Below are 121,896 nucleotides of genomic sequence, written 5' to 3'. Positions count from 1 at the left end.
AAGGCAAAATAGGTTGCCAATGGCAAGCACACCAAATTTCCAGTTTATCTCATAAAGTGTATTTTTAATGCGCTTATATTTACTTTAGGGCTATTTGAGTTCTTGTCATGTTTTGTGGAGGAGTGGAGGGTGACAGAGTTTGGGGAACAAGGATGAGAAGATTCTGTTTTTCTTTAGTTGTCACAGCTAGAATTTATTCATAAGCTGCAAGGACTGAAATCTTACAGAAAAAGCCCTCGTGTCAAAAAGGAGAAAATATCTTTTCTTTGGTTTCTTTTCTGCAGTGTTCCATTCCAGCACTTGGCAGACCAGATGTAAAACACTGCTTTTGGGGATGCTTCTTACAATACCAGATTTGGGGACATCAGAGTCAGCTTAGTCCCATCACTTATGACATGCTGAAGCTGTGGGAACTGTTGGGTCCATTTACCAGATCCAGGCTGGATCATCCTCTCATTAGAAAGCTTTTTAAAGAATTAAAATTCTTGAAGCATCCTTTCATGTTTAAGGCTGTATATGATTGCAGGAGTTCACTCTTGCATGCTTTAAGCATTTGTGCAATGCTTCCTTAAACCTGTATGAACTATATCTGGCAACAATGTCTGCATTTTTCCTCCCCGTAAGAAGGTGTATTGAGGCTGCTGGGGTTAATACAGGGGAGAAGCTGAGTGTGCAGCAGCAAATGCAGCATGGCTCACTGACCTGAAACGCTGTGCTGGCCAAGGAACAAAAGCCTGACTCTGGTCTCCTTTCTTTTGCCTGCCCTAAAACAGCTATGCGAAGTCACATCACTGAGCAGCAAAATGAAGCAAAAAGATGCCACCACCACCTCCCTCCCCAAAGCCTCTGTATTTAAAGAAAATAAACTCAAAGGTGCTGGATGGGCATATGTAATTGAGGATTCAGACACATTCTTAGTACTGCAACCTCCTCTACTCCCAGTGCATGCTAAGCAAGTAGGTGATTCTGAATGCAGGAAACTTTTTTCCTTCGAAATGAAAACACTTTAAGATACCTACAACATATTTGATGTTACAGTTGTATTACTGAGAAGTGAGGGATTTAAAAAATAAGTATAAAAGCACAGTTCTTATAAGGAATAGATATGAATGAAGCCTTCTAAACACCTTAGGGTGTGGAAATACTCAGCAGTCTTTACTTTTTTTTTATGCTTTACTTTTCAACCTGTCTTTCAGCTTTTCATGTCTATGCATGTCATTCTTGTATCCCTAACATGTTCCAGGGTCTTTAGGAAGTCTGCAGCAAAAGAGTTTTGGTGGTTTTTTGGGTTTTTTTTTCCTTCAGTGAACAGTTAAATCCAATCAGTGGGTATTGCTGTCTTAATTATGGAAAAGTCAATACACTTCTACAGCTTTGGGTAGCGTGACAGTCACAACACAAGCACCAGACCTGGGTTATAAAATGACTTAGGCATATGTGTAACTTCGTGATAAAAGGGTCATCGTAAAGTGACTATCCCATAATCCCTGAGGAAAGTGGAAGGCAAATGAGGCTGTGTGTAAAAACCTATATAAGTACTAGATAGCTTTTTTCCTTTCCTCAGTTCCAAGAGGCTTGCATAGCATTCTTATTCTCCAGTTATTTGTAAATATGTTTCCCATACCTCATTATTAACAGAATCAGCTAGTTAACCAAAAGCTGCTGCTGAGGCAAAAACTTGGAACTCAAAATGTGGTATATGGAGGAAGCAGTAGAATAATATGCTTTTGGGGGATGAAAAGGGCTTCAGCACGTTCTTTGACTAGCTCTGAAAAAAACAGCAGGATGAGATGTGGTTTCATTGTGCTATGGGAGGTAGGTGAAAAAAATAAAAAAGCAATAATACATGGCTGCATCCTGGATTGTATCAGGAGCATCAGGAAGTTGGATTTCAGATTGATGACTGTCCTGCAGCACTCAGAGCACACACAGTGGCAGGTGTGGATGGAGGAGTGCTGGGCTGAGCTCAGACAATGCAAATACTCCAGCACCAACTGGCGTAATCAGTGAAGCCAACCCACCTTGTTTGGCACGCTGGCATACCTGTGCCACAGCATCAGTGCAAGAGCAAACAAAGGCACGCAGGGTTAGACTCGGCAAACCCAGCCCAAATCACAATGTGAAACATACTGCAGGCAACAGTTGCGTGTGAGGTAGGCTTACTCGTCATGAAACTTCATGTGAAATAATAATATGAAGTGTCAGAACAATTGTAGCAACCGAGCCAGTCTACAGAACCTAGGAATTTTAGATCAACATTTTAGCCGTTGCTAACTTGAAAATGTGGCACATGAATCTACCGTTTTCAGTTGGACCGAAACTTTACATAAGATATCTACAAGTTGCTGCCACTTACACTTTACCTAAGATATCTACAAGTTATTCCACTTATCAGTGGAAATGTGGTCAGGCAAAGAAAGAGAATGAGTCGCCCATTAATTAAATGTGTAGTGCAAATATTTCATGCACATAAATGCTATGTGCAAAGTGGAGGCAAATTGGGCAAAAGCTGCAGCGTGTATCAGCTGCTACTAAAGATGATGCACCCTCGGGTTATAAAATTGCATGTTAAGGGTAGATGTTCACAAGCTCCTCAGGCACAATAAGTAACTTGAAAGAGAAAAGGGTAACTGTGCTGTAAAGGATGCATGCTCCAAGCACAGTGTTTACAAGCCAGTAGCACAAAGAAACCGATTTTTTGAAAATCTTTTAGCTCTAAAGAGTAAACCTTTATAGCAGTGCAAGGGAGTCATGCCCACAAATCTCATTATTCTGAAAGCTGCTTAGAAACTTCAGCCCTTAGAGTCAATATACCACAATGCATTCAGAAGTACAATTTCAAAGAGTTACAAATGCTCCTAACAATCAGCCAATTTATTAAAAAAAAAAAAAAGGGAAGAAGAAAAATCAAGATTTAAAAGAATTTACAAGGAAATATTATGGAGGGGTTGTTATATGTTAAGAAGGAGGTAATTGAAAGGGATTGAGAGGAGTAGAGTAGGAATTGGATGTGGTTAAGGCATTTGCAAGATTAGTTAAAGAAAAGCCTGGTAAAACTGGAAGTAAGAAGCCAAATCCTGGGACAAATGAACATATTTTCTTTGATGTATTTGGAGCTGCATGATTTATACATACTCATCATCTAGCCTGTGGACCTTAAGAATGATTGGTTAAAAGTGGTGATGAAAGCTTATTAAAATACTATCCAGAAAAGCAGTATACAGTATTTGATGCACAAAAGGTACTTGTATTTTCAGAGATTAAATACTGAGTCATTGGTACTGAACAGCTGCAGGTATTTCAGCATCAGGGGTCTTAGAGAATTAAGCAACTTAACAGTAATAAAGCTGTGAATTGTCACAGAAGTCATTACTGCTTTAGATATGGATTTTGAATTTGAATTTTCAAATATGTTCTCAAAAAAGCAAGATGATATGAATGTTAAAATGGGAGTAGGTAAGGGATGTTTGAGGTGATGAGTAAAGCTCTGGCATGCAAATGATACAGATTCTAATTAGTGCAGATACATCTTTTGAAATTCCTGAGGAGTTTTTGTATCTATTGAAACATATTGAGACTCCTGAATAAGTTGTGTGCGTGTGCTTGAGGTCTCAACTTTGTCCAGGATTAAGAGACTGCAAATACACGCACTATGCTTTAGGTGCTCTAACAGCCTGGAGGCACTTAGTGTACACAGGACAAGGATACGCAATAGATAGTGTACTAAGCAAAAAGACAACAGAGAAAGATAAAGAAAGAGCTGAACCAGGTCAGCATGACAGTACACAAACTTTGTACTCCTTGCCAAGCCTGCAGAGCTCCTAGGATCTTTTTGCGTTTTGCATACTGAGATTTAGAAACCAGAAGGCAGGAGAATCTCTCTCTTGATGTTAAGCAGAACGATTCCTAAGATGGCCCCTATTTAATTTTTCTAGCTTCAGAGAGCCAGTGCCATGATGAGAGCGCTGTCAGCATTCAGGAACAATAGATGAGCACTGAGAGTTTCATGCTCTTAAAAATAAACACTGTCAGCAAGATGCATAAAGTAATGTATTGAATTTGAAATACAACATCACAGGAGAATGAAGAAAACCAGATGCATCTGCTAAGGATTTCTGGATAGATCAACTTACATAATGATGTTCTTTAACTATGCAACTTTATTTTAGAAGTTGGACAGGACAGTGGTAAGAAAGCACTATCTTTTTTTACTTTGATTCAAAGCTCATCAGGATGCTCATTCCCAGAACACCTGAGCTTATACTTGGTGGAAAGTTGTGTGTGTTCAGACAAACTATGTGAACATTTTTCAGCTTGATTTCTGCTACTTCTTTAGAGCTCAGGTGTTGGAACACTTAATACAAGGACTGTTGTAATGAAGGCATGTGTTGTTGTGCAGAGCTGAGGAACCTCAAAGTCATAAGCTTAGGCAGGGTTACAGGTATTTGTTAAGGACTTTAACCATCAGAAGCTCTTGAACCATGACAGCCATTTGCTGAATGATTCTGCTTATTGTTTGCTTTTTATACCAGGTCACAGGTTTCATCAGCAACAGACTGGTATTACCCTGAAGTGCTGGAGGCTTGTTTGATCACTCTGAGAAGCTTCTCCTACACCTGCAAGTAGCAGGGAGAAGGCTGCAACACCAGAAGCTTTAAAATGGTCTAGCTTTTTCTTAGTCTATGTAGTGAGTGTAGATGCTGATGCTGTTGCTGGCCCTTTCCATGCACCATGGTGCAGCGTGAAACACTTGTCTTCCTAATGACGGTTATTGTGGATAATTGAATTGATTAATTTAACTCTACCCAGATAACTGACCAGGAAACTGGAAATCCTGGTATTAGGAGCATGATGAGAATTTATAATGTATAAAACAATATTTCTTTTTCTTGTTTGTTTTTGGTTTTGAGAGAGCAAAAAGAATGACAGACTAACAAGAGGGCAATAGAAAGAAAGGAAGAATTAGGAGAAACTTTGAATGATCAGAGAGGATCATTCATCTTATCAGATGAAGCAACTTCTAGCATTCAAGGCATACAATGAACTGTTTTAATTTTTCAACAACAGTGCAGGTTGTGCAGGCACTCATAAAAACTTAAAAGCTCTTTTTAAGATAATTGCATGTGTTTTCCATGTATTACATGCTCTTACTCTTTCAGACAGTGCAAGTTATTTCTCCCTCTTGCCTAAGTTAATAGTGCATCTTTGTCTCCAAAGCAATAACTACCAGTTTAATTAACTTTTTTGTTATAAGAAATTTTATACAAGGTGTTATAAGGAAAATTATGCCTTACAGAATCTAAAATCCATAATCTTGAATGTAGGGAATTCTTAAATTAACATGACTGATACACTTCTTAATAATAATGTTGTGTTTTTCTGTTGATACAGGGCAGTAACACTCCAAATTCAGAGCCTGTATAATCCACACAAATAGCCCACCTTTTTCTCTCCTCTCTTTCTTTTTCTCTCTCTTTCATCAAGATGCTCCCACAAAGATTATAGGTAACTGCAACAACTGTAACTTTTGCTCAGCTACTTGAAACTGATGAGTTTGAGAGGCTGATCATAAAAAGAGGTGGTGAAAATTTAGTAGCCTAGTCAGCATTGAACATGATGGGAAATGGCAAGATTAGAGATCACTTTGGTATGTTCATCTTGCTACCACCACCAAACCACAGTTTGCACAGTGTTTGAGTGATGAAGCCTAAGAAGGGGTAAGATCTCTAAAGCAATAGGACAAATATGACATAATCTCTCAGTAATGGTACTCGGCCCTGCATCATTATGATTATTTTGCTATTTTACTTAATGCATAGCATCAGGAAGCCCATCACTGTTAAAAACACTTGTATAAATCTACTTCATCCTTCAGTTCAGAATTGAGCTTCATGACCAAAATTTAGGCAGAGCCTACCTGCCACATATGCTTATAGGACTCTCAGATACAGCCAAAAATGTAGGCCACAACAAAAAGTGAGAGTTCCTCTCCTATGGTGAAGCCCACTATAGTGGTAGGGGACCTTGGTGGAATAGCAATGTGAGTTGTGAGGGCTTACACTAACTTAGAATGTTTTTAGTATCACATCACCAGCCTGTGTGCATTTTTCACCTGTCAAAACATTATTTTTTTACCTATCTGTGAGTTCATCCTAAGACATTAAGTGCAAGACGGTGGGATTTGTCACTTTCACAGCATTGGCTATGGAATCCAATACACCTATATGTACTTCTTCTGCAGGTGGACTCATCCTACACCTATATGTACTTTTCTGCAGGTGGACTCATCCTGCATCTCATAAAATCTGCTTTTCTTCTTCTGATATGAGCAAAACCATAAGATGACTTCTCAAACACAGATGTGAAACATGTTAATGCAGGTATCAGCTGCACATTTGAAGGACAGGTAAATCTCAACACAGGCAAAATTCATGATTGATACTGATTTGACTATTTCTCAAGTGATGTTAAAAAAAAAAGAAGTCTTTCAATATGGATTTTTTTTTTTTAGTGTGTTGGTAGTGAGCATTTATGAATAGCATTTCCTGCTTTAGTAATCAACTCGCATAAGAAAGAAACAAGTATGTGAAAAATCTGCATCTTATTTACATTTGTAATATTACATAATTCTGAAGGTATTAGTAGAAGCATTTAAATGAAGGTTTTGACAACAGTGCTGTATGAAATGCAGGGAAAATCCTTTTGGTGTTTAACTAAAGGAGATTGTAAGGATATAATTTGAAAAGTGGAGGGCGGAGTTAAAAAACACACCTCACCCACTGCAAAAATGTCTAGGCTGTTCTTGGCCTGTGTTTTGAAGTGCATATTAATAGATCTCCAATAACAGGTATTTCTGGTTCTGCAAGTAGTAAGTTGTCTTATCATCTAGTACTTTACCATCAGGTATAAGAAAAAATCAATTGGCTTTTTGCATACTAGATGATTACATATTTATAGAGCATTAATTTCAAAAGTCACGATACTTTGCCCTCAAGATACAAATATGGTACTGTTCAAGACACTCAGCACTTTGCATAATTGCATATAAATTTAGCATTGCTAATTAATGCTCTATTTTTAGTACTGTGATTCTGTGCTTCACTATTGTGATACACAGAAGATGGATGCAGCGTATCCTTAGTTCAGTAAGTACAGGTTATTTTTTAGTGGTCACCAATTGCATATCTGCTGCTCCACAGTGCTAGTTGAATCTTGGCTTAACTATCACCTGGAGATGCTGAGTGTCTTTGCAAATTGTTTATGTAATTCCAGTAATGACTGTGGCAGACTGTAGACTGCAGCCTAAAGTGGACAAATACAATTTAGTTCCTTAACTTTTTCTGATCTCCAATAGGCTTTTAGATGGAATTCTTATTTTATTTTACAGATCTTCTGTATTTTCTGATCTTACTTTGATCAAACACTTTGTATTCACATTTGGCTTAGAAAAAGAAAAAATATGTAATTCTTTTGAACAGCATCATCATACTTAGAGCTGAGAAAGCTGGTAAATTTTATCCTAAACACAATCGTGGGTGAAATCTTGGCTCTGTTTAAATCTGTGGCAACATTCCAGTAATTTCAAGTGAAGGTATTCACCTCTACTACATACTTTACATCCTAAGGGCTCTGTAAATTGTTGCATAAACATTATGTAGTTAGACGATGAAACAAACCACTCCCATTTACCTTTAGAAAAGGGAAATTCCTCACCTAAGGTAAAAAAATCTTTGCTGCCAGGTTTCTGAGGGAGAAGCTGACAGAGGTAATCTAGCAGTGATGGAATATTCTGGGATTAATTAGATGTGGCCTAGATACATGCCAGAGAGTATCAGAGCTGACCTAAATGTTTTGAGGAACAGTGCCTCTATCTGCTGCTTTCTGCTAATCAGCCCTGACACCAAAGACTTAGAAGGGCAATTTTGGAAAGACTGTTCGGATATAAACCTGAAAGCAAGGCAAATTATTACATTAATTTTCATTTATATTGTAACCTGCTTATTTAAATCTAAAATGTTTTGAAGACATGTTTGCTTCCTGTATCTTGTAGGTTAGTAAGAAGTCAACCAGGTTTTTCAGGCAGTTAGGCAGAGTCTACAAAAGTTTGGCTGTGAATTCCCATGCTTTACCAAATTGTGGTTCTCTCTCACTTCCACCATCTCCAGGAGAGTAGAGCTCCATCACGTGTAATGGTTACTTGGAAGACAAACACCATCACTCAAAATGTCCCCCCTTCCTTCTTCTCCCCCCCCACTTTATATACTGAACATGATATCATATGGTATGGAATATCCCTTTGGTCAGTTTGGGTCACTTGTCCTGAGTGTGTCTCCTTCCAATTTCCCATACACCCCAGTCTCCTCACCAGTGTGGCAGTACGTGGTTCTGTGTAAGTATTGCTCAGCAATAAAAAAAGTCTCTATATTACCAACCCTGTGTTCAGCACAATTCCAAAACACAGTCCCATACCAGCCACTGCAAAGAAAATTAACTCTACCCCAGCCAAAACCAGCACAGCATTATACATTAGAAAAAGGAAGTTGAATGGCAGTGAGCTGAGAGATCTGGAAACCTGCAAAGATTTGAAGATGGATGAGATTCTGCCATTGTCACTCTTACTTGTCACAGACGACTAAAAAGCAGTGGAGTTCAGCTTGCCAAGATGATGACTTTATTACAGTCCTTCACCTTTATTTCAAAGTCTTCTTGACAGGTCTAATAATTTTTTCCCTTAAGTTGCTTAGATTTGAGGGTTTTGGGGGGTTGTTTTTTGGGGGGGGAGGGGGCTGGTTTTTTTTAGCTTTTGGTTGGTTGGTTGGTTTAGCTTTCAGTTTTGGCAAAAAATGGAAAACATAATAAAAAAATAAAAGAAATATCTATATTGATACCTGAGCTAAAACTGTACAAGTTGGAAATCATTTAGTTCATATCAAGTAGGGATATCTGTGTGTAACTTTGGACCTGAGAAAAGTGAGAAGCTTCCACAAAATGATGCATCTATGTGGTGTACTAAAGCCCTTATGAAATCTTTTTTATTATGATTGCATTTAATAGAAAACTTGAATGTGTGCAGTGTTATGATACAACAGCTGCTATTGCCTGCAATTCCCAGAAAACATGCATTTTATAATAGAATCATTTAATTGAATTACTAATCAATACAACTTTGTGTCAGACACTACATAATAGAAATAATCTCTCCAAATGGCAGCTCACTAAGAAAAGAGGCTGCACAACATCGTGGTGTTTGTTTCCAGCCACCAATAACATCAAACTCACAGCTTATGAAATCTGCAAAGAATTAAGAAAGCTCAGAGCTGCCTAACAGTTCTTTTATGATTTATTGCTACTAAGACTCTTAACTCCCAGTTATCAGTTTGTGATACATACCACAAACTTTATATGACTAGTGGCAGTAGTCTTGCTGTCATTCTCTGTTGCAGACACCATTCCCATTCCCCAAGCATCTAGGGACCCCAGTTTGAAAATCTGAGTGCAGCAGATTTCTGTGATGCTATTCAGTTTCTATTATTTCAATGCTATTTTATAAATCTATTTACTGGACCATTTTTCCCAATAATTATTAATTGACCTTTTCTGTACTAATGAGGCAGGCCAAACTTTCTGAAACGGTATTTTACTCACCCTGTGATTAAGCTAAGGACCAAAAAAACTCTGCAGTTTTAGCATCTATTAACCGTTGTACATCCACACCTACACTTATTTGTTACATTGTATAACAAATTTTGACTACTTTTTTAAATTTGTCTATGAAACTTCATAGGTCTTCTTCTTGTGCAGATTTGACATGTTGGCTTTATTTAACTCATCTAGTGCTTTACAAATGTTTTTTATCTTCAGTAGTAAGGTTTTGTTTCATTTTGAACAACATAGCAGAATATATACTGAAGAAAAATCTGTTAAATGTATTGAAGATTTGTTGCTGATAAATGATACTGAATTGATAATACCCAAGTTGACAGTTATTTGCTAAACTGTCAACAGTTCATCACTAAATAGCAAAATTCCAAAAAAATAAGAAAATCTAATTAATTTCCAGTTGTAAATTTTTTCATTTTTCCCCTCAAAGGTACTGCGGATCTTGTTCAGACTGATAATTTCACCAAACTAACTCCACTTATTTACTATATTTGAAAAGTCTATTAGAAAAGTACATCAGCATCTGAAATGTGGGTGTTTACACTGTTCATTTTTTCAGCATAACAGAAATTGCAGCAACCTATTTCAATTTTCTCTGCCCTAGATTCAGGAAATGATGCAAGTTAATTTCTGTTTGAAGTGCTCAGAAATGTGGTGCCTTGGAAAGGGAAATTTTCTGGACCTGAGATATATTACTACTCACACTTACGTCTGGCTCAAAATACAGGTGAGCGTTTATTTGAAAAGTAATTTAAATACATATTTTATTTTTTAAATGGCATAACTGTGCTTAGAATCATTCCAATTCTTTTCAAACTTAAATGAAACACCCACATAACTATCCCATCCACTATTTTAATGAGATCTAAATCTGTCAAGGATTGTCAACACTCATCTGAGTATGGATATTTTGAGGACTTGTAAGTGCAAAAGAAGTTAAATTTCTTTAGACAAAAGCAGTATTAACAATACAACGTAGTTCAAAAACATTGATTGGTACTCATTAACAGAAAGGGCAGCTGGAATAAAAAGTATTCTTACATTCCAGTCTTCAGAACATTGGTAGCATACAGATCTGTACAAAATAATGAGCTTGCTTACTGTTGCTGTGTGGGAAAAGAGAAGAAGAGCTAGAGGTGATACTGTAGGAGAAAAACAGACTAAGTAGGCATGACAGGAGTATGGGGGCTAAATGTAATGACAGGAACTTCATAACATGTTCTTCATAAAAGTGACAGGAAAAGCAAAGGAGGCTAACAGCACTCTGCCAGAAGCATCCATTCAAATCCTGAAATACTGAAGAAGAAATTTTTTGTAGGATATGCATGGCTAAACCTCTATCTTAAAAAAAGAAGGATAGTTGAGAATTACAGGAAAAATGGTACTGAGGACTGGAAATCATGAACACTAAACAATGAAGATTAAGCACATCCTAGTCTAAGTTGCAAAAACGTGTATTAGATACTACTGAGAGGCACTTACTTGAATTAAAGTACTTTAAAACAATCTTAGAAATTAGGAAGAATTTAAAATGCTGTACTTCAGTTCCTTTTTATCAACTCTGAGGTTAAATATACACACATTGTAAATATTTAGGGCATAGATTTATCTTCATCGTAACGTATGCCAAACTCTGCCCTTCTGGATTATTCTAAGCAGCGACCACCTCATTAATCTAGAATCTTACTGCAAACCCCTCAATGCTGCGAATGGTGTCAGAAGGGAGTATAAGCCTGTTTAATTAAGGTAGATCTGGCAAGGCTTCTCCAGCCACACACTGAGTGTGCAATCCCTTAGATGCAAACTAGGGAAGGTATGTCTTGGATTCCACATGGACATCCCAAGACTTCAGTATGCAGCACTAATAGATCTGCTGTAGGGGTAATACACTACACAGGTTTTCCATATGTGTCAATGGCCAGCTCACCCTAGGTCCAAAGTAGCAATATGGAAAACAGCATAAGCTTTGTTCATAGATGGCTATCTACATGCAAATGATCTTAAAAGTGAAGAAAGTGAAGCCGGGGAGGTTGGAAAGGATGGGAAAAGGAATTACATGGAGCTGAAAGGTTTCACTAGAGCAGAGGTGTTGCTTGTGTTGAGAGTATTCAGTTTAGGAAAGCAAGTTACTGTCTGCCAGCTGGCATTTTCCAATGCTTTCTTTAATCAAAGCATGACCAAGTTTGCTGTTATATGAAGGCTAGAGTATATCACGTAGTGAAATACTGCACTAAATAAAGTGTCGGTAGTTATATCTGGAAACATCTAAGGAAAGTGAAATTTCTTGAAGTCTACAATCCATTTGTCATGGTTTAACCCCAGCTGTCAACTAAGCACCACATCACCTCTCACTCACTCAATCCCAGCAGGATGGGAGAAAGAACTGGAAGGGTGAAAGTGAGAAAACCTTTGGGTCAAGATAAAGACAGTTAAATAAGTAAAGTCATGCACACAAGCAAAGCAAAGCAACATTTACCTCTTCCCTTGGGCAGGCAGGTGTTCAGCCATCCCCAGAAGAAAAGGGCTCCATCACGTGTAACAGTGACTTGGAAAGACAAATATCATCACTCCAAATATCCCCTCTTCCTCCTTCTTCCCCCAGCTTCATATGCTGAGCATGACACCATATGGTATGGAATATCCCTTTGGTCAGTTGGGATCAGCTGTCCCAACTGTGCCCCCTACCAGCTCCTTGTGCACATACAGACTGCTTGCTTATGGGGTGGGGTGAGGAGCGGCAGAGGCCTTGACTCTGAAAGCACAGCTCAGGAACAACCAAAACATCCCGGTGTTATCAACATTGTTTCCAGCACAAATCCAAAATGTATCCCCATACAGCTACTATGAAGATAAACTCTATCCTAGCCCAAACCAGTACTCCAACGCTAATTTCAAACCTGTTTACTTGGGAAAAAACCCACTTGTGTTTTGTGCTCACCGCACTGAGCAGAAAGAAAAGGTGGTCTCTGACTTGTAGATTTTACAAAGGCCACCTATGTTTTGACAGAAAAATCTCCCTCAGATGAGTAAAATGGGGGGGTTATGTACAGTCAAGCCTTTACAGCAGCTTGTTGTGTTATGAACTTTGTAATACATTACTTTCATCTTGATAGGTACAAAAGTCTATAGGAATTTCCTTTCAGACATTGTGTTGAAGCAGTTTGTTTTATTGCGGCCAAATATTCAGGACAAGAGTTAAGAGGCACATCCAAATCCAGACACTTCTCCCATAGGAGCAACTGCATGAGATTTTGACATTTGTTAGTGACCCTGCTCCAGACACCATCCCCCAAATCCCCAGCAATAAGGCAACTGCATGGCTTAGGGGATTGGTAATCGGATACCTCACCTCCAGGTCTCTGGTTCAAGAGCAGCAAGACTTTGTAATGACTTATATGCCATTGGATATTTATTTGGAGGCATAGCTGGAGAAGTGAACATACGATTTCTGTGCAACAAGCAGTAGATGTCCACATATAAACACAAACATTATGACAGTTGCCAGTATATTTGAAACATTTGAATGACTGAATATCAGTCTAAAAGAGGTTGATTAACTCCCTAATAATAGTCAGAATTGTGTCTTGTTTTAGTGCTGCCTGGATAGTACAAGTGTCATGATTTTTATATATATATATATATATATTTATATATATACTCATATTTTGTAACTGAGAGAGGCAAAAATTTGTGCTTAACTCTCTCTCTTTTCCCCTCCAGGCCATAAAAGACTTTGAAAACTGGTTTTGAATGTTACTGCAGGCAATTCAAAGCCAACTTTAATTTGCATTTTCTGTCTTAGTGGTAGAAATTCAACAAGAGTGAAAATATGTTCTGCAGATCTTCTTAGGCACTTTACTACACAGGAGAAACTGTAAGCTCAGAATTTGAAACTTCAGCATATCCTTAATGAGGATACGACTGAAATAAAACTACTTCCAAGGTCAGTATTAATTTAATACTTCTGGAGTCAGACTGCCTGGCCAGTACATGAGCAGGTGGTTCTCCCTGTTGTGAAGGCACCAGGGCAGGCAGGTGTAATAGTCAAGCAAAAACATGATGCCATCTCCAGTCTCCTGTCATTGGCGATTCTGGAAGAGAGAGGGGCTGGCTGGCATGAACACCCTCTCCATTGCCCCGTACTGCCTCCCAGTGGTCTTCAGCTTCTTCTCTTTCAGGGTAAAATGTGGAGTTTTTAAAATGCTGTGTACAGAAGCCACTGTCCTTAGACAACTAATGGGGGAATACACTGACAGCAAGACTTTGGGTATCTAAAACAAAAACAACAAAACTCTTGGTCATCTTCTAGTGTGCAGCTCTCTGTGATAATGATGGATATGTGGTTTGCCTGTGGGTTTCAACAGAACATACACCTTCATATAAAAAACCCCTCAAACCCAGTTTTGGCAGGCAGCCTTACAAATGTGAGTTTTCATCGTATCAACTTGGCATGCAGAGAGCTCTGTCCCTGTCACTCTCAGCTCTGAGAAGCAGCAGCAGTGGTATCACATCCCATGGCTGTAGCGAGTTTTACCGTACCCTCCATGCAGTGCTAAGTGTAACTTCTTTTTTTGTTTTACTCTTCTTGAATGTGCTGAGAGCAACAGCACAGGAGACTAAAAAGGGATCCCAAACATGGAGAATGAAACAACATGAGGAAAGAGCACCGTTTGCTGCCATAAGGTCTCCAGAAAGGAATGAAACAAGAGATGGGGAAAACACTTTTATACTTCTTTGACAGCCTACAGAGCTCCACAGTTTAAAGCCCCAGCTTGCCTTTTCCTTCCGGGGTCAGGAAGCCAAGGGATCTGTTCAGAGTTGGGGACCTCAACTCATGTCTTTCCCGGTAAAAAACCCCAATCCCTCCCAGCCCTGTGCAGATGCTGTTACCTACCTGAAAACAGCCACCTAAACCTTTGTATTGGGATGTTTGTCTAATTACTGCAACTGCAAACAGGGAGGGGGTTTGAGGAAAACAGTTCTGAGGACCTGTGAAAGTCACAAGGCTGTGCAAACACCTGTAAGGATTAGGGCTGTTACCCATGCCTTAAACATCGCATTTGTCTATGTCTCATACCTTGATCTTACAGAATGGGGGAGGAAAAAAAAGCACACAGTGCTATAGCACAAGTTATACGAATAAACAAAGACTTCCGTGTTTAGGTGTGTCCAGCTACAAAGGTCACTTAGGTGTGGGGATTTTTTTTTCTCCAAAGTGATCCTGTTCAGGGTGTAATATCCTGTTTCATTTCTATACTCCTTATCATTGAAAGTTAATATTCAGAATCCTTGGATCCGATATCCTTCCAGTGCGTGCAAGAATTAGAACTAAAAATCATCAAAGCAAGCGGATAATACTGAATACACAGAAAAGGCAAAAGTATTAAATTGTATTATTCTTGCATCACTCTGCTTTGTGCAGAGCTTACATTATCATGTTTGTGTGTGTGCATGCACGTGTCAGATTTCTCCAAAGGAGGAAATAGGATGCCTAACTTTTAGTGCAGAAAATTAGTAACAAAACACACACAAGCTATGGGGCTGATAGCATCTCTGTAATCTTGTATTTAATCTGCTATCCGCAAGAAAAATCTGTTGCCTTTCTAGTGCTACTCTGCCCAGGCTGCACGCAATTAATGGGCCTGTGTTACCGTACGCCTATGACAACCCTTCAAGTTAAGCGTTTGCACCTTAATTTTTAATAATCGGTGCCCGAGCAGCGCTGCCCACCCAGCTGGGAAAGCCCAAGCCCCGCTCCAGCTCTCCCACTCCTCCCCCGTGCCGGTGGGGTGCAGCCGCGGTGCGGACGGCAGCAGGTGCGCGGGAGCGCACTCCCGGCGGGGCAGCCGGGGCGGGGGCAGGAGCGAGCGGCGGCCCGGGGCGAGGCGCCCCCGCCCCGGTGCGGGGCGGCCACGTGGAACCGCGGCTGCCGCGGCGGCCACTTCCTGCTCCGCATCACCCCAGCCGCTGCGCCCGGCGGGGAGGCAGGCGCGCAGCCCGCAGCGGGGAGCCTGCCGGGGCGGAGCGGGGGAGGGAGGAAAAAAAAAGGGAGAAACAGAAAAAAAAAAGAAAAAAAGAAAGTTTGTACGTGCGGCGGCGGGAGGACAGCCTCCGCAGGCGGGCGGCTGCCGGAGAGCAGCGGCGGCCGGGGGAGGCGGGGGAGCGGCGGCGGGGCCGTGCCGCGCCGCGGGGGGCGGAAGGCGGCCGGTGTGCGGGGCCGGGCGCTGCGTGCGCGGCGGCGGGAGGCAGAGGGCGGGCGAGAGGATGCGGCTGAAGCTGGGCTTCCTGCTGCGCGCCGTGCTGCTGGCGGGCAGCTTCTTGGGGCTGCTGCTGCTCTGGTCCTCGCTGTCGCCCCGCGCCGAGGAGCCGGATCTCCCGGGACGGACGCGGGTGAGTGCGCGGCCGCGCCGGGGCAGGCGCGACGGAGCGGGTGGCGGGGACCCCGCCCGGGCTGTGACCGGCGGCGGCTGCGGGCGGGCGGGGGGCGGCTGCCCGGGCTGCGGCCTGCGGAGCCTTGCAGGCCTGAGAGGGGAGCGCGAAGCGGCGGGGCCGGCCTCATCCGGCCCCCGGAGCCCGGGCGGCGCCGCGCCGTGGAGCTGCCCGCGGCGCGGATCGGGGAAGCCGTGTTCCGGGCGACCCCGGCGGCCCAGCCCGGGCGATGTCCGATCCCCGGTGTCCGATCCGCGGAGCCCCACCCGGCGCGGGGCCGCCACTGCCCCCCGCCCACCTGGTGCCCGCCGCCGGCGCGGTGTTGCGGGCAGCGTCCCGCCGGGGCCCTTCCCTCACTCCCCGGGACTTCCCCGCCGGCGGTGCCTTGGGCACCCGAAACCTGTGGGTTCGTCTCCCCTTTGGGGCTTTTCCATCCCTAAATACCTGCGCCGATGTCCGCTGCGTGTAAGTGTCCTGCAAAGGTCTCCCTAGAGGTTCAACAAAGGGTGCAGGTGTTCCCTCGCCAACTCACCTAGCCGCCGCGGATCGGCTTCCTGGCGCTTTACTAACCAAACGGCAGGCTTTGCCAAGGAGAAGCAGCAGATCAGGTGATTTTAAAACAGCGCACGTAAAGCCAAAAGGCTTTATCCAGCTGGCGGTGCCGATCTTCCAACCCGAAATGGTGAGGTGTTAGGTGGGCAGTGCATCCAGAAAAGCTTCAGGATGTCAGAAGAAATCTGCAGAGCAAGTCTTGCCGTGGCCTTGTATTAGTCAGGTGAGAATAATCTGACCCTTTGACACCAGGGTCTCAGAAGAAGTCAAAGTGCTTCTTCCGTTTTCACCAGATGTTTTAGAGCTCAGGAATGTAACTGGACTTAAGGAGATCTGCTTGAAGTAAGATTAGCCAAGATTAAAATAATCTTGGAAAAGTCATAAAATTTTCCAGTGATTATCTTAAAAAGGGATCTTTTAAGATGGGTTTGCTAATGATCTTGGCCCTCTCTAGTGTGCTGCTTTCAATAATTGTGGAAGGCAAGTGAACTGACAGAACTCTTGCTTTCAAAAACTGGAAATGACTTCAAACTCCTTCAGCAAATGTTCTGTCTTCTGAAGCTGTTACAGTTTGCTGTATCTTGGCAGTTACTGCTGAGGTAATAGGCCACAGTGGTTCTTTTGGAGATAAGCAGTTTACTAAATGGTGAAGTTTCTGTAATCTGGTCTTCTAAACACAACATGAGCTTTTCTGTGTGCAGAAAAATCTTCAGGAATTTATTTGCATACCTCCCAAGAAAATGTCAGGGAGAAGACATTTTGCATCAAAAGCAGTCAAGTTACTTTTCATGCTCAGGAAAGGCCTGTAAACGGACCTGCAAAGTGACAATCTGGGGGAAAAAAGTAGTTGTGATTGCATTGCTGTGTAGGGCAGTGACCATCTTCAGATGCTTATTCTGGGGTGCCAACTGAAGTATTGTTGCCCTATAGTGCATATGCTTCATCAGCTTACTCAGGTGCTGTAATGAATCATGCTGTCCTTTCTTATGAGCCTAAATGCTTTTACTTGGAGACTTTTGGGCTGAACCCTTGTTATCTACTTCCATTCCCATGTGAGGTCTAATTCAGAAATCTTTTCTGTCTGGTATGTATGCCAGTAAAGGGATTGGAAGAGTTTTTACGGTCCAGCCCCTGATAAAGCAGCATTCTGTCTTGATTACCCTCTCTTGACTGGAGGAGGAAATATCCATGACAGCCGTCTCAGGAAATAATTCAGTCTTTGTTGAGAACAAATATAATCATATTGAGTAAACACTGACGATGATGAAATCTAAACAGAATATGTGGTTCATTAGCTAGATCAGCTATTTACTTGCTGTTGTGATATATATGAGAGTGGGTAACACATGCTGCTTCATCATTTTCTGGGAAACAGTATCGTTATTACTAAATTTGTGTTTTGGTTTGGAGTGCCTTCCACCTCAGAAGCTGCTCAGGTAAGGAATAGTAATTAAGCAGTAATGACTGCATTCCCTGCTAGCAGTGCTTCACAGCATATTTCTGGGGAGCTGTCAGAGCCCAATATGACCAGAGATTAGGACTTGCATGCCCTGCACTATGCTAGGAGAGGCAGAGCTGATCCCAAGAGGTGGGCTAGTATCTTGTGGTGTGCTCCCTGCAACACCTGGAAACAGACTGTGCGTTGGTACAGCTTCAGGATGTAGGAAGTAGGAGTTTAATCTTAACTGTTTCTTTAAAATGTAGTGCTGTGCATGTTGTTCAGTTATATAATTGTGTGTGTTTGCTCTGTTGTTAGTTGCCCGAAAGTTTGTTAAGCCAAAGATGACAGATTAATTCTTCTTCCTGTACAACACCCTCCTCCCTTTGCTTGTGTTGAAAGCTCTAGCTAACAAGTATAAAATTCCTCCTCAGACAGTGCCAGTTTAAAATAGAATTTAGCTTTTTTTAGCTAACCTCAGCAGTATCCTTTCCCTCTCTGCACTGTAACACTTGTCACTTTTTAATAACATCGAAACATTAAAGATCAAAAGATCTGCCGTGTTATTCTTTTTTAGTTGTAACCTTGAATCTTTCCCTGCTTACAGCAGCAGACAATAGGTAATATTGAAGACCTTGTAGTGTTATGACTATGTACCTTTAAAAAATTATTCCTTCAAATACTGTTATGGTTTTTTTTACTGATAAAAGATTTCAGAGATCTTTTGGAGAATTAAAAAGATTAATGTACAGAGAGTTTTCAAAATAAAAATGAAAGTGGAGAAGCGGCTGTTTAGGAAGGAAATAAGAGAACAAAGAAGTAATAACAGTAATACAGACAGTTGGAGATAAGACCTTTCTTTCTCATGGAAGATTCCCACAGATGCTATTCATTGAAAGCATATATAGAAGTTGGGAGGACAGAAGTCTTCTCCAGGTAACCCGACTGTGGAACTTTCTCCAAGAATCCATTTGAGAAAAAAGTGCTGTGGGATTTGGAGGGAGAGGTAAAGTATTTATTTGCATTATCAGAAATATCCAAAGACAATAAAATCACTCTTATCTATACGAGCTTTCACTTTTCCATCTAAACCAAATAGAAACAATGAAAATATATTAACGTCTGTCCTCAGAGTCTTTAAATCAACATCAGCTTTTTTGTAAGTAAGGTTGCCTGCTATATGATAGTAAGGACTGCAAAGTTACTCAATATTTAGGCAAGGACTCTATTGTTTATGGCTGTGATAAAAGATTAGGTAGAATCATTGATTTAATTAGCATTTTGTGGTGTCTCTTGGATGTCTTCTGATACCTGCTCTTCTGGTCAAGGGGTCACAGTTTTGGAGGCAGCAGGAAGTGACTGAGAGTCATAGATTCAGCGAATATGCTGAGTTGGAAGGGACCCATCAGGATTGTGAAGTCCAGCTCCTGGCCCTGCACCATGAGCCAATCACACCTTTGAGGCCGTTCATCCGAAGACGACTGCTGTAGGGATCCCAGCTATAGTACTTGTTGGTCTCCAGCAAGGTGTGTCACTAATGATCAGCCTCAGAGGCGCAGCCTTAAAAGCTGGTGTTGTCAAGTAGTAGGTAGTACAGCAGGCAGAACCATAGGACCAAAACAGTAAAGAAAGATTCATTACCGAAAAATTGAAAGCATATTTGGAGTAAATGTACTATAAGTCAACTTTAACTCTCTGAATCTGACCAAATACAAATTACTCTATTCATTTGTCCATATGAAGGACATAGTAAGGAAGAGTGTCCAGTGTGTTCCTGTGCTCTGGAAGGGGATTAGTAAGGTAGTAAAAGATTTGCTGGAAGTATGTGGCTGACCTTGCACAAGTCAGAAATGTGGTGGTGAGATTGATAAACCCACAAAATAAATTCCATGTTCTGTCCTGTTCATGTCTACAATGAGGAGAACTTCCTGAAAATTTGTCATGGGCTGCTTGGCCTCATATCTGGGAACATGATGCTTCAGATTTGAAGCATTACAGTATTTTCAGTATTTGCCATAGCCACTGCACCTGAGCCACTGATGGGCTTCTTGTATATTGAAGGTATTTAATTTTTTGTGTCTGTAAGCAGCATGTTTTTAATGGGCTTTTGTTCCCATCATATTTGTTTGTCAACAGTTCTCAAACCTTCTGTACTGTGTTCCCAGGGCTTTTTTTGAGTGGCTTAAAAGGTTGGACAACTGTCTCCTTCCTCCTACCACCCCCTGACAGCATGCATATCTCCTATACTAGACATGCTTTCAGTGCTCTATAACTTAATAGGAGCTTTCGAGGTCAGTTTCCCACCCTTAGACATTTATACTCTCATCTGCTGGCCAGGACAGTTAGCTGTTAGCTGTCCTTGCTGCCAGATGTCACAGCAGCCATGCCAGAGTGAGGGATGAGTGGTTGCCCTTGGAGCAGGAGAGGAGGCTTTGCTGAGTGCCCTACTGCAGGTGGCGATTCTAGCACGTCCTTCTGGTTCAGGAAACCAGATGATGGGCTTGCAGCTGGGGCTATGGGCCTTCACTGACTGCCAAGTTTAAACATTATAATTCCCACATGGACAATAGAAGGTGGAGAATTTATGATGTGGAGGCAGAAGCATTAGAAAAAAAAAGAGAAAAAAGCTGAATGGACATTTTTGAGCTTTCTGGTGACACCTCTTCTGTCCCACTTTAAGAACTGCTAATATCCTGTATAGCTTGGCTGGACTGTCACTGAGATCTTAATGACAAGTTGCAGACTGAACTTGAAGTGTTATTGTGGTTTAAATTAGATTCTTTGTGGTGTATATCCCAGAGGAAATTCTTCACTTTCCCTTCAGGAATAATGGCAAGTGTGTTTAGAAGAGAAACTGAGACACAGGAATTTGAAGTTGATACAATTACTGGTGGAAAGGCAGGAGTCAAAATAGCATGGTAAATCTGATGTGACAGGGAGAGTGGTGTTCAGTAGTGAAGGTATTTAAGTTGTCTGAACTTGCTAAAAACATGGTGGTACACGGGTGATTAAATAACAAAATAATCTCTCTCCAATTGCTTTGTATCTATATGTTGGTCACTTTTTGAATTGTTTGCCTTTCCATAATTGCATGAGACCTAACACAAAGGGCACTGCATCGGTTCTGCTGCTCTGGTATTATCTGGAAGCTCAACACCATCATTCATCACCTGGGTATGAAAAGCTCCATACAGGTGCAGGGCTAGATGTAGCCACGCTGCCTTCTTGAATCAAAGCTATAATAAGTCACTACTTGTCATAGAACATTCAGCAGAAATTAACACCTTGGCAAATTTTTTGTACTCAACAAGTTCTGTTTGAAATCTGTGCACAGTGAGCTAGTGAGCTTGCTGTAGCCAAACTACTGCCATTGTGGAAAGTAAGCATCACTTATTAGAGTAATCTTCAGTGTTGCTAGCAACAGTAATAGGCAAAATGTTTTGAGATATTAAATGCTAATTTTTTTAATGTGTACTTTCATCTAAATTGGCTTGGAAAAAACCTGTAAAAATCTATCACCCTTGGGAGAGTGTAAAAACCCCATTCCCTATCATATTAAAAGGGAAATAATTTGACAAATGCTTCGAGTTATGTTGCAGAATCAATGACCACAAAGCAAATAATGTGAAGAAATGGAAAAAAAGAGAACCTCCATAATACCTACAATTTATGTATACATATATAGATTGCATTGAAAGTTTCTTGAACTCTCTTGTCATTAAGATCACTTGTATTAAGTTAGGTAAAGAACTCATTATTATCTCAAGTTTATTCGTTATGTAAATGTCTACTCCTCTAAAAAGAGCAGGTTTGCACTATTTTTTTATGAATGTGACAAGATTCCTTTTGTCCTGTTTTTTGCCCCAAGTGTTACCATTTGTGAGTAATGTAAAACAACTGAACAGATGAAAAATCAAAGATCTTAAGCTAGATCTGGCATTTGCTTTTCAGGAATCCCACTGCAGAAGAAGAGGGACCTGGAGTATCCAGGGAACCTTTGTCAGGATCCTTAGCCTAGGATGAAAGGTGACGCTGCACACTTAGGTAACATAATGTAACAAAACCCAGTAATTGGGTCTGTTTTGGGAATCATACAGGCAAAACTATTCATCTGTTGCAGTATCTAATGAAGAAAACATTAGTAAGACCACAGAAATTGGAATTAATGCCATGGACTGGGTAGGCTGTAATTTGTTTTTGGAGGGAAAAAAACCAAAACAAAACATAAGTGGTAATTTGTGCTGCTTAGTGGCCAAATGGTGGGGTATTAAAAATAGCATGTAATAAATTCCTCTTTAAAATCAAACTCTAGGAAATAATTAACTCTCAGTTTTAAATGTGGTGAAATAAGATATGGGTAGCTAAACTGAAGTAGTAGGAATTCTGGTGCTAGTAAATTTAGTCATTGGAAAAGACTCAGTGGGTCATCAGGACGACAGCCTTGAGAGAAAGACATATCCAGAAGTAGATATGTGGATTTTTTGCTACATGGCCAAGCAGCATTCACCTTCCCTAACCCAAGCTCAGCAGAGTCAAAATTGCTTGTATTAAGCTGACTTTCTCTAATGAAAAATGACAGCGTCTTTGTCCTATTTTTGTCAGATATTAAATCAGCATTACGGGAGACTGCCAAGTGGAAATAGGGCAGGCTAAGCTGTTACATTAATAGGTTTGACTTCTACCTTAGGGGGGGGGGGGGGGGGGGAGTGGGATGCTTTTTGCAGTAACTAGGCCGTATAATCTGAGAGAAGGACTCCAAGTCTGGTAACAGTTATATTTAATTACTAGATTTCCTCCTTAAGTATGGAAAACAAATGTCTACTGCAGATTAGTGTAAAAATAGCAACGTAGAATCACAGAGTATTCTGAGCTGGAAGGGACCCAGAAGGATCATCAAAGTCCAGCTCCTGACCCTGCACAGGAGAGGCCCAAAAGTCACATCATGTGCCTGAGAGCATTGTCCAAATGCTTGAACCCTATCAGGCTTGGTGCTGTGACCACTTCCCTGGGGAGCCTGTTTCAGTGTCCAGCCACCCTCTGGGTGAAGAACCTTATTCTAATATCCAACCTAAACCTCCCCTGACACAACTTCAGGCCATTCCCTTGGGTTCTGTCACTGGTCACCACAGAGAAGAGATCAGTGTCTGCCCCTCCTCTTCCCCTCACGAGGAAGTTTCATACTGTGATGAGGTCTCCCCTCAGTCTCCTCTTCTCCAGGCTGAACAGACCAAGTGACCTCAGCTGCTCCTCATATGGCTTTCCCTCAAGGCCCTTCACCATCTTTGTTACCCTCCTTTGGACACTCTCTAATAGCTGAATATCTTTCTTATATTGCAGTACCCAAAACAATATTCAAGGTGAGGCTGCACCAGTGCAGAGCAGAGCGGAACAATCCCCTCCCTCGACCGGCTGTTGATGCTTTGCCTCATGTACCCCCGGAGACAGTGTTAATAAATATGCAGCTGCAGTTCAAGCTGCAGATTGAGCTCTGTGTGGCAGGTGCCCCAGGCAAGAGGCCATGAACTGAACTGCAGACCCTTTGCATAGCAAAGGGCATGGGGAGACTCGGAGGCACAAGCACAGAAGACAGCAGCCCAGACTTTCCCAAGTTTAGACTCTGAGGGTATAAAAGCCCAGAGTTTCCTTTGTTCAGGGTTCCTCCCTCGGAGGCATCCAAGTTGAGCTGTTATTTTATTATTTACTTATTGCACCAAGATTAAACTATTTGAAGGATCCAAATGTCTGAAAGTGTTGTGGGAAACCTAGGACTGAGCCAGTAAGGAAACCTGGTCTGAATGCGTGAGTGTGGGGTGTGCAGGGCGTCAAGCGCGGCACCTGCCAACTCACTGGAGCTGCCCACTGCAAAGGGGCCGCAGTCTGCAGGTAGCACGGGTGTGACTGCCAGAGTGTCTACTGGGTGGTTGGACAGGGAAATTTTCTTACCAACGGTTGATCCTCCTGGCTGCCAGGGCACTGCTGATTCATATTCAACTTGCCGTCGACCAGGACCCCCAGATCCCTTTCCATGGCACTGCCTTCCAACATCTCATACCCCAGTCTGTACGTACATCCGAGGTTGCCCCATCCCAGGTGCAGAATCCAGCACTTTCCCTTATTGAACTTCATATGGTTGGTGATTGCCCAGCCCTCTAATTTGTCGAGGTCTCTCTGCAGGGCCTCTCTGCCTTCAAGGGAGTCAACAGCGCCTCCCAATTTTGTATCATCTGCAAACTTACTTAGTATCCCTTCCAGTCCTGCATCCAAGTCATTTAGGAAGATGTTGAAGAGCACAGGGCCCAAGATGGAACCTGGTGGAACCCCACTAGTGACAGATCACCAGTCTGATGTCACCCCATTCACTATTACCCTCTGTGCTTGACTCATGAGCCAATTGCTCACCCGCCACATCATGTGTTTATCCAGCTGTGTGCTGGACATTTTGTCCAGAAGGATCCTGTGAGAAACAGCACTGATAACTTTACCAAAATCCTGAAAGATTACACTGACTGACTTCCCTTGATCAATTCCTTGGGTTACCTTATCATAAAAGGAAATCAAATTTGACAAGCTGGATTTTGCCCTCACGAACCTGTGCTGACTGTAACTAATGACTGCGTTGTCTTTTAGATGTTTTTCAACACCTCCAAGAATAATCTTCTTCATAACTTGACCAGGCACTGAAGTGAGACTGACAGGCTTGTAGTTTCCAGGGTCATCCTTCTTGCCCTTCTGAAAATTGGAACAATATTAGCCAGCTTCCAGTCAACTGGGACCTCTCCAGCTTTCCAAGACCTTTCAAAATCACCAAGAGAGGCCTTGTGATGACCTTAGCCAGCCCTTAGTCCATCATCAGTGTTGAAGACAGTGGCAAAGAAAGCATTAAACATCTCTGCCTAGTCAAGATCCCTGTTTCTGAGGTAACCATCATCATCCTGTAACAGCCCGGTGTCGTTTCTGCAATGCCTTTTGCCATTAATGTATTTTTTAAAAAAATCTTTCAATTGTCCCCCACAGTTCTGGCCAGCTTCAACTCCAGCTGAGCTTTGGCCACAAAACCATGCTGCTCAAAAGGCCACCTTGTCCATTAGTTCTCTTTGGTATTTTTGTGAATTAGAGGGAATTTATCTTGCTTGAATCTGCCTTTATCTGCCCATCTCTGTCCCACAGTATGCTAGGTTTAGACACTGTTTTGGTGAGTGAGGTTTTTCCCCCTATGACTAATCACAATGCCAAGGTAACATTCAGGAAGTAAGATGTTGCCAGCATGGCTCAACAAAGGGGAACAGTTAGGAGCCACCAATATGCATGTGCTCACAACCTGTGATACTGTTTAGGCTTGGATTTGGGGGTGTTTTGGCCTTTCACCTAACATAGGTTGTAAGAGAAAAAATTAAACTTAGTGGGTTTCTGTAAACTTAAACAAAAGGTTAAGGTTGTGCTTTATGGGAGATTAGGATTTATCTGTTTATTTATAGCATCTTCCTCTTTGAAAGAGCTTGCAGGGAAAGTATGTGCTTTGGTGGAAATAACTGTAAAAAGATCTAGAGGAGAATGCTAATACTTGTATTCTACCTTTGTTTTTCAAATAAGCATCCTTATTGTGTTCCCCCTGCTTGGGATTGAACAATTTTGAACTGTTTGCTTACTCACTGGAATATCTTTGCATTGATAGGTCTGAAATTTGAAAAAAAAACAAATTCACTGCTTAGTGTGAACTGATTTTGAAGCAGGTTGGTGCTTTCCAACAGGTGCATTTTATAGTACAAAACTCCTATTTTCTGAAAACCCATGGACTTCCCATGTGGAAATAAAAATATTTTTCTTACCAGGCTACATATATACATTATTGCTGAAACAAAAATGGCTAGTTTTTGTAATGAAGACATGTTTTAAAAAGAATTGTATTAATCAGGAATTAAGCATCTTTCTGCATAAGCATGCTTCCTTGCAAAAGAACAAATTGGGTTTTTATTTTTTCTCTCTATTATAATGAACTATATAATAAACTGTTATAAACTTATAATAAACAGTTTGCTGCTCTAGAGTGGTCTGTATTTCTTTTAAGTTTCTCTCTGACCATGTCTTTTTGAATCCCTTGTAATCCTTGACTCCAGTAAGATTTTTTTGTATTGCTCTTGCTTTCCTAAGCTGCAACGTATTTTCCTTTTATTTCCTTGTGGAACGTTCAGTTGCAAATAGCAGCAGTCAGCAGTGATGTGTGGTAAACCTCTGAGCAGCAGAAGAGAAGTGGAGGAAGGTATAAGGTAAAAGCAATAATAGTGGTTTACATGCTGTTTACATTTGGAAAACTTGCTTTACAGTTGACAATCTCAAAATATAAGTGTTGATGAAATTAAAGCATAAGCAGATGGTGCTCAGCCCACAAAGTTTCTTACTTATTTTGCTGCATTTTAAAAAATTGGCAATGAAAACAGCTCAGCAAGAACTGTTCTGACTTGAGTAAATACAATTCATTTTTTTAATAACGCAGAAAATTATTATTTAAATACTGTACTTTGGAAAAAAATACCATATTTTTGAAACCAAATAAAATTTTTTTCGTATTCACACATTTTTGTAACAAACTTAGGATTAAAATTTGTTTGTTTTTAATCTGTAGTAAAAGATTTTCCTTTTAAGCATGACTAAGTGAAAAAAGGGCCAAAGCATAGCAGCAGCCCATTTTATTTCTCAGTTCCTGCCTTTATGGATTTGAGATATTTAAGCAATGTCTTTGTTTTGAGCTATTTAATAAGAATTCTAGATATGTCAAAGAAAGAAGTATTTAATGTTTTAGGTTGGGTGCAGAAAATGCCTCATCTGTATTCATGTTTTGAAACAAAACCAAAAAAAATAACCAAGATACCTCATAAAAGAAGTTTCTGTTTTTCCGATTGAGGAAGGAAGATCAAGAAAGACAATATTAAGATAATGTGTTCTCCAGAGAAAATTAATTGTTCTCTGTATGGTTCTCTCTGAAACAAGATTTGCTACACTCACTTAAATGCGGCCTTGAAGTCAGCTCTTCAAGGCTCATAATATATGGCTTTTATAAGACCGCTTCACCTGCTCTGGCTCTGCTAATCCATCTCCCACAGTGTTATTCTAACATTTCAAAGTCTCTGAGAAGCTTTAAACTGCAGCTATGAAATATACTGGGTTTTTTTCTCATTTCTTCCATTTGCCTCCCATCTATGAAATATGTTCCTCCTGCACCAAGAACCAAGACCTTCACTAGTGATAGTGTAAAAACAGTATCTTGGTAAACTGCAGAGACGGAAAAGCATGGTAGGTGGGTTTTCTGTTGTTTATTTCTTTTGATGGAATATGAAATTTTAGTGATTGTAAATAATCAGTTACCTCTGATTTCAGAGCTCTTAGCCAAGGGCCCTCAAGTCCAGAAGGATGCTGCATGGGTTTCCTGTGTCTCAGCTCCTGTTGGTGAGGGAGAAGAATCTCCTGCTGCCTTTTGTCTAGCTTTTTGGAGATCCTCAACTCCAAATTCTGATATTTCAATCAGTGTAAAATACTCCTACAGCATGAGATTTACCAAATGAGTAAAGTGGTCTTGAGTACTCTCTGTAGAGATATTTCAGCCCTGGGTGTCTAAAATAAAACTGCTAATTAGTTCCTTGGATACATTTGTGTGATCTTCGTGAGTTTCTGTCCTTCTGTGTTTTCCAATACCAGTCTAAAATACTCATCTTGAACTTTTGCTTAGTTTTCATTTACATGAATAGTACAGGAAAGTTTGGGCTAAGGAACGCCAAGAAATGTTGACTTGAGAGTGAGGTCATGAAGTATTTTGTGCAGGTCCAGGCATAATGCCCTCTTTCAGAGTCATCTACAGAAAAAAAAAATCCTCAAGGAGAACAGTTATCCATAATTCTGGAATCAAGACTGGGAGAAGACTTTGATGTCAAACTTAGGGCAAACAGTTACTCTGGCCCAGCTTTAACAGTGGATGATGAGACCCTTGAGTGCTCATTGACAGAGCAGTGAGTAGGTGTCCAAAATGTCAAAGCCATCGCCATTATTTCACATAGACAAACGGGGTCAAATTTTTGAAAGATGCAGAGTGGCTGTAGTGGAGAGCAGGCTTACCCTTTCCATGAATAGTCACTTCAGTCACCTCTTGGGAAGTTAACAAGTTTTGCTCCCATTATTATCTTCTACCAAGGCTGGTGATGACAGGGGAGTTGTCAAGCTGTTGTGATAAAAGGGAGCAGACTGCCAGGATAGTTCATGTAGCTTTTAATCTTTGTGTATGCCTGAGGGGCCTTGGGAAAAGAGGATGGCAGGGAGCAGGCTGGATTAATTTTTCTGGATGAAATGGATATATCCTGGGGGTTGGCCTACTTTAAAAATAATTAGAATTTTTTGAAATCTGCTGTCCTTGAGCACACTTCATCTGCCCTGTGTCCCCTTTCTCTGATTCCCATATGCCTAGATCTTGTGTTTGAGAGATGTCTTGTGCCTCTTTGGGAGGTATTTGTTTTGGTAATATTTCCCAGGGGTGCATAATTTCAAAATCAAAGCTTGTATGTGTGTGGTGAAATGCACACAGGAACTGCAGGTAATCAGAGGTACCTAGTTATGATTTTGCTCTTAAGCTGAGAACAGAGAGGCTGCTGCACTTACAGTAAGGCATGAAAGACACTGATTCTCAGTTTTTAACATAAGTTTTATATTTAGTGGAAACAATTATGTGTTTTTTCCGTTTAAAATGAACTTTAAAAATAATCCTTTATGTTTGCATTGTGTGACAAAAGTATGATTGGATCCTTACAAGGGGGCTTGATGGTGATCATTGATTGCAGCCAGTATAAGCCCATGTTAGTGTAATGAGATGCATTGATCTTGGTTATTCCAGGTTCTTATTCAAATCTCATCCTCAGCTGAAGGATGAATACCTCACTTAATCTGTTTTTTCTTCCTGGCCATTTTTTTTCTGTTGTTCATTCTTTGTGGGAATCTGGGGAGTTAATTAGGCACATTCTCACGACCCACTGTTCAACAGCTTCAGAGTTTTCTTGCATTGCAGTAATGTATTAAGTGATATGGATATCTAGAAGTAAATGGTCAGACTACTCTTGATTTTATCCCTTGTAATAGCTTGGACAATCTATCTTCCAACAAGTTTGTCACGGTATATAAAATGCTAAGGCTTTTATGAGGGAAAAAAGAAAGGTTTCATTTTAAATTCTAAAATTCATGTCTATGATCAAAGAAGTCTTCACAGCCTTTAATACTAAGCACCAGTGTTAGACTAGGCACCAAGTGATAGACTTGGCCAGTTAGCGTTGCTGCAAAGGAGAGGCAAATTGAACAGGTTTTATCTTGTACGATATTTGAAAGAATTTATTCTGTACTGATAACTGGTCAAAATACTGTTTGCAGTCCCAGCAATCATAATTTTCATAATTTTCAGAAATGGCTTCATGGCTATTAATTTCTAAGAAATGGACAGAATTTTATCTATAATTTGGCTTATCTAACAACCATAATGTACTACTTAATGTTACCAAAGGCATTATGTTGCAGAATTCATTGTACTTTTTAAGTCGATGCTTTAAAAATATATTTTATTAGCTTAAGTGAATAATCTTGACTCTGATGCCTTAAAATGTTCATTGGCGAGAATGCTTTTGCATATCAAAAATCATTGTATTTTATCATCTTCCTTTTTTTATTCTCCAACCTGAGATTTATTGCAGAGCATTGTATTTTTTACATGTTTACTAAAATACATGGACATTTCTTTTCAAGCTCTGTTTTACTGATGAGGAAATTAAGGTTTCAGATACAGAATCAATGTCTTATAGCTGAACCCACTAAATATCCGTGTATGTAGTCGTATGTAGTTGATGTTCTGTAAGTCACTTTGGCTTTACAAATGGAAACTTTTCAGCAGTGTATATTTAGGAGATCTATTCATAGTCTAACACCAAAACCCAACAACTTTCCTGTAGGAAGTCTGTTTTCTGCCCTGTATGCAGTTGTTAATTTTGTCAGACCTTAAATTGTTCCTTATCTGGTTTTATACTGCATTAGCTATTGCACTCAAAGAAACTTTAAACTGCATGAAAAAGACCAGTTATGGCAACTCAAAAGTTTTATAACCAGTGCTGGTTTTATCCCAATTAATGGTAACCTCTATGATCTTCCTTTACCTTAATATATTTTCTTTTAAAATTTTCATTTCTTAGCTCATTTTATTTTGTCTTTAGACTGAAGACATGCCAGCACTAGACTGGCACATTCCCTAATACCCTTTTTATTTAGCTGTAGTGGCATAAAAGATTGAATACAAGAGTGAGAAAATACTTATGCGGAAGGGAGTTCTGCCTGATATTTTGGTGTGTTTTCTAAGGAAAGGAGACCTAGAAATAGATGTTCAAATTTTAATGTTCTGGAAAGTCACTAGTTCCATATATTTTTTTAATGAGAACTCTATTGAGACTTGGAGCTTTCCTGAAAAGGGAGAAGTGCCTTCACCTAGAGAAGGGCAACTGCTGGTTACTCGCATCTTTCCTCTTCTCCATGAATTTAGGAACATGCAGCCATCTCCTTAATTCTGTAGTAAGAGAGAAAGTAATATTGGGTTTGTAGCTTTGGTTTGAAAGAAGAAAGAGGCATTCATATTGCTAAGAATATTTAACAGAAACATGCTTTTATTTAGAGCATAACATGTTCCTGCATTACCGTTAACACTACAGGAACCCTTGGGAGAGCAGTCATGGGCTCCTGGGGAAGAGGAACAGCTGCCATCACTCAGGCCACCTGAAATAATTTATCTGTCTTACTGTTATGGGCTTTTCCTGCTTGGATTATTTCCACTTGGATTATTTCTGATACAGGATCTGGGTGTGGAGACTCAGTAAACTACATGACTGGGCAAGTCTACTTTTTTTTTTTTCTGATCCTCTTAATACACCACAAGTGTGTGGCCCTAAATGCAGTAGGGACATAAGTGTGCTGCCTTTTGTGTCTCTGCTTTCTCAGCACAGCACATCAGTCTTCTCAAAGGGAGAAGAAATGTTTAGAGAGAAGAACTCTGGGTTGGTGGTTTTTTTGTGGTGTTTGTTTTTTTTGTTTAATTCATAGAATCATGGAATGGTTTGGATTTGAAGTGACTTTAAAAATCATCTTGCTCCAACCCCCCTGCCATGGGCATTTTCCACTAGACCAGGTTGCTCAAAGCCCCATCCAACCTAGCCTTGAACACTTCCTGGGATGGGGCATCCACAACTTCTCTGGGCAACCTGTTCTAGTGCTTCACCACCCTCATGGTAAAGAATTTCTTCCCAGTATCTAAACTAAACCTACCCTCTTTCAGTTTAAAGCCATTCACCTCTGTTCTATTACTACATGCCCTTGTAAAAAGTCCCTCTCCAGCTCTCTTGTAGGCCCCTTTTAGTTACTGGAAGGCTACTCCAAAACAACCCTGAAGCCTTCTGTTTTCCAGGCTGAACAACCTCAACTCTCTCAGACTGTCTTCATAGGAGAGGTGCTTCAGCCCTCTGACCCTTCTGTGGACTCAAGTGTTGCGGTGTAGTTGAATTGTGTTGTTTTGTTTTAAAGTACAAAAGAAGCAAACCCTATCAAGTCAAGCAGCTGCTGTGCTGCTATGCTGCAGGTACTTGTTCTCTCTGGAGTCCCGCAGAAGCACTAAGGAGGGCTCTGAGGATGGCTAGGCATTGCTGAGGGGAGCAGGGCTGCACAGCCCTTGTGTCTCTGCTGTATGCCTGTGCACAAGTAGTGGTTGTAGACAACCCAGGGACACAGCTGTGTTCTGTGTGTTTTGCTATTAGGCTCTCTGTGTTTTCCAGCTACCCCTCGCTTCCAGCAGCTTCCCCCCCGCCCCGCTCCTGTTTTGAACTACCTCGGTGCTGGTGTTCACCCTACTTAGGGATGCCAAATTCATTTGGCTTGCTAATCCAGCTGGCTGTGGGGAGTCCTTGATCAAGCTCAGTATGCGGGTGTAAAGGTGCTTGTGTTGGCACACAGACGGGACAAAAAATATGTGGCACAGAAGTAAACTGACTGTAGAAATGTATTCATCCCACTCTATAACATCAGCTTGAAAAATCCAGCACTTATCAGACAGAGGTTTAAGTCCAAATTAGCAAAAACAAAACCAGCTCATCTGCAGTGGCTAAAAAATGCAGTTTTCATAAATCTTCTGCAAGAACTAGGTGCATTTTGTTAGTCATATTTCTGCTGGTCCATAGTTCTCCTTAGTGCAGAGCTGGAAAATATCCCCTTCAGGTTTTGCTGTATATCTGCAATCTTGGGAGGGCAAACGTCCGTGTAATACATCATAGTACTGACATTCAGAAGTCTTCCAAACTTTGCTTTTTAAATAAAATGGGGAAGTTCACTTTGAGTCTCTTCACTCAGTAGGAAGAGTGGGCAAGTGATATTTTTTTTTTTTGCTACATCCTTTATAAATTGACAAGCATGGGAATGTATTGTTTCTTACAGAATAGGCTCTTTTATATGGCGTTTCCTTATAATTTTTAATATAATAGTTTTGCAGGTTATTGAATGGTGACAAAACACAGTGGATTTAATTTCTTTTGTATTTTGATTAAAATATCATCCTTGTCCATTTTGGTTTCTTTTGCTGATTCTGTTTCGATGTACAGTAAGCAATTCTATATTGTTTACTGTCCTGTCCTGGTACATCTGCCAGTTCATCCTTCTGTGATATTTGATGGTTTGTGTATGTAGCTTCTCTTTCATGGGAAACTGAAATACTGGCAACTTTCTTCTTTTGCAGCTCTTCCTCTTAGGAGGCGCTATCTTTCCCCAATCAGACTAAACTATGAACTGCCTTACTTTCTCCAGCTGCTGGCCAGATTTCTGTGTGTTAGAGACAATAGACTGTCTTTCTCAGGGACTGCAGAGGGCTTTTGAAATGAGTTTTCTGACTGGCTGTAACAAAATTGTCTTTGTTAGAAGTTAAAGTACAAGGCTAGCACGTAAAGGTCCTGATTCAGCGAACTGAGTTCCGATTTAAACACTCCTTTAATGAACTGGATAGATCATAAGTAGACTTTGCTAATGTCTCTTCTGTGTTAGAAGCAGTAAATGAAGAGCACATTTTTCATAAATGCAGTTATTAGCAGCCCTATTTGAAGCCCACTAGGCGTGGGCTTAGGGCTTGTGGAAATTGCTTCAGCTGGAAACAGCATTACTGGGGTAAGTATAACCTGAGGAGAGGCTCTCTGTCATTTTAAGATCCATATTTAACCAATATTCCATTCTCAGTATTTACATGGAGAATCTGAGTTGCCAAGACTTCTGATTTCATAACAAAAATGTTTACAAGGAGTGAACATCCATTGAAAAGGTTACAGTGCTTCAGAGAAATGCCTGTTGCTATGCTGTTTAGATGGTGAGGGTATCCTACAGACAGAGACCTGGTGATGAGAACACTGACTAGCATTTCTTCCAAGCAAGAAGGAGCCTCCTGCATCTTTCTTTGTGTGTGTTGTACAGCCATTATTCTAAACAGTAGAACGCTACAGTCCCATTGCTGAGGAATCAGTGCACATGGGAGGATGATGTTCATTTGTATCTTCTCCAGACAGGTGATCAGAAATGCCGGCCATAGTGTACCTGAGCTGGAAACAAATGTAATGTTAAAACTCTCTTCAGGATCTGACAGATGTAGGAAGGTCCCTCAAAAGATGTTCAGGGCTAGAAGCTGATCCTTAGTGCCTTGTTAAGAGAAGGCAGTAGGATGTCAAAACCCAAAGTTTGCTTTAAGAGTAATGTTTTGATCATTAGTCTCGTGCTGCTTCAAGTTTATATTGAGGCACCACCATGGATCATCTGCACTAACAAAGTAAATGTCAAGGCAGTCCTTTACTTGAAGTCAGATGCAGCATGTTTGCCTCTCTGATTGGTCCTGTGGTCTTAAGGTGACCATGGTGGCTTCCATACTCAAAATAAAAGATATTGCGTGGTGAGTGCAGAGCAGAGTGCAAAGCTGGAAGCATGGTGGAGAGCAGACCAGTTTAGTGGAGTCCATTTGAAAAGGTTTGTGGATTAAATTATAGTATTCTTGCTGGCTATCTAAAAGATGCAGATAACCTGGCTGTGCTCACACATTATATGACTTCTAAAGCAAAGGTATAAATTAGGTTTTGATATTAATACAGGTAAGAATTTACTTTACCTCAACAGTTCAATAGACTATAACTCACTTATTGGCAAATACCATACAGATTCTCCTACGTAGAAAAGAGCAGGAATGAAGGGTCAAGGAAAAGTGGGACAGTCAACACAATTTATCACAAGTTATTTCCCCTTTCTTATCTAGTCAAGCAGTATACAAGGTAATGACACAGATACTCTGAATTTCTGAAAGCTTTTGGTAGTTCAGATGTAACTTGCAGAAATGGATTTTAGACTGTATGTACAATTTGCATACAGTGTAGCTTTTGGGTTCAGGTGTTTCATTGAAAAATCTTTCAAAATGGTAGGGTAGATCAAATTCTAAAATGCAATTTAAAAAAGACAGAAATACGTTTTTGTAAAGCTTGAAAATGGTGACAGTATTTCAAGATAAATGAAAATCTAATCATGCAGTTTGCTTCTTAATAGCAAGGAAAATGAAATGAGATTGACGCATCTGTCTTTAAAAATTGAGGGAGACAAGCTATAGCACAGAAACCTGCATCCCTTCATCAACCATATACATCAGTGATGGATTTATTGTATTGTAAATGTCATTTACTCACTCAGTTATTTAGAAGAAATGCAGGATTTTTAAATACCCATCTGTCTTACATGATTGAGAAACAAGGATGAAGCTCCTCTGCACACTTGACTCAGTACAATGTTTATAGCTGATGCCTGGAGGCCAGAAAAGCTGTCCTCAGCCACTTATAACATGAGGACTCATGATAGCTTTTGTTTCTGTCTGAGGCTTTTTATGAAAAATAATAGAAGTTGGATATTTTCAATAGCAAAATTATGGACTATAAGTTATAACTCTTTGGTCCCTTACTTTTTTAATTGGAAGTCTGTACTTCTTTTTACCTGCCTATCTCTACAGTTTAAACCACAATTTCTTAAATTTTGATGATTTAAATCCAAAAGAAACAGCTTTATCTTTTTTTTCTTCAGTCTGCAGAGAACATTCCTAAAATGGGCTTGGTCTTAGTAAAATGAAAAGCCTTTCCCCACATACTCCAGTTTGTAACACACTACTACACAGGAAAAGGAGAATAATTCTTCCTTCATGGAAGGAAATGAGGCTGGACAGAGGATATCTTAGAAGTTGTTAAGAATCTACTTTCCATATGAATAAACATGAGTTCTATTTTTAAGATCTCATTCAAACATATGCATGAAGTGAAGGGTATTCCTAGACTGAAACAGAATGTGGAAGGAGCAGTGACTCAACTAGAAAGGTCACAAGCTTCATTTAATGTTGAAATGTAGTGACAAGAACAGATCTTGTACTGAAGCTCTTGAATGATGCTGTGATTTAAGTCTTTCACCTTGGAGGGCACAGCTTCCCAAGAAAAAAGATGAAAGAGATATCTGGGATGTGAAGGAGATAGCTTGTTATTGCTGAACTATGAAGGGCTGTGGAATAAAGTTCTTAGCATTTGTAGCAATGCCTTGAGTGTAAGTGTAGGACTGGATGAGAACAATTAGAGGGCACAGAAGACAAGGTGATGCAGCTGAAGATCACAGAGTGCAGGAGTGAAATGAGAAGTTACCGGAGAGAAGGTCTGAGTGATAGAGGTATTGGTGTTCTGGATGATGGCAATATTGCAGTGAAATAATTCATTCTCATGTCTGTTTTCTCTCTTTATCTTCCATTTGATTGCAAAAACTATAGGAATTGTTTGCCTAGCACTTCAAAGCATGTGGCAGTAGTGGAATACTACTGTAGGAATAGTTAAACTGCATGGATCAACATATACTAAATTGATAAGTATATACATAATTGATACAACACTATTTTCAGGTATTCAGGCTTATTTTCCTCTTAATTTTTATTAATTGTTAAAGTTGCATAGTCTTTGGGGTTCTACAAAGGGAGGAGGTCATTTCAGCTTCTAAGAAATGGGACCTGCTTTCCTGTGTGAATACTGTTTTACTAATCTACTTTAAGAGAGATATCTGTTAAAGTATTAACAGAATATCTATTCTTCTGCTAGCCTCTAATGGGCAATGCAGAGAAAGATAGTAAAGGTCAGATGAAAAATCAGTGTATTTTTTAGTGAAGAGGGGAACAAATACTCCAAGAGTCATGAAGACCTGAAATCTGAAGGTCCTTTTGCATCTTGCAGTCAGCTCTGATAGAGACGGTGTGTTAAGCAATTGTCCATTTTGTCCTTAATACTCATGATTTTTCCAGTTATGCCTTTGTAAAATCACTCTAGAGAGAAAAGTTTTGTATAGTTTTCTGATTATGGTATGTTTCTCTTTTTTTCTTCTATCCTAGGCCAGTAAGGTATTAGTTATTCAAAGCATCATGAAGCAATTTCTTATTGCCCAAGTATGCTTCTGATTAAGCATTGTTTTCAAAATCTGATTGAATTACTCCAAGCCACATAGCCATGTGCAAATGTGGTACTCCTGATCACTTGCAGGAGGAAGGATAGAAAAATCCTGCATTTTCTACCATCCATTTTTGCAGTCCATTTTTCCAAAGAGATTTCCTGCTATTCAGCTTTTGCTTGGAAGAAAGAGTTGGAAAAATTTCCTGCCTCACCTTCTGCTGTTCTAAAATAGGGTAAGCAATGGCATCATCTTCATCAGAACTGCAAACAATACTGCAAATTTGAGGAAAAATTAAAAAGAGAATGGAAGATTGCATTTTAACAAAAATTGTAGTAAGTGTTTTCAGAAATGAGAGATGTTGATGTCAATTAGAACCACCAGAATTCTGAGCATTTGGAGACATCCCACAGCCATCATCTGCTTAAATGTTGTTCTGGGGTTGACTGTGTCCTTAGAAGCCAGTTTCATGCACTTTTTGTTTAGAAATGCATCCATTCATCTACTGCTTTTCTTCTGTGATATCTACCGCTGCTGGCACATTAGCTTAAGGAACAAGTCACCTTGCTGAACCTCTTAGGAGCACAGGTCCTATGAGGAGAGGCTGAGAGGGCTGGGATTGTTTAGGCTGGAGAGGAGGAGGCTCAGGGGAGACCTCATCACTCTCTACAACTACCTGAAAGGAGGTTGTAGGCAGCTGGGCGTCTGTTTCTTCTCCCAGGCAACCAGCAGTAGGACAAGAGGGCAACAGTCTTAAGCTGCACCAGGGGAGGTTTAGGTTAGACATTAGGCTGAAGTTCTTTACAGAGAGAGTTATTGGACATTGGAATGGGCTGCCCAGGGAGGTGGTGGTGTCACTGTCCCTGGAGGGGTTTAAGAAGAGACTGGATGTGGCACTTAGTGCCATTGTCTAGTAGACGAGGTGGTGTTAGGTCAAAGGTTGGACTTGATGATCTCAGAGGTCTTTTCCAACCTAGTTGATTCTGTGATTCTGTATCCTCCAGGTTGGGAAGTTGAAAAAGAATTATTTTCATTATGTTTCTTAAGAGAAAACAAGGTTTAGCTTTCTGGGCAATAAGCGTTGGCCTTTCTGTGAGTAGACACCACTTTACATCTCCTAAGACTTGGGGTGGAGAGTTACGTCAGGAAAAGAAGCAAGACTGAAAGAGAGGCTTAATGTCTCTCCTCTCAAAACTAGACAAGAAACTAAGCTTTATTTTGGTAAGACAGGGTTCAGGGTCTGATGGGCTTTGCTTACCTGGGACAGATTTTCTCCCTGGTGCCACAGTAGAAAAACTGCCCCAGGGCTTGGTGCTCTTTGGCCTCTTCATCCGACTTGACTGTTACCATAACAGCATTCTGAACAACTAAATTACAATAAAATATGTTAAATGGCTGAGTTTACCATGGAATGAGTCAACTGGCATACAAATTAGATTTTTTTTTAAATTTATGTGGAGTCTCATCTGTAGTATAGTAACCCATATGGTGCAATTGAGGGTAAATATAATGAACAGGTGCTTTTTTGTTGGCTTGGAGGTCTGAGTCACTGCAGTCTCTGTTTAAGAATGACTTAATGTGGATGATACTCTACAAAGTTTGTGGTTGAAATACAATGCTAAACACACAGTAATTACAATGTAGGCTGCATTATGTAGTAATCTATCTGTTGTGCAGAGAAAGAAGGAACATTTGGACATTTGAAAAGCAGTTGATGGCACTGTTCTACAGTCACTGGGTCAGCTGGTGGTTGATTAGATCAGTTGTAAGGGCTTAACCTAAACCGACTTCCCTTGTGTGTTGTACAGTATTTGGCTTTTCTCAATCTGTGTCAACACAAGAGGGCCAGGATCAGTGCAGGCAGGGAAAGTGTGTGGTCTCTTGTGGTCTCTGGTTCCCTGGAGAGCAGACAAATTGCACTCTGATGCAACTGAGGAAGCCACTTAATTCAAGGAGCAAAAACACCTGAAAAGATGCAGTGTGTAGGGTATATACTTGCTTTTATGCTCTTTTATTTACGTTCTGTTCCACTTGATCAAGGCCAGGTTGGATAGGGCTTTGAGCAACCTAGTCTAGTGGAAGGTGTCCCTGCCCATGGCAAGGGGGTTGGAACTAGATGATCTCTGAGGTTCCTTCCAGCCTCAACCATTCTATGGTTCTATGATCACTTTGGCTTTCTTCTACTGAAAATGTTGATTGGCCTAGTTGTGATAAACTTTTAATCGATTCTTGCTATTCTGAGTTTAAAAGTCTTTCTGTCATCTTTGGTGTGCTGTCTGTAAGGAGAGGATTTCAGAGGCTTTGGATCATACTTCTGTCTTATCAAGGGTCCTTTAACAACTTTTCTGTTATTCTGCAGCAAGCATCTGCAGATATGTTTTTTTGTTCTTTTTATTGCATGGGCTACTAGTGCCAACATGTTTTCATTTCTAGAACATGGGAGCGACTAAAATACATCCCCTTAGGTAATGCAGCAGCTTAATTTATGATTCAGTTTAAGAATACTTGTGTTACTTGAAAGTGATTGTAATCTTAATGATAACAGACTATTTTGCCTGCTTTGGAACTAGCCTTAAGTTACAAAATCAAGCAGAGATTTCTTTACTATCAGTTTATTCAGGTATTTATCTGAGTCTTTGTGTTTTAGATTTCATTAATTACTACCCCAGATTACATGGTGCTCTCCAGAGCCATAAGGAGAGGTACGCTGAGAGGTACAAAGACAGTAGGGTTAGGTTAGATATTAGGAAAAAAATCTTTATTGTGAAGGTGATAAGGCACTGGAACAGGTTGCCCAGGGAAATTGAGGATGTCCCAGCCCTGGTAGTGTTCAAGGCCAGGTTGGATGTGGCTCTGAGCAACCTGGTCTACTTGCAGGTGTCCCTGCCTGTGGCAGGGGGTTTGGAACTAGATGAACTTCAAGGTCTCTTCCAACCCAAACCATTCTATGATTCTATGATTGCTTGTAGTTAACTCCACAAAGTTCTTGGGCATCTCTTAAGTGGAGGCTTTGAGTGAAGTGGATCTCTGTCGAGGCTTCTTTGACACACCATGGCTATTGAACTCCAGATGGGCCCAGGGGTGGCATGACAGTAGCAGGAATGGAAGGATGTAAAAAGCTGAGTAAGAGCTGAATCTCAGGCAACAAGGAAGGCAGACTGGTAGGTTTAAGAGCTGGTTCAATATTCCCCAAGCATTGAGTGCTGGTGAAAACACGGACAGTAAGACTGCTGTTTTTTACAGCTATTTGTTCTGAAGCACTCAGTGTCTTTATTTGTACTTGCTTTCAGTCAGGCATAGTCTAATTGTGAAACTACTTGTCACACAGGAATTCAAGAAGTACTGCACCTCTCCTAAAGAGGCACCCTGTAAGATAGGTAAGGTACAGGGTTACCTTAAATTTTAAATTTCCCTGAGGGTGATAGAGAGAGAGAAGTTACAGGTTTTGGGTGGCCAATGGCATGCTCTGTAAGAGACTGAGTCTGGCACAAAGCACTCTGGCCAGGTCTCCTGATAGTCTCTGCTTTTGATGAAGGTAACTGAACTTCCCAAAGGAACTTGGTCAGTCTGGACCAGGTGCATATGAGTGTGACCAATGCATTTATAGAAAATCCATACTCCAGGAGAGACATATACAGCAGAAAGTTATGGAGGAGATGTGTCATGGGAAGAGGGAATGAGGAGCAAGGACAGGGGGTAAAGCGGTGCACGTCAACAGAGCACTTGGGGCAGGATTGCATTACCCTGCAGGAATTTTAAGTGATACACGCACAGCAAGGCCAAAGAGGATGACAGAAGTATCATTAGTTTGCAAGTGAAAGATAATATCACAACAGAACAATTTCATTTAAAAGGGATGCTTATATGGGTATCATACTGACATCGAAATGTCGATACGTATCTTTAAACAAGGTGCTGTGCAGTAAACAGGTAAAACTTGGGATTAGTTATGTTCCCCTCTGTTAGGCAAATAATTGGGCAATCAGGTTATTTCCACTGAAAATACGTATTCTTCCTTCTTCAATAAGATTTGTTACCCAAGGGCTTCCATAGCCTCATACAACTTTGTATGCAATGACCTTTGAAATGTTGGCTGCAGACCATGGCTGTATGCAGCATTAGCCTAAAGTCACTGTCCTAGATGAATGCTTCTGCTGCGACAAAGTAGATGGTATCCAAGAAGACAGGAAGAGCCTCTTTTGCCAAGAGAACTCTTAGAGCAACCATGTAAAGCATAAAATAAAGTTGAAGAACTGAGCCTTATCTTCCTCAGTGTCTTACTTGAACTTACAGGTTCAAACACCAGCAGAGATGACCTCAGATGTTAGTGAATATTGTTAGTTTTTAGACTCATTACTAGAGTAACGAGTAACAACATAACAAGTTGTTTTTACCCATTATTTGGAATCAGTGATACGGAGACTCAAGTAGATTATTGCAAGTCACTCAAAACTTGAATGCTAAATTCTTTTAAACTCCTTCATTATAGCAGAACATTGAGCTGTTGCCAAATTGACATCTTTATAAACAGTTCCTCTCCTTTATTGCATGCCCTTCCTATTTTTGAACATGCCACTTTTCCATAAGCAGTACTCTCAAATCTCAGAAATGTCAACCATAAAATAGAATAAAATTGTTGATCTTAATCCCCTAAATTGTTTTACCTTGGCTCAAAGGGACTGCTGCTTAATTTTTTTTTCTCAATGGGCTGAGTAAATATCAATGACTGTGGTCTGCTGGTATCTATTGAAAACTCGGTAACTTCTGTACTGTAGAAGTGCATGTACTAGTGATTGCCCTGTTCTGCCTTATCAGATAGGACATAAGGAATGGGGGGAAGGGGATTTTACTCAATGCTGATGACTAGCATTTTATTACTGTTCCTTGCAAAACTCTTTCAGGGAGCTACTTGAGACCTGAGAGAAAAAAGGCAAGAAATAACAAGCTGGATAAATTCTCATGATCCAACTTCAGTCTTAATTTGAGTCAATATGGTTGTCTTGTGATGATATTGTTTGATGGAAGGTTTTGCCGCATATGACTTAGAGGCAGTCCTGCATGTGGAGCTTAAAACAGACTTTTTTAGTGCAATGACTACAAGTTGTAATGTTTGAAAAGACTTTATTACTATTTATGTATTTTCTGAAATGATGCTAGTTCTGCCATAGATTTTTATCCTTGTTTGAGAAGTTAGTTGTTTTCGTTTGTGTGTGCTTTTGATTTTGTTTTCTCTGTCTGCAGCTGGTCTTGCAGTAGGTAGAATTTCTAATTGCTTGGATGGAGGCTACCATGGCAGGGGTGAAAGTGGAAGGTGTGCAATGTTATGGAATGGATCCCTTTGATAGTCAGGCAACTGTGTTGTGGGAATTATTGCTTATTTTATTTATTCTGGGGTTAGTGGGTATCTAGAGTGAAATCTATTCAGAAATACATTGTTGGATGTCTTGATTTTCCCTTTTGTCTGTGTTTGATCCTATATACTGAAAAGTTACCTTTTTCTGGTCATAAGAGTGTTGTGGAGTCTTTCTACGCTGCAGTGCAAAAATATTTGCAAGACTAGGTAATGCAGTGTGACACTTTATTTATTCTATCTATGCCCTGCACTATAACCTGGTATGTAAGACTCACACATAATGATTCAAAGCAAACAAAAATATACTACATGCTGGGTTTTTTCATCTCTCTCATTAACTGGTAGAGCAGAATCATGCCAGAAGCTTGACTGAGAACAGGCATTATTTTAGTATCTTCCCAGCATGAGTCTAGTCAATAATGAAATCTGTGAATCCAGCTTGTAGTCCTTTTTTCTTCTTCTTTTTTCCCCCCTACCAAGGTAACTGAATAAGTCAAAACAACCCCCTCCTGTTTAGTGAAATAATTGAAAATGCTAGACTCTGCATCATTTCTCTGAAGTGACTTTTTTCTTCTGATAAACTTTGATCAACTGCATTAAGTTGATGCAAACAAAGCAAAATACTTTAAATATGTTGAGATCCTTACTGAAGTGATAGTTGTGTGGGTCTGTATCAGAGTACCTGTGACAGAAGCGCTATTAAAAATGCTCCTTTTTTGCATAGAGGGATCAGGTGAGCTCTGAATGCCATTGATTTGTCCTCAGTTAAAAGTCCTTGAACCCTTCCTTATGATATAAGAACACACATTGTACTTGTGTTTCATGGTAGTTGCAGAAGTGTAGATTCAGCCAAGAGGTAAGAAAGGTAAAAGATGACTGGATATTAAACTGTATCAGTTTTTATAGTTTTTTCATGAGGAACACCAGGATATTGCAATGAGCAGTATCTGTCTTTACTGAGCTGGGTATGAACATGTATATTCTAAGAATGTAAGGTTTTTTTTAATTTCCTTTTGCATCCCTGGGTAATGAGAATGCTGCTGGATTCTACTTAATTATTTCCCTTTTAATTTTTTGTATATCACTGATTTTTTCTAGATGAGGAAATTGCTTTTGTACTCATTGCTTTTAATTAGCAACCTTTTTTCAGTATGATAATCTTTCATTTTAGAAATCAAGCAAATCCACTTTTCTAACATAAATTTGTATTCAGACATTATTTCACAAAGTTTTAGGGAGTTGCCAGTCTTGAACCAGTTCACTGAAGAAAAGCAGATTACACAACTATCACATTTGCAGTTTTATTGCCATCTACAACTCCAACCCTCCTACCAACTGACTGATCTCACAGCTCTATTAAGTCCTCTCCCAGTTTTTCCTTTTACTTGGTGTAATTTATAAGCATGTTTCCAAAGGAAAACAGTTATGTTTCCTATACATTTAACTGCATTCTTGTCTTCCGCAAAAAGGCACCTAATTTGCAAAATAATTGCACTGAATAACCCTTTTTTTTTTTTCCAAGTCAGGTAGTGATGGTATTTATATCATCTCACTGTTTTGGAAACACCTATTGCAGTGACTGAGGCATAATTCCCTTAGGAGGGAAAAGAACATCTGAAAAATAAAGAAGCATGCACTAAACTGGAGCTAGAAAGCTCATAGCAAGTTCTAGCTCCAGCCCTATAGAAAAAGACAATGATCTCTATAGAAAAAGACAATTTTTTTCCACATTCTGTGTCCTTTTTATAAATATGTAATGAGATTTTATTGTTGTTGTTTGTCTTCAGATGTGAGAGAATTCACAGTTTTTGCTTCTCTCTGCTCATTTTTGGATAACCTAGAAGTGCAGAGTCCAAATGTATGTTGTGCTTACTTCTTCCAAGCCCTCCCTTCACCTTGCTATTATTAACTCTTCTGAAGTTTTTAAAATAACTTTCAGACCATCTTGGTTTTCCACTTTAGAAAGGTTGTTGGGGTTTGTTTTTTTTTTTAATGTGCACACCTTCCAGTTTGGCTCTTGTTGTTGTACGAATCTTTAGGTTTAATACTTTCACCTAAGCCAAACCCATAATCAGTGAACAACACTTAATAAAAATTACTTCACATTTTTGATATGTCATTAATTTTTTTTTAAAGGAGTGTAGAGTAATAATTCATAAAAGAGGGAAGAAGCTCTAGAAGTTCCTAACCAAGGCATTGTGGCTTATATGATGACCAGAGGAGTGCTTTGATTATGGTTTGACTTTGCTTCTTTTCCACACAGTATTTGGAAAACCTTTGTCTCAGTTATCTCTGGAGAAATGCGTAACCTCCAGGAGTTGTGGTCTGCACTATGCACTTAAACACTGCTAGTTTCTCTTCTTTTTTCCTTTTTTTTTAAATCCCATAAAATGCTGAGATGAAGTTAATTTTCTTCATAGCATCTCATATGATGCCATGTTTTAGATTTGTGTCCAGGCATGGGGAGGGAGGAGTAAGCAGCTGTGTCATGCTGAGCTGCTTGCAGGAATTAACCCACAACAAGTGCCTTCTATCTTGTTTGTCCTCAGTACATAAAAATTGGAGGAATGGGGTGAATGAGTGTGCCTATGTGTTTGTGTATAATTTTCTTGATTTATGAAATACTATGCCTACTAATGCGGAATATATTTAGTGTGTAGAAGGGAACTACAAATAAATGCAAAATAATGCAAATTGTGCATAACAGTTATAATGAGGCTAAATGTAATAATGGATAAGTCATAGTTCTGATGGCAGGAAAGTAAACAAATTTCTTTCAGAAATGTTATGTTTCAGTCAAAGAATTGGCTAAGTGGAAGCTCATAACTGTTTTATAGGTAGTGGAAATGAAATGAAAGGATATTAAATTCCACACAGACCAGAGGATTAAGAAATTCCTGCCTGATGGGGACTAGTGATCCAGTGTGGTTACTGAGAATGGCAGTGTGTAAACCTGGCTTCTTTCTATGCTGCCTTCCCTTTGGATGCTTCCAGCATCCACGGGTATTTAATTTGAGTTTTTAGAAGATACTTCCCTGCCCAGCGCTTTTACATCTCCCTGTGGACCATCAAGGTAAACAGTGGATTTCCATTGAATTTATCCATCACCTTCATGATTTTTTAAACTTCAGTTGTATGCCCCTCAGCCATCACATCTCCAAACTGCAGAGCCTTAGAGATGAAAGGCCAGCTGCCTTTCTAGTCTTTCATCTCAAGATACCTATCTACCTTCTCCTTCATTCTAGTTACCCTTCTCTGTACCTTCTTGAATTCCTTTTAGATATGGAGATATGGAGACCAGAACTACATATTACTGAATACATGAATGCTTCAAAATTTTATGTAGTCAAAATGCTCTTTAGCATCCTTCCTGATGATGCCCACCATTTTTTTGGCTTCTGTAGCTGCTTCTGCACTCAGAGCAGGAGTTAAGATTTGAGTTGGTAAGAGCTGAGAGCTCAGCAGTGTTCTGACAGTAGTGGCAAAGCCTTCCTTTTGATTTCTAGGGTAAGTGTTAGATTATGCTCTCTTCAAAAGTCCTCTCAGGGCTTTATTTAGATCCATGGCAGCCTTCGACTTCTTGAAAAATGTGCCTTTTCACATGCCCTTATACTTCCCTTTTCTCACTCTGGCTTTTGAGTTCATCAAAAAATGTTGATGTAAGAACATAATAATGTAACACTTCTCCATGTTATATGTCTTCCCTGTTTAAACTATAACAAGCAGAGTGCTCAGGAAGTTTCTTGAATAAATTTTGTTTTGAATTGGAGCCTGACTCCCACTGTTATCCTAGAAATATACTGGTTTTCTTCTTAATTTCTGAAGATTTTTTTACGCAGAATGATGTGTGAGGAAAATACTGTGATATAGTGTTAAGTATAGTGTAGTTTTGTTAAACATGGACATGAGTCAGCATTGTGCCCTTGTCACAGTAAAGGCAGAATGCATAATGGATGGATACCCTAGAAAGAGCTTGGCTGTCTGGAGCACTGTGGCTTCTCCTCCCCCCACACTGCCCCAGCTCAGGGGAGATGTTAACAGACGCAGAGGACCTGGAAAAGACCTGCTAAGGAGACTGCATTTGGCCAGAGAAAAGTCTCATGGGGAATCTAATTGCATCTTTTCACCCTGAAAAGTGAGGTTACAGAGAAAATGAAAATAAAATCTTCTGACGGGTGCAGACGGAAAGGACAAGATGCAACATAAGAAACTTCTACCAAGTTGTGAGGAAAAGTACCTTCCCTGTGAGCTGGGTCAAGCAACTGGAACAGGTTGTCCAGAGAAACTGAGTGTTTTCAGGGTATGACTGGACAAGCCTCTCAGAAATTGCATCTAACTGTGAACCTGCCTTCAGTAGGTTTAAGTATGTGGCATCCTTCTGATCTCAACTTTTTGATTCTGTATTTATGAAAAGATAGTGAGACATTGCTAAATATGTGTGTTGATTCCTGCAAGTTTCAGTATGATCTAACATTTGTCCTGCTTACAAATAAATAATGTGAGCAGGAAATCTGAACTTTCAGCAATGTTTGCCTTCATCATCTTGGACAGTAGTATAGGAAAAAGCAGTGACTGGGTTTTGGAATGCATTTGTGGGTGGGGCTGTTGCACCCTGGAGACTTCACACTCAGACACTTCAGAGCTTTTCTGTCTAGTTTCTTCCAAAATCACCCAGCCTTGTTCTAACCTCATCAACCTCACTGATCACTGAAAATATCAAGTGGGGAGACGGGGAGGAGTGCTGTAAAATTGTTTCAAACAAGGAGGCTTGTTTCAAACAAGCTGCCAGTGTCTGTGGCAACTCTCTTCAACCCCAGCACTCCTCCCCAGGTAGGAATCTCATTTCTGTTGCACTGCTGTTGTAGCAGAGAGAGTAATGCTTGGTGGGAGCAAGTTGGGTGGGGAGATGTGGAGTGTGAAGGGTGGGGATTATATGTGGCTCACAGCTGCCACAGATGTGTATGCCAGACTGCATGTAGTCACAGATCTCTTTCCCAGTACAGGAGCATCTTGAGGCTGTATCTAGCAATCACTGAGACCTTATACAGTTCTGAGCCACCAGCAGGCATACCTCAGAAACACCCAGTGTCCAAGAGTGGGCCCAAGGATGCCATGCTCTGGACTGTGGCATTGTTGGCCTCCATACTACTTTTTCCTTCATAAAATGCTCTGTCAGTGCGCCTTGCACATCACTTTGGTGTGCAACTTGAACCACATTCAAGTTAACATGTCCTGCACGGGTATTTGGTCTTTGGGAATGCTTTGGGCATTAATTGATTTCCAGGACCAACGCACCAAGGTAAGTGTGGACAACAGCTAGTGATGTTCTCCAACAGTCAGTAGCTTTAGTAAAACGTGTTCATTGAGCCTCTCAACACAGATTTCTCCCCTCTTGCTTAACATATATTTAGTGCCAACTCTCAGTGCATTAACTACTGGATGTAAATAAAGAGTCATCAATTCATATGGTCTGCTGTTTCTCTGTGTGTGTATATAGGATGACAAAGAAGACAACAGACCCATGCCAAACAAAGGAGACCATGGACTAGGAAATGAGAAGTTCAAACCTGTGGTACCTTGGCCTCATGTTGAAGGTGTGGAAGTGGACTTGGAATCCATTCGAAGGAAAAATAAGGCAAAAAATGAACTAAATCATCATGGTGGTGATAACAAACAGCAGAACATCATCCAGAGGCAGTATCTCACATTTAAACCTCAGACATTTGTATACCCAGATCCTGTTTTACGACCTGGAGTCCTTGGTAATTTTGAACCCAAAGAGCCTGAGCCTCACGGAGTTGTTGGTGGCCCTGGAGAGGAAGCAAAGCCATATGTTTTAGGACCAGATTACAAAGAATCCATTCAAGCCAGCATTAAAGAGTTTGGGTTTAATATGGTGGCCAGTGATATGATCTCACTAGATCGGAGCGTTAATGACTTGCGTCAAGAAGAGTAAGCAACCTTTTGTTTTCTTGTAGTTCTGTTTTTATGGCATTCAGTTATTTTCTTTCCATATATCTTAATTGATGCTTAAAATAATATTATTTATTAGGCCAAATACTTAAGGCTTCTTGTACTGACCGGCAAGAGTACTGTACTATACCAAATGTTTCCATATATTCTTCTTAATGCTGTTGCAATGATTCCTTTCATGAAGAGTAAATCTACAGTGATTCATCTCTGAAGTCATTTGTTTTAGTGTGTAATTGCATGTATTTGCATGTTCCGTGTCTAACCACAGTCTTCATTGTCATATCTTTTCTTAATCTATAATTTAAGATTTGTTTTTTAAGAAAGAAGGATTGCCTTTATTAGGCATTCCCATTCTAGTTAGTTTATTCAGTTTTGGTTTACCCCAATGTTTTTAAAATGAAAGGTAAATAAATAAATAAAGAGAGAACAGAAACAAAGAAATACTGTTCTCTTTAAATAACACTGCTCTAATTACCTGCAGTAACAGAAATATAGATCTGCCATAGTGATGATTGGAGTAGTCTTCTAATAGTTTCTCACAGCATTTGTCATAAAGAAGGAAGCAATCTTAGACAAAATATTTTTTTACTTGCTGGGAGGGTGTCTACTTTGTTGTGGGAAAATTCTTATAGTTTACTAACATTTGCTCAGTGATTACTAACAGGTTTACACAGTTTGTTCTGACCTTTGATATATGTTGGAGCCAATTTTACTCTTAGGCTAATCTGCATTTGATATAATTTTCCTTCTTAAATATCAGCTAAGGACAGGTCTCTGAGCTAACTGATTGATTGGTAAGGCATTTTTTAGTCTGGTTTTTTGGTTGGAGTTTTGTTGAGGGTGTATGAATTTAGATATGAAATTAAGTACATTGCAATTTTCACTTCTCCCTCATCTCTAGCAGTGGATCGATGCTGATCTCTGGACTGGGTGCCAAGCTCTGGGCTTTTGTTTCCAGCTGTGATAGCTGAGCTGTTTAGCTGGTCACTCTCTGGTTACTGGGCCTCTGCTCTGGCCTTTTGTGGTGTGTGTTTTTTCCGTTTCAAGGCAGGAGAGAACTGGCCAGCTGCAGGTCTGACTCATACCCATGCATGGACAGCTGCTTGAATTTACTACCTGGTGTGTGCTCACTGAAAGCAAATGAAGTACACAGAGCACAGCATTTCCCTTCCTTAGGGCTGTGTTCCTCAGATGACTTACTAAAGGTTTCCACTTGCTGGCAGTCAGAGGAGAGGACTGTGCCTGTCTGCTGCTGGTGGCAATGAAGTGCCAGCTGTCCTGGGTGTTCTCTTTGTTTTTCTTTCTTTGCTGTGGTCAGCAGTTGGTCCTCTGCACTGAAGAGATTTTTCTGAAGAGGAAGAAATGATCTGGCTAACCCGTGTAGGTCAGCATTTTCTTTTTAGGTGGTTATTCCCTAGACACTGCTGCTTCTGCTGAGGCATTTGCAGCCACTGGGATCCCTTTTGTAGGAGGCAACAGGACTAAGGAAAGTGAAAGAAAAAGCATTTCCCCATCAAGTGTTGTGATTAACTGAGCAGGGGGGCTTGCTGCCTGCTGTTGCCAGGAGTTCATTTTAGCAGAACATGACTTTGGCCCTGCCTTCATTAGAGAGAGAAGGGGAGGAGGTGGAAGCACACTCCCCTCCTGCCCTCCACTCTGGAAGTACAGCAGCGTGTCATGTGTGGGTGGGACTGGGCTGACTCTGCCCAGGCAAGTTGCCATATCTTTGGCAGCAGAACTCAAGTATTCCCTCCCCTCAATTTTTACCCGAGGTGAAGGGCATCAGAGAAGATATGTATCTGCCAAATAGTTCCACATCTGTAGCTTCCTGAAGTATTTTTGGTAGAATCTCAGAATTTGTCTTCACTTCTGTTCTGAAGGACATTAATAAATAGAAATTCCCAAAGATGATTAAATACTTTGGGGAAGAGGAGGGACAGCTATGGAAAGATGAATTTCAGAAACAGTTTCCTTCAAGCACAGTTGCAGATAAGTCTTCTTGGAGGTCAAAGCCAGTAGCTCAAATCAAAGTTATGTTTTATTATTTAATGTTCTAAGCAAGTAAACAAAACAGCATGAAAAAACAATGGGAACAAAAGGCATCTTTTAGATATAATTTTATTTATTGAATACCTGGGATGGTTGCAATTGGCTTAAATAAGTTAAAGGTATATAGCTTCCATGTGTCTCCTGGGAACAGCAGAAGAGAGGGGAAGCAAGTGAGATTGACTGATATCGATATATGCTTTTAGGTATCCACATCCTCACTCTCTAGCGTATCCCCCAAGATGAGCAAGAAATGCAGCAAAAGGTAGAACATTGCCTATTGGATACAAGAAATGCAGCAAAAGGTAGCACATCGCCTATTGGATGCACCATTTATTTTCCTCCCACTGATCTGCTTAAAAAGAGTAGAAGCCTTTGTGGTTAATAAGTCTGGTCAAATTCAGTTTAATCCTACCAAAGAGCAATATAGTAATATTCTTATAGTTAATGCTATACTGGCATTTCTAATTGAGGAAGATCTTTCTGGTAAAGACCAGGTTATTTGTTCATAGACAGGCAGACCTCACCTCACCCTCTCTTCCTTCAAGCATCAGAATTTTTAAGTGTCACCCTATGCAGTCAGGTTTGTTCAGTGAAGTATGTCAAATGCTTTCCCAGGCTCTGCTAGCAAGAGTGAAATAGTGCTACAAGAGTTGTCCCTGCCAGCTTAAAAGCCTTGTAGCCTTAGGGCTTGTCCCTGCTGGAGGGAGAAGAGGGAAGAAATGACAATAAAGGGGGATTCAATTCTGCTCTGTTTAGATTTGACTTTGTAGTCTGACATGTTATCAAGATGATTTGCTATCTGCCTTTATTGATTCAGTAGGAATTTTGCTGGTGATTCTTAGCTGTTTCAGCTGCTGTAAAAAGCCTTAACCCTTGTTGTGTGCTGTAGACAGGAATGCTGGATGGTGTGTTGAAATTTTTTGTCAGGTACATCAGAATATTTCTGTTTCGCTGGTACCACATACTCTTGGCTTATGGATTTTAACCAGTATATTTCAACGTTGAAGCCCAGCACTTCTGTTGACATACAGAAAGTCATAAGTTTGGTTAAACAAAAGCAAGAATATATGGGGATATAAAAAAGTCAGTGTAGAAACTTTCAAAGATGGCTCATCTCACTGCAGCCTTTTCAGCACCCTGTAGGAGGGCCAGGGAAGACATAAACTGGGTTTAGGTGAACCTGTTTTCCACCTTATTTAATGTTGCAAAGAAGTAGAGCGGGCTTAGCAGGCCCTGTCAAAACATCTGTACAGTAGCTGGAAGAAAACTTTTTCTTAAAACTTGGTGATTTTTACCTTTTTTGGATCTATTTTTATCTTCCTGGTAGATGGCAGCCTTTTAAGAGCAGTCATTTATATTGGATTTTACATGTTGTACCTGCTTCCTAGCAGACATGTGATAAAACTAACGTTAGGTTTCGGGAAGAAGGATATTAATTTGATTGCTCCCTGGACTATTTTTTTGTAATCAGAAGTCTCCACAGAGGTAGAGCCGAAGTAAAACTAGAGTGATAAAGCTTCTGGACTACTTTGGATCCAAGATAAATACACCATACTAGAGAAATAAAAAATGGACCTGGGTCTGAGGATAGATGCTGTGGAGTAACAAGGTGTGTCCTCTCAAAAAAAAAAAAGTCTCAAGAGATAACTTCAGAGAATTGTAGCTAGGAATAACAAGAACTTAGTTGTTTATCCTGCATAATGATCCACTTGTCTAGAGAAGTTTAAAATAAAATTGAATTTAAAAAATACATCTATACTGGGTCTAACTAGTGATTGTTCTTGTTGACAACCTTATCTCTAGCTCTGGCCAATAACATATACTAGTGAGAAAACATACAAGAAAGGATAAGTTTAATTCCTGGCAATCAGTGGGCTGGAACACTTGAGCCAAAAATTGCAACAGGATTATCATGCTTCATAGACCTCTTTCTCTGCACAGACTTGTCTTTTAAATGCATATATACACCTGAAATTAATGACATCCTGAGTCAGTGACTGCAGAATGTGGTGTTTGTTTTAACCTCTCCTCCCAGATAATGTCATGTACTTCTGTTACTCTGCTGCTCCACAGTATGGGAATATCAATAGATATCTCCATGAAGCTACTATATAAATGTTTCATGTTCCTTCCTTATTATTCATGCCATTTTATTTCCCCTGAGCTAAAATTCTGAAAGAGCTATCCACATTTGACTCCAAGATTTTTTTTAATTTTTTTTTTCCAGTGGTGATACAGAGTTTAGGGTTTGTCTCTGAGCATATGCACTGAGTGGCCTAACACTTCATATACAGTCATTGCACTTGCAATGAGCTCTCCTGCCAGCTCATTTCCTTGGTAGTGTTCTTGAATTGTTCTGCAGCTGTTTATAGTCATTTTAATTGCAACTACCAAGAACTTTTTATTGTTCAGTAATGACCTGGAAGAGGAGGTGGACTGCTTGGCTGCCAGCACAGACATTTATACTGCTACAGTCACAAACTCACTTAAAAATTGAATAAAATAAGTCTATTGAATGAATGGACTTTAGCAGTTATTAATCTAAGAGATCTGCCATATTTGATTAAGAACTGTGCCTGTAAAGAAAGCAAAGAACCTCATCAAATACTTCAGAAATTCAGTTACTGTATTAATACCCTGACCCATGTTCACATAATCTTTGATTTCTTCAAAAGATGATAATTTTTTTCTGTGGCATGGCTTTTTTCCACAAAAGTTGTGTCTGTGGTTTACTAATTTTGTTATTTATTACTAGCTTCTATTCAACACGGAAGTCAGATTGAGTGGTCTGCAATTCTTTAGCTCCCCAGGGCCCTTTGGTAAAAATTGGTTTTGTGTTTTCCTCCTCCGTTTGTTTGATAACAAGGCTGGAATCAGCAATAGTTATACACTACAATTGTTTGTCTATTTATGTTGCATTTTTTGGGAAATACTGGGTTTATTAAGTGAAAAAAAAGTCAATAGGCTATTAATGGCAGAAAACAGAGAATTCCAGTAGAAGCTATCAGGCAGATTATCTGTGATCTCCGAATTACGAAGTCCCTAAGCTTTAGGTAGCTGAAGATAGGAATAGGGAATATAGTGGAAAGTATCACTGTGCACTTGCCCTAGTTTTGATCTCTTCTCTGGTTATGTGGTCACTGCTGAGAGTTCAATGGAAATCCTTAATTTAGCTCTCCTGCTTCTGAAGTGGTGTCTTTTCATTTTGATCATGTATCAGCCCAACAGACTTTGTGGCAAGCATCCTACTTCTGGTGTTTGAAAGAGATATTTGAATAGCAGCTTTTACACTTCAGTAAGCTATTTCTCAAACTTGGGTTTGGGGTTTTTGTTTGGGGTTTTTTGTGGGTTTTGTTTTTTTTTTAATCTCTTCTTATTTACGTGCACTTGGCCTGAATTAGTGCTCGTTTCTGTTTCCCTAGTGTGGACACCACCCTGTCCATTTAAAGAATGTATGTCTTACTGCTAACAGCATCTGGGGTTTTTTTTGATTAAAAACCAGATGTCTTTCCCTTCTTCATAGTTTCCTTTTTTAAAAGGAGGTGTCTCCTACCTGTGTCTTCTGTCCTGTCAGATGCTCTGATTCTTCCATACCCGTCACAGGTGCTGTCTGAGTCTTTCTTGGGCAGCCAGTACTTCTGTGTGGTTCTGTCCTTATGCTAGACAATCCCTGGCACATTTAAGCTCCAATGAACTGATTCTGATTTATTTTAGCAGAAGGCAGTCCTTCATGGATAAAGTTAATCAGTTCCAAAAATTTCACCCATTGCTAATGAATTCCAGGTCATAGTTTCCTGGATGCTGGTTCTTGAAGGTGGGCAAGAATTTGTCTTTGTCAGTCCTCAGGAACCACTATTAAGCACCAGGACCTTGTAAATATTGGTGAGTGTGACCTCACAATGACATCACAAGCTTCCTCAGTGCCCTCTGGTGTGATCCATCCAAATCCCATGGGCTCGTGCTGTATTTATCCCATTTGCTGTAATATGTCCACTTAAGTGGTCCCTGACTCACCTCTGTGGTAGATATTTCTTCCCTTCTGCAGAGTATGCCCCTTGGCTTGGGGACCTGGGAGGTGTGAGAGCAAACCTTGCAAGTAAAGACTGAAGGAAATTATATGTTGAGTGTCTTAGTCTTTTCTGTGTCCTTTGACAATAAATTGCATCTCTTTTATCAGTTTAGTCTTCCTTTAGCCTACAAGCTCTTATCACCCTTCCTATCTTATAGATTTCAGCTCCATAAAGCTTTGCCTTTAATTCTCTCTGCATGGGCTCAGGCAATATTTCTGAACTCCTCCTAGGTAGCCAGTCCATGCATCTACCTTCCCTGTTCTTCCTTCTGGAGTTCTTGGTGCAACCAGGTAGGTTGTCTTCCATGCATCTTTGACTGACTGCATGTGGCAATGGACAGTTCCTGTGTTTTGGGGAGGTTGTCCTGGAAGATGCCATTCCCGAGTCCTTTTTGACGAAGTTGTAGCACTTGAAATCATTAACTTCTTATGACAGATATTAGGAAACACGTAAATAATGTGTGAAAGAACCAAAAGGGAAATAAAACTGCCTAATGGACAAAACCATTGATGACTACATGTGTAGAGCTCTGAGAAGAGGCTGTTTGGTGTATGGCTCACTGGAGCTGCACCTGGTTATACAAGACCAAAGCAGTGTGAGTTGTTAAAAAAAATCTGTATTCAGTATTTCTAAAAAATACGTATCTATGATGCATTATTGCAGTAGTCTCTTTTTATACTTTTAACTAAGAATCAATGCAGGTTTTGCTTTATGAAGTTACTTTCACAGTAGAACACTCCAAATCGTCATCTGCCATTTCTGTTCCTGTATTTTGCTGCATTTGGGTTGTGCTTAGTGCACTGTAGACTGAGACTGAAGTCAAGTAGCATTCTCTTAAAGTGTATTTTAAGTGATGCACTGTGAAACCCCCTATCTTTCCTATTAACAAACTTGCAATACTGTAGAGCCCTTAAGCCAGAGATGTTTGTAGTGCTGATCAGATTTCATGCCAGGGTAATTAACGGTGTTGGCTGTAAGAAAGGATCAGAGCTCAACATGCTTTGCTCAGCCTTGATGTGCTGTTGTTGTCCAACCCATGGAAGAGTTACTTACAAATTATTCTTACTGACCCAGAAGACTTTAGTCTTATTACTCTATTTAAACTAGATTATTTTATTTTTTTTTGACAGCTTCTTTCAAAAAATGTCTCAGGAATTTTATCCTGAATAGTTTAACTGGGAGAGGAAACATCATTAATGTTTATGGCATGAGACAAATTAATCTCTTGCTGGATTTTTTTTCAGTATGACAATAGATAGCTGCTGTCTGCTCGCCAGTGTGAGCCAGAATTTCAACTGTATCACCCACACATATCTGTCAGTGTGATCATGGCAGAATAAATATTTTTAAGTGTTTTTTCCTTCTGTGGATTATCCAGTTTGAGTTTTCCTTTTTAAGGACATCATTGCTGTTACAGGGCATACCCTCTGGGCCATACAAATTTGTACTTGAATAATTGGATCTGTTGCCATGGGTCACCTTTTGACTTCAAACAGAACTGGCAATAAGCTTTTATTGAAAAACCTGAAAAAAATAACTCTTCCTTGCTTGAGTACAATGCTGCTTGTATTTTTGGACAATTGTTTTTGCATCTCATTTTATAAAACAAAAGTGAATGAGGATTGGCTTGTTTTTAAAAATTGTACATGTAGGTTTGAAGGGTGCTTGTTTTATTATTCAATTACTTTTAGTAAAAAAAGAGGAGGGAATTCTTGCCAAAAATAAAGACTTCTAACTTTACTAAGATACACACATGCAGAGCTGTGTGGTAGTAAGGCAGAGCTGTTAGGAAAGATATTTTTCCTATCATAGTTTGATGGTGACAGCTTGGACCCTTTGTATGGTCCAAGTACTATTAAAAATGTTGAATTGTGTAGAAAATTGGACTAGAGTCAAAAAATACCAAAATCTTTAGTTGTAACTAATTACTCAGGATATGAAATAAGGCAGATAAGTCTTGGCTGCTCATTTGAAATGGACAGTCTTATTAGTCTGGGCAAAGAACATGAATTTAATATGTTCTCTTACACTGAGTAGTTACTTGTCCAGTCAATCTTGTTGTAGCTAAGAAGATTGAATAGAAACACTCTGGAGTAAAGCCTGCTTTCTTCAGGAATGTGATTAGTTCCTTTAATTGTAGCACTGACCAAATTACATATTTTATACTGTTGTAAGAAAAAGGATTTCAGTAATTATTCTTGATATCTATGTCATTGGAAGTGGAGCATTAGGGACTTTGTTTCATTTCACATGGTACCTTGGGAAAATCTTTTATTCAAGTGCCACATAGTACACTGGAACTGTTCTATAACGAAGAAAACTAATTTTATAGTGTGCACATAAATCTTTGTGCACCTCAGTGAGAGCTGGGATTGAGAATCAGGTGAATTATAATGGTCACACTAAATCAAGAAGGCTTTCCACTGCAGATTATCAGCTGCTTTACTGCTGGTAAGAGTCCTGGAGGGGAAAAGAATGCATTTAAATTGTAATTAGCCACAGATTGTGAGAGCATCTCCTTGTGGTCAGGAAAGATTTGAATTCCGAGCATTAAAGCAAAACCCAGCATTTTCTGTTAACATTTCAGGTCCCAGTAGTGAAAACTACAGAGAAAATGGATCCTTCATCTCTTTAGTGTTGGCTGCTAGCATTTCAAATGTTAAGTTTTGAGGGAGAAATAATTCACCCAAAGAGTACAGAGAAGCTGACAGAGGCACCAGGTGTGTTATCTGTAGCTGGATTTACTTACTTCTTTATGTGTGCATTTGAAAAGAGATGACCAAGTTCTGAACATGACCTCTTACTCAAAAAAAATGTACAGCACAGCACCTGGAGTGTATTTAAATTCTGTCTTAAACCTTGACTTCAGTGGAGGGGCAGTCTGAGCAATTTCCTGCAGCTGTTTGTGTAACTCTTCAGGTGCTGACTTGCAGCATAGGAATTCTGGGGCAGATGGAGGAAACATTCTGTCAAATGAGTTGTAATCTGAATGTGAGACTAAAATTAAATAGACTTCTTACGCTCTGTCTTGCTCCTGTTAACCAGAACATACTCTGCTAGAGCATTCAAATAAGTGTGTGTGCCTGATACAAGCTATAATGCAGTCCAGCTAAGCATGGGCAGGAACTTCAAGGCTTAATATCTGATGAGCAAGGCATGGTGGAAATACAGTATTTCTGTGGGACTGAGCTCACTGCCTCAAGCTTCTTTCTAGTCGCTTGACTATTACATTAGGTAAAGCCTGTCAATGTTTGATAAACCCAAAGTTATGCACAGCCTGGACTGTTTGAAGCAAATATATCAAGCCATAACTTCCTCGACTGGTGCTCACTCAATGGAGAAATAACAAGAATTGCCATATGGTGGCTGCTTAATTCTGAAGATGCAGCGCTCGCCACCTCAAGGGGGAGAGGGTAGTGCATCCCATCCAAACTGCTTTTGTGCTGCTGGCCCACAGCACTGCCCTGCCCTGGTCCTGAGGAAGCCATTTGCCCCCTCTACTCCCTGTGACATGCACAATGTGACACCGGACTGCAGAAGCCCTAGAGACCTGGGAGGACTTCACCGCTTCAAACCAAAACAGGAAAGAAGAGGGCTTTGGCTTCATCTCCCTGTATGGGAGCTTCCCCTTCCCTGGGAAAGGCAATTTATTTTAGCTACCTAGCTGCCCTAGCTTTCCTGCCCTGTGATGTTTATTGATTCAACTTTTTCAGAATTGGATAAGTGATAATACGGGCAAGAATCTTGTGATTAAAAAAAAAATGTAAAGGCTATTCCTTTAATTCTCCTGTTATCCCTAGTGTTGGGTCCTTGTGCAAACCTCGCCCTGAATTTGGATTGTGATGCTTTCAGAAGTATGGTAGATGTATCTTGTTCTCCCAAGGGCATTAATGATACAATGTAGTCACATAGCCTTGCAGATTACTTCAGGAATGGAAATGGATAAAGCCTGTAGCTACTGTAAAAATAGAAAATGCTGTTTCAACGTAGGTTTAAGCTGTTTGGTAGTGTATAATAGAGGTTTTCCTGCTGTCTGCTAAAGGGAAAAAGAAAACAACTTAGCTGATCAATTTGTCCTTCTTAGGTTGGCTGTTCACTTCTCTTCCAGAACCCCTGTTTTGTAAGTCAGCTACTGTAATCTTATGTTGATGTTGATAGTGCATAAAAAATAAGGCTTCATAGGTAACAAATCTAGTATTAACATTAGATTTACTAAATTGTATATTAAAAAAAAAAATGCCCAGTTTTGTAATCTACTTCTGTTTATTCTGTCTACTCTAGACTTAGTAGCCAGTCTCAGCTATGACCTTGTTGATGTCAGCCATACACATGAGCAAACAGTTGATGGTGTTTTGTGAAAAAAAAAAAAATTCTCATCCATTTTCCTAGGGGTTAGATTCAATTTACTGCAGTAGTCATAATAAATTGATGATTTAAAATAAGGAGCAGCCCTAAATTTAATATTGAAAGTTTGTAAACACCATGCTATCATCTGAAGGACTGTCTCCTTGTAACAAAAGAACAGGACTTACTGGAAAAGAAAGGTACAAATGAAAATAGAGCTCCTAACTTATTTCTGGGCTTTGCTAGTGCTGGACCCTCTCAAATAATGAGAAAAATGCATGCACTATAAAGCTATTATAATAGATGATAATACAACTGTGAGCTTCATACCACTTTAAACATGAAATAAAATTCAAAATACAATTTATGAACAATTTTATATTAATGGAGAAGAGAGATTCTAGTTTTTGTTTAACCGTCAGTTTCGGTTTCAGGATAAATACTAAATTGAGACCTTCAGCTTTGTACTGGTTCAGGTCCCTCATCTTGCAACAGCTGATTAGCTTGTTAGGAACTTCTTGGGAGCTGGCTGTTAGAGTGCTTACAGGAATGCGATGGCAGCTGCCTTCTCTCTTAGAGGAATCAGTGCTGCTACATTTTGGTCTGAGCATACAAGTACAGTGCTTAAAATCCAGAGGGTACTGATGTGTCCTTGGTAAATGTAGGTGCAAGATAGTTGACCTGGGGAAACTAATATCAAATAAGAGTGTCACAATATGCAGCCGTAAGACCTCTTACTTTTTCTAGAGCTTAGATGCTGGTATGCTGGGTGAGTTAGAGATTCAGGATGACATGAGAAGCACTTCTGTTGGCTCAAGGTCCTAAATTGCCCTCTTAAGTATCTTTCTGTCGAGGTGCAATCCTTTTTCAGTTCTCACATTTTTGTTTGGTGGCTGGATTACTCTTCCAGGAGAAGGAGACTCCAGTCTTGGCTCTTTTTAGCCTGAGAAAATTCGAGTCTGTGTCTGCATCTTCAGCAGTTACTAACAGGGAGTCTGTACGGTCATCCCATCCTTGGACCATGTACCCATGATCACGACTGTGGGGCCCCAGGACATCTGTAAGAGCAAGCCAATGAACAGAGTCCAAAACTGTAAGAGCAGAAATTTCCTCAAGCCAAGGAGCACTTTAGCCCAGGTGCCCAGCTTGTTGTCCAGAGGGATCCCCCATAAAAGAGCTCCTTTCTGATGTGGCTGGTGCACAGCTTTATGACTGAGGGATAAATGGATCCTGACATGACACAGGCTCCCACAGTGCTATTCCTCTTGGGGGGGTGGAGAGGGAGTAGAACTAATTCACATTCCAAGTATGCAGGCTAATAGTCAGAAGAAACATTACTCACCCTGTTCCTCAGTTAGATCACTACTGTGCCTTTTGAAAGGTTTCGTCTTGCTCCAGTGATGAGTCACTTCTGGTTTTGCTCAATAATGCTGGTGCTGATTTGGGAATGCTAAGTTTTTATTCATGGACTGATCCAAAGGTGTTGTTTCCTTTCACTCATGAGTACCTCAAGGAAAGGGGAAACAGAGCTGCTCTTTCTTCCCTGCAGCACTGCCCAGATAAGGTGTTGCCAGCCCTTCACAGATCTGTGCACGCCTGTTACTCTTGCCCATACAGTAACTCTTTACAGGATTCAGGAAAAGTGATGTGACCTATCTAAAGGCAAAACTTGCTTGAGGATGCTACCCTGTTATTCCTGCAAATCTGCTGCAATGTGCCGTCCTCTCAGCTATACCAATAAGAATTCAAAATATTTTTTTAAGTGACTTTGTTAACTAGCTTGGTGCATGGTGTATTGCCACAGCTGGCCTGCAGGCTACACCTGAATGGGCACTGTGCTGGTATGTGGGCAGGACTGCACCCAGCGGATGAAGCTAGAGGCTGAAACATATTTAAATCCTCTTTGTCATAGACCCTTTTATACTTTGAATCTGCTCATGCTAGTTTTCAATAGCTTGCAGCTTTTGCCTGAACATTGACCCTCTCTTTTAAAACTAAAGCAAGTTCCTGGAAATTCAGGCATATTATTTTCCTTTTTTTGGTGCCTAAAACCTGGAGGGAAAACAGTACTCTAAAATTTAGCACCAAACACAAGGAAAATGCATTTATGATTTCTTGGTATGTGGTTTGCCCACCACTGGATGTCAGTGCTGCTCCACTGAGGAAAGGCTCTTCCCTGCTTCCTTCCCTGTAGACGTGAAGGAAATGAGAGCTGAGGCTCCTGACTTTTGTTGCTCAGATCCCTGAGCAACCATCACATTTATTGGGAAAAAATTACCACAGAGATTAAAAAATGTATTAATTGCACATATCTGAAACAACTACTATATTTCAAACCTCTAGTTTTCAGTGTAAGATGAGAGAGAAGATTGTGCATAGGAGTTACTGCAGTCTATCAGAGCTTATGGGCTTGATGATTCAAACTATGGACTGTCTAATGAGTGAAATAAAGTCTCTGGAAAAAAACTAAAAGCATGGTCTTACTAGAGATATAAATTTAGTGCTTCACTGCTTGCAAATGGCACATTTAGCAACACATGATTTTTCAACTTTAAAAAGTAAAGCGTGTTGACAGATTTGAAGAGATTAAGTCAGATGTATAGCAAAAAGCCTTTCTAGACCTTTGGGTTTATGTTTTAAAAATTTATTAAATACAGATCAAAAATTACTTAAGTGTTATAAATTGCTCACAGATGTATTGTTAAATTCAGGAGTTTGTACTTGGTTCAGCTTTTTAAAATTACATAAAGCTACATACTGTCATTCATTCTTATGCTCTTCACCATTTTGTTGCTAAATATGACTAACCTATACTGCAGGAAGTGGAAGAAATAAGCAACCAAAAGATTTGAGTTCTTTTTCAGTGTTTGCTTTGCTTTTGCCCTTGAAGGCAGTCTGCAACTGTGGTCTTTTTATTTGGAGAGCAAAACAGTTTCCTGGCTAAACTGCTGAAGGTGCAGGTCAGGGGCACAGTGCATCACATACTGCCTTCTCCTTTGAGGCAAAAGGTGCTATTCTACTACCTCTTAAACAGAACTCTTGAACAACATTCAGCTGCTATGCTGTTTTTTTGAATGTATGACACCTCGCTTTCCTCTATTTTAACATAACGGTATCACCAAAATTAATATATATGCGTAAAGCAACACAGTTCTGTTATAAATCTGTTATTAAACATATTAAATATTCCTTTTACACACCCCACTTAACACACCTAGGTAGGATATCAATTTTATCTCTGCAAATGGCTAACTAAGTTGTTGACAGTTTAAATGCTTGTGCTACAAATGGTAGCACTGCGTTCTGTAATCAGCTGGAATCTTTGAGAATGATCTGTGTAAGGAAGGCATCTGTGGCCTGAACCTTTTAAACAGCCAGTCTAGCACTTGTATGTTGGTAATTTGTAACTATGATTAGCTGCATCTACTTCAGGTGTAAAAACAATTGAGCTGGAGGACTTTAGTCAGTAAGTTGTACTTTTAGTGATCGTGCTATTTCAGACGTTGCTTACAGCTCACCTAAGAAAAGAAATACCTTATTAGATACCATTTTGTTGTAGTTTGTTTTGATTCTGTAATTTTCTTTTCCCACAGGACCAAAATTAATAGCATGTTTCTACCAAATGTCTTTCATTTTCTGTGAGGTGAGAAATAAATATTTATGCTGTTCCCTGACAATAAGTGAAATGTGTCCTTCTTCACCAAAGACACACTCTTTAAATACCTGTAGATCTGTTGAGTTCTTTCCATGTGTAACTGAAGTAGTTTCAAAAACTCTGGGGATTTCTGATGATTAAGGCCATTCTTTTCAAACACAGGAATGTTTCTGTGCACTTAAGCTTCTTATTGTATATAGAGAACTATAACTATGGAAGTTTGTGCATCTGTAAGTTTAAAAGTTTTTATCTGTCACTATTAATTTCTTAATACATGATAGATGTCTTTGAAAAGTCAGACTTTCTCTGTTAAAGACTTTACTTGCTGAAAGATGAAAAAAGGAAGGATTTTGCTCATTGAAATCAAAAGTGCTATATCTGTGTGTTTGGTGATAGGAATTGAATTATTATAGTTGGAAAAGAGGCTAGTGATCAGCTGGGGAAGCTTCCAGTTAAGGAAATACATGGACTGATTGTAATTAGGGAGACTGTGAACAGTCTTACTTTGGGATGCAGTTGGGGAAATGAACATTATAGTTGCAAATTAAATCCATTGTTTATAAATGTGATTAATAGGTATCAGAAAATGTGGACTGAAATACTCATATTGCTTGTTTTCTAAAAAATTTTTAACCCCTCAGGAAAAAATACCCTAGTCCAGGTCCACAGAGAAATAGAAATGCAAAATGTTTTAAATGAATACAGTTTCATGGCACACCAAGCTAGAACCCATTGATACAGATACTTCAATTGAAAAAGTTTAATAGAGATGAACATAGGCAATAGTTACGTTTCCTATGTCACTCTTTCTGACATTGGGTAGTCTTGATGCAATTGTGATCTGTCATGTTGGCTACTAGAAAGATGTATATTATAGCCAGACGCATACTGAATTGAACCTGTTGCTTGAATTCCCATTTAATGCATTTGTAGAGTTAGAAACTGTTAACTTTGATCAAAATGTGTGTTCTTTGTTATTGTGATAGTGTTTTTGTCAAATTTTATTTAGACATTACACTTTCAAATGATTTATGAATTCTTGTCTTTTTCTAAAATTTGGCAGCACTTCAGTGTTCAGTTTCTCACTTTATTCCTTTGAGTTTTCTGCAGTATTTTTGTCTGGTTTCTTCTCTCTTGTCTTGTGTGTTTTTTATCCATGTGTTTTCATATCTTTCAAGAAAGGAGCCCACTGAAATTGGACCAGATTTGAAACTTGTGTTTGGCAGTCTTTTTTTTTTTTAATTTTTGTTTGTATTTTGTTTAAAAGAGAAATGTATGATTGCAAAAATTTAGCCAAAGCTGTTAACTTCCTGCATATGGTGAAACACATGACTTAGCATTTTGAGTAAGGGAATGGAGGGCTGAATGGATTTTGTAAGGTTGGGGTTTTTTTATAGTTAAAGTTAAAAGTTTAACCATGGATAATGAATAGTAAAAATCACATTTTCTCTGCCATGGGATTACATGTTTCCCATGAGTAACTATGCTTTTCTGATGGTTTTTGCAAAAGGAAATAGTTTTATGCAGAGCAGATGACATGAGCTTTTCATGTGCTGCTGCTGTACTTCTAGCAAGTTTACTTACTATGTTTAAATTTATTTTATTGTGAAAGAGCAGAAATTAATGAGTTTTGCCTTGCCACAACGATGTAACTTTGCTAATTATTTAGTTTCTGCATGTGGACTGTATAAAGCAAACAGAAATATTTTATAGAGTCTTTCTACTGGGTAAATATGATTTTAAGAACCTTAGGAAGAAACAGCACTTCCTTATTGTGTACATGATGCAGTTGGTGAGCCAAATATGCAGCCCATCCTGAAGTGTGATGTTTTGAAGAGGACACTCATCACAGCTGCAGTCTGGGTCTTTTCTTCCACTGTTCTTTACTGGCTGCACAAGCAGCAAAGTGGTGGTGGTGGTGACAGGGGTCTCTTGGTGGGGTCTGTGCAATACCAGCCACCTACACAGGAGGAAACATGTAAATGTTGAGGCAGAAGTCATCGTTTACCAGCTGCATCGCACCTCTTTCAGGAGGAAAAAAGGCTCTAGGTGGGAAGGAAGTTGCTCTTTGGGCCTCATACCTCTGTAATGCACTTAAGCTGTATTACCTCTTAAATCCTCTTCCTCTTAAATTTGAAGGATAGCCATGACTGAAGATGTCATTTGCACAAAGGTGTTGTTAAGCAGTTCTGTAATCACATTGTGAAAACTAATAAAATCAAATCTTTTTACAGATGCAAATACTGGCACTATGACGATAACCTGCTCACCTCCAGCGTTGTCATTGTCTTCCATAATGAAGGATGGTCCACGCTCATGAGGACAGTCCACAGTGTCATTAAGAGAACACCAAGGAAATACTTGGCAGAAATTGTGCTGATTGATGATTTTAGCAACAAAGGTATATTTAGAATATTAACACACTACTTGTAGAAAAGGAAACTTTTATTTTCTTAAAATAGTTTTCTTTTGATTTATTGCCTGCCATGTTGACTCTGGAAGGAAAGTAGGTTGCTTCTTCACAGTCCTTTGAGTTTTCAGTGAAGGGAAAGCTCTTCCAATGAACTGCTCTTGTAAAGGTGGCAATCCTTTGTATTCATTGTTTGAAATACAGGATTTGTAGCAAGTTCTCTGCCACAGTTGTTGAGTAGTATATAGAAGAAAGCTGGGATACCTGGTACCCCTCATAGCTCTTGTGAAAGCAAGTAGTTTGAACAGTATCAAAGGCATTTGAGCTAAGCCTATTAGGAATAACTAAGGCTTTCTTTATTCCATATAGGAATTTAGATGTCTCTTTTTTGCTTTGTTTTTAACTGTAATTAAAAGGTATCTAAGGATATCAAATTATCTGATTCATTTTCAATATGCTTTTAGATTCTGACATCCTTTTTAAATTAAACATTATATTTAGGAAAGGAACTTATAAGAACTTAAGTATGTTTTAATTTCTGCCTTTCTTTGAGTCCTACATATCAACAAAAGTCCAGAGATTTTCTTCATCCTTTGTGATTTACATTCTAGTCTTGGTTTTATAGTCAGGATGCAGGTACTTATATGTGATTTGTATAAATATAAATGTAAACTGATTTTTTTTTCCTTTAATGGTGATAACTTCAGTGTTAATGCAACTCAAGGCTGAATACAGAGAAGAACTGAAAATGGTATCCTAGAGATATAAGTTGACTGATATAGAGGAAATCTGACTGATTTTAAACTTTAAACAAATTTCAAAAAGAGTGCATCAGAGCTGCACAGTCTGTAGGATTTTATTGCAGCATAATTCTTGAATAGAAGTCAAAGAGAAAAAGGGTAGACCCATAAATAAAATCATAATTTTGAATGTGTGGAGTAACAGTCTCTTCTAGACAATGATGATGACTTTAGGAGCACAGGCAAGTTTGGTCAGCAGCACAGGATACCCTCCTCTTTGTTTTTATAATAGCTGAATTGTGCAGCGGCATAGAAAACAGATGACTGTTCTGAAACTCTTGTTTTTATTAAGTGATCTGGGCTTCTCCCAGTTCCAGCCTTGTGGGAGTTGTTTTCTGTGGGTATATCCACTATAAATTTTAAAACTGAACTCATCACATAGCTGAGTTTACCTTTTTTTGAGTATAAGTCACTATTAAAAATAGTTATTTTGTGTCAATTCTCACATTGTACCTGTAGATAGGTAGATATCATTTTCTGTTTGTTTTAACAGGAGAGGAAACGTTCCCTGTATTGTAAACTTGACTGTGTTTAGCTTAGTCTAATAAAGATTCTGAATGCTAAATTATAGTCTCTTGTATCCTGTAACAACTGTTGAGAATTTGGCTTAGATATATGCACATGCTATAAAATAAAAACATCTTCTCTCGTAAGGAATATAATTTTAATAATTCAGTCAGCAGACATATACTGTGTTTTGCTTTTCAGCTGGTATCACAGCTTTCCTTCAGAGCTATTCAAGGACTGAGCTGTATAAAGTAACTATGACACTGACTGTCTCTAGAAAACTTAACAGATTTTTTACTAATGATAGGGCTCAGTATTTGGGTTTCACGTGAGTTGTAGCTGACTCTGCAATGTATATGTAGTTCATGGAATGAGTTTGTCTGGCATAACAACTCATACTAGTTTTCCAATAGATGATGTTTGTTAAATAAAAGCAGTATTTTTTAAGAATTTATTTTGAAATATAGAACTTTCTAGCTTTCTGCTCACGAATGAATGGTTAGCAGATATAGCTAGCCTGGACCTAACATCCAGTAGACCTTTGCCTCTATATTTGCCACACTTCAATTTCCCAAGTAACTTTCTTGAATCAGAAAATTCAATACAGAAAGCTCAAGGTGCAGTTTTCCCAGGTATGAGTGACTGGAAGACAAGCACAGGCTGGAATTGCTCTGAACACCTTGCTGCAACTGCACTATTTAACTATAATAATTCTTCAAACTGCTTTAGGCTACTACTTGGTAAATATAATTAACTTAATTTCAATAATTCAAATTGTGTTCTAGATGAAAAATGGCCAAGAGGGTAGAATCTCACTCCACTTCTTTCTCCCCAGAGAGAAGGATGAACTAGTATGGGCTGCAAAGCATGCCAAGCTGCCTGAAGACATCTCCAGTTGTTAGGAGAACTGTAAAACACAAACTTTCTTAATCACAGCAGAGCTGCTGGCAGCTTTTTGCTTTTCCAGCCAGAAGAAAAGCCATGCTGATAGCACAGATACAAGATTTTCTCTTTCCCCACCTACTTTCAGGCTGCACACTTCATATCTGCCTTTCCACTCAGCAAAGACCATCTTATGCTCTTGGAGCCCAGTGTTGGACTGGGTAGATGTTTGCTCACACTCAGTGTGACTGTCCTTATTTCTTAGCTGCTGCCTTCTCCAGCAATATAAAATTAAAATGGAACATAGTGGTTGCAAACACTTCTAAAGACTGTCTCATAAAAACCCCTACCTGTTCTTCCTTTTGAGAAATCCTCTTTCATCAGAAGGGAGTTGCAGCTGCATAGAAGCTTATATATGTTATGCCTTACAGGGAGGAACAGTTACAATGCTTGGAAAATGTTCTTTGCATTATAATTCTTTGTATAAAATCAGTTGGGAGCAGTCTTTTTGCTGAATGACACTTTTTCCTTAATCTCTTCTGCAAACAGTGGGATTTGACTGTGGAGAACTGTGCAGAGATATGTGCTGAATTCTACTCTGGCGTTTTTTCCTTTGTCAGAGCACAAAGGGAACAGTAACAAGAAGATGATACCTAGCTAAGTAAATGATGCTATCTCCATTTTCAATGGAGACCTCTGTATTAGAGTCAGAAGTGTTGCAGCAGTGTCAGTGAGGCCACACTGTTGCACATGGGGTTTTTTTCCCAGTTTTTCTTGTGTTTCTTCATAGAAACAGTTTGTTGTTCTGTGAGTGTTAGCTGTGTGAAGGAAACAGCTGTTATGGAAGGGCAAAGAGAATTCATAAAACAGTATTTTCTAAGGCTCCCTACAATTACGGTTGTGTATTATGTCTTCAACCACTTTTTACCTATTTGGGTACCAGCTTGCTTTCTTTCTGGAGCATAGAGGTCAATATCTCAGCTGGTGCAGCTTTTGTAGTCTGTGCATCTGTAAAGAGTGACTGTGAGGTCAGTACCAGTGTTCCTAATAGCATTTAAAGGCTTTGTCTACCTTTTGTGTTTACTTATTTTTTCTTTATTGCTATCTGTATTTCCCACTGATGCAACATCCTGTGAGATAACCAGAAGGGAAGTAATGAGAGTAGACAGGTAACAGTATTTTTATTAACCTGTTTAATGGTGCTTGCCATGGGGAAACTGAAGCACTGATCAGTGTTTGTGTTAGAGCTGACAGCCCCACATTAGTTGTATTACAGTTCAGGGTAGTCAAAGGCAGCTGCTTTAGGGAGGACTTCTGATACCATTTTTCTAGTTCTCAAACTAATGTCCATGAGTCACGGGGAAAAAACCTGCTTTCCTCCTCCTCCTCCCCGCTTCTAATCTGCAATGCCTAAGATCCTTTGGAGAAACTATGTGTTTTTAAAAGACACTGATTCATGCTTTAATCATGCGGTCAAACGTGAGAGAGGAACTCAAACAGGGGAAGGCCAGATTGGTGGTTATAATATTTTGAAAGATAAAATATACATTTTTGAACAAAAAACAGATTTCTGTAAGGCTGTTGACAGATGTCATAAATACATATTCTAGGTGAACAAAATTTAATGCTGGCTAAACAGTATTTTTATCTTTAAAAGTATTGGGATTTTATACACTGCTGTCATGCAGGCTTTGTAGTATGGGAAGGAGGAAAAATTCAGGTTTCCTATGGGAAATAGCACTTGCTGCTAACCCTGGCATGGTTTCAGATAATGGACTGCACAGTCCTGAGGCTTGTACTGTAGAAAAGCTTTACACAATCAATATGACAGGTTTTTACAGCTCCCTGTGAGCCTAACATAGTTGAACATTTGATAACTAAAACATTTGGCTTCATAGGCAGGAGAGCTGGAAATAACTTAAGGTTTTAAATCTTTAAAACATTCCTGACAGTCCTTCTGTAACACATACTTGGAATTTGCAGCATAAATAATGGTGTGGTATAAAGATTCTCTTCGTACCACTTCAGTATGACCTCAAAACTCTATTGATTTTATCCTATAAAAATTTATATCACAGCTATCATATCATATATTCTCTATTTATTACATGGTATGTTATTCTATTCAGCATATGTGATAAAATTGTTCTTTCTATAGTTTGACATTTGTGTATCCTTGAGGTTTTCCTAATGCACCAGGATTTACAAAAGTATTGTAAATGTGTGTGGGAAGAGAATACATAAAACTCAGTTGAGAAAACTTATTCTTTTATAAAGATGGAGAGGAAGGATAATAAGCGTATCAAAAGATAGTGATTTCAGAAGATTGTTCTTTGATAAAATTGCTGAATTTTCAATTTTGGAAGCTTTACTTAAAAAAACCCACCATTTCCACTACAATTATATGTACCTTTTGTTTAAACTAGAATAAAATATAAATATAAAATATAAACTAGAATAAAATATAAAATACACTGAAACTAAGTTGCAGAAGTCTCTGGACTTCATCGTTTTCATTCAGTTTGCAAGAAATGTTGCTATTGAAGTAACCTGATGGCCTGTTGCAGTTGAAAGGGACATCCTTCTTCTTCCACCTCCACATGTCCCCTCTCCTGATTAGATCAGCACAGGCATCTATCAGCCACTTGAAGCTGATGCAAACCAGTGCATGGATGCCTCAGCTGTAGCTAAAGTGGCTTATTTTGTTTACTGACTGAGAGAAACTGAAGCTGTAGGCAATTCTTTTGAGCCTTGAAACAAAAATTTTGAACAAAAATAGATTTTAAATGAACACCAGTAGCTAAATCAGCATAGCCTCAAACAGGAGGTGCTTGATTATCAGCCCTGCTGCCTTCATGAGTTTTCTCAACAGAATCATCTGGGCAACACTAGGATCCTTTTTTCACATTGTGTGATAGGAATGTGGTTTCCAGAGTAGTCTGGCAAAGACCAATATGCAAATACAAATCCGAAGCCATTTAAGCATAGCTCATCTTGATCATTATGTGGTTACTTATCCCTTTACTGACAAAGGTCCCATTTCCACTTCTGACCCTCCAATTATTCTTATTAATTTCATTAGAAGACTAGCGGAAGACCTCCCCAGGAGGGAACAGGTCTGTATGAGGAAGGGCAATAATCTGAGCATGGTGGGTTCCTGCCTCAGGTTTCTAGATTTAATAGACTGACACAAAATTTTATGAGGCAGAAAGTGAAGGAAAAGTTTAACTGAGAAGTGGTGCCTTCAACTGTACATGTGACATTATCTGATGAGCAAAGTCTGTGTGCTAAAATGTAGAAACTTCTCTGCCCACTTGGAATATAGATGAAAACCTGTGAGCTACTATGTCATATACTGAAGTGATTGGGAATTGTCGACCCAGCTCCCTGTGGTGTGACCAACTACTTCAGATGCTTTTTCTTCCGATGTGCTAGAGATAAACCTCTGTGCCATGAGGTCAAAAGTCTTGATCTCCTCAGTTTTAGTGTTTGTGAGTGGTTGAAATAAAGGTTCTTGTAAAGGTCTGTAGATATTTTGGGGTTGTATTAAAAGTACAAAACTGTTTATTATTAAAACTCACCAAAATAATTTTTTTCTTTGTTATTTGATAGCTCACTTACAGGAGAGGCTGGATGACTATATTAAGCAGTGGAATGGCCTTGTAAAGGTATTTCGAAATGAGAGGAGAGAAGGTTTGATCCAAGCTAGAAGTATTGGAGCCCAGAAGGCTAAACTTGGGCAGGTAGGAGCCAGTTCACACACAAGTTTGTCTTTTTTATCTTTTTTGGGGGGAGAGGTTTTGGTCGTTCCAATAGATATGTGGAAATGTAGTACTATATTATTATATTATTGATACTGTTTTAATAATAGATCAGTTTTACTCAATCTTCATTTTCATGTTTATATGTCTGTATCTCAATGTAAGTAAGCATAATTAAATCACTGCAATCTTGTATACAGAAATATTTTTTTTTTTCTTTTGAAGGTTTTGGTTTACCTTGATGCCCATTGTGAGGTGGGAATTAATTGGTATGCACCACTTATAGCTCCTATATCTAAGGACAGGTAATGTTCTACCATTATTTCCAGTGTCTGACCTTTTAGGGAAAAAAAGGCACAGTAACAATCTTCACTTTTTAAACTATAGTCAATATGTTTTATATCTATATCAAACTATATAAATATTTTCTGTATGATGATTACATTATCCCACAGCATAAAAGATACATAAGGAGGAAGGAAAATAGTCGGGCAAGTTAATCTCTAGATAGTTTGTTTTAATAGGCATACTGAATATTTTGCATAGTGTAGATTACGTGTAAGACAACTCTTGTTTTTTACAACGATCTGAGGCACCGTTATAAAATGTTCTGTTATAGCTGAATAAGGAGCCTGACTAAACAAAATAACTAAACAAAAACCTGATTTTTGGTAGAGGAAAAGTAGCAATAAATGTTTTGATTTAATGGGGATTTAAAGCCTCTGTGATCTCAAGAGTTTTATAACTTTCTCATCTTTGGTCTTGATATATGGCCTTATTTGTTCACTCTGAAGTACTTTGGAGTGTTGTTTGTAGCAAAGCGAGGTCAGAGCTTGAGCCTGTCTCTACCACAAGCCCAGGCACTTGCTAGGAGTTTCTGGTTGAAGTGCCTGCATTGTGAGAGGGAGATCTGTGAGCGGTGACAGAAGAGAGAGATGTCTGGGGGTTTCATTTCTTCCAACTGTTAAAATGATGTTGTTGCTGTGTGCCACCACAGTCTTAGCTTGTGTAGTCAAGGGTATATGTGTTTAGGAAACCATGTTTAAACTCTTTAATACCATGAAATAGCTGCTTAATCCTAAAAACTATTTGTTAACCTGTTGTGCTTCCAGAATTCACTTGAAGAATTGGGTTTTGTGTGTTTTAAAGGCTGTAACTCAACTTCAAGACTATATTTGGGTCAAGACACTAGAGAGAAGATGGAAATGCTTGTGGGCTTCCATTGAGTGTGTTACTGTTTGACACAAGAAAGGCTGGTGAGATCAGGCAGCTTTAGAGGCATTCTCCAGCATTGCCCACGGAGGTGGAGGTTACACATGGTGCCAGAGGGCACTGCTTGGCAGCCTTCTTCCAAGCCTTGGGTGCAGCATGCTGCTGCTGCTGCTGCTGCTGCCTCAAAGAGGAGCATGGTGTTAACATTTCTTTTTCCACCACTCTTTTCTCTCATAAGATTTCACTTAAAAACATGGAAGTGCTTCAAGTTTGGTCACTAGGAAACTCATTTAGAAAATGTGGGGAGATAACGTCTTTTCCTTGGTGAATATCATATATGATCAATCACAATGAGGATTGTATTGCAAATCAAACAGTAAAAATTCTACTGAAGACTGCTGCTAGGAGAGCACTAGTGATGTTTTTTTATCCTGAGAGGCTGTATTTTCAGGGCAGTTGTATAGGACAGAATGATGAATATCTGTGTTAACGCTAGTAAAAGCCAAGAATTTATCCTACTTGTTGACAGCTAAGATCTAATATGAATAGAAATTGCAGGAAATAATAATACTATGAGGACCCTAGCCCTCTGAGGACTCCTCTGTTGACTCCAGCAGTGCTTTATTAGAACACCAATGTCAAGAAGTACACATAACAGAAAAAGTACTGATAAACAAATCGATATATTTGCATCTCAGACCTTTTTTTGTTTTCAGAACCTCTTAATCCAGCATAAAGAAAAAACTATATCTTTTTTTTCTAATGATGCTTCATTTTTTTAATATGTTTACAAGTGACTTTTTATATACACTGCTCTATAAGTTTGTTTAATGGTGTAAATTTCAGATTAGAGAGATTGCTCTTCTGAAATTGTATTTTGCTCTTTCTTTCCCTTCTATAAATGTTTCAGAACTACATGTACTGTACCTCTAATAGATTACATAGATGGGAATGATTATTCCATTGAGCCACAACAAGGTGGGGATGAAGATGGTTTTGCCAGAGGGGCCTGGGACTGGAGTTTGCTATGGAAACGAATTCCGTTAAACCACAAGGAAAAGTCCAAACGAAAGCATAAAACTGAGCCTTATCGGTAAAGAGAGCTGTTTACATACTGTGAATCATTATGAATAATTTTCTAAACCCTTTCGTTTTTCCCTCCACCCCTGTTTCCCCATGAACTACGGTCGGTGCACGTGTGCCGTGCGGGTCCTTGCACATACCTGCATCTTCCCTGCCACCACCCGCCACCCTGCAGAACCACATGCACTGTGCCGCTTATAGATGTCATAGATGGCAACACTTATAAGATTGTGCCCCAAGGGGGTGGTGACGAAGATGGGTTTGCTAGAGGAGCGTGGGATTGGAGTATGCTATGGAAGAGGGTTCCCTTGACCAAGAAAGAGAAGGAAAGCAGAAAGACAAAAACTGAACCGTATCGGTAATCACTAAATCACTTACCCATTTCTTTTTTTTTCTGAAGTCAATATTGATCCACTAAAACTTGCATGTACTTCCAGCCTGAAAATCTTCACATTTCTAACCACACTAACTGCTTTGTTTAGTTGGACCTGTTTGCCACAACTGCCTCTTTGCACAAAATATCTCTGCTACCTTGTGTTGCCTCTCTATTCCTGCTCTTATATGGTTAATAGGGTGCACATTAGAATGACCGGGTTTTGTTTGGCAAAATAAAATATCATATAACTTCATTGCCAGGGAAACTCTATTTAGCTATGATATTTTTTTTGAAGTAGTGTTGGAAACAACAGTGCTTGTTTAACCATTTGATTTGAAATAACAAGCATGCTGTAAGTATTTATAATAGAAGGTAATGCATAAAATCTGTAGCCTGCTGTCATGGCCTGATGCATGCATACAGCTGGTGGATTAGGCATGTGTATCAAAAAAATCCCTTTTGTCATATTTCTCCCACTTGCTTCATAATAGATCACATCTGACAAAGAAGCATACTGTTTAAGAATCTTGGCTAGATATTTTCAAAAAGTTTTAATATAATACATATAACATGTAAAATAAAAAGGAATAAAGATTAAAACAGCACCTTATATTGAGAGAAAACTCCAATAATTTCCACTGAAGTTCTGCTTTTTTATTACACTTTGTAGTGGGGTACGGTTTCTTCCCAAAAAAACAAAAACTGGCTAGAAACCCTAGCTTAGAAACTGGGGTTTCTGGTTGGCTTTTCAAGACTGGGAGACTGAGGTTCTGCTGGTTTTTATTACTTTCCACTTCACACTTAACTAATTGTATTACTACATTTGAAAGCAATCCTCACATCTTCAGAATCTGATGTCTTCTATTGCTTGTGTATATGATTTAAACATTGTTAGAACTGATGTTGGTAATTCCCTATCTGCACCCATGATTGTTCTTTGCTAAAATGGCAACACATGCAAGCAAGTTATGAAGGTTTGATCTGTTTTGTATACAGTATAAATAATACCATTTTCTGGTGAGGCTGTCCACATTGGAACTTTATTATTCGCTTAGAGGGGGATAAACTATTTCAAAAATCGCTGTTGTGTTCTGTGTTTACCATCCAAACAGGTCTTAAAATCCTTTAAACGGTTCCCAGCAACACAAAACACATGTTCTCAGAATGGTTTAAAAGATGAATTTATTTTTAATAATACTTTCAGAGAAATGCCCTGCATCTGTTTATGTTCAGGCTGTGTGCATTTTCTTGCAGCAGTACCAAGGCAAGTAAGACCAAGTAAAAGTCTTGCTGAAACCATAGCCAGGATTGCTTAATTTAAAAGGAAAACAGACAAAATATCCTCAACAGCTTAAAGCACAGAGACAAACCTTTTGTAATGTGAGAATTGCCCAAGGACTGAATCCTTCTTTCAGTAACATTATGCTTACCTCTTCATATCCTATAAAGTAAACTACTGAGCTTATGTAGATTTTACTGTGTTCTTTAACACACTTGACAGCACATTGGAGGCCCAGACTGAAACTTCAGTATCTGCACTTGCCAAGTCTTTATGGTGCTGAGGAAAACCAAAAGTACAGGAAAGCCACGGGGCTGTGCTGTGCAATGTGCTTCCCCCTGCTGTGCCTGCTGGTTTCCTACCCTTTGAACCACTGGGATACAAAAGCAGTGTTGGAGGAAAATACAATAGGCAGCAAGTAGAAAGGGACATTTAGCAGTAACTTGGCATCTGATCAGCTGATTTGGACAGCAACTAAACTGATAACCATAATACTTACAGTCAGTGGCTCTGTTTCTGTTGCCTTGCCTCTGCTATGCAGAGAGGGATATATGTTAACCCTAAGGGGTTACTTTTTCTTATGTCTTTCTCCAGACATTTATGTGTGGAAAGGAAATACATTAACATTGCTGTTAAAAGGAACACCACTAAGCTAGAAATCTAATAGAATGAAGAGACTATAAATAGTGCTAGAAATGGATGAATAGTGCTTGAAATGACCCATCTCAATAATTTGGTGATGCAGGAGTATTTCACTTGTGTTTTATGTGGCTCACCAGGGTGATCTGGACTCTCAGATCCTCCTTTCAGCACTGCAGATCATTTGAAGTCAGAAAGAATTCACTTTATCCTTACTTTTTTTTTTTTAAATTGTCAACTTACTAAGGACTCTAGATTGTATACATTAGGGTTTTTATGTATTTATTGATCCTCAGGTGAAAAATGCTTGCTATGTGCACTGGAAATGGCTTAACATATCCTACTCTCTATTTCAGTGTGACCAAGCTACCAAAGAATTTTGCTTAGAGCTGTTCTGCAAAAATGCTCTGTCGTGGTTTAACTTCAGCCAGCAACCAAGCACCATGCAGCTGCTTGCTCATGCTCCCACCAGTAGGATCAGGGAGAGAATCCAAAGGGTAAAAGTCAGAGAATTCATGGGTTGAGATAAAAACAGTTTAATAGGGAAAGCAAAAGACACACACACAAGCAAAGCAAAACAAGGAATTAATTCACTGCTTCCCATGAGCAGGCAGGTGTTCAGCCATCCCCAGGAGATCAGAGTCCCATCACATATAACGGTTACTTGGGAAGACAAACCATCACTCCAAACACTCTCCCTTTTTCCCCCCAGTTTATGTTGAGCATGGTGTCATATGGTATGGAATATCCCTTGGGTCAGTTGGGGTCACCTGTCCTGGCTGTGTCTCCTCCCAGCCCCTATGCACCCCCAACTTCCTTGCCGATGTGGCAGTACAAGAAGCAGAAAAGGCCTTGTCTCTGTGCAAGCACTGCTCAGCAGTAACAAAAACATCTCTGTATTATCAACACCGTGTTCAGCATAAATCCAAAATATAGCCCCATACCAGCCACTGTGAAGATAATCAACTCTACCCCAGCCAAAACCAGTACATGCTCTAATCCAAACCACAGCATCTTTTTGACACATTAAAACTTGTTAATTGAATCTTACCATATGGGAAGGGATTTACAAAGCCGTTAAAGGCAAAAAAAAGGAAGGAAAAAAAAAGACTAAACCAAAATGGAAACCTTGTACAACTTTATCCACACCCTCTTAAAAATTTTACTGAGTATAATGCAAAGTGTCTCCTATGGCAGCAGTAGAAGAAGAGCTAGAGGAAGAAGATAAGGAAGGTATCATTCAGCTGGGAAAACTCTGTTGCTTGTTTAATAGACGATATATTTCAATGTGGCAGCTCCTCGGAACATAAGCCTAAGTCTGCTTTGCATCTCATGTGTTAACTCAAAAACTTGAAAGACTTTCAAGAGAGAAACATCATGACACTGATTCTTATCTCTTTTTTTAAAAAATTTATATTAATAGAAGCATACTGACTGGCTGAATGGGTAATTTGGACCAAAATTTTGTATCATCAAATTCATTAATTAAATAAATTAATTTTAGAAGAAAACCTACAACATAATAAGAACTATCACTTAAGTAAAAATTATATAGATGTCACTTCAAAAAATTGCTGCAATCTGGTGACAAAGCTTCATGATTTTTCAGTGTATTGCCATTTACCTGATCTTTACTGTGTGTTAACTGTGAATTGCTTCTTTAACTATTGCTTTCTCTGAAAGTGAGACTTTTGGCAGAAGGGGTTACACTGTCTTTCTCTTTCAGATCCCCTGCAATGGCTGGTGGATTGTTTGCCATTGAACGTGATTTCTTCTTTGAACTAGGTCTCTATGATCCAGGGCTTCAAATTTGGGGTGGTGAAAATTTTGAAATTTCTTACAAGGTAACATCAATATTTGAAACTTAATTCAATTTAATAGATTTTTTTTTCTATAAATACTTCTGTTTGGAGTTCAGGCAGACATACCTCTGACTCATGAAGCCCAGAAGGTTTTGTCGTGAGGAGATATTATGTCAGAGATGTGTCTCCTCAGTGTTTACTTGTGGGCTTTGGGACAGAAGTGTTCAGAGAGGTGGCCTAGTGCTGAGACACAAATGATGCATAATCTAGATATTGTTAGTGGTTTGGGATTGCAACCCCCCCTCAAATATCTAATGTGAAAGCACACTGTCAAATTTGATGAGGGGAAACTAAGTGTTCTCACAGTGAGTATAGAAAAATGCTGTTACTAATGAAAGCAATGATAGAGAACTTCTTTACAGGAGAAGTCTTCATAAGTGAAAAACTAACTGCATAATTCATAATCACTGTGGAGGATTTTATTTTCACTCCTAGGCATATGCATGCTCTTCAGTTAGCAGGAAATGTAAGGTTATCATCATTAGCTTCTTGTAGCTTCAGTATTCATAATGACACAAGTGGCAGACAGCAGGAATCTGTCCCAATTAACAAACAAAAGTGGAGATGTCTGATATCCTCAGCAGCAATCTGAGAAAGCATAGCTGAATTTTAGTAAAAGTACATTCAGAGCTCCTCTAGCTACTCTTGCTCTTCTTGATTTAGAGGAAGGCTCTGAGTGCACTTGCTCAGCTGTAAATGCATATGCAAAGGGTAGTTATGGAGGATGTTACATACACAGGGTCTTTATCCATATAATTCTCCATCTTGCTTAGAGCAAAATCATGATTGAAATTACATACAGTAGTTTTGTAATTTAAAAGCATATTACGTAGAGACCTCCAAATTTGTTTCACGTAGGTCACAACCAATCTTCAGAAGAACTAAGCGTTTATCAGTCTTGTATGCTGGCTCCTAGATAGCAAATGTTATGAATGGCCTTGCATATCTGAGGAGGTTTTTTGATGAAACATAAGAAAATTAATATCATGATGCAATGAAGAAAGTAAACTATTCTGCCCATTTTTCCTAATACTGGTGAGTCGTATTTTTGATCTGGAATTTGGAACATCCCCAAAGTTAGCTTGAATTTGGATTTGATGCTACAACTAAACTTGTGCAAACTATGAGCAATTAAATTCAGATTTAGGTATATTTTCTTTTTCCCTTAAAGGGATTATCCAAAGATGTGTGGGAGAGGGGGAATTTCAGAATGGTAATATATTTTACCCATTTTTTATTTTCAGCTACTATAGTTAACAAAAAATCTGTTTCTGCTTGGAGCAATGGGTTACCTAAGACGTCTTTATCTCTTACCAGTCTTTATTTAGAAAAACTTAAATGTGAATGGGCATCTAACCAAAACCCACTTTAGTGATGGCATATGAAGTACTGAAATGAAATCAAAATATCATTTATTCTGTCCTAATAAAAATTACCCAGTTCCAGATTTTGTGCACTCATTTGTTACTGTTGTTTTAAAATAATAATGGAATGAGATGGCCAACCTTTTAAAAAGCTTTTTAACAAAGTATTTTAGTTGAGTAGCTTCATGGCTGAGTTGGAGATGTACTCAGTGCAGCCTTTCATTTCAGAGACCTATTTTCTTTATGCTTACAAATGAAGCAAAAAATATGTAAATATATCACAGTCAATATAGTAAGAAAAGTAGCTGACATTTCTTCCATAATTTATTATCTGTCTTAAATTCCTGTGCATATATATTAATAATACCTATGCTTTAACTTGTAGATCTGGCAGTGTGGGGGAAAACTGCTGTTTGTTCCCTGTTCTCGTGTTGGACACATCTATCGTCTCCAGGGCTGGCAAGGGAATCCACCCCCTGTGTATGTTGGGTCTTCTCCTACATTAAAGGTACAGTTTTGATATAACCTTGAAGATGGTTTTGATTTCAGATAAGAACAGTTTTAGGTAAATCTGCTGAAATTATCAGTAATAATTTAGAAAGCACTTCATCAAAGCTGTTTAGTATCCAAAGCTAAGATGGTCATCCTCATGGGAGAAAAATCTTTGTGTTAATCCCACAGTTATTAAGGGTAGAAATTCCTGGAACTCATCTTCTTGCTCTAAAGCCTTCCTCCACCATCTTTGAGGTACAAATCACATTTCATATTACTTAATGTCAGCCCTTCAAGCCTTTTCTGGGCTGTCCCCAGCTATGTATGAACAACTCCGGTAACTATAGCACACTCCTGGAGATGATGATCATGGGTTTGAAATCCCCCTTTATCTTGATAGGGTGTGATCCTAGGCTGAGTTAGCAAATTCTGTAATCTAGCGTTTTTCAGACTTTTGTGACTGCATTTGTTAGTTAAGAAGCAGTAAATGACACCTGAGAAAATTGCATGCTTTGCATTTCACTGTAAAGGTTGGTAGCTCCTCAGGTACCTTGCAGGTTCTAGAAATGTTACTCAGGATGTGAGATTAAAATTAGACTCCACCTCAAGAAAAGAGTGAGCCAGCTGTCTATATTTGAAGAGATAATTTGAATCAAGAAAAACTGTTCCATATCAGTTTGCATCTACCAGCAGGAAGAAAGGAAACCCTTCTACTAAGATTTCCTATAGCCTAGTTTAAGCTTTCTCTTGTGTACTGTTTTGGCATTGGTAAATCCCATTCCCAAAGACACGGTTCCTTGTAAATTCCAATCCCAGAGCAATCTTCCAAGACATTACCTTTGACAATGACTACTGGTAGGGTTTTAGAGTATGGCTTGAGCCAAGACAGCAGTTAGTTGAAAAGAAGATGTCCCAGCCTAGTATAATGGTAGAAAACTAACCTGGCACCACCCCCCCAAAAAGTCTCTTATTAGTAACGTGAATTGATTAACATTTTGATGAAACAAGGACTAGGACCAGTACAAGGGAGGCCAGGGGGACACATTTGTGAGTAGAAACAGAGCAATGGGTGGCAGGATAGCAAATGATAGCTCCATTGCTCAGTGCAGGCAAGATATATGTTTGCCTTGTTGGAAATGATAAAAACCATTTCAGTCTTCTGAAAATCTGAAAAAAAATATTTACTGCATATATAAACACCTTACATGACTCTTCCGATCTGCTTACTGAATGCAACAAAACACTGCTGAATGTTTTTAAATATTAAGTTACTTCTCTGTCCAAGGCAAGATGTAGAAATAGCTTTTTTTCCTCTTCAGGTACCCTCCTATCCCCCATAATAAATGTCCTTTTTTTATAGCTTTGTTCAATTTGTGCTGGATGTGGGTTAAAGTCACAATAATTTGTACCTTTAGTCAGATTTTAAGACTGTTTTAACACCAGGTCATTAAAGCTTAAGAATTGTACAAAGCAAGGTGTGCATCTAGAATTTGTGTAGGTAATGTAGAGGTAGGAACCAACAAAGAGAATGAGAAGAAAGATGTGAGAGAGAGGCTTGTTTACCAAGTGAGCTATCCAGTTTTCCCCCTTCTCCAAATAGCTGACCCATTTAAGACTGAATTTTTTCCCCATTAGTGGACTAACATGTATCATTCTCTGTATTAAAACTGTAGAAGGTGAATAGAAACCCTGAATTGCAGTTCTGGTAACAGCAAATGAATGCAACATTTTATTGCACACAAAACTGAAAAGGCTTCATTTCAAATAAACATTTTCTAACCTTAGAAAAAGACTTTGCACTCTCATTAAGCAACCCAGTTTAATTTGCTGGCTTCAGTCCTAAACAGCAATTTGAAAATAATATTCACGCATTTTGTGTAATCTACTGATGGCGACAATTTATTAGTGCTGTATAATAATTTCAAGCTGCTACTTTTCAAGAGAATAAATCCTTAAATTTCAGTTATTAATGTGGAGTTGTGCCTGACCTGTTGCGTGTACTTTGAGGTCACAGCAGTGTCTTTGTTCTTCACAGAACTACGTCAGAGTTGTAGAGGTATGGTGGGACGAATACAAAGATTACTTCTATGCCAGTCGGCCGGAGACAAAAGCGCTACCCTATGGAGATATATCTGAGCTGAAAAAATTCCGTGAAGATCACAACTGCAAAAGTTTTAAGTGGTTTATGGAAGAAATAGCATATGATATAACTTCATATTATCCCTTACCATCTAAAAACGTGGACTGGGGAGAGGTAAGTACAGCACATAACCTCTGTGTCTTTTAAGGTTTTTTTAAAAATTGGGAATTCAAAAGGAAGGAATTTGTTACTTGACATCACTCTGTGAGCAAGCTATTTGATTACTGCTGTACTAAGATATGTGGTACTAACCAGAGAGCTATAGAAATATAACCCCAGGAAAAAATTATATCTACTTTCACTGGTGTGATTTTTTTAATTAGCTCCACAGGTCATTGATGGATGATTTATGCCTAGCTCTGTCTTCAGTTATATGTAAAGCTCTTTTTTCCATAATTGGAATTTAGGTTTTCTAAAAAGAAAAAATGTGAATCCTGCATGTAGGAGTATTGGTGAAGATTAATAGGTGAAAATATTTTTCTGGGAAGGCCTAGAAAATAGATTATGAAATCAAGGTGGAGTACATTCTGCCCACGCTTGCTAGACTGGGGTGTACTCATACAGTCACAGCCTCAGTGAGTCCCTTATATGCATGTAATAATTCGATATGATTCTGTAACTATCATCTCCAGCATTACTGTATATAAGTATGACTTCACTAAATTAAGAAAGTGGTTATAAATGTGTCGTTTTCAGGTGGTTGGCAGAGAGAGGTAGCGTATCACCAGGTGAATGCAGGACACCTCACTGAACCCTGCTTGTCTCATTCTAGCATTTAGCCCACACCTTGGAGAGCACTTACTACAGGTCCTCTGCCTGCTTTTAGATTTTATTTTTTTTCCCCTCTGCAGTTGGTTCCAGCCTTGCCCTCTCGTATTAATTTCACTTTTGCAGATTGTTGAGGCAAAATCAGAAAATCTTCTTGCTAGCTGAGAAGAACTCCTGTGTCCCACCAAATTTAACCTTCTTTCCCAAGATATGATGGACCTGTTTTTGTAATTTCAGAAGTGGATTAAAAAGTACAGATCTGTGTTGTTTCTTATGGCTAAGGAAGTGTCATCTCTAATTTCTCAGAAGAATTAGCAATACAGAGCATGCACATGAAAATCTTTTATCTGAAGGACCAAGTGAACAATGCTACCTTGATTTCTTACCTGAAAGCTAGCACAAAGCATCAGTTACTTATATTAGCCATAGACCTTCTTTTGAATCTACATAAAGGGTTATGAAGGCACATTTTATAAAACTAATCACTGAGGTGAAAGCATTTAAAGAGAATAAAATAATAATGGCAACCTTGCGGGAAATCATCTCTGGTAAAAGCGAGCAGGTCTGGTGAAGCAACAGGAAAGTTCTAAGTTCAGAGACTTCTCTGAAGTTTTCTTCAACTCTTCTTCACAGGGTGCTAGTTATCCTACATCTGATAAATCACTCCTTCCCCCCCCCCTATTTGTAACACCACACTGATTGCATTTCCAAACCATAAGAGATGAAAGGGGTTCATCTTCCCTAATGCTCTCTGGAAGTCAAGTCTAAGCCTAGTCCTCCAGATTTTCTGTACCATTACAAAGGGGAAAGAGGCTCTGGCAAAGAAAATAGATCTGGAGAAAATGTTATTTGTGTCATGAAGTCTTTGTAAATCTGCTTGTTGGCCCTTCTGAGAAGGGAGTGAGATAATCAGCAGTTGAGGCACGCTTTATGGCAGGACTTCTGTTCTTTATTCCTATGTCTGTGCCTGCCTCTCGTCAATTTTATTTCTTTTTTTTTTTCCATGTAATTGCTGCTGCAGAAGGTACATCTGAGCAGCAGGGCCAGTGGGCTGTGCCTGGCTGTGGGTAATAGCTGCTGTGCATAACTTCTCTGCATCCCGCTTCTCTTCATCTACAAGATGAGAGAGAGCAACTTAGCTGAGCTCCTGCTTTATTTATGAAGACATGGGAGATGGAACATGCTCTAATAGCAGATTGAATAAATTAAAATACTTGATATTTTGGTGCTGTTAATTTGGGGCTAAGCTCTGCAACTCTAATTTATCAGTGTACTCCAACTCACATAAGAGCCTGCAAATTAGCATGGGCATTTTCTTGAAGCTCCATCTTCCAGAACGGTTAGCATCAGTATTTAAATTTCATACACAGGTTTGTCTCATCTCTCTCTGTCAGATACCTGTTTCTGGTTTGAAAAATAAATGGGAATTTTCTGAACTCCTTGTCACTTATTTTTGCTCGAAAGTAACTTAGACTGCAAAACCTCTTTTCCAGATTAGAGGCTTTGAAACCTCTTACTGCATCGACAGCATGGGGCACACCAACGGTGGCTTTGTTGAGCTTGGCCCATGCCACAGAATGGGAGGAAATCAGGTAAGGAGGTTGGAGGCAAGTCTGAAGGTGAATTGATTGCTCTGGATTGATAACAGGCTGGTTTTCTGTTAAGCCTGTACATAAAGTCACTTAGGTGCCTGCTACAAAGATGGGAGTTAGGGTTTTCCATAAGCATAATGACATTGCTAAAGAATGGCAATCTGAAAATACCATTTCAAACATTTTGGTGCAAAACTGAAGGCAAATTCTTAGTCTCTTCTCCAAAGCATGAGGAAGCAATCATATCAGTGCATTAGAATAACTACGGCTCTTAGCATTGCTGCTGATTCATCACTTATCTTCACTTAAAAATTTATCCTTCGGGATAACCCTTTTATTCACTCTGTCTCAATTATTTTACAAGGTTGTTTTGCTCTAATGGAAGTATAAAACACTTCTGTGCAATAACTCATCTTCCACCACACGAGAGAAGAAATTGAATAGAAATTTGTCTGCTCCATTTACAAATTAATTGACAGAACATAATTACTATTAGATGATTGCAACCCAAGCTTCTCTTGTATTTGACCTGTATCTTCACAAACCTTCACATTACCACACAAACCTGCTGTTCTGTCTCTACACCTCCTTTTTCAGTTGGAAATTTTTTCAGAATTTAAAGTCCTTATTTAAACCATTGTAAACTTAAACCAGGCAGTTTTGTGATGACAGTCATCAGACAGAAATCACATGCAGGATGATGTTTTTTACAAATCATATATGGATTAGCTCTTAGTAGCCCTGGAAATGTCTCTTTTATTTTGATATTTAATGAAAAGGTTCCCTAAACTATGATATGATATGATATGATATGATATGATATATGATATGATATATGATACCCAAAACCCCCTGTAATAATTATTTCATAAGAAGTAGCTGAGATATTTTATATCTAGATGCATGGGTTTGATTTCCTCCGTGGGTAAAATGCCAAAGTTTTACTGTTTTCACATGAAATTACTGTCCAGGACTAAGGACTTGCTACCAGACTTTTACAAAGATAGTGAACTGTTTGGCCATCAAATCTTTTAATCAAACACTTTTCAGAAGTCTGCTCGATAGGAATCCCTTCACCATTTTTGTCTTGCTGGTTAAGTTTCTCAGCCTTCTAAATCCTACAGGAAAGTTATCCATGAAATTTACTTTGTGATAGTAAAGATGTGTTACATTGTATAAAATAAAGAACCCTCCTGAAAGACAGGTGTAATAAAACTGGAGACTTTTTTGAATGTAGCAGTTCCCTTGCATTTTCAGTGTTTCTAAAATACTCCTTGAGTCAACTGTTAAAAAAATGGCTTCTTTTTTTCTGTTAGCTTTTCCGAATCAACGAAGCTAATCAACTCATGCAGTATGATCAGTGCTTAACTAAAGGACCAGATGGATCCAAAATTATGATTACACACTGTAATCAGAATGAATACAAGGACTGGCAATTCTTCAAGGTATGCAACAGATATGTATAAGAAAAATTTTTAAATTTTATCCTGTTTTTTGCACCTTTTAAAATTATTTTATGTGTATTTAAATTAAAGATCTATGACAAGGCTAACTGAATCGAGTAGAGTAAATTTTAATGGCATGTTTTTGGAAATACATGCTTGCCAGAAAAACTTCCTCTAGGGAAAGGTGCTTTTGTTTAGCGGTTCTAGTTGCTGTCTTCTGTAGCTGTCTTCTGTCCTTACTTTAAGGAAAATCTTATGAGATTATGAGTCATTATGAGAAATCTTATGAGGCTACATGTGCTGCCACGGGTTTGTTAGGAGTTAGCACTTGTCTCACAGGAAGAAAAGAGCATGTCCACTACCAGTGACAAAGTTTATAAAAGCTTTTAGTGCCATCACCCTCTCTGCTTGCATGTTTTCTATCAAGAAAGTTTCTTTATCTCATGTATGCTGTGAGAAGATTGCTTAAATGCTGGAGTGCATTTAGCAGCTAAAGTCAGTATTAGGTCTAATTTTGGGCAGTCTAAATTGAAGTGTTTCTCTGTTTAAAGACAAGGTAATTTTAAGCCTGCATAGCAGTAGGTAAATGTAACTTAATCTGCATTTCTGTGTTGTCTTCTTCAGTATTTCTTTTTCCTCTTCATTAGCCATTCTCTAATAACAATAACATGCTCTGTTGTTAATTCTGGGTGTGGTGGTGTTATAATGCTATTGTAAAATCTGTAAATTTTTAATAAGGACTTGGAATGTTAGCTGATATACATGTGAAGGCTGCTATAGTCTATTTATTCACTACATCTGTGAGTTCTCTATTCATAGTAGTTTTGTAAGTGTTACTTTAAAAAAAGTCTAAGGTTCTATTTCTGTTTGTCTCTTAAAAAATTAGACTGAATAGTCTAAGGGTGACGTTATCCCTGGATATAGCCACACGTAACTTGGTTCTGTATCTAAGAAACTATTCTGTGTCAACTTTTCTTCAGTCTAACTAGCATATTGCATATTTAATAATTTGTTAGCTGATTATCTGGATTTTTTCTTGTTTGTCTGAAAGATGCGAGCACTGAGTGCAGGGAAATCTGTTTGCTATCCTTTAAGCCACTTCACTCTTTCTAGTGTTTACATATAGCTAGGAAATACCAGGCACTGTAGTGCCATTTCTGCCCAGATCAGTTTTCTTGTGCCATATAGACAGACAAAATTCTTTAAATCTGAAATGTAAAAATCAATAAGCAGTGTTTCAGTGCCTGCTGACTTTGGTTTTAATACTGGAATAATACATAGCAGTTGTTAAGTCTCCAGCCATTCTACTGCATCCCAGCATGTTACTTGGCTTCTCTCTAAGCATTTCTTTTACGCAAGAAGATCCATTTTCTCTACACTGGTACCAAGTTGTGTAATTGTTTGCTTATTACCACACGTTATAAGGAAGCCCAGTAGGCATGGTCTGGGCTGTAGAACAAAACACTGACTGGCTTCTAAAAGGAAAAAGAAGGGAGGGTGAGAGTGAAAGGACCACCAAGAGTGTGCAACCAAGCAAATAGTACAAAGTTGGCACACTCTGCTGTGCAGTACAGAGAGTATGAGGAAGGTGTAAGGAATTAAATGCTTATGAACTGCTGAAAAATGTTGTGGCCTTGTGTAAATGAAAGCTGCCAGGAGATTTTATCTGGTTGGTTGGTTGGTTCTGGAATGAAAGCTTGTGTGTCAGTTTGGTGGTGTAACGTGTGCTGCTTGAGCACTGAGCAGTAGCAGGGCTTCAGTGCCCATAAGCAAGCATCTTAACAACAGGGCTGGCAGTGGTCTGCCTGTTGCTTTTGTTCAGACATCCACTTAACTTTCCAAGTAGAGGACCCCCATACTGGCCACAAAGAAGGAGCAAGTATTGAGCTGAACCAACATTTGGCCATGCACGTGTGTGGAGGTGGCAGAGAGTGTCCTCATGTCCAGGGGAGATGGGCACAGTTGGGCCCGCTGCAGTGCCATGGGCTTGCTTCTGCTCCCTTCCCCTCCACACTAGATGGAATCAGTCAGTGAGTCAGGGCTGCATCTGGCACAGTGGGTCAGGGGGGGAACCACAGGCCACTTTGCAAATGCAGGACACTTGAGCAAGGGAGCACGGGGCTTTGGAAAGAGACAAATGTGCCACTCAGCCTGAATGTGCCTGGCACAATAGGTTTGCAGTTTCTTAGGCAGCCTCCTGTTGCTCCAGAAGCCAGACTTAACTCTTATACTTTCTGCTCTTCCTCTGCCAGCCAAACAGGGAGACAAGTTAGTACTTCTTTTCCCCCCTGTGTTGTTAATATTATTGTTGTGCAGTTGCATTCTGTGAGGGCTAACTAGAGGAGGATCTGCCCAGGGAAATCCTCATAGAGCTGACTTCAAAAATTAATCTTTCATTTTGGTTTCAGGATGGATGAAAAGGCTAGAAGCATTTTAGATACAGTTTTGCTCATTTTCTTAGCAGTTTGTTGCCTAAGAGAAACAGGAGGCATCTCAAGTGGACCTACATGAACCAAAAGGCTACGAAGGCTATGAAACTCTAGTTTTAACAGATAGTAAAATGAGTATAGAACTGATCTGTTCTGGGTCCCTGAAACCTGGTTTTGTAAATAGTTATACTGCAGTTGTAAAAAAAAATATAACAAAAAAACCCCAAACAAAAGAAAAATAAACCAAACACAAAAGCCCAACACATTTTCCTGATGGTTTTGTTTTTCAGAATCTGCACAGATTTACTCACATTCCGTCAGGGAAGTGCTTGGATCGCTCCGAAGTCCTCCATCAAGTTTTCATTTCAGACTGTGACTCCAGTAAAGCAACACAAAAATGGGAAATGAACAACATTCTTAGTGTGTAGACAGACAAAACCTACCTACTGACGCATTCATTTGTACAGGACTGAAAATAGCCTGAAAACTGCTGCAGTTATTAACTTTGTACAGCTGTGAGCCTCCTGGCTTGGATGAAGGACATAGAGGAACTGTGATTATTACAATAACATTATCATCCGCAGTTAATGTTTACAAACTGCTTTACCTTAAACTCTGTAGATGTTTACATCTTTTTGTTTTAAGATGTTGGTAAATTAATGTGCTGCTAGCTATGTTTCATAGGAACATAGTTAAAAGCGTTGTCGTCTTCTTTGGGATTACACTCAGGGGTCTGAAGGCAGTTTTTTTACACACACTTGAAAAGGTTGGAGTAACCAGATTTTCATAGAACTTGGTGATTATCAACCTGTTGTATATTTTTATTTAATTTTACATCTTACTAAGCACTGCCACAGGTTATTAGCCAGGGTGGCCTTCTCTCACAGTCATGCTGCTTTTTTGGAAGATGAATTTCAACATATTTAGTGCCTCTTTCCTTTCTCTCTTTCACAAGAAGAGCATTTGTTGAAAATTATACAATGGATTTTTCTGAGCTGTCACCAGGGGTAGGGACCAACTGTATCACCCTATGTAATTACTGTGTTAGCAAAGACAAATTCCTATGCCAGTTTGGCTGCTCTACTTCGACTGAATGCTTTGTACGGTGGAAGGAAGAGTGTCAAGTTTAGTGCTAATGCGGTACATTTTAATGGAGGTAAGCACCCTCACAATTCCAGTTAAGAATTTATAAGCACTAACTTGCTTGTTTAAACCATGCCTTACATAAAAATATTTAAAATAAACAAAAAAAAAGCTGCACGATTATGTAAAACTTGGAAATAATCAAATGCTTCATTTATATTGTTATTTTGAATGGAAATCAATTAGAGGTGGACTAAAACTTTTAATTAGCAAAAAGCATCCAGCTTATAACACATCTGCGTAGTTCATTACAAAGACATCTGTCAGCCAGTTTGGATGCCAGATTTAGATTCGAAAAAAGAAATGGAAATCCTGAAACCACATTTATTCATACTAATTTTCCTCTTATTTTTGTCATTTGCAACTTCTCCGGAGGGATTACAAACACAAAAAACAACTGTTCGGTGCTATAATGTACAGAGTAGAATGTGAAGAAGTTGTTTCTTAATATATTCTGGAAAGGAGTTGATGCAAACTCCCTTAGGAGTATAAATATTTACTCTGAATGAATAGAGAGGTGGAGGAGAAATGACTTATCCTCACTTCCTTTGTCCAGATTTTGTGACTTAAATGTTGACATCAGTGTGCTGAATTTATAACAGTTATCCCTATAACATGTCACACAATTAAGTATGACTAAATACTTCCCTGAAGTCTAGAATAGCACTGCATGCAGCTCCCACTGATGTTAACAAGGGTTATGTATCATATTTGGTGACAGAGTTTGATCTTTATAGGGCTGTCTGCACTGATCTATTGGTCTGGGATCTTTCCTAGTTTCTTTAAACTTCTCATCTATCCTTTCAGAGCTATGAAAAAATAGAAAATAAAGGAGGGAGAAACTGGAAAAAAAAAAAAAAGGAAAATAAGGTTGTGTGCCAGTACTTGTTAATTGTGTGTATGAAAACTGACTCCATTTGTGTGTTGGGTAGATTAATTTAATCATACAACTATGCATAAAAGAAAGAATGGTGGCACATAAATTGTGTGGGTGTGCATTTTAAATGGGTATTATGTGCAATTCATTGAAAGCTGATGCTGTATGTGAATATGAATCTGTATGTGAGACTGAAACCTTACAAAACATGAGATCATAAGAAGCTGTTGCTGTAATGACTTTTTCCTACTATAGCTGGCTTGGAAAAAAATAATTCCCATACTCTTGCTTTGTAAGTTGATGATAATATCACTATGCATTTCTACATATTTTATAAATTTGATTTATGCAGATTTTGATACACTGTATGTTTCTGTAGAAATTGTATAAATCTTAAAAAATTTATTAGGGATAAATCTGGGAAACCTATGTATATCTTACTCATGGGTTGCTTGTTTTTTAGGTGAAGTAAATAAAATATTTGAATTTTTCGGTTTACTATACTTTTACAAAGTAAAAATGAATTATTATCTTTATAGAAACCCCGTATCTCAAAATCTAGACAACTTCAATGTTACAAACTTACAAATATTAAAGTGGTTTATTTTAATTTTTATATAGGTACCTTTTGTCACATCTGTGGGGACTCAGATTATTTTTCCAGTGAAATGAAAAATTCCCACTGAGAGCTGTCACATAGATATATTTGAATTTTCATATCACCTGCCCTGATCTAATTAGGTAGATTTAATATGCTTATAGAAAATGAACTTGAGAATTATTTCTAAAGTAGAACCAAGCATCAGGACTAGATTGTAGTGTTTTGACTATATTTTATCTCAGTTCATTGATGTTTCTACCAACAAACATGTTTCAATCAAACTTTATTTTTTCCTGAGAAGTTTCTTTAGCAAAAGCATATGCAATTAAATTGGGACAAGTTCTGGCCTAAGAGCAAACCTAAATGCTGAAATCTATAGGGCTTTTTTACGGATAGGATTCTTGCTTCCCAGCCATATCTGTCAGTGCACTTTTGCGTATTCAGATTTCGAAAGGCTCCTTTGACAAAATCATGGAAGTATAGGAAGAGACAATTCATGTAGGCAATACCCTTTTATGTATGAAAACAGGGAGTGATAGGAAGGAGGGAACATCTTTCTTCATTACCAGAGATCCTAGCACCAGGAGGACCTACAGCACACTTTGGGCAGCACCAAAGATGCTGTCCCCACTGGTGGTATCGTAGAATCAGTGCATTCTCTTTCCCTAATGCTAATCAATCTCCTTTACTACTGTCTGCTTCCTCCATACCATTTGCTTCCAAATTGCAGTCCTTAAAGCCAAAAATTATCAACTTACAGCTCTGAAACTTGATTAAGAAGCTTGAAATCTATTACACCATGCCAGAGGTGTAAAAGTTTTATGCTTACCTCTGATTTGTGAGCTTTCTCACAAGAAACAGCAAAACATACCACTGCCCATAAAAACACAAAAGGTGCTTTGGTAGATTTTGCTGTGCATCAATTTTCCTTTTACGTTAAAAAAGATCAAATTGAGCAAGATCCATGGAAGCAAAGTAATAAGAAGGGGAATTTAAGAACATGAAGAAATCATCTACACCATTGAACACAAACTTTGTTTCTGTAAAAGCATTTATTGTTTGTTTCCTGCTGGTGAGCTTGGATCCATCAATTGTAATAGGTGAAAAGAAACAACTCGAGGAAAACCAAATTGGCCATGTTTGTGTATCTGTTTCTGTTTGTTGTTTTCCTCGCTATAAGAAGCATGGGAATACTATGTCTTGCTGTGTTCTGAAATCTTATCTTGCTTACTTTTATGAGAATAATCCTTGAGAAGTGTCAGTGGTTATCTTCCAGGGTAATATGTACTTCTGGGAACATCAGAACTAGTTGCCAGCATTTAGTCCTCTGGTTGTTGACTTTACATACCGTGCAAGCCTCCTCCAAACTCCTGTAGTGTTGGAATAGTAAGTTGTGTAGCTTGGCTGGCACTGTATGAGAGGATTCTCTATGTAGAATGCGTCTAGGTAGAAAAAGTAATAGGCTATCAAAAAATGCAGGTGATTTTGGCTCCCTTAGGGTTTAAAAAAAAACCCAAAACATCAACTGTGCATAATCCCTGAAGCCTGAAACCACTTTGGCCCTCCTTTCACTGTGAGTAGCTTCTGGTCATCTTCCCTCACACACTGCTGCCACAAGCGTGTATATTGATACGTGCTGCCTCCCTCATCGCACCCTCAGCTGTGGTCACTGGTATGGATCCCAGCAAAGTGGGAAGAGGTGCTTTTGTGGATTATACATCTCAGTGACCCTGGCAATGGTTAGTAACCTTTATTTTTTAAAATCTTAAAAATCTAGTCCATTTTTTACATGGAGAAACAAATGAAGTATTCTCCATTACCATGTAATACGGGTCCTACTAAAACTAAAACTAAGCTATCTGCACAACTTTTAGAATTTTTACCACATTGCACTGCTCTGTGGCTTTTCTGAACAACAGTATGGGTAGAGAATCTTCAGTGAGGTAGTGGCATAACTGATGGTCTGATGGGTCTGAACTGACTGATGAAAAATGCATGTTTCTTCAGTCAACAGGTCAATGAAGGTGACAAGCATCAGTGTGTAAGGAGGAGTTAGAGCTGCGCAAGCACCAAGATGAAAAGGTATGTTATCTTATTAGATCCTTACTTTTTCTCACAAATATGCTTCACAGAGACGAAACGCAATTGCTTTAGGGACAAGAACTGTCCCCTCTGAAGTGGAGGGCAGATAAAGCAGGGCTGAGGGCTGGGTGGGTCCCACAGCTGTCATGAATGTGATCATTCAGTGTGAAAGCAGAACTGCTTCCAGTGGTGTGACAGTTCGAGCAACTCCATGATGTTTCCTGTGCAAGCGTTAATGTCCCCTGCGCAAGAAAGGAGCAGAAAGGTGGGAGAAGCAGCATAGCACTAATTCACAATAAAATCAAAACAAACTAACGCCTGAGATGAGCATGATGGCATCAGCAGCCCTTTGGCTGAGCATCCCAGGGGTCCTGAGAGGGAAAGGGAAAATAATGGAGAGATGATATTTTACTTCCCTGGAAAGAGCTGCTGGTGGCAGTGTGCGTCAGGTAAGGCAACATGCCCAGACAGCTGTTAAACTACAGTCTTCAGATGAAGAAGCACAGTTTAGAATAGGCTTTCTGAATCACTTGAAGGCACTGGGGTGGAAATAGGAATCAAAATACAACCTTTTTCCTTGAAATTTATGGGAGGATTCCCCAGGAAAATAATGTATCTTTCAACAAGCCCTGCAATTAAACAGCAGTGGGTCTTTGAGTATAAAGTCCTCTGGATCTTCTGTGTGTGTGAGTGCATGTTCTCTGAGTTAGACCTGCCACAGGATACAGCATTAATACTTCTCAGTAACAGCTGTGCCACAGCCACGAAGACTGGTACTGTCACTTCTAAGGGTTGTTGGGTGAAAACACCCCTTTGCTTCTATACAGCTGTGCTTCCATACAGCCAGTGATCTTGTTGCACTGGGGAAGCACTGTGTCATTCTGTGGTAGGCACAGGAGACCCTGAGCCCTGCCTGGCAATGGATGCCTTGCTAGCCTGAGCCTGCGGGATGACTACAGCCTTTTGCCAGAGCCCTCAGGGCCATCGCAGTTGCCCAACAGGCAGCTACTCGTGCAGTTTTCATATTTTTGTTTCTAAGGCAGGAGAAACTGTGAAAGAAAGTAGAACTGGATGAAAGTAGAAGCCTTCTGGAAGATTCTTGTGAGTTCATAAGGAGGGGAGATTTGGGTAAAGCTGACCAGAAGAAAAAGCACACCCAGCTCTGGAAGCACTTTTAGTCATGCTGCTCTTTCAATTGCACTGAGGAATGCACTGAAGTCCTACCTGTCCTGAAGATGCCAAGGAACCTCTAAAGACCAAGCTAATCAACTTGGCAAAAGAAGGGAAAGCTGTCTGTCCTGCTGTATGTGTGCATGAAGGTAAGATGGGGTGGGGTGTTGCTGAGGAAAACAATTCTGTAACCCTATAGCAGAGTGGGGTCTGGTTACTACTGATATTAAAGCTATTGAGGATACAGTAATACTGAACTGGCCCATTCCCAATTGGAAATAGGAAACACTCCTGCTTTTTTATTTTTCTTTCCCTGCCACAGTATTGCATTATCTTCCATGTGATGATTATGAGAAAAATGGAGTTCATTCTCCAACAATGTCAGGACCCTTTGTCTCTGATGGACAAGCTAAAAAATGTTTTGAATTAGGATAAGAACTGAATGTAACATTTGAACTTAAAAGCACATGCAAGATGAGATCAAAAGTCCAGGTAGCACAGCAGCCTCTCACTTAGTGGTCAGAAGGATCAGTGTGGTCAAAGAGCATGGGGCAGAGTGAAAGGATGCAGCAAGGATACTTGTCTAACATTGTCCCTACTTCTAGCATTACATAACTCAAGCACTTTTTGACTAGAAATAGTATTTTCTATTTAATAGTCCAAAATTTATCCAACTGCTGCTTGAATCTACACAGACCTTGGTCATGCATCATCTGATTTATACAAAGAGTTTGAAGGTTTCTGAGCAGGCTTTCTGGCTCTGCAGTGCACTCTTCTGTGGTGACAAATCAGTGAGATATAGGCGAATTATGAAGGCTTGTTAAAGGTCTTAATTCCTGAACGAGTAGTCAGTGCTAGGTGCATGCAGGGTTCAGCTAGCCTGGAGCTAGTTTGACTAGAGCTAACAGCACTGACAATAATATCATCAACAGCTCATTTTTGAAAAGGCCTTTTAGAATGTTGTGATCTTATCCACACAAACATCCCTCCAGCTCTGCTGGAAAACTGATTTATGGGTACAAATTTTACCATTAGATGTTTGGGCCAGGAAATACTGAGAATAGCCATACAACTTATAGACAGAGCACTGGATCTGCTGACTATAAAGATTTTTCTGGTGGTTGACTTCATATGCAGTCCTGGAACATCACAAGCCTCTCCAGCATTGAGGACAGGATAATCAGAGCAACATACAGGTTCACTCACTAATTGGTGCTGGCCTGTGACAATTAAGTAACTTGAGGAATTTGTGTAGGCAGTCAGCTTTTTGACCAAGTAGGTCTGAATTTCATGATATCCCACAGTTAGGAGACTTAATGTTTCCCTGGAGGGCTGTGTCCATTGGAGAATGCAGCAGTGAGCTCGACATCTGGGCTCTGTTATGGGACTCTTTACATCAGATTCAAATAGGATTACGGAAAAGCAGACAGGTTGTGATGCAGCTCATAGAAGAGATCCAGCAATTTTGGAAATGCAGAGATTGCTGGAAAAACACTTATATATTTCAAGATGTGGACAGAAATACAAGCCAAAATGAGAAAATAAACAGAAAAATAAATATATGCTAAGGGTGGTAAGGCAAGTGAAGCAGGATCAGTGACAGTCACCACCACAGCAAATAATCCATCTCTGAGCAATATGTACTGAATTATGTACCAGCATTATATACCAGATGGCTATGATACACTCTGATGAAATGATTCAATAGGTCATTGGCTAATCAAAGGTAAAACTTCTATTTGATTTTTTTCTGATTTTCTTTCCACACTCATTTGCAACTTCATTTGTGTTGTAGGAGTTCTAAAGCCTGTATATACTGCAGTCAGTCCCCAGTTCTGTAGCTGTTCTAAACAAGATGCACTCATGCACGTGTACACACACAACCACACACACATACTCATGCAAATTTAGAATTTTCCAGATCATAGGTTTTGCTTTGGAAAAAATAAGACCGACTTTGTAAATAGGCTTTGTTCTACGATGATCTAAGAAAAAGGAAACTTTATATTCCTTTAGGAAGATAATAAGGCAATACTACATATTTGTTTTGTCCTTAACTCTTTTACCTAATAATGCCTAACATGCTATTTGCTTTTCTAGCAAACATTTATTACATCTTCACAGAGTTATCTCTTACAGCTCCAGCATCTCCTCCAGAGTAATGTAATGTAGTTTATTGTCTACCCACGTTACCTATGACAGGAACATTAAGCCTGCATTTTCCCCTTTACATGTGAGGGGCGAGCACATATCAATTAATACACTTTGTATTAATACCGTATTTCACCTACTTGTTTTACTATGCTGTCACTTCAGGCTGCAGGCTGGCTTTACAGTTCTTCACTGTTAGCTCTTTTCATTAATGCAAGATCTTAAATGGTGACTTATTTCTTTTATAGGAAGTAGACCAGGCCAAACTCAAGTAGACCAGAACTACTTGATCTCCTTTACCTTCAAGTTCACAGATTTCTTTGAAGAATATTTACAGGTCTATGGAACAGGATTTCCTCTTGTGAAATCACAAGTTCTATTTAGCCATTTGTCCAGCAGCTCTCGGCTGTAGTGTGGCTCCTACCAATTTACCATATGGGCATTATTGGTCTGAAGCTCCCTGTATCTCCACAGAATGCTTTCTAAAAATTAGTGTCATATTTGTGACCTTTAATTCCTCTAGCACTAAGGCAGTTATTTTAAGTGAAAAAAAATATAAAGTACGGTTCATAGTTCAGCCATTTCAGCATTTGAGTTTCCTTAGAACTCTTGGATGAATACCATCTGTCCTGTCATTTTGTTTCAAGACCTTTTACACTTGGATTTGAGACAGATGCTTCACCATGCCTCTTCCATTATAAAGTTGTGTCATGAAAACTTCCTGAAGCTTCTCTAGAAGGTTAAAAAAGTTGTCTTTTTCTAAAATCTTCTCTAGTCATTGCTACTGTATCTTGAGCATCTATTGTCCCTAGGACAGTTTGGCAGCCGTCTTGGTTCTGAGAATGCCCTGGTTTTGGAGGAGTTAATTTTCTTCCTAGTAGCTGGTACAGTGCTGTGTATTGGATTTAGAACGAGAATAATGTTGATAACACACTGATGGTTTAGTTGTTGCTGAGCAGTGTTTACACTAAGTCAAGGACCTTTCAACTTCTCATGCTGCCCTGCCAGCGAGGAGGCTGGAGGTACATGAGAAGCTGGAAGGGGACACAGCTGGGACAGCTGACATCCACTGACCAAACAGATATTCCATGCTGCATGGCTCAGCATATAACCAGGATGAAAGCTGGCTTAGGGCCACTGCTTGAGAACTGGTCGGTGGTGAGAAATTATCTTTCATTTGTATCCCTTGTTTGTCTTGGGATTTATTTCTCTTTTTTGTTATTTTTATTTTCATTCTAATTCATTAATTTATTATTATTTTATTTCAGTTATTAAACTGTTTTTATCTCAAGACATGAGTTTTCTTACGTTTATTCTTCCAGTTCTCTTCCCTGTCTCACCATGTGGGGGAGTGAGCAAGCGGCTGTATGGGGCTTGGTTGCCAGAAGGGGTTGAACCATGACAGATGTATTTGAAAGTTGTTATTAGTCCATCTGTTTTCTCAAGGTGCCCTGATGCTTTTCTTCCTTGCCACATGTTGCTGTGTCTGGCCTGTTGATGTGCTGGTTTTTTTCTGGATTATTGATTTAGAAATAATTTGAACTTTCTAAAGACTTGCTTTCCTACATTTGTTATTCTCTCATTCCTGCTCTTTATCCCCTTCAGTCTTATTTTTCGTAGTCTTTTGGTTCTGCTTTACTATGTGGGATGCCATTATGCTGGACCTCTAGTGCAGTGTGAGCATTCTGCATGATGCCTGCAACCACTCGGGGCATCTCTTTTAGTTTTGATTTTAGACAGACCTCCCAGTTCACCTCCAGTGAGCTATTTCACAAGTTTGTCCATATTAAAAAATTATGGGAAGAACTAGTTTAGCTTTTCTTCTATTGCCTTATCTTTCCTGAACATTCCCGTTACATTTTGATCACTTACTAGTCCTTTGCAGTGAATGCTCACAGATGGGCATTATCTGAACCCCCTAACCTGACATATCGTACTTTTTAAAGCTTAATTTGAAAATAGCAGTTTTCATGTGCTTTGTTCCATTTGCCTTTATATTCAACATCCTTAGAGAAGGGACAAAATATTATTTTTTAAAAATGGTACTTATCTTTAGTCATGACATCATTCTCAGTTAATAGATCAGCCCAATGCAGAGCTTTGCCGTGACTTGCTGCAGCTCATGCTGACATGGCGTGTAAACAGACTTGTCTCATGATGTGGGGCAGGCTACAGAGCAGTGCAGCAGCCTATTTTTTGCAAAAAAGATCTCTCCAGCAGTCAGGATGTATTTGTGAATGAGATCATAAAAAAAAGTAACCCACAGCTAGTGTTTCATAGAGCATTGTTAGAATGTGGGACAAGAGGGTGGCGACACTAGGCAGCTCTGCACCGATTTGTACAGAAGTCGTGCTGAAGCTAAATTAGCCAGTTAATGATTAAATGAAATAGAATCCAAAAGCTATTTTACCTCACTGAGGAAAATATTAAAAGAGCACCCTTATTCTGAATTATCTCAAGATATGCTCTTATTTTGACACAGTATTTAAAATTCTATAACCCATGCAGCTTCTTGGACACCTGAGGGCTATATTTTGTTTCAATTTAAAAGTGCTTGAGCAGAAGTAACAAACATTTGCAATAATCAAATTAGTCAATTTACTCTGACACTCCTCCTCCTCCACTGCAGAAGATTATTTAAATCTAAAGACTTCTTGAAGCATCACTGTTCTGCACAGGGAAGGAGCATGAGAACTGAAAGGAGGTGATGGTACATTTCCACAGGGAAATCTGAACAGGATATGCTGACAATGAGTGAGACCAGCATGGTCTTGGCTACACACTATGACAGGGAATTGCCTTTAGCTGGAAGAATTTTTGATTTAAGGATACAGGTGCTGTAGGACTGCAAATTCTACAGAAAATGTTCTTGAGCACTAGAAGTACCATGCACAGAACCACTGCCTCTCACTTCCAGTTTTTGCCTGCGGCTTCCCAAAATATGAGCCAAAAAAATGGAGCCGTTGATCCTGCCTGTGCCAAGTATCTCTGGCAGGTCCAATATGTAAAACAGCAGCTAATCCTTCTGCTACCACTTTAAGTATCTCAGGAGCATGGTGGGGAGGAAAAAACAACTCTGGGTTTCTAAGGGTCCCAAAGATAAATACCTACTTCAGTATAAAAATGTTTGAATTGCCTTTACAGTTACTTTATTTCCATACTTACAAGAATATACAAAGTATTTTCTGTCAAGACTTGTTTCTGAAAGTGCTAAGCTATCATTGACCTACTACAGTGACATTTACCACAGTTCTAGTGCTGAAAACACTTTTTATCTCACACATGTACAATGACGGGACACAAACATATTGCCCAAGTTGACGGACAATAGGGAGACAGTTTAAACAAAAACCTTGGAACACTGCCCTTTATACTTAATTTTTTAGATATTACACATTTCAGTGTTGAGCTTTCAAAGTCTAGTAAAAACTATTTCCTGATATTTATCTCAAAAAAATTAAACTTTAGCTATTTAGTTTACCTGTACTATCTCCAATTGCCCACTTGCAAATATTGTTAGATATTAGATTTAGGCTTTTAAATATGGTGAAGTAAAAGTGAAAACCAAGACATGGTGTAACTGGAGAGTGTTACCACCACAAACAGGAACATATCAGGAGCACATGTTCTTTACAAATGCCTTCTTTCTGCAGGAATCCACTGGCATGTGTGAAAATAGCATTCCAACATTTTTCATGTTGTTCTGCAAGCTGTGTATTTTATGAGAAGCCACTAGTACTGGGGCCAGGGGAAGAGGGAGGGAGTAGGCAACATCTGGGAAGACATGCCTCTAACCATGTCTGTCATATAGCCAACCTTCCTGTCCTGCTATGGACAACAGAAAAGGCCAGGGACCTTGAGCTCTGGGAGACAAAGCTGTAAAGATTCACTCATTATCAGCTATTACACCAAAACAAAACTATAAGACCCGTGCTTGAGCAGTGTGGGGAAAGAGAACAACCCTGGAATAATTATCAGCAACCTCAGTACTTGAAGAGAATTTTTTTTCACTCACAAGACAGTATAGGCAAATGGTAGTGTAAGGAAAGCATCAATTGCAACTAAGCATAGCTTACGTGGGAGAGGAAATTGTGGTTAAAAAAGTGTAGACACCTGTGTAAGCTCCAGGAGCCACAGGTTAAGAGACTTGCTAGTTTTGGAGTAACAGCAATAGCCCAAGAACAGTGCAAAGCACTTCCCTGCACAGGACTCCAGCACTCTGCGAGTGCCCAGCCTCTCAGAAAACACCATAAATAAAACAATAATCATGTACAACATTTTATTACAAAACTGTTAAAAAAGTAATACAATGCAACAAAATACTACAAAATATAAGATCAGCTATTAAGCTACCTCCTTTGTACTTAGCTATAAAGAAACACCTGACTATCAGTCACTGAATTTCAACAAAACCATTAAATATGAAGAAACAGCAGAAACATTCAACAACTTTTTCAAACCAAACTGTAGCAGCCCTTGGCTACTACTTACATTATAAATCGAAGTCTCCCTACAAAGAACCACATTACCTATACACAATTCTGTACAGATTTTTATACTGAAGCTAACCTTGAGCTGCACTTGAGTTCACATTCTTAGCAAAATATTGGATTTTGAGCATAAATCTTTACAGCAGGACATTCATTTATTCTTCATCCTCATCTTCTTCCTCCTCTTCCTCCTCTTCTTCTTCTTCCTCCTCCTCCTCTTCTGGTTCTGCTTTCTTCTTAGACCCTGCAGGCCTACCTGGGCCCTTTTTTCCTGCATCACTCTTGCTCTTGGCACGATATGCTGCAATATCCTGCAAGAGAAATGCTGTTAAGTTGCTAGCAATATAACTCTTAAGACAAAGTTGTACTGCTTCAGTAATTTAATACTATTGTACTATGCAGATCAAATACAGTGTTTGCAAAACGGAGGAAATTGAACCTTGGGACTTTCACGCTTAAACCTTTTGGCAAGAGCACACATGATCCAGAGAGTTTTAAGAATTTTGTGATCACAGTTCTCTAGAGAACAACTGTGTTTTTATGTTAGCAAGCAGGTGACCTGTTTTCTGGTAGTAAAGCATCTTATTGGTAAAATCTCTAGGCACGCAAAAACCACATTCAGGTTCACTGTAAGGGTTCCAGATACCTGCCCCACCACACCTCTCCACGTGTTCTAACACCTGACAGAGGTTGGTGTAGAATTATGACCTATATATGGTTCAAGTGCAAAACATAAGTCACATACTTACATTGAGCTCTACAACTTGAACCGTTGTTTTATTTTTTTACTGTACCTTTTCATATTTCTCCTTTAGTTTTGCAGCCTTCTGTTCATACGGCTGTTTATCTTTGGCTGACTGTTCAGACCACATTTCACCTAATTTCTTTGCTGTATCTCCAATAGACAAGCCAGGATGATCGTTTTTGATTTTTGGACGGTGTTCCGAACAGAAAAGGAAGAACGCAGATCTACATTGAGAGACAGTGATTAAAGTTATGTATCAAGCTATTAGAACTAATACTTTTTTCTGGTTTGGGGGAGGGGGGTCACAGAAACACTCACGGCGGTCTTTTAGGAGCATTGGGGTCCTTTTTCTTTCCCTTCTTCTCGCCTTTGGGAGGAACATAATTTTTCATCTCCCTGTCATAACGAGCTTTGTCTCCTTTAGCCATTTCTTCAAACTTTCCTTTTTCCTTGCTCGACATTGTCTGTGGATACAGGGCAGGGAAAGGGGAAGAGTCTGGATGAGATAAAGCGGCTGCTGACCCACTAACGCCTAAGCAGCAGCTGCTACCAGGGATCTTTTCCCAGCAGCCCGCAGCAGGGGCGGGGGCCAGCCCGGCAAGGGCTCAGCACGGCTCGGCCTGGCCCCACTCACCTTCCACCGTTCCGAGCACTTTCGCGAGAACTCAGCGAAGTTGACGGACGAGTCTGGGTGCTTCTTCTTGTGCTCCTCGCGGCAGGTCTGCACGAAGTAGGCGTACGAGGACATCTTGCCCCGCGGCTTGTTGGGGTCGCCTTTGCCCATGGCGAGGTCGGCGGCGGGTCCCTGAGGGAGGCGGAGGAGCGGCGTGAGGCGAGGCCGCGCCCCAGGACGTTCCCGCCTCTCTCCCGCCGGCACCTTCCCGCCCCAGCGCGCCCGGCCCCGCCCCCGCCGCGGCCCCTCAGTGTCCCCCGCCCACCCCGCGGCACCTTCCGCCCCCGGGGCCTCTCCCCGCCCCCTGCGGCGGCTGCGGCGCCCGGCCCGCCCGACCCCGCCGCCCGCGCCCCGACCCTCCCCGCCGGGGCCGGAGCCGCCGCCGCCCTTCCTGCCCCACCCGCCCACCGCGAATCCTCCCCTCAGACCCGGGCGCGCCACCGCGAGAGACTCGCGCTCCCTCCGCGCCCCGGACCGGCACTGGCGCCCTCTGCCCTGCTCCTCTCCCTCCCACCCACCCTTCCCGGCACGCTCTCTTTTCGCGGGCGGGATACGCAGGCCTTGCCTGGCTGAGCGGGGCGGGCGGCGCGGGCTCTGCTCGCTCAGGTGCTGCTGCCGAGTGGTGTCGCGGCCGCGCACTTGCCACCTCTTGTTTTGCGCGGCGCTGCCCGCCACAGCAACCCGACCCGCGGCGCCAAAGACCCGCCCCCGCTGCACCCCATTGGCTGCCGCGCCCGTTCAAACTGCCCGAGGCTCCGCCCGCCGGCGCCGGGGCCGGCCGGGATTGGCTGTGTGCCGCTCTGACGTCACGGCCGAGCCGCTCCCGGGCCAGGCCGAGCGCGAGGGGGTCGTTGGCGCTCGTACCCGTTGGAACCGGTTGGGGTGAGGAGAGCGGGGGGGAGGGGCGAGATGGGGCGCGCTGGGCGGCGATTGGGGGACAGGGACGGTTTAAAAAACCGCGGGGGCCCCTCCCATTGGCCGGCGGGGGTTGTGCCCGCTCTGATTGGGCGGAGCGGGGAGGCTGCGGCGTGGTTTAAAAATACAAAGGGAGCGGGAATGGTGACTGGGCGGGTAGGGAATAGTGGCTGTGGGGGTGGCACGGCGTAGGGTGCCTCGGCGCTGCCTTCCCGCAGGCCAGGGTGGAACGAGCGCCGCCGTCCCTCTCTCCGGGCGGGGGCCTGGTGGGTAGCAGCCGCCGGCTTTAAAACGGGACTGAAACTTGTGTTACGCCGCCCGAGCGAGACCTGTTCTCGAGCGCTGCCCTCTCCCCGAGTCTGCCCGCCCCGCCGCGGGGCAGGGGCAGGGGCTAGGGCGGTGCCGGCCTGCGCGAGTCACCCCGCGGGAGGAGCGCTGGTGGTGCGGGCCGGCCTTGCAACGGTCCCTGGGCACAGAGAGGGCTGGCTGCCCGCAGGGAATGCTTTCCTCCCACTCCCGGGATGGCGGGGCTTGGGAGTGCTCCTGGCCGCTTGTGAGGGCAGGGTGTCCCCACTCACGCCGGACTCAAAGCCTCGCCGCTGGGAAGGGAAGGTGTCGGCTCTCTCCGAGTCTTGTGCTCCCTGTAAGAAGTGCAAGCCGCAGCAGTGCAAAGCCTGGGATCCGACCTCGGTCAGCTGAGGTTTTAATGGAAATCACTCCTGTGCTTTCCAGTGCCCCGCCAGCACTGAATATGGCCATTTCGGCTTGGGGATAAAACCCAAGTTTCCATACAGTCATTTACTGTATTGCGGTTCGCCTCAGTCTACATGATACAGGTTTTGCTGATGTTGTTTTTCTTCTGTTTGGTTATTTTCATCCAATTCTCTAGTTAATATCAGTCTAGGTAAATATTCTTAGTAATCTAAGCAGGTTTTAAGAGTCTTGTTTTTCCAGGTGTAGTTTATAGCACTTCTGAAAAGTTGGTTATAACTTTGTTTACCGAAGATGCAATGCCTTCGGTAGAGCTTTAATCTTGTTAACCTAGCTCAATGCTGGGGGGAAAAAGACCCAAACCAACAAACTTTAAAAACCAGCAGCTCCAGTCCTTGAGCTATGTGAGAGTATTGACTAGTTGCAGGTGTGAGTGGTCAATGTCTTAATCTCCAGAGTGAGTCCCCTTCATTCCAGATTTCCTCAGTATAAGAAGCGCTTATCAGGTACAGTCCTTCAAGCCGGGTTTTTGTCTGTCTGTTTGTTTGGGGGTTTTTGTCCTTCTGATGAGGATGTGTTCATGAAGAACAGTTCACTAGCATGCTAGTAAATGCCTCTTTTATCCTGTTTCATTTTAAGCTTTATGTACTTGCCCAAATTGCAGCTCTAAAAGTCATACTGTAAACTGGAAAAGGTTAGTCCAAATCCTATAAAGGAAGGCAGGTAAATTGACAGAGCAAAACAGAGATATGTATTCCCTCTGCAGATGTCAAAGCCTTCACAACCCAGTTATCCAAATTCTTGTATAAGTTATGTGGCTATTACTTTTGACAGTGTTTAACATACAAACAAAACTTACCCTTCCTTACCTTCTAAAATAAACATTTACATGGGTGATATTCCACGTTCCAATTCTGGTTCATTATTACTGTAAAACTTCCCACTACTTCTCAGTAGCAAAGTAATGTTCTCGATTCTATGGTACTGAATTCCATGAATCCCTATTCACTTCGCAAGGAGTTGTTTTAATTTATGTAGCTTTAGCTCACTCAAAATCAGTTTTACTTCTGAATCTTCATCAATGCAGTTGGAAGAACAATTAATTTTCTGCTAATTTTCAGGAAACAGTTTTCTCAATATCAGTGCTTTAAAAACAGCAAGTCATAATGCCTGTGAGTTTGTCACTGGAAAGTTATCAGGATGGCTACCAGAAATGATTTTTTTTTTTTAAGTTGAAAGGGGGAATAATTTGTCTCATTTTACCCTTAAAAATCCCCTCGCTGTCAGTTCTTGAAGGGAAAGGGGAGAAAAAAAAGCTTTAGGTAAGTTTTATTAACATTTTCACTTTTAATTTAACAGGAATATAGAAAGCTCATAGAAAAAAATTACTTTGGAACAGTGTTTGGAGATTATAGGATGTAATTGCAGCAAGGCTTCCTCTGTTTTTATATCTGCTCTAAGAATATGAAGAAAACGATTGTGGAAAATAAGTAAAGTGAGAAAGTGTAATTACTGCTATGGGAGAAAATGAGATCTGCCTTTCAAATAATTTAATTTAAGAAATAAATAAGTTCTTTAAATTTGCTTGTCTGAAAATGAAAACCTTTCTACAAATGTACAGGTCCATAGAGTGTTATATCATGTCATACAACATAGGGCACATAAGAAACCAAACAGTTGTACTCTTTAACATCTGCCTGTCCTTCAACAAGGAAGGCAGTATTGAAAATTTTCCATGCTTGAACATGATGCTGGAAGCTTTCCACAGCAACGCTGATGCTGAAAGCCCCATGCAAGAATGCTGATATTAGAAACTTGCTGTGATAAAGCTGTGCCTTCCTCCCAGCACCCTTGTGCCTGGAAAAGCCTTTCTCTGTGCACCTGGTTCCACAATAAGCTGTCACTGTTTTTTCATTGCACCACACTGTTCCTTTTCAGACAAAACCACAACTTCTGTGTCAAGAGATTGTCGCTTACTCTTCTGAAGCAGTGATCTGTGCTGTATTGACTTTGGTCGGTCCATGTGGTTAATTTATTAACTGCATGTGGATGACAGTTGCGGGGAAGAAGCATAAATGCCAGGAGTTGAAGTTTATTTCTGTGTGAATAAGTAAGCTCATGAAATGACTGTTAAGTTTTACAGCTCCCTGACTTTGAGCCCTTTTGAATTTATAATCTGTTCCACAATTACAATTTGGGGCGCTTCATTTTCAGCAAACTGCAAGTGAGGAGAGAGTGTCTAGAAATACTGGATAGAAGGTGATGTAAAGACCAGATAGATGAGACCAGGTTACAGAGCAGAGAAATGGATTTAAAGAAAAGTATGTCACGGACAACAAAAATGTATGATGGGAGTGATACTGCCTCACATTATATTGTATCTCTTGGCTTCTGTGGGCAGCTTCTACAGCTTTTCTGGATAGTGGTGCCAGTGTGGACAAAGCAAGGGAAGAAAGTAACAAAGACCTTTTATTTGAATTAACGTTTCCATCAGTGGATCCATTGCAACAGATACTGTTCAGCTGAGGAAATTGCCAACTTTTGTTGCATGACCTTAAATCTTCTTTCATTCTGGTGTACATGTATTTACGTGATGATGCTGACAGTTTTAATTCAGTCAGTTGGATGAAGCAGCTCTACTGTCTCTCCCCAGAAAATCTATTAGCCAAATTCCTGTATGGAATATGCCTTAATGCAGCTGTAATGACAGTAAGATTCTGCTTTGGAAAGTTATCATTCTTGATTGACTACTGGTGAAAGGATCTCTTCTTATGGACCTGAAAAGTTAGTGTTTTCTGAGTGAATAATGAAAGTGAGTTACAGCTGTTCTTGATTTTAATCTAACCTAACTTCACTAATAGGAATACAAGATGTTGAAAGAAAGCAAGTTTAGCTTTAATCAGCAATTTTTTTGTTACAGAAGAAATTTTAAAATGCAAGACACAAAATGCATTTATGTAGGTCACTGCTTTAAAAACCCTTTTAATGTGAATTACAAAGTCTACAGAAAACAACGTTTTTGGCCTATATCATGTGAGCATCTCACACTAGATATATGGTGAGAGCTTTAGGATGAAAAGCAAAAATCAGAACTACCTAAGCTACGGCTTCCTAAATTCAACACAAAACTTACTTTGCCCTAGTGTTCCAATTACAAGTAGTTACTTTCTTTATAATTTGATAAAAAACTTGGATAGAGCTGCTGGTGTCAAAAGGTTCACAAAACTGGTATTTCTGTCAATATCTTAAAAATTGCATTTAAGATAATCATTAGAACGTTCCCTGGTTTTTCTGACGTCGTATAACATGTAAATAAGATCTATGTTGTAAAAATGAAATATATTTACCCTTTAAACATTAGAGTTTTATTATATGGGCTGCTGTAAAGCCTGCATAACCAGTTAAGCAGCTTGTAGGCAAACGCAGCTGTGTTAGTTGTACCAGCCTGGTTTAGTCTGAAAGCTCAGGAGCTTGTTTTGACTTTGTGCTGTGTACCCAAGACCTAAAACAAAAGCAGCCCACATGAGACACTACCCAGGACAGCTGCAGAGCACAGGCTGAAACTGCAGTGGTCATATGATAGGAAACAAATACAACAAATCTCTTCTGGTACTAATGCAGATAATACTAGGCACAATGGCAGTTCCTGGTCACAATAATTGTTAACTGACCTTTTTCAGTCTTACTTTGACAATAACTTTTCTTGCATTTGGCTTTACAAGCTTTTAACTTTTTTTTAAATCTTTTTACTTTTCTATTCCTAGACCTCACTTTCACTCACTTTCTTATTTACATTCAAAGTAATACTCATGTAACATTTTCGTCTCAAGACATAAATAAACCTTCTTTACATTTTGCTATACTGCTAATCCCTTTTAAGAGGTATAAGAAGAAAGCAGCAATTTGCATTTGTTTATCTATTGGATAGTTTCACAGGCAGTTTAGAGGGGCTCTAAAATGTGGATAGCTCTAATTTACACTAAGAAATGGTTTAAACAGGTAAAAAAAAGTTTCCATTCTTCTGTCACCACCCCCCAGACTCTTCCAGCCTTGGTAAACGTTCATACTTTACCTGAAACATATACCAAACTTACTCTTAAGAAATAAAATATAATTGCCAATGGAAGTGTTGTGTCATTTGGGAATTGGAGAACACAGTTCAAGGATTTTTTTTTTTCCTCCTTGTAAGCAGTGAGACAAAGGGTTGGACTGTTATCTAGCTGACACACTGGAGTTGTGACATCCAGTGAGCAGATCCAAAGAGGCTGTAGTCACAGTCCAGCTTCTGAATAGTTGTGTGTGATGCTAGCCGCTTGCTGTTGCCAAAATGAAGTACCTGTCAACCCACGGTGACTTACAAATATTGATAAGTTTCCACAGAATGTTTTGTTTGTACCTTTGTCTAGTCTGATTGTTCCCTTCTGTGGTCATGAGGACTAGAAACTTAGAATCAGGCTGAACCTGACAATAGAAGCTGTTTCCTATGTCACTGCAGCTCTAGAATCTCTTAGGAAAGAGAAATAATAGTGTGAGTTGACAAGGCTGTGTGTCAGCAGCTGCAAGAGGAAGGAGGAATCGTGCCCTCCTGTCTCCCAGAGCCAGCAGAGAAAAGCAGGTTTGGCTGGTAACAAGTTTTGGCTGGTTTGGTCCTCATAAGCAGCGTAATATTCATCAATACATTGGTCTTGCATCCAGGTAGTAGAAAAACTTAATTTCAGTGGCTCTCATTTAAGTTTAACTTAAATGAGTCTCATTTAAGTTTAACTTAAATGAGTCTTAAATTTCGGTGGTGTGGAGTGCATCCTGTGCTGTTTGTAATGTAGACATTGGCTTGGTAGAATAATTTATTCTGTTACTTGTGGCAAGTAGCGCTGTCATATGTGTCATAGAAATGATCATAGGAGAGACTAGAAAGAAAATGCTCATGGAATTTTGAAATTGTTGATTGAATCATCACTCTTGTTTTTAGTCATGGATCCCATGAGGTTTTCCAACAATTTGTGATATAAATGCATAGTTTCTTTAGAACATCCTATTGCATACCCTACTCTATACTGCTAAAATATTTTACAGTAGCAGGGAAGGTTGTTTCAGAGCTATTATCCTACTAGGAAATGTGGCTGTCTATAATACCAATTAAAAGCTAATATTTCTACCCCACAGCTCGAACTCTTGTGGAAAAAAAAGAAATCTTGAAGTTTGATAATAAGCCCTTGGGGCTATGGGGAATCATTGTTTAGTGTGACCATATGTGAAGTTAGGTAGAAGTTCTCCCTAAATACTGGCAGGGATAAGGACTTACTACAGATGAAAAAGAATCAATGACTGGCACAGTTATGCATTTTAAGAAATAAAAAAGGAAATCTCAAGTTGTTCCGCGTCAAAGATAAGTTTGATTATTCAAAGCTACTGAGAAACTCAACTGCAGCCCCAAACGTGTCTTTTACAGTTTTTAAAAGTTGGGAAAAAAGCAGAATCTGTAAACCTGTAAGCTCTCAACTCCAGTTCATGGCTTGATCATTTTGCTTGATTTTTATGTTGCTACATTTTATACTGATAATCAGCATTTACATTACATTAAATTATTATAATATGTACAAATATTAAAAGCATAGAACCCTCATTCTCAACAGACTTTCATGATAGAAAGACAGATAATCACATCAAAAAGAGGTAAAATAGATGTATTATTAGACCCTGAGATTAGCTTAGTTGGTCAGAGCGTGGTGCTAATAACACCAAGTTGTGGATTTGATCCCTGTATGGGCCATTCACTTAAGAGCTGGACTCAATGATCCTTGTGGGTCCCTTCCAACTCAGAATATTCTGTGATTCTATGGTTTTCCTAATTCTGATATAATTTTAAGATGATGTAAAACCCTGCTCCAGCAGTCGCTTCTGGAGAGAGGTAAAGATCTTTTTAGTGCCTGTGGATAGCTGTAATAGCAAAGTTTGGTCTCATTTGTGGTGTTTATAAAGTTAATAAATATTGGATTTTAAAAACCCAAAGAAACAATAACTTCTTAAACCATATCTGTTTAAAACCCTTAATGTTGAAACTGGAGGGTCAGGGTCTCTTTCTGTGTTCTGTAGCTTAGGATATGTCCTTCACCAGGTTCAGACATACCTTTGCAACTCTAAAGGCTAGAAGCTTTATCAGTATGAAGGCTGAGATTCTAACATTCTCTCTCAAGTAAGGAAGTTGGAGAGCATTAAAGTTGAATGGCAATATCTAATGAAGAAGCAATGCTTTTGATCATCTGCTATGTATTGAACGTGAATGATATCAGTAGGGGCTATTCAAACATAGGAACACGGTACATTCTGCCTAGTGGCCATTTTTTGAGAAAAACTTTGCAAAACAGTTTATCTGATCCTTGTTCCATAATATTTCTTAGGTTTATTATCAAGTAACATCAGCAAAACCCAACTACAGTTTAGAACTACTGTTATACCTGAGTTTGTTGGAGTATAAGCCCATCTGTATCTTTTACCCAGAATGAGCTCTGCAGGAAATCAGGAAAGCATTTAGACCCCAAGCAGTGGTTCACAAAATGTAAGACTGTAGCACAGAGTATACAATGTTTTTGATAGAAATCATTAGAGACCTGCAAAATTTACTGAAAAGATATGACAGTTTCTCTTACAGCAAAAAAAAAAAAAAAAGCAAACTTTTTATTTAATTTCAAGGGATTACAAAAATAACGCTTAAGCAATATACTACCTCGGTCTATTACTCATAGTTAAATTTTTATTGAATTACACAAAACCTTGGGGAGTGATGCTTTTTCAGTATACCAGATAGCTGCACTACATTTCAGAATGTAGACCCAATTAGCTGGGTCTCCTTCTAACTGCAGTCTCAGATAATGTGAAACAAAATGTTAATCAAAGCAAATTGGATGAACAAGTGATTAATGACTCTGAAACAAGCAGTCAGAGGTGCACTTTTAACTTGGCCAAATGGCAGCTTTTGAGGAGGAAGAGGAGGAACTGAGAGGTACCTCAGTGCAAATCTGGAGGTTGGCTTCTCTGCTTCTATGCTGTAGTTGTGTTTGAGCTTGCTCTCTCCTATTTCATACTTCATTGTTTAAGTCCACCAACAAAAATTTGTCGCGTACATTCAACAAAGAACATCTAAGTTTCTGTATTTTTGCACATCAGAGCGAAGTCTTCTACCAGAAGGTCCTTTGATGCCTCCTGTAACTAATGGTTTATTGCAAAAGTGAATTGGCACAAACTGTTAAGGGAAATCTATTACAAAACTTTAAAATTTTTACAGTACACAGGTTTATCAGTTTTAATCCTGTAACACCTAGATTATTCTTAAAATAGAATGTGCGGGTTTTGACTTTGTTTACTGTTTTAAATCTTTTAATAAAAGCCTGTGTTGTATAAACTCTTTCATACATCTTTATTTTCCATTGTACAAGGCAGAATGCTTAAAAAAGACTGGCTTCAGGTGGATTCAGACCTGGAAGTAATTTTGGTGAAAGTTATGATTTTTTTTCTCTTATCCCACTACTTGAATCATATACAATAAGCTCTGTATCACAGATTAAATTTTGTTATACAATTAATTATCTGAAGTTATATTTTAACTATCCTAGTCTAAAACACATAAAGAAGTAAAAAAATACAGTCTGTAGATAAGTTCCAATACTCCTGTGCTTTGGGCTCTACGCTTTTAACAAATTTGGACAATAAATTGGAAGCAAAGCAACAGGCAGTAGCATGGTTAGTTGGTGCTGAAGTGGGAAAGGAAGATCAGATATTAAAAAAATCAGAAAAAAAAAAGGAAAAATAAAAAGAATAGAACTTGTTCCTGATAAGGAAGGAGAGATTTGGTCACTGTTCTTTATCACAGCTCATGAATGTCTATCAAGTAGGTTGCTCTTTTGTCAAAACCACTAGGACAGGTGGTGGAATTTGCAGAATTTTTCAAGTGTTTAAAGGACTCTATTTTCACTAAAATAGTTACAATACATAACAAAGAAAATGTATATTTGCTGAGAAAAATTTATATCAATAGTTTTCCTTATTATTCCGTTTGCTAACAGGATAATTTCAGGTGCTGCACACAAGTGCACTAGTGTACACTTCAGCTGAATAGTACCTGTTGGGGAAGGGAATAGTCCTCCCCAGTTGAACCTTATCAGGGGGATATGTATACACAGTTACAACCCACACTTCCCTTCCAGGATTAATTACTAATAATACATTTCCAGTGTGCTTGCAATACATCTAAGGTGATGCATCTGATTATCATTCTTCTCTCTCAAATTACAAAACACATCAATCAAAAGCTAACAGGAGCTGGGACATATGGCATCTCAGAGAGGCACAGGCTGCTCGGCTCCAACCTGTGCCTGGCCTGTCTCTGTGCCAGGAGGGGCCACCGAGTCCCACTGACTTCAGAGCCTGGGAGCTGTGGATTCAGGCAGACTTTTCAAGATGCTGTAGCTCCTGTTCCTTCTGCATGCCACTTACAAGTCATCCATGCTGTGTGCTTGGCACCCACAAGGGATATAGATTACTGCTGCCTTTCGTACTATTCAGCTCCACTGTGAGTGCTAGTGATGTCTCATGCAGAGAGTTGTTGTTTTGGAGCTGCTGTTTCCTTTGAACAGATTTATTTTTGAAGTTTAATCAGTATATTCTTGCAATGCTGCATTTTTTTATGTTTATTTAAAATATCTCCCTATATATACACTTTATTTATATCCGAATACTTATGCTAGCCACTACTAGAGCTTATGTTATGTTATAAAATAATTTTAGATAATATACTCTATGATGAATCATCTTTTTATTTTGTGGGGCCCAAGCTTTGTGAAAGTTTGTAAATCCAGCCTTTAGTAAGCTTCATACTGTCTGATAAGCCTATCTAGCTGCAGCTCTTTGTATTTTTTGATCCTCCACATGATGCAAAATTAAAAGTGACATGATTTCTTTGTTACTGTAAGCAGGCGTTCATACCAAATGAGGTGCTGGTCATCCCTTTGCACCAGTCACACAGTCCTGCTCTGCTACTGGACCTGTGTGCTGGAACATCATGCAACTGAGTGGTAAAGCAGATCAGGATTAAACCTAAATGATTTTTCTTGTTGCTGGTCTAATTGTAACCCAATACAGTTTGCCATGCAGCCATAGAAATGTTTTTTATGCGCACAAAGAAGCACAGGGCACAGGTGCGAAAACAAGCAGCTTAAGCAGAAGCAGAAGCATCTTTCTCAGCCCCATGACTGTCTTATCATGATCTAATCACGAAACTATGATACTCTACTTAAAATTACTCTTATAAATTAGCATCTTGGCAAGCATAGCTAGGTAACATAATCAGGCTTTTAACTGCTCCCAAACTACAAAACAGATCAAAAACATTTAAAATGCACAAGTGATCCTTCCATCATACCAAATCACAGCATATGCTCACAGTAAGGTCAAATCAATCTGGAAAAAAAAAAAAAGGGGACCTGCAAAGATGTAGTCTGAGTCTAGAAATTGCTATTCATGACCCAGATGTCCACTGAAGAATTCCTGGAACTCACCTTTGTCCCACTTTTCCCAGCCCATGCTTCCTATGTTCTCCTTTAAGGTCTACTTATGATCGTTATTGGTTTTTTTGGGTTGATGTTTTTTAGTTTCTGATTGGTTTTTTTTGTTGTATTTTTTAATTATTATTTTAACATTATTACATTTTTTGAAAGTTTGAAATCACAAGAAACTCAAAAAGTGAGTTAAACCTTTACTGCCTGAGATTGCACAGCAGCAGAGCATGGGATTAAACCTAGGCATTACACTGTCTTCAGCTTGTCTGATAACAACGTGGGGTTTAGTATGTCTTCCAACTCTTCTCCTATTCTCCTCCCTAAAAACTAAAACATGCTTTCTGGGTAACTGCTGCCTGTGACTTTATGCTCAGTTTAGGTTCAGTTACTGTATCTTTCATTCAATTGCGACAGTGAGGAGCGTGAAGGGGGACCTACCCTTATTCTCTAATACCAGGTTATGCAATCAGATTAAGGAGCCATCTGCAGCACTAACTGAAACTGCTCTATAATCGCGTTCCTGGCTCATGCAGAATTTTGGCTTATGCAGGATCTGTGTCTCCTCGAATTATTCACCAGCCTCTCTGCTACTCCTCTCCTTCTTCAGGCTGGAAACACATGGCAAGAGATATGGTCAAATATTTCAGTGATTAAAAAATTGTGCTTTGAGTATGCTCAGCTCAGATTTCTGAGATTTAAAGGAATATTTGCGGTAGTTCAAAAGGAAAGCAAAACCTCTCCCTTCACTGCATGTCATTTGAACGTGCTTGAAGAAAGATTGTAGGTCAGAGCTTGCTGCTTCTCCTGCTCTGCTGTCGACAGCTGAATTGTTAAATGGTTTAATGCCAACGCATCTCTTACGTAGATTTGTAAAGTCTGAAAACTAAAAATATCTGCTTTTATCAAGTATTTTCACAGTGTCTATTTTAGCTAGTCCTGTGCACAGCAAGGTTTTGGTTCATTACGAGCAAAAATAATTCTGCATTCTCAGTCTTTTCTGTTGTTAAAGTCACATTTATTAACAAAAAGACCTTTTAAAATGACGAAAATTGCAAACGGGCACTAGAAGTTGTCTTTGTCTTCAGAGATCTTTACTACAGGAACGCAAAACGATCCCTAAAAAAAACAGTTCCAAAGGACGCGGCTTCGTTTGTTTTTGGCTGAGACACACGGCGGGCGGCTGCACTTCGGCTCCCGAGAGCTCCCTCCCGCAGGCAGAGGGGCAGGAGCGGCCGAATAGAGCCTTGCCCGCCCTCCCTGGGGCAGGCGGGACCCGCTCCCGAGCCATGGCCGACAGTGAGAGCGGGAAAGACAAGAGGCAGTAAGGCTGAGAGGGAAGAGGCCGAGAAGGAAGGCAGGAGACAGAAGATCCGGAACCAACAGCCCGAGCAGTGTCTGTTTCGGCTAAAACCTTAAAGCGAGAACAAGTGAAAAAACGGGGAGATGCTGCAAGGGTGGGAAGAGGCGGTGGGGGCGCCCGACCCCGTGCAGGCCGGAGGGCGGACAGGAGCTCGGCTCCGACCCGTGACACCCTCCGGGGCTGCGCTTCCAAATCCCGCGGCCGCGCCGCCGGGGAGGCGCGCGAAGGGGGGACAGAGGGGCCGGCGCGCGGGGCGTTTTAAAGGCGGGCTGAGCTGCTGCCGCCGCTCCCGCGCGGCGGGCCCGGCCTCCAGACGGGAGGGAGCGGAGCGCGAGGCGCAAAGAGAAGCGGCCGCCCCCGTCGCCTCCGTTGGATGGCCCTGCCTGCCCCGGCACCGCCGCAGCCCAGCCCAGCCCATCATACCGCATCCTATCGCACCCCATCCCACCCCGCCGATCCCTCGGCCGCGCTCCCGCCGCCGCGCGGCACCTCGGGAGATGCGGCAGTGCCTCCCCACGGGCCCGGCGCGCGGCCGGGCAGGGACTGCGCTTCCCGTGGGTCCGCGCGCGCGGCCGGCATGCGCGGCGGGCGGGGCGGGGCGGGGCGAGCAGGTTGCTGTTGTTACATAGGAAACAGCTGAAGAGTCTCCACATGACAGGGGGAGAAGGAGGAAGTGGGGCGGCCCGCAGGGCTCTGCCGCCGCTGCTCCGGTAGTCGCGGGGCTTAGGCAGCGGCCGCCGGCGAAGAGAGCCCTTCCCGCGACGTGTGGGCCGGCCGCCCTTGAAGGCGGCCAGTGCCCCGGTGCCGTCGCTGAAGGGAGGCGGGCAGGGAGCAGGGGAGCGCCCCGCCGGGCCGCGCCGCCTCGCCGGGGAAGTTTGGTGCGGGGCGGGATCCCGCCAGCCGCGGCGGTGGCGCCGGGCATGAACGGCTTCGCCCCCGAGGAGGTGACCCAGCGCGGGGCAGACCCCGCCGCTGCCGCCGCGGTGGTGGGCAATGCGGGCTCCGCCGTGGAGGTGCCGCCGCCTCCCGCGGCGCCGGGGCTGGGTCCGGCTGCCGCCGCGGGCTCGGCGAGTGCCGGGTGCGCGGGCGGCCCCGGTGCCGGGCAGCTGTGCTGCCTCCGGGAGGAGGGGGAGCGGTGCGGCCGCGCCGCCGGCAACGCCAGTTTCAGCAAGCGGATCCAGAAGAGCATTTCGCAGAAGAAGGTGAAAATCGAGCTGGACAAGAGCGTAAGTCCGGGAGGGGAGGTCGCGCCGGGGCTGCCGGCGGGGCGGGTGGACAAAAGACGCCGGCGGGTCGCTGCATCCGTGGCTTAGTTGGTTTGGGGGCTTTCAATAAAGTTTAGTGGGGGCTGGGGGTGTTTGGCGGCGGGGAAGTGTTCGTTCCCCCTTCCCCCCCTTTTCTGTAGCACGGCGGAGTTTAGCTGGCGCGGCAGCAGCACTCCCTGAAAGTCCTCTCCGTCCACGGCGGGGGGAGCGCCCTCCTCCCCTCCCTACTCCTGGGGCCGCCTCCCACCCCCAGCAGCCGGGGGCATCGGCTGCTTGTGCCCCCCTTGCAGCCGCAGCGGGAGGAAGCGTGGCCGGGAAGCGCTGGAGCGGAGCGGAGCCTGCATGGCTCCCGGCGCGCTAGTTTGTCTGTGTTCCTGGCCAGGGCCGCGCTCGCTGCTCCGCCTCGTGTTGCAGCGCCGCACGTCTCTCTGCCCGCGCCGCTCTGTTCTCGCTCGGCAGCCATCAGGCGCCGCTCAGCGCAGTTCGGCTCGGCTGGGCAGGGCAGGGCGGACCCCTGGGCGCGAGGGGCGGCCGCCTTTCAGCGCGGTGGGGCGACCGGGCGGCTCGGAGCGTGTCCGACCTGGCCCGGTGCCGCGGGAGAGCAAAGCGGGGCCCCAACGCGCGGCTGCCGCGGGAGCGCCCAGCGCCCCGGCCGGGGCTGCATGTGCCCCGAGGGACCCCGGCCCGGCGGCACATCGCGCTTCAGGCCGGACACTAACGCTGCCAGGGCTCTCGTTGCCCTTAAAGCACGCGGGCCTGGAATGCAGGGCTGGTACGCGCCGAGATCTCCCGCAGCGTGCAGATTCCCTACAAAGAGAAAGTTGTAATAAAAAGAAAGAAAGTAAAAATAAGTGTGTTGCGTGATCGCGCCGGGTAGCGGAAGTAAAACAAGGAGGGAAGGATATAGATGAGGAAATGAGAATCGTGTTTTTCCTCTCCAGAGGACAACTGGAAGCTTGTTTTTTGTTTGCGTGCTGCTCGACCCCCGCGCTGCGATGAGCGGGCGGGCGGACGGAGGGCTGTGCTCGCCTGTCTCCACAGCCTGGCACTGCTGAATCGGCCGAGGGCAGCATTTCGGCGTGCTCTGGGCCCAGGCGGTGGCACTGATCTGTAGCGCAGCACACCCTCTGTTTAGAGGAAGGCAGTAGACAAGCTTCCTTAACCCAGTTAACGCAGCTTTGATTACTGAAGGGTTGTCTCTCTACGCGCATTTGTATCTTAAGTCTGGGAGATACACTGCATGGATTTGATTGAAAGACGCCGTTTTACTTTTGTAGGCAAGACATCTGTATATTTGTGACTTCCACAAAAATTTAATTCAGAGTGTGAGAAATAGAAGAAAGAGGAAAGGCAGCGATGATGATGGAGACTCACCAGTGCAAGACATCGACACTCCAGAGGTAGCTAAATAGTTGTGTTTGTTTGTTTTTTTCGTAATTGCTATATTAAGCTTGTTTTTAATGACTGCTGAGTCTGCACCGATACTGCTTCGTCACTTTTACAGCTTTTCTTACTCTGGGGCATGTGGGAAAGGGAAGACTCTTGATTCACACTGTTCTTAATATAACAAAATTTAACTGAATTTTATGCTATATTTTCTGGTTAAACTATGCACAGTAGAATGAACAAGAGTCTATTCTTAAGTGATGGTTCTCTCAGAAATTTGCTGTTTTCAGCCTTTTCCTTCTTAGCGCTTCCTCTCCAGAGTGGTGCTTTGCCACGTACCAGCAAACTGTTTTCTGTAGGAGTTGACAGCTTGAAGGGAATTGCACCCAGTACTTGGGATATAAATGCTTCTCTGCCCCGTCCCTCCGGTCCTTTCTTCAATGCTAAATGCGTTGCAGATGGCTCTTGGCAGTTACTCCATTGCCTTAGTCACTTTAAACCCTGAAAGTTTAACGACGGTGGCTCTTTGTTTCTTCACCGTTGGTCTGGGGAAGAGCCATTTGGAGAGCTATGCTAGTAAGGAGTGGAGAAATATCGTGTTTTTTCAAACTGTTTTTTCCACTGTAGATCAGTGAAACCTCACCCATTTAAAATAAGGGAACTACAGCTTTCAGCCTTTTCCGTAGTGTAGTGGCAGAGTCTTGGCACCTAAGGCTCTCTTTTTCCTACACGTGGTCTGGGTTACTTCTACTACAACATGGCTTAGCAGGTGCTCCTCGGTGTATTAATTTTGATCAGAGGCTGTCATGCCTGCCTGTCCCTTCTGAGAGTGATTGTTTAAGCGTTCTTCAGAAATTGGTCTGTAAGTGTTAATTTAATGGCATCCTTGTGGTCAGCATCTGCAGATAGCAGCAACATAAGTGAGGAAACTTTGTACAGGAATCTGCGCTTGAAGGCACGTGTCTCCAGTCTGAAGGTTCTGGCTAAGAGGATTTTAGGGGATTGAGAGTAGTTTGATGTTGGGCTGTGTTGTTCGTCTGTTAAATATCTGGAATTGCTTCTTGGAAAGTTCTGTCTAAAGCTAGTGCTCTGTGTGACTTCAGGTAGCTCTCTGACACTGTGTAATTGCAACTCTTCTGCAAACCTGTTTTGTTTTCATATGCCAGAATTATAAAACATGACACAACTGATGTATATCTCCAGAACAAGAAAATGAGCTTTTTTTCTTAACGGTACTACTACAGGGAAGAAAACTGTCTGGGAACTGGTTTTGAGGAGTTTCAGCTGGCTGTTTGGATAAGAGCAGTATGTTCATTCCACGTAATTACTGTACGTCTTAGACGCCTGTTGGCCGTTGACCACCTTTATTTTTAATTATTATCCAGTTTATTAAGGAAAAAAAGTATCATTCTTCCGAAGACTTGAAGGCCCTCCTCTTTCCTTCTCAGTCTTGACTGTCTTTACTGGTTAGAAGTGATTCCTACAGGAGGGGAAGAGACTCCTGTGGTACTGGTAGCTTCCGGGACCTGCTGAGAAGCTGCTGCTACTCCTCTGCATGATGCTCTGGGGGTGGGTTCTACACTGTGACTTGGGGAGTGGAATTTAATGCCACAAACTTTAGAACATCAAAGGACGCCCATCCTTTACCATGCAAGGTGCCCTCACCTCAAATCTGGCCAGGTTGCCAAGTATGCAGGAGCACTGCTGTTTCCAGTATTCTATAGTGAGGCTGTTAAAAGAATTTAAAGCAAAAGTGAGCACTATCAGTCTTTAAAGTAATGAGTTTGGAGAATACATCTAGTAGAATTTCTCATTCAACCTGCTTTCTCAGCTTGCTTTTCCACTCAGTCATCGGATTAAGCTCTTATGTTATCTAAGAGAATGGGGGGAGGTAAGCTGTAGCTGGGAGAAGTGACTGTTGATCAGAGGTCATCGGATTCAAAACTGACGGAGTACTGGATTAAAGCAGTGTGTTTGCATCCCTAAGAGGACTTTGTGCAATTCTCTCAACTGTTGATGCACACTGAAAAATAGTTTTGGACATTTATGCCCTTGCACATGAGTCCTGTGTTGTGCTTATAGCAGAGATACTTTTGGAGAGCAAGAGCAGCTGTTTTCTTTTCTCACCTTAAGCCAAGAAAACTTTGTAGTGCAGACTTTTTCCTGATTCTAATATGTACACTTTCACGGTACAGATGTGCTGTGTCTTGCATGTAACTTATTTAAGATTTAATGGCTGAAATCACATTATCGGGGCTTCCTTTGAGTCAACATCTTCGTAGATGTTACATGAAAGTTGTTACTGGACTTTGTGTTATTGTACTTGAACTGGGGAACAAACAAGACCCCCATAACTGATTAAAGTACACTAATGAGTTCTAAATACTGTCCACAGCTAAAGGGAGGCAGAACCATGCTCAGTAACAATAAAATGCTCTTGAACTGAACTGAGCTATTTTTCTTTCTGCTGGAAGGTGCAGGGTGGAGTTTGTTTTTTGTCAAAATGACATCTGCTGAGCTGACTGTTTACCCTTGCGTGTCTGTGAGATTCCAAAATGTTTTTGAGAGGCAAACTGTTAATGACTGAATCTTTTTCAGTTACATTAGATTGTTTTCCTCCCCTTCCCCGTCTTTTCTTCTAGGTTGATTTATATCAGTTACAAGTAAACACACTTCGAAGGTACAAAAGACACTTCAAGCTACAGACCAGACCGGGACTTAACAAAGCACAGCTTGTTGAAGTATGTATGAGTGTTTTTCCATAATAGAAAATGCAACTTGCTATGGCATGTGGTTTTCTATACGATTTGATCCTTGCATAAAGTGCCTATATAATCTGGATTTTAGGAGAACAAAAGGGAGCTGCTTATCTAGCTTCATTGACTGTAGCTCCTGAGCCAAGTAAATAAAAAATAGAAGCTCTTTCCAGAGGAGGAACTTCCAAAAGGAGTGTTTGCTGCTTAAAACCACAGTGTTGAGTTGAAACAGGAAGATGATGTGCGTCCCTCTGAATATCATAGAATTGTTGATTTATTGTGTCTGTACATCAGTCACAGCTTTACCTGAAATGCCCTGCTGAAAAGAACTAGAAACTGAGAGGTGGCAGTGAAGTTCTTGTAAGGTTCAGACTTTGCTTTAAAAAGCTAGTTACTGCAACCATTGGTGTTTCTGTGCATGTAAAGTATGGAAACCTGAAAAAACATGACTTTCTTGATAATTCTGTTAAAACCACTGGGGTCTGCTCTCAGAAAAAATGGATTTTTATGAAATTAGGGGGGTTTTTATCAGTTTTTCTAAAAATGCTGAAGCTGTGTGTCAGTAAAGCTGTACATAAGCATCTTTCCTTCATGTGAATGCAATTTTAAAGGAATTCTTTTGTGCTGCAGAGATGCAGTCACAGCATGTTCGTGTAAGTACGTGGAAGAGCTGGTGATCTTCTCTTAACAGGGAAGCATAGCTACTGGGTTTTTTTCACTTCTGTGCAGTGATAGACTCAGTTGTGTTTAAGTGCAGACACACTGTTCATCTCTCCCTTAATCTGTTTGAATTAAAAGTAAGGTTTTTAGCTGTACGGGCAGTCTCAAGGCTGAGCTGTAAAAGAATAGTGCTACTGCCACTGTGTGTAAGAATGCAGCATCAGTCTTCAGTTTTCCTAAAAGTAGGTTAAGGTGCAACTAGCTCTTGAATTAGCAAGACTGTGAACTGAAAAAGCACAGGCAGTTTTTATTCTGCAAAACTGTTGTTTCTGAGAGTCTGCTTTAGGTACATCTCATGATGCAGTCTCATGATTGCACTAGTTTATTCTTATGCTACATGGTGTGCATGGGCAAAGCTCCTTCTGTCACATGCTAGATTTGACTGACCTGCAGGTGTTTGTGAACCATAGCCACAGGACTTCCTTAGTATACAGTATGTGTGATTCCTTGTAACCTGTCCTAACATACAAGAGACACTGCTCTAGCTGTTACTTAAAGTTCACTTCAAAGGACTCTGTCAAACTGCTTCTCTGTGGATGTTTTTGGGGGTAGAGTTGAGAAGGTGTCCTAACTTTTTAATTAGGCTAAACGCATCTTCTTATATCCTATGGTAGTTAAATGAGTAGTCCAGTATTTCTCACTTGTTAATTTTAGTGTACCAACCTGGCAAAAAGCCAGAGAATGGACTCAAACTGGTGTAATATTTTGCGTATTTTCTTTTAAAGCTGATGTTCATTTTGATGAAGGAAAAGACTTCTGAAATGGCAGAATTGATTCAAGAACTGTTTACAGATCATTATATTTTAGTGGTTACTGAAAGCTCTGTTTTGAAGAGCTGAATGTTCAGTTATAATTCTCAAATATTCTTGTGTTAGATGTGTCTGTATGTGATTTGATGCAGACACAGACCACCCCCTAACCTGAGTGAGCAGTAGTGTCTCATTTCTGTGCTGTCACTGCCGATATTCTATGGTCATTACCCACTTTGTATTCAAACTTTAACTAAACCGATTTAATTATAGTCCCATTCTTGTTTTGATATGTTTGGGGTTTTTTCCGGGAAAGCTTCAGGACTTTTTACTTTGGAAATTAGGGTATAGGCTGCTAGTTCTCAATATCTAGTTCTCAATAAAATGGTTCCTGTTTACCTTTTTTTATGAATATTAAAAACTTTTGAGGAAAGGCAGCTTTTCCCTTTTTTACAAGCTTCTTGATCAGACTTTCAAATTTTTCCGTAATACATTTAAATCTGAATCGTCAGTTTCTGTATATAACCTGTATATAAGTGGTTATTTAATTTCCTTGCATTCTTCCTTTATAGATAATTGGCGGCCATTTTAGGACAATTCCAGTGAATGAAAAGGACACCTTAACATATTTCATCTACTCGGTGAAGAATGACAAGAACAAACCAGATCTAAAGATGGATAGTGGGGTTCATTAGGCGGAAAAGGTTGGGACTGAGACTCAGGCCGCAAATCAAAAGACTGAGGTTTTGTTGATATGCAGAAGCTTTCTTTGTAATTTTTTCTCCTGAGAACAATTGTCTCTTGTTTTATTTTTCATAACCTTGCTGATTTGTTTGAAAACCATCTCTTATGAAACAAATTTCCTCAGCAAAAGTATTTTAAATAAATATCACAGGTATTGTTGCTCAAGTGGGTGTGTCTGTAACTTTAGTGAGTTGGACTTGATGATCCTGATGGGTCCCTTCCAGCTCAGCATATGCTATGATACTTGTATCTAATAGGTAAGCTTTGAATTATGTAATAATATTAAAATATTTTTCAATTAAAGTGTGCCAAGGATATATTTATGAATGTACTTAAAGTTCTCACGATGCAATGCCTTTAATTTAAAAAAAAACTGTAGCAGACCTGACAATAGGTTCTTTTTCGTAAGGTAAAAGGCTTTAAGTGACAGTTCCAGTAGTTAGCTGGGCAGAAATGGCTGAATAACACTCTTTTCCTCTTTGGAAACAAGAATTGATGGAAGTTTTTCTGATTTGTGTATTCACTTTGTCCATGCTGAGATATGTGCTTCCCAGCTCTGAGGCCTTCCTACTCCTATATTAAAGTGGAAAAAAATGCTGCTCTCAAATTTCAAAGCTGTAAGTACAGATGAAGAGACTGCTGCAGCTTACTGTGCTGAGAAATCCTTCAACTCAGTAAGAAATCCTTTAGCTGCTGACTTTTCCATTCATCT

At 40.3% G+C, this 121,896-nt stretch overlaps 3 protein-coding genes across 7 annotated transcripts in view; 2 read left to right on the top strand and 1 right to left on the bottom strand.

Moving 5' to 3' along the window:
• Positions 1 to 10,268: 10,268 nt before the first annotated feature.
• Positions 10,269 to 93,114, top strand: GALNT7 (polypeptide N-acetylgalactosaminyltransferase 7). 5 transcript variants are annotated; one of them, XM_027636003.1, is made up of 13 exons: positions 10,269 to 10,393; positions 13,469 to 13,603; positions 47,461 to 47,915; positions 64,289 to 64,455; positions 70,266 to 70,396; positions 70,640 to 70,719; positions 72,885 to 73,067; positions 76,730 to 76,847; positions 78,615 to 78,737; positions 80,757 to 80,975; positions 83,123 to 83,221; positions 84,538 to 84,666; positions 87,386 to 89,618. In XM_027636003.1, the coding sequence occupies exons 3-13, from the start codon at positions 47,485 to 47,487 to the stop codon at positions 87,521 to 87,523; spliced, it is 1,818 nt and encodes a 605-aa protein (XP_027491804.1). In that variant the 5' UTR covers positions 10,269 to 10,393; positions 13,469 to 13,603; positions 47,461 to 47,484; the 3' UTR covers positions 87,524 to 89,618. The 5 variants fall into 5 exon arrangements, 4 of the variants coding, with proteins under 4 accessions (XP_027491804.1, XP_027491803.1, XP_027491801.1 ...); XR_003526445.1 differs by lacking the exons at positions 10,269 to 10,393; positions 13,469 to 13,603; positions 87,386 to 89,618 and adding exons at positions 15,924 to 16,050; positions 91,724 to 91,798; positions 92,838 to 93,114; XM_027636002.1 differs by lacking the exons at positions 10,269 to 10,393; positions 13,469 to 13,603; positions 87,386 to 89,618 and adding exons at positions 15,924 to 16,050; positions 91,724 to 91,899.
• A 6,269-nt stretch (positions 93,115 to 99,383) lies between these two features.
• HMGB2 (high mobility group box 2) lies at positions 99,384 to 101,730 on the bottom strand. Its single transcript, XM_027636179.1, has 5 exons — positions 101,593 to 101,730; positions 100,989 to 101,159; positions 100,673 to 100,818; positions 100,404 to 100,578; positions 99,384 to 99,920 (listed from the first exon to the last, which is right to left on the bottom strand). Exons 2-5 carry the CDS (start codon positions 101,136 to 101,138, stop codon positions 99,765 to 99,767), a joined length of 627 nt encoding a protein of 208 aa, XP_027491980.1. The 5' UTR covers positions 101,139 to 101,159; positions 101,593 to 101,730; the 3' UTR covers positions 99,384 to 99,764.
• A 12,459-nt stretch (positions 101,731 to 114,189) lies between these two features.
• Positions 114,190 to 121,896, top strand: part of SAP30 (Sin3A associated protein 30) — an 8,367-nt gene continuing 660 nt past the window's right edge. The window contains exons 1-4 of the mRNA XM_027635892.1: positions 114,190 to 114,790; positions 116,107 to 116,229; positions 118,858 to 118,956; positions 121,013 to 121,896. The exon at positions 121,013 to 121,896 is cut by the window's right edge and continues 660 nt beyond it. Coding sequence (XP_027491693.1) covers positions 114,485 to 114,790; positions 116,107 to 116,229; positions 118,858 to 118,956; positions 121,013 to 121,135 — 651 coding nt within the window. The 5' untranslated portion in view covers positions 114,190 to 114,484 and the 3' untranslated portion in view covers positions 121,136 to 121,896. The remainder of the gene's footprint in view (positions 114,791 to 116,106; positions 116,230 to 118,857; positions 118,957 to 121,012) is intronic.

This window comes from Corapipo altera, unplaced genomic scaffold (genome assembly GCF_003945725.1).
Source record: "Corapipo altera isolate COAL_440 unplaced genomic scaffold, ASM394572v1 22b, whole genome shotgun sequence".
Taxonomy (NCBI): Eukaryota; Metazoa; Chordata; class Aves; order Passeriformes; family Pipridae; genus Corapipo; species Corapipo altera.
The sequence above is the reverse complement of the archived record's forward strand: the minus strand, read 5'-3'. Positions and strand labels throughout refer to the sequence as shown.

What these genes read in the sequence shown, in the direction of transcription:
- HMGB2 (XM_027636179.1), bottom strand. Translation starts at nt 101,138, where the DNA reads ATGGGCAAAGGCGACCCCAACAAGCCGCGGGGCAAGATGTCCTCGTAC. An exon ending in AATGCTCCTAAAAGACCGCC is followed by an intron (nt 100,579 to 100,672) that starts GTGAGTGTTTCT and finishes CTCTCAATGTAG; the next exon opens with ATCTGCGTTCTTCCTTTTCT. An exon ending in TAAAGGAGAAATATGAAAAG is followed by an intron (nt 99,921 to 100,403) that starts GTACAGTAAAAA and finishes TTTCTCTTGCAG; the next exon opens with GATATTGCAGCATATCGTGC.
- GALNT7 (XM_027636000.1), top strand. Translation starts at nt 15,925, where the DNA reads ATGCGGCTGAAGCTGGGCTTCCTGCTGCGCGCCGTGCTGCTGGCGGGC. An exon ending in ATCTCCCGGGACGGACGCGG is followed by an intron (nt 16,051 to 47,460) that starts GTGAGTGCGCGG and finishes GTGTGTATATAG; the next exon opens with GATGACAAAGAAGACAACAG. An exon ending in AGGACTGGCAATTCTTCAAG is followed by an intron (nt 84,667 to 87,385) that starts GTATGCAACAGA and finishes TTTGTTTTTCAG; the next exon opens with AATCTGCACAGATTTACTCA.